Source organism: Amblyomma americanum, chromosome 3, assembly GCF_052857255.1.
Source record: "Amblyomma americanum isolate KBUSLIRL-KWMA chromosome 3, ASM5285725v1, whole genome shotgun sequence".
Lineage (NCBI taxonomy): Eukaryota > Metazoa > Arthropoda > Arachnida > Ixodida > Ixodidae > Amblyomma > Amblyomma americanum.
Genome location: NC_135499.1, coordinates 126139095 through 126282952, shown reverse-complemented (window position 1 = coordinate 126282952; position 143858 = coordinate 126139095). Strand labels below are relative to the sequence as shown.

Sequence of the window (143858 nt, the reverse complement as noted above, 5' to 3'; positions counted from 1 at the left end):
TTTTGCGCCATCCACCCCGCCACCTAGCCTCTCGTCTGCTTGCGGTCCGTCGTCTGATAATGGCGGTGAGTGACGACCCCTTGGTTACCATCGTCGCGGGATTTCTGCTCACTTCTCCTTCACAGGCGCCTGCCGCCATGCATTATATCGAATTGTCGCCGTTTTCCGCTACTGTAAGCTACATAATTGAACTGCTCTTGTGAAGCCTCCAGTGCTCTAACCATACCTGAGCTATCTTTGTTAGTGTCGCCACTACGTTACAGCCGCCGCTTAGGCCTAATTCTCACAGCTTTTCTTTGTGTGGTTCTCGCGGTGTGTTGTTGAAGATTATACTGCGTTGCATGAACATGGAGCTGTGATAGAACATAGTTTCAACGCTGAGCTCTTGATTGAGCTGATGAGGCTACATTTTTCATTAGTCATATCGAAATGCCAAGCTTTAAAGAAGTGAATATGAAAGCAAACACTGCCATTCCAAACTACCTTCAGGGGTGTTTTCATTTTCAACTTATTCTGCTTTGGCGTTTAGTCGAATTTAGCGTCGTGCATGGCCGTGAAAACTACTCCGCGACTCCTTTTCAGTTCTGACCTATATATTGATTCTAATGCTATACACCTTTATCTACGAACATAGCGAACCAAACAAGCTCGCACAGCAAAAGCAGACGACACGCAGACGACGCCTGCCGCTTGCGCTTACGCCGTCGCTGGGCTTGCAGACGGCGAAAAGAAGAAGGCTCCTTCAGAAACTCGCATAGACGGTGACGCCAGCTTTCTACATAATATTTAGAAACGCCATGGGCAGGAATGTGATGTAGCAGACGATAAAGCCAGAGATCTCTTTATGACCCCCACTGCACCGTCGAAATAATTCCCCGCTCACCCGCGAGCGGCACTACGAGGAGCATCAGCGGCAGGGAGCCGTGTTCAAGCTGGAAGTGTACGACTCGGTACGACATTTCTGCGCTTACGAAGCAGCCGCTCACCGTCATATGGCCAGGCAGCGGACCAATATGGCGGAGATGTAGCGGTGTGGGATGTACCGAAAGGTGAGGGCGACCAAGCGCACTGACAGGCGGAAGACAGCTCACGGCCGGCTACCTCGTTGGCGGAATGGGACGAGAACGCAATCGGTAGAGGCGACGGCCCAGATGCCGGGTCATTGAAACGGGAAACTGTAACGTGGAAAGACCAAAGTGCTATCGAAAAACCTTCTGCCAATAGACATGTGGCAGCCAGGGTGACATGTGTTTCAGTTTAGACCACGATGACGAAAGATGTTCCTAATGTTTAGCAGGCGTTTATTGCAGGGTGTAACCTGCCGTGGGCCGGCACTTTCTTCCTTGTTCCTTTAACGCTTTAGTTTATGTTGCTCTAATTGATTTATTAGCGCGGTATGATGAAAAAGAGGCTGTATTCACTGAAACCGTGTAGTTTTATAAGTTGCAGGGTGGGATAAAAAAGCTGGTAATGTCGTATCCAGGCACCTTTTTCATGTAAAAGATGCCATGATTTCAGTTGCTTTTTCTTCAGGAATCTCCAGTGCCAGACCACACGGCAAGCCCACTTCGAAATTGAAATTGGTTTTTATTAGCAGGAAGCAATAATGTGAATCCCGGCGGGTGGCTTAAGGCTTCGGACTCGAAAACCTGACGAGGCCTTAGCCCCCTAACACTATATACAAAATGCAGCAAGAGAAATACATTTCCTGAAATTCAAAACGTAGGCGCTTTCAATAGGACCCAAATATTTTCCATGCTTTTCCAACAAAGCGCAAGAAATACGAGAAATACAGAGTACAATCAGCATTACAACACAAGTAGACTTTGGAGGTTTTGCGCAGGAATGAGGGTACAGATGCATCTTTGCACACTTGACCAAATCTAAGCCAGAAACTGAAGACGTTACGCACTCATCCAGAAGAGTGGTAGTGATCACAGACTCCATAAGATAGTATCAGCTGAGGACAACATTCGTTTAAGTTCCACTTTTTCTGCAAAAAAGCGTCTAATACCTGAGCGAACGTCATGAAAGCCAGGGGAATCCGAACTATCGAACCACTGTTGCAACGCTACCTTGCAATGTCTCTCACCTTCAGGCGCAGCTTGTCTGTGTGCGGTGGTTCGCGTGGACCGTCGCTTTCTGTGACGGCGCTTGGCACCGCTCTTCTTGCTGCGAGTGCTGCTTGTGGTATGCCTGCTGGCTTCGCCACCTTGCTTCTCGCCTTGTGACATCTCCCGGGGTGCAGCTACGGGCACTTTGTGGCGACGATGGCTCGAAGATTTCCCCGACGGAGGATCCATGACTTCGGCCAACCAGTTCTTCTTCTGTCTCTTCTTCGGCGGCACGTTCTTCACGTTCCGCCGCGTGCAGATACCCGGATGCGAGATCTAAAAACGACTGCCTCATAACTGCTCCCACAGAGTGACCAGGAAATAGCCATCGGTGTATGGGAGTAATCGTCGACCAAAATCTATCGTGGACCCGCCATACCTCATGCATGAAAAAAAAAGAGTGACAGCGATTGCTCACGTTCTCGCCTCTCTTGGGCTTAAGTCGTGGGGAACGTCGGTTCGGTCGGTGATGCAGCTGTACAACGCCTTATTCATGCGATTCCTTCGGTATACCCTCCGTGCACTTGGAAACAGACAAATTGTAGAGAACACTTAAGCTCCGCCTTATGGGTATGACGCGATAGCGTAGTGGGTCAGGCTTTGCATTATGAGCAGTTTGACATCTTCGAACTCATTTTTCATTTTTTTCAAATGTTTCTACTTAGTAATTGATCAATTACACGCTCTAAATTTTCTTTATTGCGTCATCAAGCATTGGCTTTTCATTCGGAGCATTTTTACACATTTGAACCTCCTTTTTCCATTTTAAAATTTTTTTATTTCTTTAATTAATCAAACAATTACAATGATTTCATTAAATAGTCATCGTCATACCACACAAATCAATCATAAATGACTAGAGCCACAAATCGCCATGATACGATTCTTTTCCGCAGCCCCCCCCCCCCCCCCCCAATTCTACCGACAAGCCGTGTCGATTACTACTATACCGACGGCTTTTGGACCGAACAAGCTGTATACGCTATCGCCTAAAAGCCAACATACGAAGTCAAGAAAGCATTCAAGCTGAAACCCTCCGGACCTGCCTCGGTTTGTCGAAATGTGGCTCTACGGCCGGGGCTGTACTGATCGCCCAAAATAATCCAGTCACTACCTACCTAACAGTTGACGCACTAGGGCACATTTTCGACACATCTCCCGGGTTCCCTCTCACCAGCTTGCCGGTCTTTCTATTACCAGGCGCGCACATAGTTGGTGCACATCGTGCCATTCTGCCGTCTCAGTTTACACTCCCCCCCAGCACCTCCACTATGCAGCCTGCACAAACCCCGTATGCTTCTTTCAATACCTGGCGTCAAAAAGAAGATCGATTTATTACCGATAGAAGTGAAACAACTCTCACTCGAATATTTCCATAAGCACCATGCAAACCGGCTCTGCGTCTACACCGACGGCACAGTGAACGCTATCAGTTCTTCGGGCTCCGTGGTCATCCCCGCAAGGACTGCAGAAATCAGAGTTAGGATAGCTTACCAGATCTCTTCGACGAGTGCAGAACTCATCGCTCTTCGCGTCGCCATTGAACACATCATTCAGAAGAGGTCCTAGCAGTGGTCTATTTTCACTGATTCCAAAGCAGGCCTGCAAGGCTTACAAGCTGCTCTTCTCCGTAGAGCCCAATGAACAACTGGTCGCGGAAATACGACAACTACATCACTCTGCCATTAATAAAGGGTACAATATTATCTTCTAATGGCTACCAACACACAGCAACATAGGAGGCAACCACCGCGCGGATGAGGTCGCTCGAAGAGAAGATTGTCTATCACGAAGATTTTCTATCGATCCTAATTTCGAGAGCAGACGCAGCGGGCAGTCTTCGCACACGTGCGCAGCAGATCGCGCTTGCCGCGTGGTATTCCGGCAATTTTCAAATTCTCGTTTAAAATCCCTCGACCCTGACCTGGACGCTTCGGCTTCCACAACGCCTACCACGACGTTAAGAATATTTGCTGTGTCGCCTGTGGCTTGGTGTACCTTTCACGAAGCATTACTCATTTGTAATCGCCATGGCTAATAGCTCTGCGTGCGCCGTCTGCGACTGCGACGAGAATATAGCCCACATTGTTTGCGAATGCCCTGCATACAGTGCCGAAGGGCAGACTCTCTGCCATGCGCTAGAGTATTTTAGATCCATGCCAACTCACGGAAATAAAGATACTCGGCCACTGGCCGCAGCGATCGTCAGCGGTTAAAGCCTGCAAGGCACTGCCCCGCTTCTTGAGAACTTCTGGCCTGCACGATAGGCTGTGAATTTACTGAACGCATGCTGACTTTGTGTACTGACTTCATTTTCCTGCTGCTGCGTTTTCTCTTTCAATTCACTACTCCCGACATGTCTGGTATAATTATTTGTTACTCTATTAAGTGTGTAAGCATAGCAGCCGGCCTACTGTTTCGTAGATGCCGCTTGAGACTACGTTAAATTTGTGAATAGGGTACGATTCACAGCTCTGGCGGTCATAATGTGTTTTGAACTCCTACTGCATGGGGTAGAATAGCTTTAAAGTTTACAACTTTTGTACTACCATCGGAGTTCAAAACACATGATGCCCGCGAGAGCTGTCGTATTGTGGCTTATGCTGATAAGTGAAGGCAAACACGCCGGGATCGATGGATAGCTGTAATCTTTTGGCACGTTGCCGTTATGAATAGGTGGAGGAGGAGAAAGGTTACCTGAATCCATTGAAAAAGTGAAAAAGAGCGCTTCCTCCGCTACGGCCCGTTCATCTGCCGAGTCTGAGTGAAGCCAAGGTCTCCTCGAAGAATGGGAAAATGCGTACGGATTATAACAGATGTGATGTCCCGTTATATGAGTAAAAAATGTGTTCTGTATCTGCCTGATCTTTGTACAGTTGGAACAGTGAGCTGTACCACGCCAACAGAGGTAAGGAGATTATAAGTTTGAACTTTTGGAAGGATCAGACAAAATTGAGACTCGCCGCTGAGCGCCTCTGCCCTGGCGGCAACTCAGTGGGGGACGGGACCGAGCCACTTCTCGGCGCCGTCCGTAGCCGCCCCGAACGCGCGGTGACCTTTACTGAACGAATCCGTTTTTTTCTGCACGCAGATCGCAGTGAGTCGCGGCCTGTGTTTGCTGCCCATTCTGTGAGTTCGCCTCGCACTTTTATGTCTAATTTAACTCTCTGTTGTAGATCTGCGCTTTGTTCATGTTCTTGATTGCATCATGTAATCGTCATGCTCGGTACATCTAGATAGCTATGAGGTCATACCCTTAAGGCGGAAGCTTAAGTGCTCCCCAATTTTTTGGTATTCGGATATGTATATGCATGACCGAAAAGCAGAGCGCGTGCTCGTACCACTCTGAGCATGTGTTTTTTTCCTCACGTTTATCATGTCATAAGACAGGCACAAGGCAGTGGGGCAGGCTCTGCTCACGCTTGGGTAGTAAAAAAACAAACAAACCAGGCCACTTCTTGATTACATGGTGCTCAAAACGGCATCAACCCCTCCCCCCCCCACCCCCCCCTCTAAATGCGCATCATTCCTAAAACACACTCTTATTAATTCCCTGCTTAACGTCGCAGGTATACGGCGCACACCAGCAAAATCTTTAGAGCCTTGCTCAAAGGTCCAAGGCTCCGAGCGAAGAGATATGGGTCCAATACATGCGCAGCCTGGCGCCTTAATTTGCCGTGGCGCAGAGAAAAAAAAAACTATGGTTTCGAAATCACTGAAAGGATCGAAGCTTTGCTCTTCTTGGGCCACGTAGTGGAGATGGAACCAAGGCGTCAAACTAGAAGGTGAACACCTGTGATCGGCCACCCGTCTACAAGGTTCTTTCAGCCTTTCTTTACTGATTGGTACACTCGTAGGCTACAGGTACTCAGGTACCAAGGGGCAACACTCGCGTGAGGAAATGCGCGCTGTCTCGGCGGGTGGCTGTTTGGTAGTAGCCGTGCTGGCGGGTGTAAAAACTTGTAGAACACGTAAATGTTAACACACCGTTTCATAACGAGGGCTGCGTCTATGTATTATTGCTTCCTTGACATCAAAGAGAGAAATCGTGGCACGAGCTATTTTAGGGTAGAATTGATTGCGACGGAGAGTTGGCGACGATTTGGAACCGCGGTCGTATCGGGTGATTAAGTGCGCATATTGTGAAGGAGGCCTTTGCAGCATTGTCAGGTGGGTGGGTGCATTTGTTTCATGAGGTAGGGTTTGGTTTCGAAGCACGAAGTTGTGTTAGCTTGAGTAAATGCGCGTACGTACAAAACTGGCTCTGGTGTCACGGACACGAATGAAATTCGAAGAATAGCGCTTCTATTTCACGGAAAGTCGCGTTTAGTTTTCGTGATCTGCCTGGACGGCCGGCTGCCTGGATGGTGAGCTTTGGAGCGGTCGAAGTAAAGGGCAGGGGTGGGGCTAGGGTGGGGCTGGGGTGAGCTGGGGTGGGCTGGGGTGGGGCTGGGCTGGAGGTGTGCACGCCGTATAGCTGTTGTCGCGTACAGGCCGAGTAAAGGGCGCTAACTATCCGGAGGTTTTCCTCTTACACCGAAGTGTTTTTCTTTTTACTTCCATGGGAACAGAAATGATGCAAAGCATGGCTACAAATAGTGGAGTAATAGAACACATAGGTCCGAGCAGTCTTTTAGTGTCAGCTTTGTTGTCGTCCCTTTTGACCCTGTTGCACTGCTGAAATAATTATGGTGACTTCTACTGCCATCTGGCATCTAAAATTACAGAAATTCCAGCATAATATGCGCCTGATGTTCAGGGTGGGCAACAGCTTGACGCACAGCTGATTAACGTTTTGCTGCAGTTCGGCGACACACCTAACACATACGCAAAAAATATTTGCTTTTATCCGACTATCAAGCGTTCATGATGAGAAAAATCTGCAAAATATCTGTCCTGAAGTTAATCATCGAAGACACTCTAAGGTTTTTTCCCGATCTTAGAGCAAGAAGCCCCGAAAGTCCTTTATTTACAGCAGAAAATGGTACTATATTTGATATTTCTGTCACATTGGGTGTGTCTATGTGTGTGTTTATTTGGTTGTTAGAGGTGTGCAAGCAACCCTTGCAGCTCTAGGGGGCATCGTTGTTTAATAAAGCAAAGCATATGAATATGAAGTGTCAGCCTTACATGCGGTAAAATGTCTCGACTATGTCGCACATTCATGCTGTCGGAGATTTCTGTGTAGTGTGTATACAACACATGAATAGGGCATATTTTATTGTCTCGCTTTATGTGCTTTTAAACATAAAATATTTTAAAGCCTAGCTATAGCATCACAGATCCTTTCTTAAAATATGCTTTTATAGGGCAGCATTCTTCTGAGCTGTTCTGTTAAGGTTTTTCTCCTCGTACGGTTTTCCACTCGTTTAATATATACACGATCATTGCTTAGCTAGCTGAGCTCTGTATTAATTAACCTCCTTGAATTTTGTTGCCCTTCTGATTTTTGCTTTTCGCACATCAGAAATGTCACCCCTGTCTTCCAAGTCACCCCTGTTTTCCAAGGACAATTTGAAATACACTGTGGCAATCAGCGAAATTGTCGACATCATGCGCTGATCACATTTCATGAAGTCTTTGCTGCAGTCCGATCATCACAATTGTGGTTGAATGCATGTACGCCTTTTGTGGCTGTGATAGACGTAACGTTTTGATTTGAACGCAGTGCCAGTGTTCTCTGGGATGGCGTATGCGTTCCTATACAACAAAGATAAAAATCTAGATGCAGCATAAAGCCTTTGACTAGAACGCATATACTGAATATACCCCACAACGATCGCCAGCTGTTGCATAAAAGATAAGCATTTCGACATTGACGGTATTCCTTAACTAATCACAGCTCATATGTATCATCAGCGCGAACACAAAAAGGAAGAAGAAGGAGAAGATAGTACAGAGCGCTCTGTCAGCGCTCTGTACTATCTTCTCCTTCTTCTTCCTTTTTGTGTTCGCGCTGCTGATACATATGAATCGCAACCAACTAGCCCGGCAGATGGTGTTATTTAATCACAGCTGACAGCATTTTGAGGTTTAATATTGTAACCTAGACACACACGTCTTAATCAGCCTTGTGTTGTATTATGGAAAAGCATCTGGTGTTAACTTTGCTAGTATAAATTGGTTTACACATTCTGTCACGGCAATTGAAACAGAAGCAAATATGTTTTTGTCCGTTATGTCTACATATTTAATTTCACAGCTTATGGCTAATCCCACGGGCCGCACATGGAACTCTGCCAACATAATTGGTTTAGTGTTGATAAACGATCCTCATGTTTGTTTCGACATATTCATTTAGACGGCATTTCAGATCACAACGCAATAACCGGACGGACGTACTTGCAGTCATCTGAAAGAAAATTAAGAGATGCCGGATGTGTGGAAAGCCTACGTAAGCTCTTGCTTTTGACTATTGGTTTATTACGGCAGTATTACTTCGTGATTTTCCCGCTAATCCTGCCAAGCGATGCCGTTGAGTTAGACATTCCACATGACCTACAGGCTCACTTCTCATGGCATTTCTTTTGCTACTTTCTGCACTGTCTAGAGAGGAAATACAGAGCTGAAAAGCATATTTGATTATCCAAAGAAACGTAAATTCACAGTTTGCAGAGAATTAATCAAATTTATCTAACATAAGATTCGTTCTTGACTGCGGTGCTCGTGTGTGCAAGTGGACTTGTACTTCCAGTTTATTACCGTGGACAGAAATTAATCAGACTTCCTGTACAGTGGGCAGGATAACGATAATGTGATGAAGCCGACAAAACGTATGCGCGAACACGACACACGTGGGAGAAGTTTAGCCCGGTCGGCTCATTTAATTGACTGGACAGAGGCCCATTCCTCTAAATACTTTGGGCATTCAGAAACATTTGCAACTGCCTTATGTTATATGATAATATGCCTCCCCCCCTCCTCTTTTAGTCGCACAGCAGCTTGTGAAAGAGAAATACGGTATGAGAAAATGTTCTGGCAATAAAATACGTGGAAAAGCATTCTCGCCTTGGTGGCCTTCACCATACAACTTTAACATAATAGCATGAAGTAGGCTGTGGACAGGCTATCCCTAGCATCTCAGAAAACTAAGTGATGAGAAAAATCGCGCATTTTCGTAGAGTGATACTTAATTCCTTCGCGCGCATTGATAATCAAAGCTTACACAGAGAGAGTTCTTGCGAGAAAGTAATTTCACTTGCCCTATCGGTCGCTAGCTGGCACTCAAATTGAAAAAAAAACACAATTTCAGGGGCTCTTTATAGAAAGAAAGAAATTAGTTTTATAAAGCAATAGTTCTAGTATAAATGAGCTATCTTTCCTGCAGCGGGCGGTTTCAAAGCAGCCGCATATAAAACTTTAAAACATATAGTGTTTGTTTTTCCCTGGTAGTTTCCTTAACTTTCCGAATGCAGATCACGAAAGCGAATCAGCAGCAGCGGGAGTGCGGAGCCTAAACCATGCGCCCTAAGCATCGGATACTAAAACAATGCGATCGTTATTGCGTAAGGTACCATTAAGGATATCATATTGCTTTTATGCTAACATTCACACGTTGTATGTTTTTGAATTCATCCATGCGTGGGGAAGCACTCGTGCGCGGCGCCGTGCTTTGAGGGCCGCCTCATATCCGCAGTCTCAATCCTCGACGCGAAGGCTCCACCATTTAGAACAGAGAACGTATCGGCATCGAAAGACGCATTGAAAAGATGGCGACCTGAAATGAATTCCTGCTGATATGTTTTGAGATTAAAGAAATGAATTGGTCTAAAGAATAACTTAATAAATCAGGTTGTTATGTAGATACCAGGTGAAAATCGAAAGTCATCATCATTATGTTTCATGTGCGTCTGGTTGTACGCGTTTTGTAGCGATAGCTACATTACACTAGGATTTCGATCCTTCAGCGTGGAGGCGCCACGCTGTCACGTGGTTGGTCACGTGGCTCGGAGGAGCTGCCGGTGGCGCGGAGCGCCGGCGAAACCGAGTAGGAGGGGGAGTGGAGAGGGAAGAGAGAGGAAAGTGTGAGCCACGTCCAGGGACGAAGGTGAAGTAGGAACGCCCAGCGAAACGCAGCGGCGAAAGACAGACTTTGCAGTTCGACTGAGCGAGTTCCACTCGGCCAGCTGTAGCTATCGCGTCACTCCAGCTTTAACCAGAGCTAAACCAGCGCCAATTTTTTTGTGTGCCCATTAAACATTACTACATATTTGGCTGCAGCACCAAGACGAAATTTTTAGTACTGTGAAATGCCAGTACTTTCGGAAGTAATTACAAGATTGGGGCTGTTCCGATAACGCAGATAGCAAGGGCGGGTTTAAACATTCTCTTCTAAAATCGAAAGGCGGCGCTTTATGTACGTTGAACCGGTTCATGCAGCCAACCTAGGGGGTGCTGCAGGGCATGGCCGCAATCAGCTGACCTTCAATGTGTTTCAATGAAGATGCACGTGCAAAAATGGGTGACAGTGCATGCATGGGTCGCTCCTTGAGTTACTTTAATAACAGCAACGCTGGCTAGCGTATTAGACCGACCTTTGATGGCCGGCACTAAACTCTTCTAGAATGAATTGTGAGCAGTGTAACGATTTGTAGCGATCGTAGCACGATGTTCAGAATAAAGAAAAGACCGCGGATAAAGAAATAGAACATGAAAGATACACACGCATGCGAGTGCTGTAGTGTATTTCGCTTCCATTCAATATTTATTTCGCGCTTTTTCTAGTTCCTGACAGTTTAGAGGACGTCACCGTAAACAAATGCGTCTACGTATAAACTGCTTATAGAAAGCGCTGGTATTTTCACATATTTGGCAGTTCGTATAGAGTCCTTATGGTGGTAATTCTGTATACGTGGTTCTTGCCGAAATTTTCAGTGGTGCATTCACAACTACATGCTGCAAAGAACAAGTTTTATCCTAAACAGATAACAAAGGAAAAAGTGCACGCTAATAACCACTACAGAACGTTCTCATCAACCTACTTAAGAAATACCAAATTTTAAAAATCCTTTATTCTACCTATAAGTAAATTACCTTGTGAGAAAAGAATAATCTTGTAGGCATAGAAACTGCTCGTATGCTTAAGGGTTTGTCATTGTTAGTACTATCGATGCTATCAGTGACAAAACGCTGTCATTTGTAATAATTTGTCAATGCTGCCAAGTTGTTTATTTAATCTGGGAACTCAGCCACGCTCTTTCGAAGTACGCTTTTAGGGATCTGCCTTTTTCTCTTTAAAATGTAAAATATTCACTTTCTCGCTTTCAGTAAAACACTTGATCATGTGCCTGATAAAGGTGGTGATTGTTTTTTAATATGCAAAGATTTTTATTTTAAAATGTGCCAGAGATATGAAACTGCAGTCTGTGCAAGTTCATTTCCCAGCAAAGCGGGAATTGCATACAGTACGTGGTAGGGCTCACTGAAAATAAGATTAGTGAACTAAAATAAGGTGTCAAACATTTAATTCGTCAGTTTTTGGGTGCCAGATTATGTTGCGAAATTGAACGCCGTCAATATTGATGGCGAGTAGTTTTGAAATTTTCAATCTGCAAAGTTCTTCAAAATATACAAGCTGAAAAACGCACCGTTGGAAGCTGCTCGCCTTTTGCTTTCCAGCATTGCCCATTGATAAAATGGCGTCGCTAGACTTTAAAAAATGCAGCTAACAAAGCTGCAATTTCTGTATTTTTTAACTGTGAACTAGTTAACGTGATTTTGGCGGCGATTTCATGGTCAGCAACGCCATTTTATAAATGGGCAACGCGAGAATGCCAATGCAACGAGCTATGAAAACCGAATTTCTGAGTGTAGATTTTTCGAACCACATTGCCGGTTAAAAAAAATTTCAAACAGGTTTCACCGTCGACGTTGCGGGCCTTCAGTTTAGCATAACATGTCACCAAAAATCCAAACTATGAAGTTGATTAGTAAAGTTCAGTTAAGAAATGAAGTTTTAAGTTGCTCTATCACGTACATAATGTCCATTTTGCTGTACTATTCGTAGGCATGGACCGCACTCACATATGTCTCACAATTCAAAACATAAAAAAAACATCCAGACATTTAAAAATACCACCCAGTACGCAATGCCGCAATTTAGTGAAGCTGAACCCTTACAAAAGTTTATTTAGACAGTCTATAGACTGTCCATAGACTTCTGTCTGTAAAGTCTATAGACTCTCTATAGACAAACCCTAAAGAACGGTCTCTAGGCAATACAAATCCTATTGACAGTCTATAGACAATCTATAGATTTATGGCCATACAATTCTAGTAGACTTTTATCTATAGGCATTCTATAGACTATGCATAGGCAAAAGGAAATATCTATCGGAAGGCAATAGAGTCAATCAGAAGTCTTTAGACTGTCTATAACCATTTTTATTAGGGAATACAGCACCCCTGGTGCGGAAATAATGATGATGATAGATTTTTATGGCGCAAGGGCACCTGTGGCCAAAGAGCGCCACGGCACAAGGTGGTTTTTGTTATACTCAAGGTGGGTCAAAGACCCATTTCGCATGCATTTCTCCCTAAAGAAGCCGAGCACCAGACCAGGGGAAAGCTTGTGCTTATTGTATCACCGGTGGGTACCCGGCGGCACTGGGGATGGAACCCCGCACCTCACACATGCGAGGCGGATGCTCAGGCCACTAGGCCACCGCTGCGAAAATAGTAAACATTTTTTTTTTTGCTTTCGGTGCAGAGATTTTCTTGTTTTCAACGTCATAATGAAACGTTCCATAAGCTGATTTTAATTTTGCTATATGCGATCTTTATGACTGATACAAATATCACTTCAGAGCCGTTCGTCTCTTAAAGTCATACAGAACACATGAAATCTAGATGTACCACCAGAGGCGGCGGGTACTAAAAGGGTGGAGTGCAAAAAATTTCGTATGATGTCACGAATACTTCAGGGGAATTGAGGGAATTCCATTAAGAAACACACAGAAAATACACGGTTTCATATATCTGCCAAATAATGTTGGCTCTTTGTGCCCACACTTACACAAGCGCGCCTCATAAGCGAAGCTTGGTGGGTTGATAATCAAGCAGAGTTTTTGACAGTTGACTTTGCCTTGATGACGCTGGCACCGAACTTCGTCGATATTAAAGGATCGCATCGACTACGGCTCCTAGCGGGAGTGGAAGCAACGTATCGCACAACGCATGTGAGTGTCTATAACCGCGACGAAGAACCGGGCAAACTATTGTTGGGCGTGCAATCATGCGGTGCTGCTTTGAATGCTGCACATCACATATTTGTTTCCTCCGCGTTCCACCGTGTGAACACACTTATGCAAGAGCGTGCCTCGTGCACGTGGTGCACTTACGCCATAAGGGTTTTGACATCATAGCTGCGCAGTGCTTTACACGACCAAGATGGCAGCATCCAATAGCGTTAGCGTGGATAATGAAGCGAGTGATGCCTGGAGCAGATATATTGTTCGCCTCAGTGAACGGTGATGCCACCAGTGATAATGGCGTGTCAGTTGGGCAGCATTGGGCTACCATCTTCAGGTAGCCGTTAAAAACCGCGGTATTGGTAAGTGCAGCCCCTTCGGCTCTTGTTTTTCTGAGCGTTCGTTTTAAAGGTTGAAATTCAGGTCCAGCGAGAAGTTGTCGGGATTGGAGGGCAGTTGAGCTAGAATCTGTTTTCAGTACAATAAATTAATGCTTGCAATCACTCTTGTTGGCTACTGTGCCTTTGGTACCAGATTCAGTGCTCGAATATCTCCTGAGGTAAACACGTTATGCGCGTGGCTGTGACAGTTATCGCATCATTTGCAGAATTAAGCTGAAGGAACTGTAACACAGAAGGGACAGTGTTGCTTTAGTTATGCCTTAAGTGTAGATATATAAGTCGAGGTTCTTTCTCGTTATGAGTGCCACAGGTCCACGTCGTTTGCTGCATAGTGTTTCTTTAGGCGTTAACAGGTTTCTTAATTTTTCCGCATTGCATTATTGAGTACATACTGCTATGAGAATATGCACTGCTAGCAGCTATCATGACACGCATGTACCTTACTTTGTAGCTTTAATAGGCTGTGATTTGAGAGAGTTAATGAGGACCTACGGAAAAAAAGGCAACAACATGACATAGCACAACTGTCAATTGAATAATATTTTATGGCTTATGACTTATGGGGGTTTAACATCCCTAAGCGACTCCGGGTACGCGGGACACCGTCGTGAAGGGCTCCGAAAATTTCGACCACCTGGGGTTCTTTAACGTTTACTGACATTGCACGGACCTCTAGAATTTCTCCTTTATCGAAATTCGACCGCCGCGGCCGGGATCGAACCCGCGTCTTAGGGGTCAGCAGCCGAGTGCCAAAAGCACTGAGCCACAGCGGAGGCGAAAAATATTTTGTCAAGACAGGATTGAACGGGAGGAATAGCGAAGGCTTGTTTGTTACAGAGTATTAACAATCACGCTAACGCGATGTCCTTAACAGTGCTTATATTCAGGTTGCCATACTCATGCTGAGTGGCTATCCGAATCCCTTTATTAGGCCTTATGTGGACGACTGCCTGAAGCTCATAAAAGGCAAGAGAACAACTGCGTCGAGCAAGGACGATAGGCCTTAGCGAGATTTGTTGCCGGGATTGTTGATTACTATGCTGTAACGCCATAACGAATTGCGCTAAGAACACGACGCAAACAGATACACCCAGTCAGGACGAGCGCAGTCTTGTTTGCGTGTCTTTCTTTGTGTTGTGTCTTTAACGCAGTACCTTGTGGCTCTACAAAAAGGACGATAGGAGCGTAAGACCTGGGATAGTTGCTTACGTGCATAAAATATGACACCGCACTAAAAAATAGCTCGCAAGCACAACGTGTTCTGGTCCTTTCTGCTGCGAATATATTAAAGGCTCTGTGTTAGAAGGTTAACAGCAATATTAAGCGTGGGAGTGGCTAGTCATGCGGGTACAGTGCAAGCGACCGTTTGTGAGATCTGAAGAAGGGGTTGTTTACACTATTCAATTTTTTTGCGGTTGAAGTCACGAAAAGGGGAGGGGGGGGGGGGGCAGAAGCCGCTGCCCCAGTGAAAGCCTGTAGAAGAACTACGGAACATTGAATTCGATTGAAAGCGCTCCGAATGCTGGAAGATTGCGAAAACTGCAAAAAAATGCAAGCAGCAGCTTCAGGAAGTGCGCGCACTTTCTGCATACAACAGAACAAGCAACGAAAATGTGGAGGCATACTTTATCGCCAGCACACGAAAGGTTACTTTAAAACACGATGAGATTAGAATGAAATGAAAAGAGCAGATAGCAGTTAAAGGATAAAGAAGTAACAATGTGGTACGCACGCATGCGCATTTCCAGTGTTGGCACGAACTTTCCATTTTGTCAAACAAAGATTGAGTTGATAGCTGCGCTACGTCCTGTTGCCTTCTCTTTCCGCACATCCTTTTTTTATTTGTCCACACTGAGTACATTTAAGCTACAAAGAAATCCAGTACCAAATATTTCCTTTTCCCATATTAAGCATGATATGCTTTTAGCTCTCGTTGTTGGCGCGCCGCTTATGACCTTGGCCTCAGAACGGAGGAAATAAGGAGGCAAACCTAAACGAACTTTGGCGAAGCTTTCAGTATGCCTGGTGCTATGTGCTGCCCTGCTGTCGGAGCAGCGAATGAGTCGACAACAGTGTCTTCGTGTTCCAGTGGTGGGCGAAGATATCGCGCTGTACGAAGGAGCCTAAGTTTTTCCCTGCAGCCCGAAAGGCACCAGCGCCGTCCTGGTGGCACTTGGTAAGCTAGGCGACAGAGCCGTGTGTGTTAGCGTCAATATGTAACGCACGCGAACCCTAGAACACAGGTCCCGTGGCACCGTCTATCAGCATCGTCGGTAGCCAGCTCTAATTTGTTGTATTTCAACGTGGTGTTAGGCGGAGGCGGTGACGGTGGGGTCGAGCCGCGGCCGATATCCTACCGTTCTGTGTAGCATATGCTGGCACCATCCCCTCTTCTTAGGCATGTGGCGAGCGCTGGTCGCAAGGTTCCTCATATATAAAAAGCATCAAAGTGGGCTGGGGCGCTGTCGCTCCTGAAGAGAAGCTAAAGGAAAGAAAAGTGACTGATGAGGGATGTCATCAAAGACTCGTGTGTTCATGAATGTACTTGGCGCATTAAAGTAACTTTGGGACGACAGTCGCTTTTTGGCATCCAGTCGCTTTTGACATTTTGGCAACCAGAGATTCCTTTGATGTTGCATTTAAAACAGCAAAAGGAGTGAAAAGTGAGATTTTGATTTTATCTCTGGTGTTGTGACAAGTGTGGCTGCTTGTACTTCATTCTAACGGCTTCACGTTTCTGTATGCAGCAGATATTGCAGTGACTGTCAGCAGAATCTCAACATAGCCTACGAAAAATTGCGAATAGTATACTGATATCTGTGCTTGTGTAAAAACCAGAGCTTTTTAATTATGTCATTCGCAAGTAATCAGTGCTACAGCTGTGTAGGAGTCTTCATGCTGAGAACATCCCCTCGCTCTCTGAACACCTGCGTTCCTGCCTCCTAATTAAATAGAAGGAATAAAGCTGTTGAAGCGGGAAGCGGCAGCCGCACCGGCCATCCCCCTTTACCTTGCAGCAAGCAGGCGCCGGACACGCCGGACCTCCCTGCACAACTGCCTCGGAGGGGATGGTATTCTGCCTCCCGAAAGGGGAGCCCTCCTCCCTCTAAAAGGAAAGAGAGAGGAAAGGCGTGGGATGTTCGAGGGTGACTGGGAGACGGGGTAGTTGTTTGCTTGCTGATAACGTCGGACTAATCGCACCGTTACTACAAAAGTCTCCCGACGTCCGTAAATTGGTGTCCCGTGTCAATCAACGTAATGAGTCCTTCGTACAGTGACTATGGGAGCCGATACCTGATTTAGTATAGCTTACGCAGGAGCAACCTTTACCTACATACCACAAAGAGAGCTCGGTGCTACGGTTATGAAGCAGACCCGCCGCAGAAAAAAGGCATCCCTTTGAAGAAATTTAATTTCTTTGCGTATAAAGCACACTTTTCAGATCTAGCTTTTCACTGCGTTTTTCACAGATTGGTAATTTTTCTGCTAGTATATACTCCTGGATGCATGGAATGACAGCGATGCAATTTGTATTGTTCACGCATATTGCCTTCCATAAACGTCTGAGTGCGGTTGTACTATTGAGTCGGAGAGAAAAGAAATCACAAATTATGATATAAATGAAGTTTTTGTATCTTTCTTTTGAGCTCAGCTATAACGGCCGAGCTATACTTAACTGGTTTTAGAGATTTTCCTTGAACACTCTTTTTTTAATCATTTGAATTGTAGGCTTGTATTTTGTCAATGCTTTCATTTAGTCACTTGTCGACTAACCATCTCGTATCGCTGTGGTCTTAGGTGTCTATTAAAAGTGAAAGTCTTATCTAGCTGCCCCATATTGGATATTTTTTTTTACAGATTCGTGGTTGTACTACATAACAATGACTCAAGGTCGCATACTGTTGCTACCACTGGTAAGTTCGATGTGTGTGTTATTTGCATGGCCTGAGCGTTCTGTTGTAGATAACTTGCTGGCACGATGGTTTCGTAGGCACACTGCTGGAAATAGCGAGAGAAGTGTTGTTTCTCACCCTCGCTATTATAGCTTTTTGAACACTTTTAAGTAAAAGGTTCCTTCAAGGCGTGGAAGATACGCATCTTGAGGCAGCGTTTCGAACAATATGAATTGGTTCCTAGTCCTCGTAGGTACCGTATACACTCAAATAAGGGCCGCACATTTTTCGCGGTTTTGGCGGGGTGCGGCTCTTATACGAAATTCACGTTTTCGGTTCAAAGTTCACACTGTATTGAGGGGAAATAATTCATATGTACATGCAATCTGACAGTACACCTGTTGCCTAGTTGCAGACACCTCTAAGGTTCTCCGTCGCCATCCCTATCGCCGCTCCTCGGGCCGGGCTTCTCATTATCCTCATAAATAATGTCCCCTTTGGTTGAATTCTTTACATTGTACATTTCTTTAAGTGTTTTCAAAGAGTTTTTTAATTTCCTTAAATTGTTTACAACATCCGTGGGCACCCCGCGCTATGAATTCAAAATCTAGCAGTAGACAAGATGAATTCAATCGCTTCTTAGCAGTCCTGTCGGCCTCACTACGGTCCCTCGTTGTCATGAACAGTGAGTCTACAGGCGTCACAGTATTGCTGTAATAGGCATATGGATGCTCAGCGATGCGCACTTGAAGTTGATAATAATGGCAGTAGTAATGTTAGTAATGATTTCATAATAGCAGCAGGCATTTGTCACTTACAAGCTCCCCTGGGAGCATGCCACGATTCATTGAAAAGTTAAAAAAGTTAAACGTTACAACTCTTTGTTGTACTTTCCTTTTCCTGATTTTGTAGCAATAGCTACATTACGGTAGCATTTCGATCCTTCAGCGTGGCGGTGGCGGCGCTGCTACCCTGTGGCTGCGCCGTGGAAGCGCCGCCACGCTGTCACGTGGTTGGTCACGTGGTGCGAAGCAGTTGCCGGCGGTGCGGCGCCGTGGCTGATCACGTGGTTCGTCACGTGGGTGGTCACGTGACCAGCCACGTGGCGCGTAGCAGGTGCGGCTGCCGGCGGCGCGGCGCGCCGGTGAAACAGAGCTGCCACAGCTGTGCGCATGCGCCGTGTCAAGTGGGACGACGATGAAGAAATAACGCCCAGCGAAACGGAGCGGTGAAAGGCTGACTTTGCAATTCAGTTGAGCAAGTTGCACTCGGCCAGCTGTAGCTATCGCGCCACTTTAGGTTTAACCAGAGCTAAAGCGCCACCATTTTTTTTTTCGTTTTCCATACATGAGCGTGGCCCCTGGTTCAGTGTTAACGGTATTTTCCGCAGTTCTGGCGGCTTCGTAAAAACGCAGGGACATCTGGCTTCTTTGCAACGACATCTTGAGGTCATGCGGATATATCTTGTTTCTGTCCAGGCAATCGAACTAAACTGTAGGTTTTGGTGCTACAGGGCACTGCATGGTTTTGTATCGCGCTGAACATGAGAAGCATTGACAGTCTTCCGCTGCTATTCATTTGCTGTCACCTCGTTGCTTCGGGTTTTAAACTTAATGTCCACATATGCCTTACTTGAGTTGCCGTAGGGTAATGCATACACTTACATGTTCGCAGAGGAGAAAGCCTTAACTAAACACATACACATACGGGCATCATAAAAAAGAAGGCAGAAAAATATACTCGCCTTGCACTTTGTACATAGATCACTATACCCTGAGAACTATAAAGAGGAAAAATGTGCGCCATCGGATTCATCACCAAAGCCTCTTGTCATATGAATTTCACAAAAAAAAAACTCGTCACTTTAATTTTGTGCAGTTAAGTCTCGGCTTTGAGTCTTATATTGTGTAAAGACTGTAAAGAAGGTCTTCTCGCAAGATTAAGTATATAAAACGCCAATACGAAGAGTTATTATACCAATCTTGTGGAAACATTTCGGCTAATGTTTTATTTCGTTTAAATATTTGCGCACATGTGGCATAATAACTTTCGATGCTTTGATAACGCGAAATTTTCCTCCAACCGGTTTTGATGTTGCCTATATATGAACCATTTGAGCTCCTTTCATATGCTTATGATAACTGTAAAAGACTTTCCGCCCATTTATCCGAATCCTGAACCAGCACAAATTCAGCATTACTTTGAATGACCTCTAGTCCTCCCAGAAAAGTTGGTGCGGGCTAAAGTATGCCCACTGAGTCAGCGGGCATAATGAAATGGCGTCGAACGCTAGCGGTTTGCACTCTTTGAATGCTTAGATCAGATTTCTCGCGGGCCTAGCGGGAAGTTATTTCTCTGCGACTTCTTAAACTTCGTATCGGTCGTACAGAAATGAATCCTAACGAGGTCCTTGTACTCGCTCATTGTTTACACGTGGTCAATAACGTCCACAGTCCTAAAAATATCACTGTCACGCTCAGTCTTATGGTAAGCACGTTAAATTTGACCGATCTGTCTCTCATAAAGGGCGACATTGTTTGATGCTGCTCATGCGGCAATTATATGGTCAAGTGTATAAAGGCACATTCATAAAATGCTAGGCGCATACAATGAAATGCGGTTGTTGTCGCTATGAACAACGAAAAAAAATGTGAAAGAGAAATTGTCCACATTCAGTTTTTATTTTCACACTGGCGGCATTTGTATTTAAAACACTGGTGCAATTTGTTGCATTTATATGAACTTTCAAACAGCGCATCATACAACGTGTTTATTTCGACCGTTTCTAAATACAGTTACTAACATCGCCTGCCGAAAGAGTTGCGAGACTAAGTTCGCATTGTGATGTATCCCTTGGGACACCTTTTTTTCGTTATATTCTCTCGTGTAGGTCGTGTCGGCTCACTTCCTTCCGTTCTGCGGCGCTGGAGTCCATGACGATTTCACCGAGCGGGTGTTCGCCCAGCTGAAGGCGCTGTACGAGTGTGAGAGGCCGGCGCTACTCGACGCCGAAAGCAACAATCGCGGTGAGATTGTAACGAAGTTTCAGTTCGGGCTGATTACAGCCTTCAATCGGTAATGCCCGCCGGAACTAAAGGTTCTTCGACGGCTCCTTATCTCAAACGTGCTCACCTCTAACTTGGTCACCTTAAGAGTTGTGAATAGGCAAGAGTTTGCAAAATGTCGTTCCCTGGTCTTGATGATTTATAATTGATTATTCTTTCAACCTACAGCGCCTTTCTGCCCCAGGAATTTTGACGGCTGGCATTGCTGGCCTCCGACAACACCTGGTTCGACAGCACGGGCGCCATGTCCGAGTTCTCTTCCAGGTCATGTGAGCGGCTCAAGTGAGTGATTGTTCGAGACTCTTTTGGCTTACGCATGTAGACGCTTAACTTGGAGTTCATATTCTAATAACTTACCTGCTGTTCGGTTGTCTTTTGTGATCACGCCTAGGACGCTGACCTATCGAGGCATACAGTCGTGTAGACGAACAGAGACAACTATATAACCCGGCTTCGTAATTCTAACCAGCTTGTTACTAGGGTGAAATGCGGTATCTACATATTTTTGGGCTTTAAAGTGGTATATATGCTGGTTAACTTTCAGACGAGCCAGGAGGTATGCTAACGGCTTCTAAACTTTCTAAATGCCAAAAATCGGTAAAGACACGTGGAATAATCAGGTGATGGAAACACTTAGAGGAATTGAGTATTGGAGTGAACAAAGGGTCGAAATGTAGAGGCATTCCAGAAGCTTAAAGTAGTAGTAATAAGTGGTTTTATTGAAAATATTCATAAAAAGGAAAGAAAAGATTTTTGCTAGCCCCGGCATCTGCCATCGATACTGCAGCACCTGAGCTGGGGCAGAGGAAATAAAAGATTGCAGGCAGAATGGAGAAATGAAATGAAAGAGGTGAGGGGACAGGAAGAAAGCATAGGGGGGAGAAATGATTTACACAAAAGTTATTTACAAAATAGAAAATTAAAGCACAGTTAGCGGTTTAGCCACACTGAATTTTGAAGTGAACGGAACTTGAGACAGGCAAAGTTATCAAAAGGGATCTCGTATGCTTGTTTTTAATGGTAATTTCCTCAGAACAATTCATTCATCCCCCATGGAAAATTTACACTCAGCCAATTGCTGCGGCCTGCCCTGGAGTGCACGGGGATACCTGCTTGCTAATAAATTAGCGACATGAAACATGTTCCCTCATTTCATGACGCGTTACTTCACCTGAATGCAGCACAAACTTCACCAACTACATCGAGGGTATCATGTGCGAGCGTCTCACCCAAAACCATAACATGACCGCCGCCAGTTAACCTCCGACTAAAAGAAGGATAAAGGACGAGCCCAACTTGCAACCCATGTACAGCTTGCTTGAAACACTTTTAACAGTCGCTTCCTAGTCAAAAAACGTAAGATCATTTCTTTACTCAATGGTTGAAGGTCAGGCGCTGTAAGAAAAGTTCTTGTCACCTTGCTTTTCCCCCGAGCCAAAGAAATGGCAGAGGCTGATGTAATACGGCCTTCACACGAGGACACTAATCGTCAAAGTTTCGTGAACTCTAATGCATATTACATGAACATGTCTCCAAAAACTCCCCCATCTAAAGCCGCGCAATGCGGCCCTGGAGCTGTGGCAGGTGAAGCTGACCAGCGCACGCCTGGACGACCGGGCGGCGCTCCTTGTCATCGCCAGACGGTCGACAGAAGTCTCCGGAGCTCCGGACAGACGTCCTCCTCATAAGCTCTCCAGCTACCATCCTCGTCAGTAAACGTTTAATCAGTCAATCGATCGTGGGCCCCATTCCCACAAATGTGCCAACCTCGAGAGTACGAGCTTTCTTGTCCATATGGCTCTGACAGCGCATGCACAGCCGGATAATACCCACTATTTGAAAGACTTGGTGCAGTTCACACTGGCGGAGTTCCATGCGCAGCGATCGTTGTGGTATAGCGGAGGTGCTGGTATAGTTGGTGCATCTGCATCTTTGGGACTGAGAGCATGGACACCTCCCGCCACTACCCTAAACAGAGCAAACATTCCCGTGGGAGGCTTGTTTGTGTTCGTGGCCATTTCGCGTCGGCGTGGCCGATCGTGGCAACGGCAGCGAAGCAGAGATCCCGTACGGGAATCTATGATGTCTCTGATATCCAGAAGGGAGTAGGTTTGGGCAGGGTGGTAATTCATTGTAATCAAAAGAGTTACATCTATTGCTCGATAAGACCGTCATTTTGTATAACCTGAGTAGAGAAATCAAGGAAGCGTGCGGAATAGCAGAGTCAGGCGATCAATGCGTCAGCAGGCCGTCTTTGGCATTATAACTGAACGAGCCCGATATCATGGCATAATGGCATGTGGCACTTTTGTTATGTTTTTTAATCTCGTTTCCGTCAGCTGTATCAGTTGCGTACATATGCTCCTGGTCTACAATAAATCCCCTGGTTTGAAAGTTAGCGCTTCTCCCGTCTTGTCTTCCTCCTTCCTTCTTCCCGCGCTATGCTTCCTCTGATATCCATCCCACTCCTATCGTTGTATGCGATCCAATATTTTCGGCTGCTTTCTCAGGGCACAGAAGGCAGTGACAGCCGTATGGCGCTCTTGACCCCTTCTTCCCCTGATATTTGACCAAGGCTCACCTAACCCACCCTCTCTCCCCACAAGTCAGACCTGCCGTAATTGCGCGAGCACAGAAGGCGCAATCATACACTAAACAGTCCATCCCCCGCTCGATGTCAACAGCAATTTGACTCCCGGCTAAACAGCAAAGCATGTTTGCTGAATACAATGGAGGCTACTGCGGTGCTAGGCCATTTACAACTGAGAAAGTGTCTTGGACAGCCGTCGTTGCAGAAAGATGCGCAAGCAAGGTGATCGGCCAGACTGTGAGAAAGAATGTTTACGAAGGAAGGCTGAGAGGTCGGCCCGAAACTGAATTCAAACTAGGCGAATTCTCTGAGGCGGAACTGAAATATTTCCGCTGCTCTTTCTTCTGGCCGGAAACTGGCTGTATGCTTCTGTGGTCTCTCTCTCTCTCTGAAATGCTTCTGGAGGCGCTGATTTTTTGTAGTAGGAGAAATGAACAAAATAGGGCCACTCATATAATTTTTTGTCTGTTATGCCAGTAGTGGTAGAAGTAAAAAGGATTCGGACCTCATTTCGTGCATTTATCACGTGAACGCTTCCATCAGCAAGTTGCATGCAAGAGGAGGGAGTTTTGGATGTGAACTGATTAGATATAGCACGCCATCAGATGACCTCTGCAACTTAACGCGCTCGTTACAACGCAGGTTTGGCCACGCGTCACTGCTCCGACAATGGTCTATGGGATGAGACAATGGCAAATTATACCTCGTGTACAGGATCGTCATATCATGTAAGTTTTCAAAAAGACGTCCAGTGCATGAATATTGAAGCTCCGTTAAGTCCCTACCAAGACTAATTCTTAAGCATCAGAGCGCTCATAATCGTTTCGTGAGTTCTTTGTGTCACAGCCTCTCGGTGACGCGCGAGTTTGAATCTACCTGGACGCGAAATGTCTTGCATGGGCAATAATGCGGGCAATGCTACTTATGGAATAATGTTGTCTAGTTTTAGGAGGAGTTTCGTTTCCTTAGTTAACTTTTGAGAATAGTAAATGTTTACATGCGGAAATGCATAGAGACTATCTTATTTGGGGTACTCGGCACGGAATTCGTGCTATATACAATAAGATTGCAGTTTATATGTAGTGCACAATTTCAACCATAATTTTATGTTTCTTTATGATTAAGTAATTCAGCGATCAGCAATCCTAAAGATGTTCTTACAAACGGCCTTGTACTGATTAAGGTGACGAAATGAAGGGCTCATTACGGTACACCCAGAAATGAAGCCAATGATCACTGAAACGAAGGAAAGCTCAGGGGAATGTTTTTTTAACGTAGGCGTTGAACAGAAATTAATGTAGTAATTATTTAATACGCGTAAGGTGCCATAGCTCAGTTCGTCAGTTAATCGAACGCCATACGTGACGTGTGAAGGTCCTCTGTTAGAAACCTTATGCCTGTGTGTGTGGTTGTCTTCTTTTCTAGTTTCAGTTTATTACCTTCGATCAAAATAATTATTAAGACGCTAATTGCCCCCTTTTGTAAAGAATGCTTTCCTTCGCTTAAAAGACTGCTAGATTCTCTCGTGCCAAAAGGAACATTGAAACGGCATAATTTTAATTTATCACAAAAGAACTTTCAACCAGATTATAAAGCTATAGTCGCCCAGTATTCAAACTTATGTCTGGCTGAGCGTGCGCGCAAAAACAAATTTCTTGAAATATTTTTCTGGCAGTGTACAAAAGAGAATCCACTTTGTGCTCTTCACAATGCAATCCATATGACAAATGAGCGCAGAGGGGATTAAAATCCAGAACTTCAAGCCAGTGTGATCAGGAAAGCATGTGCACTCAGAAAATTTAGATATCATGTCTTGCTTTTGCTGCCTACCGTCAACACGTGAAAGCAGCCATGTCACATTGCACTACGGCTAGCTGAGGCAGAGAAGAGCCCTTAACAATTAGGACCACGTAACATTTTACTACAGTATCTAGCCAGATGCTACACTGCCAGCGATTAGCGATTGTGAAGCAGTAATGGTTTGCGAGAGATCGCCAGGCAGTCAACTTATATTGGCAGCTTGTGAGCACAGCGCTCCTTAATCTCCACTTTCCAGGACCCTAGTCTCAAGGTTCTATACGGTATAGCGGAAGACGTCGGACACTACGTTCCGTGGGAGCGAAGCTCGCTGCGTGGAGAGAACCGGATGTGGCGGGACAAAATCGACCGCTTCAAGAATTGCCTCAGATATATGCTGCAAAGGCCAGCACTGCATCTCGGTAAGGAAATGGTAATATCATGGGCCTTCGTGTGTTGCTTGCACGCTTGCGAATATTTATTTTTATTTATTTATTTATTTAACAATACTGTTAACCCTCAAGCGAGGGTCCTTACAGAGAGGGTATGAAAACTTCGTGGAAAATAGAATTATTCACAATCACTAAATACATCAGCAGAAGACAGTACATTCGTTCAAGCATCAAATAGCACTTTCAAGCAGATGGTCATCCAGAGATCGCTCAAATTCATGCAGATCATTCTGTTCTACAACACACATATTGTAAGTGTCTGGCAAGTATATTGTGGGGCGTTTTAGGTGGCTCCTTTGTGATGTCCACCTTTCATACTGAATTAGTCCTAAAACCTGTGGTACTTGTGGTCACTCCAAATTAACATCTATATTGCGGGCACAGTTAGCGAGCTAGGTACTACATTTCAAAGATACGCATGAAAGTGTAATTTTTGCTTTTAATTAACCTACAATGCGCTAAGGTGCAATGGAATACAATTTTTTTCCGCATATAATAATTTTAAAGTCCGATTTTAGTATCCTGCATTGAAATCGATAAAAAAGGTATTTTTATTGCCTATAGTCTTCCTGAGAAACGTTCATCTTAACAGTCGCTTGTGATATCTACCAAATGAAGCCTGATGCTGTTTTTAGTACTGTGGCGCGCGGCCTTATAATAGCGCTCAAGTGCAATACACTAACGTTTGTTCTTTTATTGCGTAAATGTTATTTGACTTTCGTATGATTAACAAGAAATAGTTTTATTACCTGGTGTACATTCTAAAACAATCTGCACCTTTGAAGTCACTTGCAGAATCTATAGAATCAAACGTGATGTATCCTCTATTACAAATACTTAGTATCAGTGTATGCTGCCCTTAAATGATTTTGCCATAGATGACAACCGGTCAATGTGTTACCGTACATGGGACGGCTGGACTTGTTGGAAGGACACCCCGCCGGGTCAGACCGCCTACGCATCCTGTCCGCGTTTTGTGGCTGGCTTCAGTGCATTAAGTGAGTGATCAACAACTCAACAACTCAACTAACGGATTTGAAAGTGGTTAACTATGTTTAGGAGCTTTTTCTTAGTTTCCACAAAAATGACCGAATAACATGGAAAATCAGGAAATTAAAACCAAAGTAAAAGATACTGTGAGCAGCTCAAGTGACTAGACAAAATGTACGCTTAATTAAACGAGATTTGATTTATTTTCCTGAGATTACCTAGCTTAGAATATTGGATTAAATCTTTCCATAATTTTTTATCCTTCTACAAACTCAAAGGAAAATTAAGAAACGTAACTTCTACCATACTATTTTTGTGCATGTGTGCTGCTATGGATCTTTCTTTGCTTTGTTACACTGCTGGTACTGTCGAAGTGACACAATCCCTTTAGATTGTGGTTTTTCTTAAATCCTGCTTCCTAAGCAATAATTTAATTTGCCCTGAATAACCCTATATGAAAAAAAAAGATTGAGCAACATAATCACCTGCGCTGCCCAATTCGGTATTACAGGTTAAAAGAGAGGCCAACAGTATGACGGCCTGCTCGTCTTGTGAAATTATTCTTCGCGCCTCATTGTTAATGCTTTAGCATTGATATTTCCGGTAGGCAGAAACGAGTTTATATGACTGATTTTTCAAAATATCAGGCATTGGCGTTTTATTCAGAGGATAAAATAAAAGCAGCCAGTGCTTAGGTTCGATTCTTAGCGCACAAATGTCCGACGAGAGCCGTTTTATATATGGCGCGCTTTGCTGTACTGCTTTAGGCAGTGTGCAGTCGTAAACACAATTGTCTATAGCGTGAGGAGCAAAATCGCAAAAAGAGGCAGGCAGGTGTCATGTTTTGTGGTTTTGCTCCTCACGATGTCTTGCCAACTGGCCTACAACCACGTCCTTCTAATTTACATGACTGCAGCGCTCGAAAGGCCCACCGTGGAGCGCACTAGAGTCACTTATGAGTGGCGTGGGGCTCAGAACAAGAAGATATCGCGCATGCACATTTGCAAAGATCGTGCTAAACTCATCATGGTTCTAAAAAATTTAGAGGGTGCTTGAGACTGCTTACGTGCGGTGAAGGAGAAAGCATTAGAGTTATAGTGAGTGTTCGGCCTCAACGCAGGTTGCACACTGAAAAATGAAAGAAAGACGCGCCTCCGAACTTTGATTCTACAAACGCTGAATCCATAAAGGTTCGAGTAAAACATTCTGAATATACAAAATTCGAATACCTGTCTCAAGCTCGCCTCCAACCTGACTAAGAGATGTATGCTATACAGAAGAAGTATGACACGACCCCCAACGGTGTACGACAAAGGGTGCCGTCACAATTTTAATGCGAAAATTTGTTTTTGAAGAAAGAAACTGACGCAGTAACTGCCTCTCATCTCGCTGGACGCCTCAACCGCGCTTCAAGGAAAGAGGTTGAGAGTCAGGGAAATCGCGCAATTGAAGGTGCACAAGCAAGCCTGCAACTTGACAAGCACATGTAAGCTATATGCACAGAGAAATCTTAAGAACCATCCGGAACGCTGTGCTACAAATGGTTGCCCACTATTCTGGTACGAATGTAGTCGGGAAAACTGGCGCCACGTTGAGGTCGGTCAGTGGGAGATGTACATAAATGAACGGCAAATATTTGATTCTCTGAAATGGCGGTGCTCGGCTTACCTTGTGCGCCCTACGGCTGCTTCATGCCGTCACCATATTTTTCTTTCCATCGCTTTTATTTTCTGCACCATCTGCGAGTACACGCTCACTCTCACACACTGACATACTAACGCATGCCGCCGGATTTCCTAATCATGGAGGTAGTGAGGCTTTCGCCTTAAAACTATATCAAGTTCGCCACGCAGCGGCGATTTACTTAAATAAACAGCAGAGCGCGCCGTTATAATGCCTAGGCTAATGCCTGGGCGACTGTACATCTGAGGCCGGTGCTCAGTCTGGTTACGGCGCCGATCTACTTCCCGCCTGGGAGCGAGCAAAGCAAGGTTCTCTCTGCAATGAAAATAAACAATATGTCTTCTTGCGTAGCGACAAAGCTGACTTCCGCAATGCTGAGCGCGGCAGTGGGCGAGAGCTTCTTCGGCGGCCATCGCACTAGGCTGAAGTACAGGCGCACCGCGTCTGTTTTTTTGTAACATTAATGTGTCGTGATGCAGAGTTAGTCTAGAGGCTTCTCGCTGCCGTAGAGAGCTTATACAGTAACTGTAGCGTCATGCAGCGTGCGGCGCCACCACTCGGCGCTCTTAGCTTTAACTAAGTCGATGCAATGGCGGCGGAGCCACGCCAGCCCAGGGTCTCACCTTTTGCTTCTTTTTAGTTTCATTTTAGGCAGTGCGATGGCTGTGGCGTCGTGCGAGCAATATCACCTGATTACTGATGGAGGTCTGCTTAGAGGGCAGGGGAGAGGTGCAAAACGGCTCTTGCTGTAAAAGCCGGCAATGCCAAAAAAAGCTGCCAGACATCCAGCAGTAGCGTTGGCCTAATTGAACCAGGTGCCCTCGCTATCCACGCAACATAGACGTGTCCCTACTTCTCTCCAAAGGGAAAGCTGAGAAAGTGTGCACCTTGAATGGCACCTGGTTTCGGCACCCCGTGAGCGGCAACGTCTGGTCCAACTACACTGCTTGTGTTGACGAAGGCGACCTGCAGGTATGTAGCCCTCTTAGGAGTATTTTCTTAGGTATGCTTGCAAGAAAAAAAAGACACGAATTCTAATTTCAAATCTTATACCGGTTTCCACGCAAAATTATTACTTGTAATCTTCGCAGTGTGCACGAAATCAATGACGTAATGATCATTTGGGAATTGTGTTGTACGTATATAGTATCTCCCCAGAAAATGAAAAACTCTGCTAATTTCTTCAACGTAGAGGCTTGACCGTCGAAAAGCATTGTCTCGGCAGCCATGTACACTCAGAAGAGGTAAAACGACAACGAAATACATAAGGCCATAAACAGATATAAGCCCACCGCTCACAAAAGGACCTGGCGCTCAGCGCCTCTCATCTACTAAGATACGAAGATCTTCGGCACTTGGGTCATAAATATCACATGAAGTGTGCCCTCAGCCGTGTTGGTACCCTAGGATTGTCACGGCTTGTGACTGCACTGGTTTAGAAGGCGTATAATTTGCACTATTTGGTGATTTTACGTTTCTATAGTTGGCCAGTACAATATATATCGCTGTTGGCTCATAGGCCAGAACTGAATAGAATAGCCGTTCAAATTATACTAGGGAAGTAATCAACGTGAGCTCTAGTTTCTAAAAAGGTTGTGATACTGTTTTTAATGGTGACAAGATGTTTTAATTCAGATATGCGTGCTTCGTGTTATGCTACTATTGCCTATTTTCACACGGAAGATCTATAGCAGACAGTTGTCTCTTAAGCGATGCCAGGCAGCTGTGTTCTTTAATTTGCAGCCACTCATTAGGAAATACGTTATAAAATAAACATGCTAGGAACGATTATTTGCAAAAATACATAAAGTCATGCTGACTGCATTTTTGGACCGAGCAGCCTGAAAATGGAAATGAATCGAGAAAGCAATTACGAGGCCACACCATGGCCTCGCTGGTAATAAAGCCGGATTGGAGATTTTCACGCGTCTTTTGCCTACACTAGATTGTATCTATACTATTGCATTGCTGAGCTAGGATAAAAAAAAACGGTGTTTATTGTTCGCTCCTCTTTACCGAACTCATCCCTGTTGTCGCGATATCTAATGATTGGTCAAACTAATTTGAACACTTTCATTTCGCAGTTCCGAAACTTCGTGAACTTGCTGTACGTTATTGGGTACACATTATCTTCCGCGGCGCTGCTGTTCTCACTGTTCATATTTTGCTACTTCAGGTGAGTCTGAATGCTTATATCCTCAGTGGTTGGGCTTTCGCATGCGCACCCTATTTCGGTAGGCTGGAGATTTGTGATGTGATCTTGTTTAAATAATCTTGAGAACCAGATAATGCTTAGTGTCTAGAGCGCCATTCGGCTACACTTCTTCCAATGTCACATGACGTTTTTCAAATGACACGAGTCTATTTCTTTATACGGGTGTGCCGAAAAATTTAAAAGGCCAGACGATCTCAAGCCGCAGTATTGCTGAGAATAAAATTTGTTTTAAAAGTCGCGTAATATAAGGTTCAAAGTTGATAATCACGAAAAATCTGCATGCAAGACGTGAAGAAGAGCGACCTATCGGTGGAAAGGTAAACGAAGGAGAAAGGTTTAGTAAACTGAGTTCAGAATTTTTAGCTGTTATTAATAATTAATTATTGATACGATTAAATGTGAGAAATTATATGACCAGGATAAAAATCGCAGAGAAGAGAAAGGGCTTCCCTTGAAGGAGAAGTAGCTATCATTACAAATAGCATTATTATTGTTTCTGAAATCAATAGTTTGTTTGAAGGTGTCTGTTTTGGGGAACGACTTCTTAACTTCGTGCAGTGTATCGTGTAATCTTTCTAGAAGGCCGTAAGATTTTTTTCGGCTTACCAGCATGCATTTAGGAGAGGTGCCAGCTGTTACCCAGCTTGTACCCCCAATGCATCAATTTTCAAGGATACTGGATGCGTCCAGACAACCAGACGTCTTATTTCTTCGTCTCAGTGAGGCTTTTGACAAGGTGCCTTACTAAAAATAATTTAACCTTCACACATTAGAGCTGCTCTCCTTTATAATTAAGTGGGTCTGTACCTATCTCACCGACAGGCAGCAATTCAATCATTCCGCAATTCCTGTTCAGACATGCTACATGCGACTTCAGGGGTCCCTGTTATTGTAGTGATACCTACATTACGCTAACACTTCGAGCCTTCAGCGTGGCACCCCCTGAGCTCTGTGGTGGCGCCGTGGCTGGTCACGTGGTTTGTCACGTGGTGCGGAGCAGCTGCCAGCGGCGCGGCGCGCCGGCGAAACCGAGTGGCGGAGGGGGGGGGGGGGGTAGTGGAGAGGGGGAGAGAGTGAATCCACGTCCAGGGACGAAGATGAAGAAGGAACGCCCAGCGAAACGCAGCAGCGAAAGACTGACTTTGCAATTAGGCTTCGGCCAGATGTAGCTATGTATCTATCGCGTCACTCGAAGTTTAACCAGAGCTAAACCACAGCCATCTTTTTATCTGTGTGAACGACCTAGTGGTTCTTTTGAAAAGGTTGTATCTTTGAGGCTGCTTGCCGACGACTGTGTGGTTTGCAAGGAGATAGTAAGTGATTATGGCTGCCTGACATTACAAACCGTAGTAGCAATCACCAACCGGTGTGCGCGCTGGGGTATCAATATCAACCAAGACTATACCATAATGTTATGAATTAGAAGGAAAAAAAGTGCCCAGGCTACATTGTTATATACTTTACAACCTTCCTATTTTATAAGTGACCTTGGAGTTGCACTAACTAACAAACTTACATGGTACTCGCGTATCTCCGACACCTGGTCATCCGGAATGAAGAAATTATGGTTTGTTAAACGAAAAGAGAAAAAAGAAACAGAAAAAAAAAACAGATGGGAATCAGTACCAGAATCACAGCATGCAGGGTTTGTGTTAGGTTCCGACTTGAATATGCGGCAGCTGCCAGGGATCCGCGTAATAAAAAAAGAAATTTTTGACTACTTGGTAATGAGGTGAATATTTATGCACGGAAAACCTGCATGCTATTTTCTATAAAATGAAAAACGCTTCGAGTCATGTATGTCCCACTCTCTCCTTGTCTGGTCTATCTTCTTTGAACAAATATTTGTGCTTATTTCGCCCCAAAATATTTCTACTGACGATAATGTTCGCGTAACAAACTATTTTGCAGGTCTCTGCGCTGCAGAAGAATCACTGTTCACAAGAATCTGTTTCTATCGTTCATCATCAACAATCTTTGTTGGATAGTGTGGTACAACCACGTCATTTCCAACCCGGATGTAATAGAGCGAAATCCTGTGAGTACAACGCAATATATCTTTCTCGTAGCGCAGAGAAGTGAACCTTTGAATATACTTTGTCATATCAGCGATGAACTAAAGTCATATCAACTATGAAAAGTAACCTCCTTTCCTCGCAGATATGGTGCCGAGCGTTGCACGTGGTTACGCAGTATTTTCTGCTCTGCAACTATCTGTGGATGTTCTGCGAGGGCTTCTATCTGCACACATTGCTTGTGGTAGCGTTCATTGCCGAGGAGAAAATACTAACGTCGCTTCTGCTCATCGGCTGGGGTGAGTCATCTGAAGCTAGCGTTTCATGCGTCCAGTCGTTGGCGCCAATAATTTTTTTATCGATATCATTTCTGGTTTGGTTGGTTTATAGAGGTTTAACGTCCCAAAGCAACTCAGGCTATGAGAGACGCCGTAGCCAAGGGCTCCGGAAATTTCGACCACCTGGGGTCCTTTAACATGCATTGACATCGCACAGTACACGGGCCTCTAGAATTTCGCCTCCATCCAAATTCGACCGAAGCGGCCGGGATCGAACCCGCGTCTTTCGGGCCGGCAGCCGAGCGCCATAACCACTCAGCCACCGCGGCGACGATATCATTTCTGAATGAAACGAGTTCCTCAGGCCACGGAGTAAAAATGTAATGCCGTAATTTTACACTAATTGCAAGGCGGAAACTATGGCCTCCGAGCGAAGACCGGCCAAAGACAACTCATAGTCTGCTGAGAACATCGGTTCTTGACGCTTTCAGGAGCACGTGTAAGGAGCCATCACAGAGTAAAAGAGCAACCTGGCATGTAATAAAAAGGATTATAATGAAATGAATGAACTTGAAACCAGTGGAGTAAAACTAAATTGTTATCAAGTTAATGTCATTCATTAATACTTCCCGGAAAGATAGGGAGCTCGAGACAGCAGTAACGAGTAGAAAAGAGAGTCATTCTGAGCTCGAGATTGTATCGAATAGCAATTTGTGCATACCGAGCATTTTGCCTAATAAGTCCTGCAGTTTTTAAAAGTTTTGAGTGAGAACACTTTTTTCGGCTAAGAATTGTCAGCGGCGCAGCACGTCAGAATACAGCTAAGACGTACTAACTGTTAAGCGAGTTAACTAATATTGAATGCTTAACTTTTTACCTATCACTGTTACTTTACTAATTTATTGAAAGACGTGTTAACCACATTAATTAATATATGCATCAGTTTTTATAATTTCGAAAACGCAGGTACCCTCGTCACTGTGGCCCAAGAAATTTTTCCTACATCGCGCCAAGATGAAAAGCTCGCCGTGAAAGATACCCCTCTTGTACACGTAACTCGTCGAAATGGCCAAAATTTGTTTGGCCTAGCGGCGAGGGCGTCTGCGTTTGAGAAATTATAGAAGCTGATGCGGATATAACTTATGGTGGGCTGCGCGCCTCTTAATAAATAGAGACTAAAAATAATTATTAAAATGTTAAGGACTCAATTTTAGTTTGTACTAGTTGGGACATTTTAGCTATGATCTGACACGCCATATTGCTGACAATGCTATGGCAAAAAAGCGCTCCTCATACAAAGAAACTCTATTTTTAAATGTTGCAGAACATCTTAGATGAAATTTTTTGTAAATAATGCGCTGTAGTAGTAACTGGGCATATATGCGCAGTTTTCGCTAAATCTATATTTTTACTTTAAGAAATATAAACCTTAGAAGAAATTTAGAAAAAGTGCTCAAACAGACTGCATGATGTTGAAATGAACAAGAAAGGACGATGGTTCAACACGCACTGCATATTACCTTGCTGTAATAACGTGCTGTTGCCCTTCCTGACTCGCTCCGAATATGGCCGTAACGAAAAGGTGCTCAAACGCAAACATGCCCGTACTTTAAATATCAATTAGCACAACCATTAAAAATTTATTGGGCATACCAAAAGGCCTTCTTAATTTCATAACAGTTATATATAGAGAAGTAAATTGAGTATGCCTTTATCTATTGTAAAAACAGGGGGGGGGGGGGGGGGGGATCGCGAAAACGGAACGAACACGACAACACGAGCGCTGACTTTCAGCTGAAGATTTTTTACGGCAACGTATATTTACACGGTTTCACCTCACAAATAACACTAAACAAAACGAAAAGAAAAATCAATAATCCCGACAGCAACACTCCTTTATGTTTCATACGTTACAATTCTGAAAATGCGCCCTCTAAGACACTCTAGGAGAAGCAGCGATAACGTGAGTTTCCTAAGGCATGCTAAACCACCCTTATCAATGTGATACGCTTCGACTAACTCTCTTATGGTTCTATTTTTATGTCTGAAAACGACAGACGCCTGATGAAGCAATGGGGCGCATTTGAGTTCAGATTATCAACAGTGCAGAGCTAAATTCGAAGCCTGAGCGAATTTAGAACGGTTAGAACAAAATTTTGCTTTTTGAACCCCGATTTCAAGTGGTCATTACAAGAATTTACAATTTCTCTCTTATGGTCAGTTTGAAACGCTAATTTGAAAGGTTTTACTGGAATGACATGCTGCAGTACCAGCCTATTTACCTTCTAGGTGAATGATGGTACAAAACTTCGAAGTTTTCCTTCACAGTATCGTTGCTTACAAACGGCTGTCTGAGCTCTAAATTAAAAGTAAAGCTAAAGATGTTTTTTCATGCGCAGTAAGTAATGAGTTTACTGGGGCACACCTTTTATTTCTGAGCATTGAAGTTAGCTTTATCAGGGAGATAAAGAACGATACTTGAAGGTATGTCAAAGATATCGACTCACCATTTCCAGACAAAAATTCAAATAAGTACGGCCTTTTTTTATCTACACAGACCTCACGCAGTTTTATTATAGTTTGGTGATTAGAGATGCCACGAAGAACTTCATCTTTTCTTTGTGCTTTAGCTGACTCTCTAACAAAAATATGTAATAGTGATTCTGAACCTGCATAGCTCTCATGAGATATTCTCCACTGCTATATTTAGGAGCATTCGGGTAATGAGAAGGCAAGTTATTGCCCTGAAAACAAAATTTACAGAAAAAATAATGGAATCATCCCCAGTCTTCCACACGAACTACTGTTTTGTAATTTCTGCAAAACGGAGTCCATGTTATATGGAAAATATTGAATTCCATATCTTTTTCGCACAGTTATCACGTACTTTCTGCAAAGTGTCTCGTCATTTCCATGTGATGTGCACGGCATCATGCAGTGTCACTGTAAATTTCGAGTTTTCTAATCACATGGAAAGTCCACATCACCTCCGTATGTTCTGCATGATTTCTTTATAAGCAATAGAGAAAACATACAGAATTGTATAATGCGTTACGGAACGTTTAACTACGGCAAGAAGCCTGAAATGTTCAACAATACAGCGCTTATATTCATCAAAAATATCAGATACCTATTGTTACCATCACCAACTTTGCATAAGTTGCTCTAGAAGTTAGGTATATGTAGTTTTAATTAAAATCAACCGCCCACTATAGTCCCGCTGACTTTATTGTGCGTGAGGTAAGCGCTTGAAATGACTTCTCCTTTATGAATGAGTTCTGAAGATTGAACTGGCGGGCTGATTTGTACTGAATTGTGAATACACAGCACAAACCACGAGAACAAAGAGTACACAAAGAGAGTGTGTATGTTCTGTGTATTGAACAGCGCACGAGTTTGACTCGTACCTTTTGTGTACTCTGTCCTTGTGTCTTTCGGCGTGTATCCACAGCACCCAGCTTAATCATGTGTTGTTACAGCAGGACCTTGGTCATAGGCTTCAAATTATTCTGCTATATTGTACATTTCGTAATAATACTTCAGCTACAATAGCTCGGAATACTAAGCACATGCGACCGCATTCACGCTGACATTTATTGCTGTTCTTTACTTTGACACGTACGCCCCCCCCCCTTCTCCAAAAAAAGCGCAGTCCTTGAGGCTCAGCTTATCATAAAGTAGCTTTACTCTGATGTCATCCGCTCTTTATTTTACAGAACCTTCCCAAAAGTGTCTTCGTGTTTTATGAGCTCTAAACCAAGCATCTGCCGAAATCGACACATTCTAGCTTTAGCTTTTATTAACCGTGCATTACAGACGTATTTTCAAAGTAATAAAACGGTGTACACATTAGGAATTGTGCTTCCGCTTTTGCGTTTAACCCAAAACAGCTTTTATTAATTATTAAAGTAGCATCCACTTAATTTTCTCTAATATTATAACTCTGCGCTAGAATACTTCAGGCGCTTCACTGCATGGTTCATCGAGCCGGGGAATGACTAATTCCTGCCACTTCAGTTTTCCAAATTATCTATTGCTTTGGGGGAAGCTTGTCCGGCGTCAGCTCTGTCCATCACTTCAATAGCGTTTCCTTCTACAGCTACTTGGATAAACATATTTGTCTGCTGTTCAACGCAATCAACGCTTAGCATTTTGAACATCTCAAAAAACGGTGACTAAGAAGAGGACTAATCCTCGTTTTTCATGCTGTTCAAAATTCTAAGCCTTCACGAACTCTCCCACTTTTCGGTTCTACTTCTATGAACGCTCAGTGTTAACAAAGAAACTCTTTCTACAATGTTTTTCGGAGTGATCTGTCCGTTTTAAACATCGACTCCCGCTGTCTTCTTACCAGAACGCAGCCCTGTCAGCATGCCTAATTCAGAAGGGCAAGCATTGGCTTCTACTTCCGCGCATACCAAGAGATTAAAATGTATGAATGAACACAAGCAGATACTTGAGGCTCTATTGGCAAGGCAGGAGATAAAATAACCGGCTTTCAGTACGATTGCACTCGCCAGGTAAATGTCTGTCGACCTAGATTACGAGGAAAAAGCTGAGAAGCAAGTTCAATGGTTGTTTTGCACTGCTGAGTTTCTTCACATAAGGTGGTTTCACTCTAGATCGCTTCAAGACAGGCTTTATGATGATCACAGTAGACAGCATTTTGGTGAAGCCTTTTTGCCTGGAACGTGTTGTACTTAACTTGCTTTTTATTGGACTTGTTTCCTCAAAAGGTACATTGCGCGCTAAAGGCAGAACCGCAGTTTGGCCTAAACAAGTAAATTGTCCTAAACAGCTCTTCGCGCATAAGTTGTTTTTAATCGTCCAGTAGTTCTCATAATAACATATATGGTGTTGCGACTGATACCATGCAGTCAATTCTTGACCGATGCTGTGGGAAAATGTTTGCCATTCGCAGGATTCCCTATACTTCCAACCGTGGCCTACGCTGTTGTGCGTGGCTTAGATACCGAGGCATCAGATATGTGAGTGTGACAAAACTTTACTGTATATTGCACGTCCTTTTATATAAGCACAAATACCACCAGAGGATATCTAGAGAAAATGTTTCTGAGCTACATATAAACGATGCAAGCATGGTAACCAAACAGCGAGTCCTCGCAATAAATCACTAGCTTTTAGTCTTTTACAGCATTACGATGCAAAGTGTATTATGCTGCCACAGGTCAAAGCAAAGCGATCGATCATGTTTGTTCTCATTTAAATGGAATAATAATAATAATAATAATTGGTTTTTTTGGGGAAAGAAAATGGCACAGTATCTGTCTCATATATCGTTGGATACCTGAACCGCGCCGTATGGGAAGGGATAAGGGAGGGAGTGAAAGAAGAAAGGATGAAATAGGTGCCGTAGTGGAGGGCTCCGGATAAATTTCGACCACCTGGGGATCTTTAACGTGCACTGACATCGCACAGCACACGGGCGCCTTAGCGTTTTTCCTCCATAAAAACGCAGCCGCCGCGGTCGGGCTCGAACCCGGGAACTCCGGCTCAGTAGTCGAGCGCCCTAACCACTGAGCCACCGCGGCGGGTCAATTAAATGGAAAGCAACACATTTCTACACGCGAAAAACATTAGAGGTGATTTTCAGATACCATACAAGTAACCGCAGCGGCGGCCAAGTGGCTGAGCATCCGCCTCGCATGCGGAAGGTGCGGGGTTCGATCCCCAGTGCCGCCGGGTACCCACCGGTGATACAATGGGCAGAATCTTCCCATGGTCTTGTGCTCGGTTTATTTAGAATGAAATGCTTGGGAAAATGGGTCTCTGACCCCACCTTGAGAAATCGAAAATTCCCTGTGCCGTTGCGCTCTTTGGCCATAGATGCCCTTGCGCCATAAAAATCTAGAATCATCACCATACCATACAAGTGAGCTGATTAAGGTTCTCGTGACGAGACCTTAAGTAAATTTTGATGCCAAATATTTTAAGCATCAAATAGCTTGATATGTCATCAGCATACATAACTAATTCAATCACATTATTGTTTGTTTCTTCTTTAGGTGAAATTTTTTGGTCATATATGTAGAGTGCTGATTTCGTGTAGTGCAGTTCATCATTCGCTTGTTTTTGCTATTGTTCCTCTTTTTTTCCTGAATTGCTTAAGAAGTCGAACCGCCTCTCAGGAAGGTCCTAAATAATTAAAATGAGTGCATGTATTCTTTAGCATTGATTGCTTTCGCCAATGCATGTACTATCGTTACCAAAAGTTTACGAGACACGTGTTCTCAGAAAAATGATTGTAGCTCTGACTCGCCACCAACTGGAGCGTTATTTTTACCAGGGGATAGAGCATGAACCTCTCTGCATACATTTACACATTTGACGCGTCTGGATTACTTGAATATGCCGAGATAATTTTCTCGCGCAAACTCACGCCCCGTAAACTTTCGATAGCGAATGTACAGTACGCAACACTCGATAATGTCTGCTGCGTGAGGCGATATGAATATGTTGCAAGCGTGATGCTTAACTCTGTTCTCCTTTAAGGTGCTGGGTCGAACACGACGTCTGGTATACGTATATACTGAGCGTTACTGTGGGCCTCTCAATTATGGTGAGCGGGGTTTCTTTCTATGAAGAAAAAACATGCATTTTTTAGGGAACTTTGAAGCAGGAATTACAAGCGTTGACGAAATGAGCTTCATTGAAATATTTATAAATTCATTCCTCCGCTACGGTTTCAAGCTTTTAATATGAAACGAAAGATTATCCGACTGGCACAGATTATGAAGAAGGCCACCATTACGTTTAAAACTCAAATTTTTGGTGTCCTACATCAGAGCATGAAAACACCCTCTGACGTCTTCTTCTGCACTGCAGCTTAGCACAACTAGAGAAACGCTACACAACATCTCCTACCAGATATTCTAAAGCACGCATAGTGTTAGTATGCACAACTGTAAGTTTTCGACTGTCAACTTATGCAAATTGACTAACATGCTTCGCTTCGGTGATTTTAACATTTATTATATGTAATCCTTACCATTCACCCTCATACTGTGATTATTTCGTTTTTCTTACACTCGCAGTTTAGTTTCGCATTTCTTGTGAACATCGTGAGAGTTTTGGTGACCAAGCTTCGTGTCTTGAACTCTCCCGACAATCAGCGCTCCAGGTGAGCACTTGTCTAGTTTGCTACTCATAAAGCCGTGTGGTGTAATGTTGGTTTTATTAATGACACCCATATTTGTTGCTGGTGGCGTCTTTTCTTGCTCTTAACTCCATGCTAAGCGTGTTTGGGCATCTCTTTTTTACACTTTCAACTGTCAATACAAAGCGTTGGGAACTAGGCCTTGTTCTCAATTAAAACTTATTGTTCTTCTTTTTATATAAAATTACTGACAGCCACACGACGGTGACTGCAGGAGTGGCAACATTGAATTGGAAACTTAGAATGCTAATAAACGCTATTGGTCCAATCTCACAACACATCTAAGGTTACAAAACGTTATAATAACAAATAATCAACAGGCTAGGTATCATATGCCTTTATTCGAAAGACGGCATCATTGTCTTATATGCGGACGAACGCACTGCAAAAGGTCTCTAAATCAATACAAAGTATGAATAATAGCCACTACAAGGCTAAGACACTGTCCGGTTAGAACTGTCGCTTAAACAGACTGAACATGGAGCTATGAAATTCGGAAATGTTTTTCACATTTCGATCGCTTTGGGGGAGAAACTATTTAAAAGCATCATCACTGGCCATTGGAGGTGGAATATAGTCATGACAAGAATGTTCATTAGTTTTAAGTCAAATGGTGGTACCTCCACAAAAAACAAAAATGTGTTCGTGCGCTGATATAAACATGAATTTAGACAATAAAAATTTCAAAATCTTCTTTTTGACTTAGTGGTGCTGACTAATAATATCGATGTCTTTGCATCTGTTTTCTTTCTATCACAGTGTCTATAATGAATGAAATTTTGAGTATAATTCTTCTCGGCTTTGTATAGGTTAACCGTACATTTATAATTTTCGAAAGAGACAAAAAAGCTGGACGTGTTTTTTTCTACCTCACACGTTGCCTCCCGCAATTTCTGTTACTCCATCCTTCATCAGGAAAGCAGTTCGAGCAACCATCATCTTGCTCCCGTTGTTGGGCTTGCACTACGTCCTGACTCCATTCCGCCCGCAATGTGGCGGCGGCATACTGCTCGTCTACGAGGTCATCTCCGCTATCTTCACGTCCCTGCAGGTGCGGTTACCTCCATCCTGGTTTCTTTATTTTTGTTTCTTGTGTGGTACGAGCCTAAAACATGAGGAGGGATGTGAGCTGTTGCTTAACACTTAGATTAAAGCAAAGGCTTTACTACTCCAGCCAGCGAGCCATTTCGGCTCGTCGCGCCGTATGCCGTATGTCATATGTGGCCCACGAACAACCTTGAGCCGCCTTTGCCTTGCAACGCCGCAGCCGCGCTCCAACAGATGGCGCCGCCATCGACGCCGCTGCCGTCGCCACTCGCTCCACCAGATGTGCTCCGCTGGGGTAGAGGGAGAGGAGGCGTCGCGGTGGGAGGTATATATATATGCGCTTCGCCTCAGTGTATTGTAGTCATTATGGAGAGAGCGAAAGAGACGGAACAGCGACAGAACGAAGCGAGGAAGAGACAACGCGCTCAAGAGACGCCCCGCCCGGTGCTTGCACACACTTCCAGGGCACCGCGGCTCCCCTCCCTGTTGAGGGCTGACGTTCCTGCTGCTGCGGCGGTGCGACTGCTGACCGGGTCCCACGGCCAAGGACTTCCACGGATGCGACGGTGACAACCTCCCTCCCCCTCCCCTGGTCCCCAAGAGTGATGCCCAAAGGGCCAACATACGTCGTGACCAGTATCCCCCTCCTCCCTTTCATAGTAACAACCACCAACCACCAGACGCCAGAAGAGCGCGCCGCACGACTCGAGAAGCATCGTAACGAAGATGCGGCTAAAAGAAGTCGTGCCACGTCCTGGAGTGACTCTTCAACTGCGGAAGAGGCCGGTTTGAGTTCTCGAGAGCGTCGGGATGAGACGCTGCGTAGACGACGGGCCGAGGAAACGAAGATTTCGCAATCACAACTGGGGTTAACCAGAGCTAAACCACCGCCAATTTTTTTTTTTTTCAAAGGAGACTGTTGCTGTTAGTTCAAGAAATTCTGCAGTGCATTCGCTTTGTTAAAGAATAAAGATGACCATTTCGACGCTGAACGGTACTGTGACTTGGTGTTCTCAAATGCAGGGCACATAGTCCAGTGGGCTGAGATTCCACTGGGATTCCGGTTTGAACTTTAGCTCCTTTTCTTTTATTGTTTCTTAGTACTCCTAGTCATCTTTTTTTTTCGAAGTCAAACTTGTGTATACCAAGCGTGGTTGCGTGACGAATTGATCTTGCCGCACCTGTCGGCGTTTTCGCTAAGCGGGGGTGTCACCGATATAAATAAGCAAACTGATATGTCTCTAGAAAAACATGGCCATGTTTTGACCCCTGTGGACAGCGGATGCTGCCAGAAGGTGGCAGAGCAATGCTTCCGTGTTGGCGTTGCGGGCATCACTTTTGCATCAGACGCTACAATAAGCATGCACTACAGGGTGAAAAGTCTTTCAGGCCGGTTGGCCTTTGGCCAAACTTCATTCATCAATAACTTTGCAGTAACTACAATCGATGTGTGGATCAATGAATGAAAGCAGCTGGCTCGCAGCGCTGGTTCATGTAATTCACGTGTTGTGTCCCTTTCTTTTTGAGAAGCACTGTAAGCACAGATCGCTCTTTTGTTGATGAAATTCACATTCTTTACACTCTGTTCTGCTCACTTTTCAGGGCCTATGTGTTGCGATCTTGTTCTGCTTCATTCATGACGAGGTGAGCCGGAGTGTTTCGTAAAAAAAATGTTTTAATGAACTTCAATCACAACAAAAATTTTATGGCATCATAGCCTCAGTTGCTTTTGTGCCATTAAAATGAATATAACTAACTAACTAACATTTTATGGTGTTTTATGCAGACCGGTATGCACACTGCGACGTTGGACATTTACTGCCAACTTCAGTGTATCTATCTGCGCGAGTACCGTGGCGTTAGAAGAAAAAAAGAGAACGCTGAACATGAAAGTTTGTCACATCTTTAACTTATGTACGGCCCTGAGACACAATATACTCATCATTCCTGTGCTGCCAATACTTTCCAAGCATACGAAAGCAGCTTCTTTCGGTAAATAAATTATAGCTTTCTTGCAGTTATTTTTTTATATATATTGTATCTGCCGCGTCAGGAGTCCTTATCGAATTTATCAGTGAACGATTAATGCTGTCGCTTTCTGACACAAACAGTGGCCAGATCGTCTAGGTTAAAAAGAAGCTGAAACGGTTTAGAAATTGCGTATGCAGTGGTTAGGAAGAAGGGAACTTGTAAATTAAGTATTTAAACTTTTTCTCGATTCTGTCCGTAAAGAGAGCCGAAATCACTCGAGAAGATCCCGCCGCTAACACGCCCTCGTCGCATCCGGGAGCGCCGGGTGGGCGGGCTGAAAAAGGGGAGAACTGGCGGAAGTGACGCCATCTGGGGAGAGCCGGCCGGCCATCCTGCTCAACAATAACACAGCGCAAAGACAAAACGCGTACAAGTAAGGAAACATCACAAAGCGCTGCACGTTGTTGTGTTTCGTTACTTGTCCGTTTTTGTCTTTTGCACTGAGTTATTGTAAGCATGATTTACCAACACGCCCAGCAAGTAGTGTTAAGTATCCAGCTCTGCTCGCTTGCTCCGCGCTTCATCCCGTGCTTTGGTGAACGACGACTCAAGGCATTCTTCTGCCCGTGCCATTTGTTTTCTCCAGTTTTGTCGTTCTGCGAGACAAATTGACGGTATGCAGCATACCTAAACTACTTGCACACAATATGTTACGGCATCAATATTTCTGTTGTCGTCATTTTATATTTTCATCTCCATGTAAACTTTTTGGCTGTTCGAGGTCGTTCACATTCATGATGAGCTGCCGCCACTTCCAGCAAAAGTTTTACACCCTTGTCACACGGGCTGTCTAGCTGTGGTTATGCTCAATCGCTGTTCGCCGTTGTCACACTGCTCGCCACCGCTCTCGGTTACGGCAACCAACGGCTCCTTGCGTGCAAGAAACGAACTGAAGAGCTTATTGGCCGAGCGGAGGTGTATTTGCAAATATATTAGCTATTTACAACGCATTCTATGTATAATGCTGAGTGCCGTCAGGTGGCATTATTGCTTCCACCACAGTACAGTACACCACCGCGCCTCCCGCAAGCCGTCCGCGCCAAGCCACATTCTCTGCGACGGTCCCTGGCGTCAGTGTCAGAAAAGCGCGCTAAAATTTTTTCTTCTCGCAAACAATTAGCCCTCGGATTAAGGGATGTCAAAAGCGCATCCTTTTTGAGGTTCGCTGATCGTACTGAGTTGCTGGTAGGAATGACAGTTGCGGTACAGTTCTGTTCATAGCTGCATAGAAGCTGCCGTCAGTGCGGCTGGCCCGGTCGCTTGCGGGCTAGCTCCTGCGCTAAGGCTTCGCTGAAATCGATCATATTTTTCCTTTATTATGAGGCAGTGGAACTGTCTCTAAGGCGGTGCCTTGAGCAGACCATTTACTATAGCGCTGGACAATTCCAAAGCGAAACAAACTAGGCCACCAGGGACCAGGGAGTAGCGCATTGCCACAGCGCCGTCGTCCGCAGCGCTCGCGGGCGCTCCGTTGCAGTAAATTCACAGAATTAGGTGCTGCGAACGTTGCGAACTTGTCGGTTATACTTTCGTGATGCGGTAGTGAGCGGGCCTTTTTCGACGCTAAAGCTACAGAATGCGTAGCTTGAACACTGTGGTACGGTGCTGCAGTACGCTGGTGCTGCAGTACCAAGAATGTTATCAACAGGACGAGAGGGAATCTCCCCGATATCTACGCCCACTCACTGTGCAGTCAAGTCCGCTTATAAGTAGCGGCCCATTCCGCCCATCCTCATTGTGAACAAGGGACCCGTATGGGTCTCGAAACGTCATGTGCTAAATATTTTTTCTTTGGCGAGTGTATGTTTCTTGTGCTTCCAGTAGGCTGTTGCGGCGCCGTCCAGCCATGAACTCACTCCAGCTAACTAAGCTTAGAATTCTCTTGCAGTTCTAAAAGACCTGTAAGTAGGCTCCTTACTATAAACAAATGAACAAAGAAATAAATTGTTTTCCCTAGCGCATTTGGTGCAAGCATGCCGGCGATATGAATGCAATCATGTTCACAAGCGTCACAAGAAGTTGGTGCTCCGGCTTTTTTGAAGCAGCGAGGGCACAATAGCGCTTCGACGCGATTTTCCTTTTTTTTCTAGTGTCACTTGTACATGCGCATACGTAAATCAGAAGTACGGTTGAGATTTTCGAAGCGTGTAAATGCGGCGACTTCACTTTCACTGTCGACGCACTTAGAGTGTCGTTGGTTACGGCGTTTTCTGTAGTCTCTGCTGGCTCAAATGTACAGGCTAAGAGCCCAAGATGTGGGATACTTATTGAATAATCCATAATTTGCTAAGCTGAGTTGTCAAGCCACCTGAAGCAACGCGATACGCAGGGACACCGTCGGCTCCAGCCGGAGATCCCCTAGATTACGTCAAGGCGGCCCTGCCTAATCACGCGCAGCAGCGGCATTCGCTTGGTGCCGTGAGGCGCTAGTGCGCGTTTTCGTGTAAAAAAAACAACAACAACATTGGTTTGCGTTTATTTGCGCCATTTTTAAACGACATATTTCTGTTCAACGGACATAAAGCTATGAAATGTCCCACGAAACTCAATTTTTCTAAAAGTGTTTCAGCTTCCCTTTAAATACGACGTTCCTACATTTATAAGCTATACAGTTTTCATTTTCGCACCAAAATTCATTTCCTCCCCTGGTGCCAGCTTTATGCAAATGTTCTGCGGATTTTTACATGCGTGCTTGCAGGTAGAGAATTACAGAGCCCAAATGAAAACACGTGATATTTTCGTGGCGAGAAGGAACCAAACAATAAAACAATTTCTGCAGCGGCTTCAACTGAGGCCGCCGCAGGGCAGCCGTATTTCAACAGAGACGAAGAGCAAGAACATAGTATACCAAGATTAAGGTGCATTTTAATAAAACACAGGTGCTTGAATTAAATTTTCAACTTTTAGTTAACGCGTGCCTAACTGCCCACATTACTAATTTATGATCGATCGGACATGTAAAAATTCTTTGCTTAAGCATCGCACGCCGGAACGCAAACGAATTAATTGCCACGAAGAAAAATTGCTGTCCCACCTATGCACTGTGCACCTATGCAGAGAAAAGTCGTAAGTGGTTCGTTTTCACCAAAGAAGAGATACCTTACTCAAGGTTCTCCAGTAGCCTTGAACGGCAACTTAGTGCACATCTGAGATGTCGGCCGTTGGCACGAGTCCAAAAGCGTGGAGCCGGATGTCGTGTTGAAGTGCTGTGATATGTGGTTGAGGAAGGTTGCGATTAAAAAAGTGACATGAACAGTACGCTGCTGGATCGCCTAGAGCAGATGCTAGAGCAGATTCGGGAACTATTTCTGAAACTATGTGTCACTACAAGAGATTAGGGAACTACTATGGGCCATCTTTGTTGGGGAAAATAAAGGTACGCAGTTTGGCGCTGCTGGTTAGACTAATTTTTTTCAGAATGTTATTGTGTCTAAAGTACATGTATAATTTTCATGCAAATGCTTTCTAAATTTCCTCTGCTCGTTCCATATTAGTGGCGCTGTGTGTTTAAAAGGCCACAAATTTTCTCAGTTCTTCTGTCATTTAGAACAAAAAATAATGTGACGTAGAATTGTTACCCCACTGATTTAACTTATTTCCGGAAAGGTAACCACAGAGGATCACATGTTGGCGCTGTTTTTTCAAGAAAACTGGTGCTTTTGGTTTTCTTTCTGTACAGGTCGTGGCCGCTCTGCGCCAGACTTATTCCAAACGTCTGAGGTTCAGAACTACATATCGGACATTTTATGCAGATACTAGTGTAACGGTAAGTTCCTCAACTACCACAGAAGATCAAGTGGCTCATAAGGTGTCACGAGTTTTAGGTTAAAACTTATTTGACATATGATACCTCTACTCAGTTTACGCCCAGATAAATACATTCCATTCTTCAGTCCCCCTACTTGTAAGGGTGCCTTCAACAACCGCATGCTGTCAATGTCGTCTAAGACGGGAAAATGAAATTCAAATGCGTAAAAAGTAAATAAAAACGTGTTTCATTGAAACTTGATGTTAGGCCACCGACTCTCACAGGGAGCGGTTGCGTAAGTGGTGCAACTACAATGCTTCAATTGTAATGTCACGTATTTTGCCATTTCCTAAAATTAAGACATGGCAAGCGCATTTTTTGAGTTACATTTTACACTGACAAATTATTGTTCCTTACTCAGTTTACCAACCACTGCTAAACTAAATCAACGCATTGCTGATCCTTTTCTTTACAGTTTGTACCAAAGCGTCCGTGACACGTCTGAATCACCTCCATGTCACCTGGCAGTTGCTGGAATAATCTAGGTTTTATGGAACACCGTTCTCACCATCTCATTCGTTCTTCATTTTGCTGTCTTTGCCTTGCTTAGACTCCGTGTCAGCGCTGTCTACGCCTGTACGCGCGCTAAAACGAATGGTTCTTTCCTGCAGGGGTCCTTGCCAGAAGAATTCTACTTGAAGGCAGAAAAAATGCAATAAATACAATAGCAAGAGTCTGTAGCGATCATTTCTTCGCAGTGAGGGACAGTTGTAAAACAGAAAAAAAGACTTCGCATGTGACGCAGTTACGTTCACCATTGAACCTAGGTCCTAGAGTTCTAGAACTTCCACACAGAAGCTCAGCCATTGTCTGTGCGGTCCCTCTGTGTGTCCACTGAATTGTAGGTAACCTACCCTAGGCAGTCCCCTTAGGTGGGAAGTGGGCGACCACGGGATTTTGTGATGTCATAACAACCTGCACAACGGATTGTGAGCAAACTGCCCACACTGACAGGTGGCAGTTCAGTCAATAAATTATTCGTCGCGAGAGGTTGCTCGGGAAGAGCAACAGTGGCTCATCTGCAACACTGCGCCAGGAGTGATACGAGGACTCCCAGCGATACGTGGATATAGAGTACAGAATGACCACTTCCTTCTGTATTGACATTAACCCATTAACGCCATTGCAGCTTATGTCCGATTTCACCGATCTTTGTCTGTAGCTGGCTTTACCTTGAAAACTGAGCCTCGAACACAAACCCGAGTGATAGCGCACGTAATTCGAATTTGGACAGGCCATGCTAAATCGCCCGCAATTTTTTCAGTTGCTGTCGATCACGACACTAAAGCGATGAAGGGGTTGCAGTGCAGTGCAGTGATTACATTACTTAGTTTACATGTAAGTTTGCTCAGCCATTTTCATGTCGTGGCTCACCGAAGTACAACGGTTTATCGGAAAGGAATCGGGTACTACGCTGTCGCGTAGTACCCGGTAAGGTGGAGCTTAAGTCAGATTTCGCCGATCTTGTCTGAAGCCCGCTTGACCTTGAAACATTTATAGCAACTGCGGCGCGAGGAGCTTTCTTAATGACACTCAGGATTGCTGTAAGGCATACAAAAACTCAAGCGTTACGCTCCGGAGGAAAGACAACATTGAACAAGTGGGTTTGAGCTCTGAGTTACCCATGAGCCGGAGATCCGGCGACCTAGATGTTGTGCAGTCATTGGCGCCACCTACGTCCCCTTCTTCAGTTATCTAATAAACGCCACTACCAAAACTGCAGTTTGCCGAGACTTGTCAACCGCTTATCATGGCGTCAGACCAGTCGTCTCAATACGTTTCATAATTCATAACAAGTTTGACATAATTTTAGAGAATGCACCAGCTTTGTAAACGTGGCATAACGGCACCTGACAGAAGAGTTTTTTTAATGTACCAGCCATCAGTGGTGAAAATCCTTACATGAAAGGGAAGAGGGATGAAACAACATTCATTCAATAAATCTCAGATTGGTCGGTAGATGGTACGAGCCAGCCTCTTCGGGCAGTGCCCTTAACCCAGGACTCCGCCGGATGTCACTGTCTTTGTCCGCCGCGCCCGCTCAACCAGCCTCTGCTGGTCTTGCGGATGTGACCCTAGCCAGTGAAACTTCACAAGGGGAGAGAGTGGAATTGGGGATGGGTGCTTGGTGTCGTAGAGTATCAGGAAATTACATACGAAGTGCAAAAAGTGCGTTTAGGGCTGCTGCATGCCATGTAGCATCCACGGTATTGGGTGGGGAAGAGGAGGTTTGTGTTGTCGAGGTTTGGAATAGTATGTGTCTGAAGCTGGAACCATGCTGGAGCCCACTTGTTGAAGAATTTGTGAGTGAGTATGTGGGGGGGTGGGGGGTGGTAATGAAATGGTCCTCTCGGGTGTCTGTAGTTTTCGGGTACGAGTGTGTACGTAAGTGGTTCTGTGGGGTGGTGGTGTCGATACATTTCCCTCTTGTGTGTCTATAAATTACCGACCTGATGCCGCGGCCTCTCCCCCTTGTGCCCGACTGGTCAGGTCTCGAGCGAGCAAGTGGGTGTGCTCGTTGCCGTGAAGGGAAGCGTGTCGTGGGGTACAGATTTCTACGTAGAACCCGACTGCCACAATCCCGCGCTTTTACTGAGTCAAGATTTGAAGTTTTAATACTGTCACACATCTTGCGGCGTTAAAACGAGCTGCTGAGCGCTGAGGAAAACGCCAGTAGAGTAGAGAAACGATAGTTATAGCACATCAAATACAGCCGGTTGCACAGTTTACATGTGATGCCATCGTATGTCAGTTAACCTCCGCGAAGTCAACACAGGGGTAAGCCAGCTTTGGGACAGGAGCTCCTCGATAATTATGATCAAACGGCGCTCTGTGACACTGCGTGCACTTATTGTAAAAAGACAAGCGGCACCTTCAGCTCTCATGGTCACATCAGCCGGAGCAGGCAAAAAAAAAACAGGGAATTTTTTAGGCTAAAGTTTACTCGGCTTGTGAAGATTGATAATGAATGTGGAATAAAAACAGAAAACAGGAGGAATGATTGAAAAACGAGCGGCGGAAGTTTCTTGTCGAAAGAAGAGCGGCTTCGCTGCAACACGGCGGATACACCGACGTGCAGGCGCAGGCTTTCATCTGGAGCACTTCAGCCTCCTTGTTGAAGCAACGATTATATGGTTATATAACGCTGACACACCGGCGTTGTAATGCAATCAAAATTGGGTATCTGTAGCAGACGTTGCCACCAACCAGAAAGAATACGCGTGATTAGCACAAGTGATTATTGTCTGTTTCCGTAAAATACGCAAAGTCGGGACAATGTGCGACAAAATTACATTATAAACGAGAAAGTTGCAGACTCTAAGACACTTATTTATAATTTTGCTGACATATAGGGGCCCTATCGATGCGAAATCGTTATATGGCTCATCGACAACGAGACCCGGAGTCTTCAACAGCAAAAGTGGCGGAGAAAAATCCCAGGTGACGTTACCGTGGCGTCAAAGAAAAAGAACATTTCCGCCGAAGGTGCGAGGAATTGAACATATGGAGGGCTTCCAGATTGCGAGATACGCGCGAAACCCATATGCCACGAAGCTTCGTTCCTTCTTGGGGGGAACAAAGGTGAACCCAGTGTATGCGTTGCCTTGCGACTGTACGCTAATGTGTTGGTGTCTTATTAGCAGAGAAAAAAAAATTTAAAATAAAAAAGAAAGTTGAAATAAAAATAAAACAATGCTTTAGCATTCAGATCAATTAAGTAGTCTTAAATGCTATCCATGATTTTTTTCTTACGTGGCATGCAGTGTTGTATTGCAAAGAAGAATAGCATGTGTTCAGCTCGGGCAACGCTTCGTGTTTGACTGCGCTCTCTGGATATTTCAAAGTTCACACTGTCATGAAAAGCCACACCGCAGGCGTGAGCATTCCGCTGCACACTTGTGTATGCACTGCTTCACACGCAACGTGCGAGCAATGCGCGGCCCAGCCGGCGCATTACTGGCGCTTGAGGACCCTCCAGCGGGCTGCTGAAGTAAGGGCTAGTTAAGAGAGTAATATTTTTGTTTCATTGCATACATGTGGCATTTTCAGCTATGGGCAGATCGTTAATTTTTTTTCTGCCATTAAATAACGCTAGCACACATGAAAAAAATGTGATAAATTGATTTTTATGACCATGCAGTCTTGAAGCACGAGATGACCAGCTCAACGTTATGCACAACATGATTAACCTCATTTGCTAGCTTACATTGTAGAAATCAATTACTACAATACGAATGGCGCTGAATTTGTCTGAAACAAAACAATACCCACCAGGCGTAAGACACTGTTAGAAAAGGCAGCCAGTTTGCAACGTACACAATTTTTCAAATGTTTCATGAAAATAACACGGAGCAGCCTTAAAAGCTCGAACTTTTCTTGTGCGTTCCGTGCAGAGAGCATGAGAGCTTCTTCGAAATGTACGCGAACGTAGGAGCGGCATTCGCTAACATACTTATGAAGTACCACCCAAGTCTCTCTAGCTAAGATGTGTGAAGAGCTTGAGCGCCGAAAGGTGTTTTTAGTAGTATTGCCGCGGCTGAACATAGCATCCAAAAGCGTTAACAGAATTGCAAGGTTCGGGGTATAACAAAGGCCCCATTGCTGAAAAATACATGAGTAGTCCCGAAAGAAAAGCTCAGGAACTGAAGCGATTCTAACTACACCATAGAGATAGAGAAAAAGAAACCTTTAACTGTCCCCGCTCAATTAGTGCAATGTATCGCGCCGTGTAGGAAGGAGAGACTGAGCAGAAATACCCCGCATGCGCGACTTGTAAGTGACACGTGCTAAGATACCGAAACAGAGTGAAGAAGCGGTAATGGTTCGCTAGTGCTGCAGCTGAACCTGCTAGTTTACTATTAAGCGGGTTTATCCAAGGCCCGATGGCGCTTCTTCTAGCAATGCAGCAAATATATTCAAGCGCTATAATTTACCTAGTGATACTACTTTCGATTGCCCTACCACCTTCGCCTGTGGTATAAAGCGGAACGCAGCCACAGTCATGGCAGGGAAGTGAAAGTGTCCGTGACTATTTCCTTATTGTATTCGTGCAGTAAATTTGCTCCAAGGAAAATACGGACATACCAGAGGACACTGATGAAAAAAGTGTTTCGCCTATGGTGGCAGAGAATTCTAATATCCTGTAACGGTGAAGTTTATAAATTGGTCTACAAAATGCGATTATTTCCTAATTGAATTCAGTTACCGTTCGTGAGGTTCCTAGTTAGTCGCGAAGATGCAAATGAAGGTCTGGTAATGAATGGCTTGTTGGGGTCTATTCCATCGTTTTACAGACAGCCATATTATGGAAACACAGAACATTAAGCGTTAAGACGGCATGCAAATTATTCTGGAGGTATTCGGGAGAGTCATTTGTCCGGTAGCCGCCTGAACTTGGCTGATGGTAATACTGATGCTGATTGCACCACAAATTGTGCCACTCGGCCAAAGATCGCATTGAAAGGGCAAGCTTGAGTGATAAATATAATGATAGTAACGGCTTCCGTGAGGAGAATTCTATTAAGAAGCGCTTTTTATTTTGTTATAATGCCTGGCGCTCTTTTATATGCACCTTTCTCTAAATCTTTTTCCAATGCGAGTAAAAGTTGAGTTTCACGTCGAAGAGTAGCTGCATAGCCAGTATATGTCATGGCTTATAGGAAGAGATTTTTGCATATGCGGTTGAACTTTGAAAACGGTACCTCGCCATCACCCGCCGTGCTCGTACGAGAGGATGGCGGCCTTTTGCGCATATGCTATTTTGTGAACGTTCTTCGCCTTCACCAATTGGATTCGAAATAGTGGCAAAGAGGGTCCTTTGGGTAGTTGGACTTCACCCCACGGAGTAAGGTAGACAGGAGCGCCTATCTCTGCAGCGGCATTCGGCAGGCAATATTTTGCTACACGAATGCAGCGCGCGTCCAACACTGAGTGTTGCGCTGTATACTCTTCTTCCACTCCCTTTCGCTCGGAGATGCGGCTTTGTGCACGGCTTCTTCCTTTCGCTGTCCTCCTTGCAAAGACAAATGGAGGGCGCTTAAGCTTCTCCTTTAAAAGTGGAACGCGACAGCGTGTTGCAGCGCTGCCAGGGAGCCCACGGAACGCCATCGCCTTGCCCGTTGGACATATCGGTCGGAGTCTCTACGAGGCCTCTGAAAACAACACAAACGGTGCTCCACATTACCATTGGTAGACGGCTTCGGTTTCACTGGTTCGATTCCCGGCCTAGACCGCGGATTATTTATTCATTGAGTGTACGTGCCCTCTGACTTTTACGCAGTCCCCAAATATTTCCGACGCGCGGTGCCGACTACAACTACTACTACTACGACGCCGACAGGTTTTCGACCGAACGAGCTGTATACATTCCGGGAAAGTGACCGGCTAGGAAAACGCAAGCGATGTTCCCCAAAATTTTATAAAACTATTTTTCTTTTCACGCACCATAATCAACCCATAGGCGAGCTAAAGGAGGCGTATTACACTGCAAAATCAATCGACACGTGCATTAGCACCCCTTCAGTCACCATAACAAGCCATGAAATAGCCTTCCTTATTGACACGATTTTGTCTCGCGTATGTCTTCTTTCGTGCCGAAGTTCACTGCATTGCTTTAGATCTCTTGTTGATCCGCGTGTAATCTGTTCCTGATTAAGATTCCTGGTGCGGCGTCATGGACCCTTTGTCTCTTGCTTACTTGCTTTTTCGCCTTTTTGTGCACATATTGCTGTTTATTGCCAATAAACGTTCAGTTGCGAGTGAGCGCTTGTGTCGTGTTGTCGTCTTCTTCCTTTCGCCTTCGTCCTTTTTGCTCTCGTTAACCATGAAAACGTACCAACTAGCCCAACTTCTTACCTTAAGAGCTTCATACGCTGTCGCGTAAAATAGCCACACCAACGCGTCACATGTCGACACTACCGCGAAACGAAATGCTGCGGCGACTAGCGGAGCAGCAGCCATGACCATTGCCTGTGCAGCGCCACGAAGCAGAGAGCCGCGGCGCTTCCCACAGCGCATGCGCGCTGTCTCAGAATGCGTGCGGCATCGCGCACCGCGCATACCGCGGAACCGCCGGAGCGGCATTGCGGCGGGAGCAGACAAGGAGCGGGTTCACAGTCACCCTATCCGTCATGGAAGGAATGAATAGAAGGGCGTCCCCTTTGAAACCGGGCGGTGGCAGTCGCCACCATTGCTCTGTTTTTTTTCCCTTCATTTTTCTTGATACTTCTTTAACGGTGCTCTAAATAAGTCTATATACTCGGCATTTTCTTTTAATGCATTTTTAATGCTAAAAGTTATAATATTATATCGCCTCTCCCCTTTTGAGCCAGCAGTCTTCCAATCACTTTTGCTAACTTCCACCCTCCCTTCCAAATGTGCCTTTTATACCCCTGTCACACGGGCACTTGTAAGGCCTTAGAAATGAAGGTCCTTCGCCCCAAAGGCGCGTGACGCGCATCTACACGGCAAAGCGTCGAGACCTCTGCGATAAAGGCCCGTAGCAGTAAAGGCGGCCATCAGCGGCCTTAAAGTTGCTTAAAGGAGCAACCCAGACGGCAGCGCCAGCTAGCGAGCTCAAAGAATAAAAAATTGACGCAATTTTAATTTTGAAACTGTAAAAAATATCTAATTTATCTTATTTAATGGTTAATTTTGCGTTACAGTGCATTTAACCGTGGAGGAGGCTATGACTAAAGACATCCACACTGCTAAGAAAGGACTTGAACGCTTTTCAGCAGCCGCATCGACACACACGTGCTTGCGCATCTCGCTTTGCTGTTTTTTCTGCGTTTGCTCTTTGTTGTGTGCGTGTTTTGAGTTTGCTTGTGTGCACAAAGACACAAGCAACAAAGCACGCTTCTCGCACACAACGAGGAGCCGAACGGAAAAGTGCGTTTACCGTAGTCGGACCGAGAACGACGAAAAAAAAAAAGAAACTTTGTTTCAAAATATCCGTTTCTCACCGTCAGAACGCACGTTTATTATCGTGATAGCTACTTTTTCGAACATAAACGAAAGCACTCTTAGCTGAAGTGCTACCGTCTGCTTTAATTTCATAATGTTACTAGCGCCGCTTCACACACAGCGGTGACTTTTGGCATTCACGGAGGCTGCGTTCTAGCTCATTTGGATTTGCCGTGCAGCAGCGTCGCTGCTCCTTTTCGGTTTTGCTCCTTTAGTGCAATAAAACAACTTTACGGCAAAGGCCGAGAACAAGTCCTGTGTGACAGGGGTATTAGCCCTTAAAGTAGGCTGGTAATCGCAACAGAGCACACAATTTCAGTGGTCATCACACGAAACAGGTACTTTGAGGCTACATATGCGTTTTTCAGTTTAGCCCATGAAATATAAACTCGGAGGCGACTCGACACCTCATCGATGCCGCTTCCGTCGCCGCCTTTTATGGTCGCTCTCAAGTATCGTTTTCATGTGGCGGCCAAGCCTGCGCAGAATGATTAGAGTCGCCGCTACCTTTGTAGACTTCGACCCCTCGTATCCTTCAACTATGTAGCAGCTGCGGTGGCTCAGTGGTTATGGCACTCGGCTGCTGACCCGAAAGAAGCGGGTTCGATCCCGGCCACGGCAGTCGCATATTGCTGGAGGCAAAATGCCAGAGGCTCATGTGATGTACGATGCCAGTGCACGTTAAAGAACTCCAGGTTGTCGAAATTATCCACAGCCCGCCACTACGGTGTCCCTCATAGCCTGAGTTGCTTTGGGACGTTAAACCCCACAAACCAAACAGACCAAATCTTCAACGATCTGTCATCCTCAACCGGCGATGTGTCATCCTCAACCATGTTGCCGACACCGCCAGCGCGACTTTCTTCGGTCCCGTGTTATCATCCCCCATGACTGCGTCGCACTCACAAAACTTTGAAGACAGGTGCGTCCTTTCCAGCAGCTAATGCCATACTTGTGGAGGATATATAGCTTGCGGGGTCACTCAGTATGGACATTGACTAGTCGAGTGCTTCATATATTGAAGATTTTTAACCAGCCAAAATTTACGCAATATGCAACTGTAATTTATGCCCCCCTCCCCCCTCTGTAATACGCTTCATCGGCTTACCAAAGCACGCAAATTGCCCCGAAAATGCAAAACCCACAACCTGAGCAATGGGAAGCAGTGCTGTCCAGGTCCAGGCTAGAGGACCAAATACAGCTGGTTAGGCATCAGCGGAAAAGAGCTACGAGCCCTTGCCTAAGGGCCCCTCCGAATTCAGGGGGCGCAAAGCTCTACTGAATAAACTGTTTACCACCACCGCAGAGAGAGATAAGCCGTGCCAATGAGAGAAACTGGCGATCTGGGTGCCAGGTCTGCTGAGTGTCTAATTGTTTCATCTCAGATTGAAAGCACCTCGCTGAATTTTAGGATGAAGAGCCTAAATTTACTCATATTTAACCGGACTTGATGAAGACAGGTAAGTACACTATCACTTCATCTCTGTCCCCTTCGCTTTGTTTCCTTGCATGGTGTAGTACTGAAAAGCAGAATGAGAGGGAGCTAAAAAAATGTTTACCTTTAACTTCCCGGCGTTGGTGTAGTGCTGGTTAGACCTCCTCAGCAGGGTTTTACGGGCATATGTCGACAGTAGACTGCGCATCCACGTGGAGCTGTAGCCAATTTACAAAAGTACAGGTTTAGAGTTGGTCCCAGGCCAAAGCGAGCAATTCTTGGAGCAATATTTTTGAGGCGGCGACCCATAATGATGAACTCGCATGAACGCTCTTTTTTCCTTTCTTCGAAATTCTGCTCCAGCAAAAAAACCATGGGGTAAATTGTGTTCTCTAACACAGATAATTTCTCTCAAGATATTTTGTGGCACGTAAAAGAACGAAATCGTGATTGTCTTGCGGCATTGAGATCGTGTGGCGATGATGTCCTCAGGCTTAGGCACATACCCACGGCGGGGGATTGGCCAGGGTGCATTGCTGATACAAACGCACACATGGGCAATGAGTGGAGTAATTTGATAATTTTGGGACCAAGACCCGAATTTGGATTAAAAATGACGGTAAAAAAAACTGAAATGAAAAAGGTGTGAATTCGCATCCTAGCAGAGGAATCTACAAATTCAGCGCGCTACCAATGCGGTGTTATCTTTTTCTTTAACGCTTAATGAAGCGTATTCACGAGGCCACGTGCCAGCACGAGGAAAAAAGACGAAGAAGGTTCCACCTCGCTCTACACGAGCTGTTCTGCGTTCTGGTCACGGATTACCTGGCTCAGGTCCACAGGATGGCAGCGCCTAGCCGTCGAGGTTCAGTTTCGCGTCTTACAGTACAAGCAGAGCCTCCAGGTACGCATTTATCTTAAACTGTGCCGTCTTTTGTGGTTATCTCCACTCAAGGAGCGTCGGGGCTCTAATCACTCCGCCATGCACCCGCCGCGGTGTGTCAGCCCGGCTTTTGCGCGTCAATGCGACGGAGCCATCCCATGCGCGGCGGCTGTATTTCGGGCAAAGGTCAAATTCTTAACAGCTTGTGTACTCAGATTGCGGCCCAGGAAGGAGAACCACAACTGGCTAATGTTAATCCAAAGCCCTTCGCGGAGCGCTTATAGCCCTATGTGCCTTTCTTGCTTATTAGAATTCATTGCGTGTTAAGCGCTATATGCCTCTCTTGCTTATCAGAATTCATTGCGTGTTAAGCGCTGCTTTGCTATTGCACCCCCCCCCCCCCCCTCCTGCATTTGGAACTTATGCCGCCAAATTTTCATGCTCCAGCCTATAATGGGTTTAAGATAGCAGGTGAGCTGGCACTAAGGAAAGTGTGGTTATGCATTGGATTCAGCTTTTTATATTATTGGGAACCATATGATACAGCCAGAGGAGCTACTCAGTCTTCACTGATTTACTCGGCCCCAGGCGTCACTTTGTGCTTGTAACATCGGCGCTCGTGAACGTTGCATATCTTTTGTAAAATTAATCAAAGAATATATATGTTAGCTGTTTAAGGTACCATGAATTAAAAAGCCTATTCTTAATGGTTGCTCAGTTTTCAGTACTGGTTTGTTATTTTCGTCGTCTGAGTACCCTGATATCGCTGGTTTACTTGAAAATCGCGGAGCGTGGGCATATTGCGAGTTAGTTTCTCAATGCAGGACCCATACCAAAGGAGATCGCAGTCGAGCCTAGCCCCTGCAAGGGTGCTTCGCCGCTGCGGCAGCTGATGCTGGTGCTATGGAAGAACATCTACTTGAAGCGCCTCTGCCGCCACTACACCACGACGCTGCTCGAGATCGTGCTCATGGTGGTGCTGCTGCTGGGGATCCAGGAGGACGCCGTGGTGCGCGAGCCGTTCATACGAAAAGGCAACACCTATTTTGCGCCTGTCCATCCCGACGCCTACTGGAACACGCAGCCGGACATGGTGCAGATCAGGCGGGTGAGTCCTCCAACTCTGTTGTTTCCTCTCAGCGTCAAGACAGCTTCAGAACGGGTCTTACGCTCTGAAGGGGCACTGAACCGCTTTCAAACGTCTTTCCTGCCCGCCTGCATAAATGTCGAATAAGGGTCACTGCGGAAAATGCGCGCTGGCTTTTATTAGCATTAGGAGAATGCTCCCACAAGAAAATCGCCCTTAATTGGAGCACGTCGGTGACGTCCATCGGTGATATCTTCCATGAAGATGCGCAAACGCTTGTGCACGATTACACGAGGAGCAGAGAATTACAGCGCTATTGTTTACTGTGTGATTCAGCACTATATAACGGTCTCAATGCTACGTTAAGATACGAGAAAAACAGCAGTGCCAAAATGAGACGCAAGTTTGTGTGGAGCAGACTCCAGTTAATAGAAAGTAAATGCAGTGTGTGAGAGTAAATATTGTCTTGTTTTGAGGTGTTAGGTATTTCCAGAGCCTTCCACTACGGTGTTCCTCTCTTATAGCCTAAGTCGCTTTGGGACGTTACATTCCATAAAACCAAACTAAACCAAAATCACAAAACCTCTGAAACACGGCTGGATACCTGACGTATTATGTTTTGTCTTTGTTACGTTACGCAGCCATGACCGAGCACAACTTGAGGAGTCTTCTAGAAATATTCTCTCCTTTATTTGCTTTGTCTCTTCCTTTTTTGTTCTACCATATAACTTTCGCGACCGTGAGGTTGTTTCTCTGCATATTGCTGGCCCAGCTGTCATGATGTTAGCCCCTAATAAGAGGAATATCAAATAAGCGCTCAACGTCGGTATGCCCCCTTCACCTCATTCACTTTTCTCAAAATGTCGCCAAGGTATTGACTTTTGAATGAATCTGTTAAACGCCCGTGACTTTCTAGACCACCATCGTGACACGTAATGGCTACCTAGCTAGACGCAGACATGAGTCATTATCATTCCACAACACTGCACTGTGCAGTGCGGGACAAAATTTTCTGCCGTTTCCCTCCAATTAAACCTGTCTTGTGCCAGCTGCGGCAACCCTATCTCCACAAACGCCCTAATCTCAGCCGCCCGACGTGTCTTTCTGCCACTCCCTGCTACACTCGGCTTCTGTTGGAATCCTCTCGGTTAACCTTAACAACTATCGGTTGCCTTGCCATCGCATTAAGTGCCCTGCCCACACCCACTTCTTTTTGATTTCAAATAGAATGCCATTAACCCGCGTTTGCTTTCTAGCCCACTCTGCCCTGTTCCTGTCTCTTAACGTTGCACTTACCGTTTTCTTTGCCATAGCTCCCTGCGTCGTCCTTATTTTGTGGAACATTCTTTACGTTAGGCTCCGAGTTTTTCTCCCATAGGTGAGCACTGGTAACATACAGCTGTTCAGAATTCTTCTTTTGGAATATTGGCCAACTGCTATTCATCACCTGAAATTTTCTGCCAAATTCACTCCATCTTATTCCACTGGCGAACTCTCGTGGTTTAGATCTGCGGTCACTAGCTGCCCTAAGTAGATGTACTCCCTTACCACATTCATTGCTTCTGGTTCCTTCCAAGACTGTTGAGCATTACTTCAGTTTTGTGCATAGTAATTATTTGACCCACCGTTGTGCTTTACCTGTCTAGATCCTCGACCATGCATAAATTAGTTTGCTAGTCCATGTCATTAGGAAATGGTAGATTACTAAGGCATTCTTCATTATCTTTTATTACCAATTCTTCCCAGCTCAGATTCCGTGTATAGCACCGGAGAAAATGTGCTTTTTTGCCGGACACCTTTCCTTATCGGTATTATATCAATTCTCCGTGAAGGACTGCGCTAGCTGTGCAATCTCTACATTGATTTTCAAGAATACTTACACACACCTTTTCCGCGCTCTGGTTACGCAATGCCTGCATGACTGCTTACGTTTTTAGTCAAATGTATTTTCGTAATCTATGAAGTCTGTGCAGAGAATTGTTATATTCCGCGCTCTTCTCTACCACGTACCTGACTGATGATGTAGATTGATGGATGTGAATAGGGTCTATTGCCGAGTACCCTTTCCAAAAGCCAACCTGGTCCTTTTGGTTGAGTCAAGACTAAGCTGGATTTATTTAATTTAGCGATTACATCAACAAATACATTGTGAGCAACGGACCATAAACTGATTAGGCCGTTAGCATTCTTACATGATTCCGGTATGTTCGTGGCCATGAAGCGCTTTCTAGCACAATGTCCCCACTGTCCTTCTTTATATCGGCAGTTACCTGATCCTCAGCAGCCGCTTTTATCCTTTGCATGAATCATGAGTCACATGATCTTAAATAATGGGGTCTAATTTTGTTACCGTTCTTCAAGCCTAAGATATCGTGCTTCCCAAAACTGAACAGGTAACGGAGTGTGCTTTTCCACCGGAAGTGAAGTCATTTTGGTACCCTTAAAGGGACCTAGAAAGGGGGTCTCAATAAAAGTGCGATATGTCTGGGATGTTAAAAGACGACGGTTCATGATTATCCCCCAGCAAGAATTATTTTAATGCGTTTTGCAGAAGCTGAGTTATATGCAGACAAAACTTGAACTTCTGCGTCTTCGCGCCTTTCCCTCTCCTCTCTCACGCCAAAACGGCGGCGCTCCTGAGCCTGCCCCACTCACTCCGCCGGCTGCGCAGCGTGCGGTAGTGCGTGAGCTATGATAACCCCCACCGGTGACGTCATTTGCAAGACGTGACGTCTTCTGTCAGGTTTTCGCGCAAAAGCCCGGCACAGCGCGTGCCGCGAGGTGCGAAAGCGGGAATTTTTAAAAATTTGTTGTAAATTTCCCGCTCGCTTTTGAGGTCTCGTACGCGGTACGAACGCTCGGTGGCCTGTACTCTACATAGTGCAAACATTTTAAAGTCAAGCTCAAACACCCGTTTCTGTGGCCCTTCAAAAACTGAATTGCATGGAAAAGTGAGGACAAATGTTCTCATTATTTTGATTAGATTTATAGCTTAAGGCGTGACATAAGTGCTCCACTACACGGTTAAGAGAAAAACTCCGTCGCCACGCCACTTGTGGAAAAGTCTGCACATAATAAATGAGACAAGCTGTAATACGAATATTCGTACGAGACCTCAGTTTCAGTCTGCGAGAGTCTGTGCCACCTCCGCCTCTGCGATCAAACCAGCTCTTTGCTACTCAACCTTTTTACAATATGGGGCTTATTAACATCTCAAGATTGTCTCGCTATTTATCAGCAGTGGGAAACATTCCTAGAAAACAAATGTAGCGGCCTCACGCCAAGCTTGCTTTCCCGTTCGCAGCGCCTTTGCAAATGAAGGAAGTGTGTGGCCACGTTCAAGCCTTAACGGAGACAGTGAAAAAAAAAACACATTAATCTGATAGCAAATAGAGCTCCGGTTCACTAGAAAAGTCTGTGTCCATCCGTGGGCCACTTTATACAGTGGGCAGGTGGAAACCTGCCCACCGGGTTTTGAGCTACCTGCTCCCGTGGCACGTGACAATAAATTAATTGAAATAAATTCAATGCGATTGACACCTGCCCACCATAGTAGTGCGTATAAGCTCATTGGTCGAGCGATAGAGAGCCTCCTGAAGAACTACCTGTGAAAAAATGAGACTTACGGAAGCTCGGAAAGAGCAACAGCCTGGATCTTGCAGACCGCACCGGTGGCTTTGTTTGCAATGCCAACCAGCCGCGGCAGTTTTGCATCGCTTAACGACAGCACCGCTGCGCCAGTAGGGGTGTGAGACCTCCTCGTGATCAATGAATGCGATTCAGAAGGTCTCGACATGACGTGAACACCACGTGACCACCAGTGGATGAATCATAGTGCACCGTCAGATTTGAATTCTGAGGACCCCTAAAATTAGGAAGTTGGCCCACCATCAAAAATTACAAAGGGCCCCCAAAATTTTGGAGGTACGCCCACCCCAGAAAAGGAAGTAAGCTAGACTAGATGATGGAATGAGGTGGATTTGTTGTAGGATTAGTATAACCCCAAATGATACTCCAATGAAACTCGATCATTCTGCAATGTGATGACTCATGCATGCCATATGAGTTCAATGGAACCGGTTCCAACGGGTATTGTGGGGGAAAAATCACGAGATAAACATTTTAGAGTCATTGCAGACACCATAGGAGATGACCTACATGCTGCCACATTTTCTTTTTTAATAACTGGCTTAAGATCAAGGGCCCTCAGGTTTTTGTCCTCTCTTTATCTTCGCTCTTAGCGCAACACGAACGGGACACAAGACGAAGGTGTGTCCCGTTCGTGTTGCGCTGAGAGCGAAAATAAACACTTACCAACTCGCCCAAATTTCCGCCTTGTTGTCCTCTCTATTTGCTAATATACACTATGGGATAACTATGAATTCAATGCGTTTAGTCAGTCTAACTTGGCTTCTGAAATATGCTAATCAAATAAGGGAACACAAGAGCTCCTCCCTGTAGATCTCTGTGCAAGCGCACTATGGGTGATGTGTGAGCAGAATGTCTTCGTGACTAAACCACTTTGGTAGGTGTTTTAGGGGCAACGGAAAGCAGCCATCAAGCTATGATATCATACGCAGTCAATGTAAGCTATCCATCAGCAAAATGGAATACAGAGGGGAAATTTAGTCTCCCAAACATTTTACTCAGTTTATCTTTGGGAATGCGACCAACCGACACAGCAGGGGTTTCAGAGAGAGATAACCAAAATGGAATTATTTTAGCGACTCTTTCCCGAACAGCCGTAACGGTGTGGGAATAGTGCCGCCATAGGGATCTGGGAAAATGTCCAGGCGACTGGCCATGTGCTCTGCTGAAACTACGGATGTCGTGCGACTGCACGTTCGGTCCGGTGCGGCAAAAATGAGGAGCACGACGAGTCACTTCCGAATCTGATATCGCCCTTCTGGTGTTCGAAAATTTTTTTTCGTTGTGCAATTAAACACACGCGTCACCACCTGTGGTGGTGGTGAAAAACTTTCCTAATGCTAAAAAAGAGAGTTTGGCCAGCCCTGGTTCTTATAGAACCAACGAGCGAAGGTGCAGCACTTGGCATGAACCGTAGTAGCTGAATTTATATCGCGCTTCCGGTGTTGACGATGGCGCTAGGGAAGAAACCGAAAATTTTGAAAAAATGTTTTTTTTAAGGATGTGAAAGAAGAAAAGCAATTAATGTGGTCTAGAGTGCGCGTAAATGAGACAGTGAACAACTGTTCCAGTGAACATTCAAACTCTCTTGCGGAGATGTGTAAAAAAAGACGAAAAATTGCTCTTGATTTAGCATTATGTGTCAGTTCTAAAATAATACATGGTTGAATCATTGCACCATGCTTAACTTTAGGTTGGTAAGAAACGACTAAGCAAATGTTCCGCGATTCTATACAAAAATAGAATATGGTTATCTGTGATGAAAATTTTAATACTGGATTGTTTAATAAGGTGTTGCTTGCTCGCTACCACATATCTATGCCTAAAAACGAGCTTACTAAACAAAGAAAGCAGCGTTTATTCCGTTTTGATCATGGCAGCATTAAAGCAATTGTATTTCTCATTTGTAAAAAAAAAGAGCGGCAAATATCAAGCGTGGTCATGGCAGAGAAAGTGTAATTCGATTAGATTAGTTTCCTGCGTTGCAAAGTGTACAGACGCCAGTTTAGAGTTATTTGTAATCTTTTACTATTTTTTCTGCTTCCCTTATCCCCTTGTCATATTGCGAACCGCTGAGAGTCGCCCCCTGAACGATTGAAATGACGGCAGCTCGAATGCGAGCTTTCCAAATTTGAAGACTTCAAGCAAGTATCAATTATGAACAACAAAGTTGTCCGCGCCTCATTAAGCACCTTCTGGCACTCTGGTGCAATTTGCTCAACAGAGGTAAACAGAGGTAGACTTTTCTGTCAGCTTTCTTCTTTGCCTAAATGCAGTCAACTTTCGACAACATGCTCTCGAGATCTCACAACATCACTAGGTTGACTTTTGGAGTGGCGGTAACCAGATGGCGTACCTGAAACAGCCGTCCCATAGAAAGTGAACAGAGGAGCCTCCAAATGCGCCTTGTTTTACTCACCATGGCTGTGTGTGCAGACAAAAGGATCCACCATTGATATCACACACAAGCAAGTGGCAGTCTTTGGAAAGCCAAACGAACAAGCAATACATCATATATGTGTGCAATAATTCAAGAATCCTTGATAGTCTGTCAAGACTCGAACTTCGGGCGTATCTGAAAATCAATTACTTTCTTGTACTGTTAGCTTATACTACCAATGTTTTATTTATTTCTAGACAAGAAAATTTTTTCCCTGTTTTTTTTTCAGCATTCAAAATTTCTGTAGACATTACACCTCTAGTTTCCGCATGCAATACCGCACCTAAACCGTTGTTTAACCTATCATGGTTATTTCGCTCCCGGACCGCGATCAAACATATCGATTTTCTCTTCCTGGCTGCCTACGCGCCACGTTTGTTAAGAGCGGCTGGTGATCGTTGCGCTCGCTTCATAACGCCGCAGCACTATACATGCCGTTGTCATGACTGTTAGGTTTGGTGGTCGCCCAACAATCGTAATTACCACTGTTGCCACCATTCTGATTGCTACCTTGCGTGATGCAATGTTTGAAAATTCCAGCACGATGCGGTTAAACGTTTGATTGGCGCTGGCTTCCCATTTGCCTACCTACGCTTACATTGAGAGGCATGATTTACATCTGTCTTCTTGCAGCCCGCCGCACACGGTCATTTGCAGTGCAAAATAAAGCTATCCGGTCAGAGATGGGCAGGTAAATGAATATGCACCAGGGGAATTGTGTAGTCGTATGAGAGGAATGTACATTGGTACTTTTTAACTTTTTTGACACAACCCTCTTAAGCAGTGCGTTTCAGTGTTTGAAGGAGAGGTGCGCGGCTGCAGACTTTTTAAGAATGAACGCCTACTTGCGGTATTCTCCAGAATACCTTTATTATTGTTTCTTTAGAGAACGTTTTTACAAAGGATTCTTGTAGCATGGAAATATCCCTATTTTCGTTCTTGGTATAACTGAAGGCTACTCAGCACAAAAAAAAATTTTTTTGCTGTGCTAGAGGCAAAGCCTCTGAGCCATGCTGCCCTATTCCCGTCGTGGCCGCAGGTGCTCTTCGCTCCAGTCGACAACAAGTACGCGTCGTGGCTGACGCGAACGGCCCTGCAGGATCTGCGCGTGCTCAGTGTCACGGGTCTTCCTTCGGAGAAAGAGCTGGTGGCTGCCATGCGCAAGGAGAACAGCACCCCAGTGCGCACGGTGGGACTGTTCTTCAAAGACATGCCTCCCACAGACCCACCTGTCAGCCTGCACATCAGCTTTTTCGGCGGCCCTCTACCTTTTGATGTGCACGTGCGTATGCGTAAACGCATTGATGAAAAAAAAACAGACGTAGCACAGGGATGGAAAGTAGTTTGATAAAGCTGTCATACAAGCATGAGCTCCATGTTTCTATTAAAGGCAGTAAAGGCTTCTTCCATATTTCACTCGTTTTTGCAATGATGTCTAAACGCCTTTTTTTGGAAGGGTAGTAGTGCTGCATGCAATGAAGGCTCAGCACTTTCGGAGACCATGCTTTAATGTCTCCTATGCAAATCTGTATGCCACAGTCGAATACAGAGCACCGGTAGGGGCTTTGGTAACCATTATAAACTCTAAACTTTAAGACGAACTTTTATCGCTCCTAAAAGAGAAGTTAGCGGGATTTAGCATTGGAGTCTGTAGCAGTGGCTTTGCTCTTTTAACGGTCACTATAATGGAACAGTGTCAGCACAGCTTATCTGAACTTCCCTGCCGACCACAACAGATGGCGTCAAAAGGCCTTTCCAGAGAACTTGGTTGGTAGGTTTAGCGACATAGTGACTGTCATCACATCGAGATATCGGAAGAATCTCAGTTACCGTGAAGTGCGCAGTACGGTAGGACAAGATGTTATGAAAGGAGGCGCATCAGGCAGAAAAACTTTAAAGCGGGAGGAAGCTTGATCATTTGCATATTTAAGTGAGCGGTGCTTGCCATGCTAATTCACTTTAAAAAATGATTTTTGGGCCCCCTATTACATGGCCGTAGTCGCAGTCGTTAATTACATATGCTAGCCAAAATATTAAAAGATTGTCGCTTGTCGCCGAAATCCAGTTCCTCTCGCATTTCGTTGTTAGCTAAGCTTTGACTGTCTGGTTTTGTCAGCTGGTGCGACAGGCTAAGCTACATCACAATCGAAAATTTGTTCATCTTGCAGTCTGTCTGGAACTACTTCTTTGGGCAGGCTGCTTGCAGCTATGCTGCGAGCGGAACAGTTTTTTTCAAAACCAGGCACCAGGCAGCGTTCCTGAAAACAATTTTCCGCCGCCTTATTTTCGCAGGTCAACTATCCTGAGCGGATCCTCTCGCAGCCGGAAGGACCATCAAGCGAGGAGCGCTTCCCCGAGATGAACACCTTGCTGCCTATCATGAATGCACTGCACCAGCGTCACCTGGAGCAGCAGGCGCTCCTCTTCAAGCGGACGCAGCGGCGGCTGCACAAGGTGCACTTCCAGCGTTTCCCTTACCCCACCTACATCCAGCACAAGGACACCAAGAACTATGCACTGGTGCTGACGCGGTTCTGCATCGGCATGCTTGTGCCCTTCGCCGTGTTCGTCGCCAGGCTTAGCGATGAGAAGGCAACTGGTAAGCGCGAATATTTTGTCTTCGCTTAGCACTGTGGTGGTAGCACACGGCCGCTATTCTTGATTTGTGCGTGGCCTTTATCTAAGCACATATTTCGGCGCTTAGGTATGTGAGGAAACAATCGTACAAAACTAACGCAGTTGACTTCAGTCTGATGATTCCAAAAAGAGTTATCCACGCATATTTATGCTCCTGGAGGTATATCCGTTGGTTGGAATACAAGTCTGACTGCAATTCCGTACAGCACACAGTAGCAGTGGCAAACTGCCCATACAGGTGTCAGTGAAATTACTCGAGCTGTGAAAATCTTTTCCAATATTTAGTGCTGTTTTTAGAGTGCTGCAATGCAAACAGATATTTTCCGCGTCGTGTTCTTCTATAATTATAATCTCTTGAAGGTACTGCTGGACGGATAATTTTGCGGAATCTGCGATGCGTAGAGGAGCGAAGCTAAACTGCATTGCCACGCCATCTGCCGTCACAGAGCGTGGTATCGAAGCTCACGGCACGCCTTTTGTGGCAGTACCATGACTGAGCCTCAACACTGTGCTCTGTGACGGCAGATGGCGTAGCAATGCAGCTTTGCTTCGCTCCGCCACGCATCGCAGATCCGGCAAAATTTTGCTGCTGACAGAACACTTTGGGCGAACATGCTTTCTGTAGCATGCAGCGATCTTGTCATTGTGTTGACATTAGTGGCGTGGCACGCACAGTTCCTTTCACGTTGTTTACTACTGTACGTTTTCATTAGTGATGTTTTTTAACGTCTATAATGCACTTTAAATATCTAGAAAAAAATTTGTGGATGCACACGAACCCTTTCACAGTTCTTTGTTGACCGGCATGGTAAAAATCATTGCTTGGGTAACAACTTGTTCTTTTGATAAAAGCCTTAACACAAGTATCCAGAAAGCATTATGAACACTTCCCGCAGTCTGAAGATGAGACCTTTCGTGATGGTGCATGTGAATTCTTATAGTGAAGAGGCGGCGACGCTGTCAAAAATTTCTTAACTTACCTTGTATACATTTTTACTTACCTTGTATACATTTTTACGCAGGCATGAAGGAGATGCTGAGGGTCGTTGGGCTCAACGATTGGGTCTACTGGGTGAGCCACTACATCAGCGGTTTCTTCATGCACCTCATCATCGTGACCCTCATGATGCTTTTCCTGTGCGTCAAGAGGAATGAAGAAGGCCGGGCATTCATCCAGTTTAGCGACCCTCTGGTACTCTTCTGCATTCTGATGTGCTTCTGCAGCTCGTGTCTCATGCAAGCCACGCTGCTGTCCATGTTCTTCGCTAGTCGTGAGTTCATCTTTCTTTTACGCAGCAGTCAGCCACAGTAGTCCGGGTATCGAATCGAAGGGTCTCGCCAGCCTCCAAATCTAATGCACAGTGTTTGTGCGGTAGCTCTGACGCTCGTACGTTTTCGCCTGCTCACTGCCACCAGATACGGAAGTGCCCATTATAGAAAAATCGTTGTCTATAACAGAGGTACATTTCGCCTCGGTGCGCCTTTTGCTGCAACCTTTGTTACGGTTGTCAAAGGTTGATGTTTCAGACATAAGAACAAAAAATCTTAATGTTTAAAATTACGGCTGTAATAGAAGACGCAAAGTCACAATTCAAAATTAGCTCGAAACATTCAGAAAAAACACAAGAATGGCAGCTTTCATAGATCCGTTTTCAAACTTTCCTCCTCTAGTGTATCGCTAGAGCGGCAACGAACGTTTGGCCGGGGCTACCACCGGCAACCTTGCAGCTAGAAAACAATAGCAAATAACTGTTACATTGCAGTTTATCATGCAAGTAGCGCATCCCTAACGTAGGATGCTAAGAAAGGGGCAAACGTTTATTAGCTTTCGTGAACTTTTGTGATGAAACTAAAGAAGAGACATTGAAGCAAAAAGAAACGACTGGGGAGGGAGCCCAGTTTTACGTTCTGCCAAGAATCCGCATGACCACTTGTTTAGGCAGGTCTAGAAGACAACAAAACAAAGGTACCCTGTAAGTTTTGCAGTTCTCCTCACTTTTGCCGTTGCGAGATGTCATGACGCCACTGTAAAAGAAGACGTAGCACTCTGTGATGTTGTGCAGCGCACACTGCGGTGGCCGGTGCCATGCTGTACTGGACGTTCAGCTGCGTGGTGCCCTTCCTGGCTCTGGAGGACGCGGGAGGCCAAGGCTACCATTTTATCAAGCGCAGCCAGAAGCTCGCCACGTGCGTCTTCCCCGGCATGAGCCTGCACTGGAGTTTTCGCGTTTTGGAGCGCTTCGAGAAGTTCGGTGAGTTTTTAGTCAGAATCATGCAACCAAAGCATTCCAAGGCTCGAGGCATTGGGCCTCATTCCTTGCTTCCTGTGGTTTTCAAACGCAAGAAAGCAAGAGGACGAATAAAACAAGCAGCTCTGGCCTTTTCCAACTGAAACCTCAGACTAGTCGCAATGCTGCGCGTTCTAAGGTAAATAGGTTTTTACGCGTTGTCACACTTAGATGGCTGCAGTCACAGCAGCCGGGAAAAATTTCCCTGGCTTGCAGCTAAGCAGCTAAATTGTTCTTGTCCGTTACTGCTCTAGAAAACCCGAAGTTTGTAGAAAATCATTGTTGTTTGGATTTAGCAGTTTATGGTTTATGGTCTACGGGGTTTAGCGTCCCAAAGCAACTCAGGCTATGAGGGACGCCGTAGTGAAGGACTCCAGAAATTTCGACCACCTTAGGTTCTTTACGTGCACTGACATCGCACAGTACACGGGTTTTACGCATTGTCAGACTTAGATGGCTGCAGTCACAGCAGCCGGTAAAAATTTCCCTGGCTTGCAGCTAAGCAGCTAAATTGTTCTTGTCCGTTACTGCTCTAGAAAACCCGAAGTTTGTAGAAAATCATTGTTGTTTGGATTTAGCAGTTTATGGTTTATGGTCTACGGGGTTTAGCGTCCCAAAGCAACTCAGGCTATGAGGGACGCCGTAGTGAAGGACTCCAGAAATTTCGACCACCTTAGGTTCTTTACGTGCACTGACATCGCACAGTACACGGGCCACTAGAATTTCTCCTCCATCGAAATTCGACCGCCGCGGTCTGGATCGAACCCGTGTCTTTCCGGTCAGCATCCGAGCGCCATAACCACTGAGCCACCGCTTCGATGATTTAGAAATTCATTGTGATAAATATGGTCCAGTCAGAAGAGTGGAACTGAGTAAAAAGTCATGTTTTTTGCTCATGAGGCATAATGCTCCCAAGAACACACTTGCAAAAGGCTACGCCTGTGTGCTTCAAAAGTATTTGTATTTGGATGGAAGGTAAGAGGAGCTGCACGGAATTGCTTTCCTCCTCCCTAAAACTAACGTCGCTCTAACAGACTGGTTATCAGTTTCATATAATGTATGGCTTCCTGTGTTCGTTTTCTCTTGTAAGTTATTGCTAAGGTACCTTTCCATTAAGGATTCAAGAGCTGCATGCTTCCGTAATATGCAGAGATTCGATTGACCACCCAAAAGTGCGTAATTAGGAGACGTAAATCGGAAATCAAAATCCCCTGAAAACTGTGTCAATGGCACAATTTTTTTGCTTATAAACTGAAATTTATTAAATGGATAGTATCCATTCGTGTTCTTTTTCGTGCGCATCCATGCGGCATAATTAATAAGGGCCTTTTTAGGTGTAGGCGTGAGAGTGCTGTGGCGATCCTACAAAGGCGCTCTTAATTGCTGTAAAGACGACTGGCAGTTAGAACACATCTGTGTTAAGGACACTAACAGCAGTCAAAAAAAGACGCACAGAGGAAACTAGGAAGACGACAGGACAGTGGTGTGACTATCACCTGTTTATATTACAGATTACGGCTCAAATATATACAGTGTACTCAGTCACATGACCATCGCACAATCGCCATACTACTCAACCATCCGTCGAGGAACAAATATGATACTTATAAAATATGGTAGGGTTTTAATGTAGATAAACGAAGAGTACGTGCGAAAGCATGTGTTTAGCCTGGGTCCGTATTCCGAGTTTGTGTCATAATAAAGTCATAATCTGCCGCAACGGGCACACGTGATTGGTCGGAACGCCGGAAGCGGATGTGGTGTTTCGGCTGCAGCGAAAAGGGTCGAAGAAACCGGACGGTGTCGTCAAACACATAGCGTACGTAGCAGATGCTCGACAGCGAACATGGCGGCGCGCTCGGAAGTGGAGCCTATCGCTTCGAAGTGAACTCGTCGATGTTACTGTTTTTTTCGGCCCGTGAACTGGCTAAAAACTGGGTACGGGACTGTCGCCTCGTCTTGTCTTGCCTATAACAAATTGGATGGACGATAAATACAGCCTGTCTTTTATTTCGTTGGCCGATTCGGTAGCTCCTAGGCCTAACGAGCACCGGTTTGTTGCAAAAATTTTTCTCTTCATTCAAACTGGATGGCGCCACTATCGCCGAGTTATCTCACCTGCGTATGCTGAATGATGGAACATAAAGCAGATGACCCGCAAAATACTTGCGTTTACTGCGCGCAAACGTGCATTTTTTATTCTAGTGTTCTCTATTAGCATGTTGAAGCGTCCTGCATCATGATCGTGTGTAATGTCTGCCAGCGTGAAACCACTCACGTGCACGGATGGTCAGTCGCCAGCGATGCGCTGCTACACCGAAGCGTTTGACATGCCAGAGGAGATTTTTTGGTGCCCCTTACGGTTGTCGATAGCAGTGGGGATGTGGCTCTGCATCACTGAGCTCGCGAGTTAGCTTGCAAGTTAGTTTTAAGGCGTCAATGGGCATGCGTGTGGTTCGTACCATGGCGAACCTATTAAAACTTCGTCTGCGAAGTCTCCCAACACATATATCAACAAAAACACAGTAAGAGGATTTTTAGCTCATCCCTTATATTTATTTGCAGTGCCGCATAAAATGAATTAAAAAACATAAATTACCGTCTGCACAACCGTTCGATCACAGCACCAATTTACATTCAGCGATGTTGCAGACGTCAAGTCGTCACGGCGTCTTGGTTCAGCCCGGCACGAAGCGCGCATTGTGCAGCGAGTGAGTGCATGCTACAAAATTTCCTCTCCGTTCCCTTTTATCCTCAAGATAAATGTAAAACGCCGTGTTGTGCGAACAAGCTAGCTACCTTTTATTTACCATCAGCGACTGACGGCTGTAGAGGCCACCTTCTGTCACTGAAAAGCCATGCATGGTTGTGTACAATATTTTCTTCTTTAAGTACACCTCCGACCTTTACGGTGCGGAAAAGAGTGCCTGAATTATATTGTTTGTATTTGCTGAAGTCAATTGGGTAAATAAAGCAGCTTTGATATTACTCCTTTACAGTGGAATCCGATGCGCAACCTAAGCACCTGAGCCAAACCAGTACAAAAGTGCCCACATGTGATCGCCTATACGAACCGAGTAGCGCGCAGCCTCATGAAGGTTGCGGTCAGGTATGACGTACCTGTCGTTCCCTGAGCGCCAAGAAATCTGAGTGCATGGTGCGCACGTATCAGGCAAAAGAAGCCCCAGTGCGAAAGGAGGCACGGCGAACCATTTGTTGACTGGGTGGTTGGTGCTGTGTTAACGTGTGGAAGGATCTATATAGCCGAAGCAGTCGGTTGTGTCAACGATATAGCATGGGACTATAATAAATCATTAAAAAAGAGAACTCGGTCGAATTTGCCCCTTCACTGCAAAAATAGCTCGGCTACTGATCCGGAGTTCCCGGGTTCGAACCCGACCACGGCGGCTGCGTTTTTAAAGAGGCAAAACGCTAAGGTGCCCGTGCGCTGTGCGATGTCAGTGCACGTTAAAGATCCCCAGGTGGTCGAAATTATTCCAGAGCCCTCCACTACGGTACCTCTTTTTTCCTTTTTTCTTTCACTCCTTCCTTTATTCTTTCCCTTACGGCGTGGTTCAGGTGTCCAACGATATATCAGACAGATACTGCGCCATTTCCTTTCCCCAAAGACCAATTATTATTATTATTATTATGCAAAAATAGCAAATCTGCTTGATGGCACAAGGATTCTGGGCAGGAGTCGCGATGTGATGGCTCGTGAAGTACTTGAGGCCTCCGTGACTGCAAACGAAGGCGGCACATATTGTTGTGACTTCTCTGCTGCCCTTCGAAGAAATAAAGTTGCCTTCGTGGAATAATCTTTGTAGTCACAAGGCCTTCATAGGAAACAGTCACGTTTCCTTCGAATAATGAAATTCAGTTCTGCTGGATGTTGTTTGGTTCGTCGGGCGCTGAAAGTTACTTTTTAATCTTTTATTTTTATTGACTATGCTTTTCATTGATTGCCTGTTATTGCCAAGATTTTCATCGCTGAGATTAGGGAACGGAAGCTGTGAGATACTCACGAAGACAAAAGGTGAATGTGTCTTTGTAATTTTTTTATTATATTTGTTCCAAAAATGGTATAGTTTGGTTTATAGCGGTTTAACGTCCCAAAGCAACTCAGGCTATGAGAGAAGGGCTCCGTAGTGAAGGGCTCCGGAAATTTCGACCACCTGGAGTTCTTTAACATGCACTGACATCGCACAGTACACTTGCCTCTAGAAATATGCCTCCATTGAAATTTGACCGCCGCGGCCGGGATCGAACCCGCGTCTTTCGGGCCGGCAGCCGAGCGCCATAACCACTCAGCCACCCCAGCGCCATTTGTTCCAAAACAGATGAGTGAGTCGGATGATGATTGTGCGTTGGGCATGTGACTTAGTGCCCTGTGCATATTTGAACCGCGTTCTGTTGTACATCCTCTCTCCTGTCGTCTTCCCAGTTTTCTGCGTGTGTATTCTTTTCTCTGGTGTTATTTTCCTTAATGGAGTGCGCCAACTAGCCCAGCACCGCGCTTTATTAGAACACATCTGGAATTCAGTTGGTTGGTAATGTTGAAATTACAGTAGGAAGCGCGAATTTCCAGCGTATATAAACTTACAAGTGGGGCAGTGCTCATGTACTCAAGTAAGCTGCTTTACTGCTATTCACGTGGCCCAGTTGATTTCGGTGCCAACTGGGTGAACTTCGCCGATCGTGCCGCCACGCCGGACAACATCACCCTGGCCGAAATATTGTTCGTGGGCGTGATCTGTGACTGCCTCATCGTCATCTCTGTGTGGTACCTGGACAACGTGATGCCCATCGGCCCGGGGATTGCGAAGCCTTTCCTCTACCCCTTCAAGGTGTTCTCCCTGACCGATCTTTACCACACAGGAATCCTTTAGGCAGTTTTTACCAATTTTCGAAATGAAGTAACATGTAATATGATGTAGTAGACAAAGGGTGGGCAGATAGTTCTTGATAATCACAAAGTGAACAAGGAAGGGAAAAGCTTCAGGGTGCTTGCCAACGTTTCGACAAGGGGACATGTCTTCGTATGAGTGCTTATATCTACGCAAGCGATGTGTCACTCTGATGTAGGCTCGCATGGCAGTTATAATGACGCGTACAGAAGGAACACACCAGGGTAAAAAAAAAGTCTGTCGCTCATTAGAAGCTATAGCTACAAGATTTCACATGTAGCAGCTACAGCCCAGACGAAGACTAGTCCTGCTGTCGAAACGTTGGCAAGCACCCTAGGGCTTTCTCCTTGCTTGTTCACTTTGTGATTATGTAACAAGATAAATATTCTTGCGCCTTTAAAGGCAACTTTAAACCAGTCCCAAGGTGCGATGAGAGAGCATTAAAGGAGAACAGACGTTAGGGGCCATTATATAACGAAAAACACATTCATTCCAGAATGTCTGCATTTACTCCACTTCAAGACTGCTTAATACGGCTCGTTGCACATGAGAGCAAAACAGCTGCATCCACTAACAGCTCGCAGTGCCTACCAAGTGGCTGGTACGACGCATGGCTTGTAATATACTACGCAAGCGATATTTGAATGTGTTTTAGGCTCGCATGGCAATTATAAAGACGCGTACCTGAGAAACAAGCCAGGTTTAACAAGGGCTGTAGCTCATAAGCAGCTCTAGCAGCAAGATTTCGCAAGTCGCAGCTCGCTGTCTAACAGGAAGGTGCCTGTCAGATAACTTCATTCCATTGGTTTGAATCTTAACTAATGGGCTGATGGGCTAAGGTCGAAAAAAATGCTTAATGGCATGGTATCGGGTTTGCAAATACTATTAGAAGGGCTTTATTGGAACGTTCCTTAATTGTAGTAACAATTGAACAAGCACCAGAAAAAATAATAATATTGATAATAATCTTTTATTAGTACAGACAAAGAAAAAGAAAAAAAGTACGCGAAACAGCGTGCGAGGCTGAACCGAAAGGTGAAAACCCATACGTAGTGCACCGGTCAGCGAGTTGCTTGCACGGATGCACACGTGCGCGCACGAACGCACGCACGCATGCGCACACGCACTCGCACACAGACACATACGCGCGCACACACAGACACACACACACGCAAGCAGGCATACAAAGCGTCAGTTCAGGTGTGTGGCAAGGGCATGGCGCAGACGCCGTAACTTCTCACGGTCGACAGGGTGGGGCAGGGCCCCCGGGACTGCCAAAAAGTCGGTTATTGCCACGGAACAAAGTGCTCATGGAGAGCATTGCGTGCTTGCATGTGCTCGGGCTTCCCGGAGTGCTTATTATGCCTCCTGGCAAAGTGGAGAAAAGAGCCGACCTGCTTTTGAAAACTGAAATGCCCTTGAAAAGCATTAAAAAATAGCATTAAAAATGGCACGATTTTTAATGTGAGATCATTACATGGCAGATCGGCAACGAAACCCGGCGTCGGCGCTGACCAACAACAGTCGTCCCAAAAATTCCACATGACGCCACTCTGCTATCAAAGAAAAATAAATTTATTCCCAACGTGCGGGTAATTAAACGCACAACCTTCATCCTATAGGATACAAAACTGCGTTTCTGTTTGGCGAAGAAAGGTGACGTTGTATAAGCGCCGCCTTAAGACTGTAGGCGAATTAGCAGGAGTGTCATTAGTAAGAAACAGAAAAAATTATAAAACATATAGGAATAAATAAAGGGGAATTAATATAAAAAACAATGCCATCGCATTCAAATCACTTAAACAGCCTTAAGTGCACTTCATAATTTTTTTTTTCTTAGAACGCATATTCTGCCATGCGGAATACCTGTTGCTCCGTTATCTTCCTTCCCACAGAAGAAGCGTTGAACTCCTGACGATTACAAAGTTTTATTGTTCAACCTTTCTTGCCGCAGATAAGCTACTGGGTCCCCACCGTCACGCTTCTGAAGACGCCCGAAAGAACGCAGGCAGAAGCGCAGAACTTCGAGTCCGAGCCGAAGAATCAGCTGGTCGCAATAGACCTTTACCACGCAAGCAAGGCAAGCGCGCTTCTCCAAAGACCGCGGGCCTAGACGTGGCCACAGATGTCTCACCCCTCGCTAAATATGTACACTAAATAAATGCAAGCGCTAATTCTTTAGCTAGTCGGTGTAGTGAATGGTACATGAGTGCGTAGCCACCGTTTTAATCTCGACGGTGGCGCCATAGCCACACATCAATTGCTGCATGCCTGGGTAATCCATATCCAATGGTGTTAGAATAAGGCGGGGAGGGGGTCTTAGAAGATATTTGCACCTGCGGTGACGTACTAAGTGCTAGCCGTGCACGTAACCTCCCTATATACTGATCATGCAGAGACATTCCCTTGTTGTGCCGGCTTCCTACTCGAACCTTCCTGCTTGTTATTGCCTTCGAGCGCCCCCAATAAAGATCAACATTTGAATGCGGATGTTAGAAAATGCCATAGTTTTCCTTACATTTTTTTGAGGCTGCACTGTAATAAGTTGTAAAAGTCTATTCCGCTCTGTGTACAATTATGTTCTGTCCCTCTTGCAATCTGCTACGACGTGGCCAAGTCTTGTAGCTGCACAGAGATTGTTATTTATTTATTTATTTATTTATTTATTTATTTATTTATTTATTTATTTACTTATCACATTACCTACAGTGCCCGTTTGGCATTGCAGTGTGGTGGTGAGAGTTACAACATAATCGTAAGAAATTTTCGCCATTTTTCAGAGCAAAATAAACACTGCTAGTCATGCAATGTGTCACACCGGTGCTCTGGTCCAGCCGCAGATGTGCGAGAAAGGTAAAACAGAGTAAAAAAAAAGGCAAGATGGTGGCACTGTGAATGGCGCAGTGTTCGAGGAACCTTACGTGAGCAGCACTCGTGCCGCAAATTTTGAGCAAAGACTAGGAGCCGCGAAATAAAAGCTCCCGAGGACCTCTAACCATACACAAATACCAGGCAGCGATACCCTGTTGTTGACGGGCCCCACGTCTCCACTCCCGATGTACCCTATGACTGCGGCTGAAAACATTGTTTTTGCTTAGCGAAACGTCGAAAAAGGGGAGGCGTTAGTTGGGGACCATAAAGTACGACAATGATTCGCCCTCTCGAGCACGCTGCTACGCGCTCTAGACATGATAATGCCACGCCGACGAAAAGAGAATTGCGTTTCCTTCTACCCTCTTCTTGCGCTCATTTGTCTTTTCCACGCTAGCCACCTTCAGCGCCCTCCTCGCAGCCACCGTACACGTCGAATCGATACCTGTCGACCACTGGCGAAATTCTAGAGTCCTGTGTACTGTGGAATGCTAGTGCACATTAAAGAACGACCGGTGGTCAAAGTTTCCGGAGAACTTCACTACGGCGTCCCTCATAGCCTCAGTCGCTCTGGGACGTTAAACCCTAATAAACTATAAACCATCACTTGCAAAATGAATTCCAGTGCGAGCAACGAGCGGAACAGGTTTAGTACAGTCGCAACTCAGCCAAAAGCCTTTATAAACCGCCTTATCTTACTGGCTGCTTTCCCGCCTCGCCGAAACGTGGTCGACAGTGTAGCAGCGTTCTACAAACACTGACAGGTATTGGCATCCCGTTTGTATCGGAGCGGCGGCGAGTGCCAGCCTGCATCCTAACTGAAGTGGTAATAGTTTTATTTTTTTTGTACTTGTCTGTCCTCTAGTTTTTAATTTATAATTCTTTTATCATCACTTTTTCCCCATTCAAGGCTATTTTTCATGTTCTAATCTACATTACTACGGTTTCTGAGACCTTTCGTGCCATTTATTCATTGTGCTTTTACGCAGCCAATATTCCAGTATTCTATTTTCATCTCTTCAGCTGCAGTGTTATTGTTATTTTTGCTTTCTATATCCCTAAAATCCAAAGGTACTGGAAGGCTGACCATGTACTCTCCGAAATCTCGTTGTGTAGTTTTCCTTCGCGACGCCATCTGTAGGATTCGCCACGAAGCTTCACCTTGATGATGCACTAGTTGTGTTCTCTTATCAGCGTCAGCTCTACTCTCGTCCTTGTAGATATTGCTGAGCGCTATCAAAATACGGAAAGGGACGAACACACAGGACGAAGCGCTTCGTCCCTTTCCGTATTTTGATAGCGCTCACCAATACCTTGATGGATGCAGTTTCAACTAGCCCCAGTAGTAGCTCTTTTGTCTACTATCGTATCGCTCTGCGATTGGGACGTGCTACTCGGACGCCAATTACCGCTATAAAGGTATCATATATGGCTCTCGTGTTGGTAAAGTTGATCATCGCCTTGCACGCTGCTATTTTCGTTTAGTGAGGCTTTTACATTCCTGCTTTTTACGGACACCGGATAATGGAAAACGTTTTTTTTTCATGCAAACTGTAGTCTGCCACATTTTTACTAGTTTGCACCGGGCGTTCTTCTCTGTAAGACTTTGAAGCGGTTAGCCATCATGACGACATTGTCACTACTCCTGCTCAGCTTCCTTCGCAACTATATTTTTTGCTTCTACCGAAGGCCTTCTGAACAGCAGCCATAAACTCGTGAGCGGAACGGTGTGCCTAAAAATTAACATGCCGAAACCCAAAGTAATGTTTGACAGTGTCGGAAGTGAACAGCAGTTTACGATTGGTAGCGAGGCACTGGAAGCGGTAAGAGAATACGTCTACTCAGGGCAGGTAGTGACCGCAGATCTGGATGACGACAGTGAAATAACTATCAAAACAATGAGAAAGGTTAATTGGAGGGATATGGGAGAGACCTTTGTCCTGAAGGGGACGTAGTCAGGCTGATGACGAAGATACTTCAGTATAAGCAAGGCCGGTGCAGAACGTGGCTAGCAGAGTCGGGAGTGTGCGACGTTTTGGATGACATTTGGCAGGTTCTTTCAGATTATGAATGGCTGTTTACCTAGTATCCCTCAGGATAAAGTATACAAAGCTTATGCCGGTACTCACTTACGGGTAGAAACGTGGATGCTAATGAATAGAGTTCAGCTCAAGTTCAGGACAACTCAGCGAGCTATGGAAAGGGGAAATGTTAGATGTAACGTCAAGGAAGAGGAAGCGGGCGGAGTTGTTGAGGAAATAAACGCGGGTTAATGCAATCCTAGTCAAAATGAAGAGGAAGAAATGGGCTTAGGCAGGGCATGTAATGCAAACGCAAGATAACCGTTGGTCATTAAGGGTAACAAAGTGGGTTCCAAGAGAAGGCAAGGGTAGCAGGTGTCAGCAGAAGGAAAGTGGGTTTGCGGTAATAAGGTGCCCGCAGCTAGCACAAGACATGCTTAATTAGAGGGGTATGGAGGCTTCTTTGCCCTTCAGTGTTCATAGTCAGAGTGTTGCTGTTGATGGCATTTCACTATAAGCTAAGTATAGGCAGACCGTTCAGGACATGGCTAGCAAAGTCGCGTGTGCGTGACGTTATGTTGCAGTTCCTAAACAGCCGAATTACACTTGGGCGTGCAACAAAACTGCACACATCTTCCACTACGCAAGCAGTAAGTGCAATGCTAATATTGTTATTCTTGGGCATTCTTCTTGAGTGCACTTTATTAGCCTACGAGTCCTCTACATCACTGAAGACATGCGAGTACGAGTACTACAATTTGTATGAGACACGTTAAACTTGCGGCACATCGAAGCCGTGGGGTGGCCTTGGTATTCTGGCTAGGCCCCTTGGGCCTAATTGTTCTTCCTTTTGAAAAATGAGGAATGGCCAATGTGTCACTAGGCCTGGAGCATTTCCTTATAAGAGACCTTTTCAGACTAATCTGCCGGTGTCGTTGGCCTCGTTTTGTCTCCCTTCACCTTTTACACAAAACTTGTCCTGTGAATGACGCCCAATGTTTGCTTACATCTACCTCGACGAAACTCATAGGTCTATAAACATGCAATATATTGGAAGGGCATTTGAAATTAAACATTTCGAACTGAAATTTGTTTTGTTATCAATAGAGAAGCCTAGTTAAGCTCGGCGCGACCGACGCGCAGGACTACGATGGCGTGCTTGCCGTCCAAGACGTCAGCATGCGGATCTTCGAGAACCAGATCACCGTGCTTCTCGGCCACAACGGAGCCGGAAAAACTACGCTGCTCAACATGATCACCGGTGAGATCGCGGCTCCCGAAAGAGTTTCTTTAGCCTCACTAGTACCTATATTTATTTATTTGAACCTCAAGAGTCCCTGGCGGGACATTACATGAGGGGTGGGCCCGATAACAGCGGTGAACAATAAATGTTACATGGGAATCAGGACGACGACATGGCTTCCTCGATGGCAGTCTTAAAATGGGCTGGATCAGGGATTAGTGCTAAGTCGCAGGGAAGGTCCTTCCAGTCGCGAGCTGTGTGGACAAAAAATTATTTCTGAAATGTAGTAGTGCGGGCACGATTCGGGATGACGCTGTTTGGATGGCCTGTGCGGGGTGTTCGACGTACTGGTAGAATGAGCTTCTTGCCATGGCGTGAGCAATGAAAAATCCTGTGATAAAGGTAGAGACGTGAAATACAAAAATATACATACGTATACAAGAATATACATGATCACACATTGTGGGCCGATAAGCAAATGAAGTGAAATGTTTTCGCGGCCGCTCTGCTAGGTGCAAGGAGCTCATGACTCTGCGGTTCGCATGTCTATTGGGCCACGCTAGAGCGCGATATCAGTGAAAGTCAGTACTTGCCTTAAAATTTAACCAAAAATGTCCCCCACTGCACAGCTTAGTCGCTTTAAACAAGGATGAACGGGGCTGCACAAAAAGTATTCTGAGAGAAGTAGACTTTTTAACCACTCTTGCGAGAGGTCGCCATAAAGGCGGAAAGTTGCAAAACAATAGCTCGACATTTAAACGTTGGTTTTAACACTTTGATTGATTTTATTTTTGAAAATTCAACTGAGATGAGAAATTTGGTCGAGCACGTGGATTGACTGCTTTAATTTTAGGGAGTACAAAACGCAACCGCAGAAAATTGCTACCGAAATCTCGCTACACTTTCAAATCTCACAGCAGTTCTTGAGTGTCGTTTCGACAATTCATAGCCTCGAAATTGATCGTTAAATGAGGCTAGCAGGCTTTCTCATCGTATGCGGGTCCAAAAAACATACATGGAGAAGGGCCTACCGTAATAGAGGCGTAGTTTTATGACAGAAAAAAAAGGTTGAAGCAACTGGAGACGAAACTCTGCTTGCTGGTGTCATGTTCCAAATCTAGTAAAGCTAGTGTTAGTGAGCTGCGTGTTGACAACGTACTACTGTCAGTAGCCACCAAAGCAGCACTCTTACTCCAGCTGGCTACGCAAGTACATAAAGTATGGCGCTTTCTGCACGCAGACTACAGAAGGAAAAAAAATAGTCCCTCACTGCTGTATAAATCAAATGAAAGCAGTCTGGAAGATAAAGCTAAAGCACAGAAGCCACAAATGGAAGGCTAAATTTCTGAAGCTTTGATGGCAGCAAGAATAATTTAACTCGAATTTTTGTTGTAAGCAAAGCTCGACAGTATGAATTCTTGTTAATTTGTTCACATTTGGCTGACAGCAAAATATGTACTGGTTGCAGCAGAATTTGAGGGAGAATTTTTTTCCCCACCATCTTATGATAGCCATGACGTTGTTGATGTCGAATGTATTCCGGAATCTGTTATCGCCGGCTGAAACTGACAGGTTCGTTTACAACAATGGTCTTGATGTCAGAGATGCCTGTTTTTCATTTTATACAGTTCTTTCTGTTAGTGTAGCATCTCTGTGAATCAACAATGTCACCAAGCGATACATGTCGTTTATTCTTAGCCTCTCTTTAACCACTAAGGTGACAGTAAACACATAATTTGGGCTAGCTTGATAGATAAGCGTTGTTAGGTTATTTATATCATGGGAACAGAACAGCAATGGATCTATGACATGGCAACGGTTTGAAGACTTCTCTAAATATACGTTTCTGGGTAGCCTCTCCTGAAATTCTCATTTCTTAGTTTTTAGGAATAATTCATGTCATATAAAGTGGCTAGAGAGTTCTAAGTAGCACGCTAAGTCGAGTAGGGCTTTCATATGAACAAAAGCGCTTCTTTTCTGCGGCTAGGGTTGGTGTTTGAGCATGACATCTTGCTTACAAAACACGACGTCAACAAGCTTTGTCACCGCGGCGTACTAGGCACCGCAGACAGAATTTATATTAAAATCAGTTGTTTAACCTTCTAGCTCGAAACTTACCTACGAATTTTGGAGGTCAGAGTAGCGATGAAAATTCAGAAACAACCAGCGTTCACGCAAAATGTTAAACGTAAGGAAAGGAGTGCTTGATATTTTACTTGACAATGTTCCAAAATTGGAACATGCGAAACTCATGTTTGTATTTCCCTTCGAAATGCATCCTTGTTGAAAACTTTTGTTTTCGCATAGTGTGATAATTGTGGAAAACGTCGTAAATATAACATTTTATATGGTTTTATTTATAGGCTCTGAATTATTACCTAATTACTAATTATTAATAGGAATTTTGCCGCCGCGGTGGCTGAGTGGTTACGGCGCTCGGCTGCCGGCCCGAAAGACGCGGGTTCGATCCCGTTCGCGGCGGTCGAATGTCGATGGAGGCGAAATTCTAGAGGCCCGTGTACTATGCGATGTCAGTGCACGTTAAAGAACCCCAGGTGGTCGAAATTTCTGGAGCCCTTCACTACGGCGTCTCTCACAGCCTGAGTCGCTTTGGGACGTTAAACCCCCATACACCAAACCTTAATAGGAATTTTCTTCTTTGAAACATTGCTTCATGGCGCGTCGTTTAGAAGGTTAATAACTAGTTTCGAATGATGCAGGTGGCCGAGGAGGTAAGTGTGCGCGAAGAAATGCATTTTCACGCCGCTGTCAGTCGATGGAAACATGACCTCCCGCATAGAGCTTCAAATTGACATGGTGGCCGGCGGACATCTATGCGTCAAAATCCTACCTGTATCGCAGGATTCACGAGCTGCAGTGAAGGTAATGTGCTGGTGGGTGGCTACGACGTCGTGACCTGCACCAAGGACGCTCGCGAAAGCTTCGGTTACTGCGCCCAGGACAACATCCTGTTTGACGACCTCACCGTCGAAGAGCACCTCATCTTTTTCGCCGTCGTGAGTGGCGGCCTGCGATATTCGTTACCGGGTTAACTGGATAAATACGTGGAGGCCTTTGGGTGTGGTAAGGCTCACGATGATAATGACATTCGTTTGGGGTCTACATATTTTCCTGAAAGTTTACCTTGGGTGCTCTACCAGAGCGAATAGGAAGGAAGACATTTTGTATCTCTTGAGTAATTTAAGCGATTTTAGACACCAATTTGACTCAGAAATAAGAGCCGTTCACGGCCTGGTGCATCACTCCTCTCTTGTCAGCCTGACTATTCGCTTTTTCAGTCAGCACGGCTTTACAGAAAGCCCTTTATTCTGCTCCATTAGCGAGCTCAGTCGTGGACAGTGAGTGACACTAACGCGGGGACAGCAAACCATGAAGATAGAGCCGGGCTCACAGCAACTTATGAATGTGCGCTATGCCTTCATGATATTTGTTTCTTGCCCCCTGTAAGCGCCTTGCCATTCCTGGTCGTATCGCGCTGATAGGATAGAAAGTTTTATGCAGTTCTTTGCTTATGCACCAAATGGAAAATGATTATAAAGCAATCCCCGACCCCCCTCCAGAAAAAAAAAACGCTTGCAGCGTCGATTGCGCCTGCAGCCAAATATTTACTTCTAATATTGGTTTAATGAGCATGTGTCACCTCCAGTATTAGGCTGTATATATTTTGCGAGTTTTAAATACGAGGTACCAGAGGCAGACTGAGCAGATAGCGTATGTCGAAATGAAGCAACCGTAAAAATCGATTACCCGAGAAAAATAATGACAGTATCAACACGCGACCTAAAGTTTGGGTTTATGAAACCTTAGTCCAACGGGTAGTGGAATACGCTGCCACTGTTTGGGACCCCTGTACGCTAACCGACGACGGTAACCTCGAAAACGTATAGAGTAAATCAGTGAGGTTAAGTTGCAACGTGCATACCTCACGCACGTCTCCAACCTGGCTATTACTATACGAAAACTTTGAAAACCTTGCCTCAAGTCGTTACTAAATAAGAGTGAAAAATTAGTTGCTTGTTTTGTCATCACTCTTACGGGCTAATAAAATATCCACATTGAAGGCGCCAATCCACACACAACACTTTATTATCACCATAAAATGTATACCTCGCAAGGCTAGCGTTATTAAAAATTGTTTTCAGGAACGACTCGAGATTGTTTTTTTTTGTCTGCCGGTATTTTGCAATGTGCAACGGTGTCATCTCGGGCGCTCTCTTGTATGCCGCAATTGGTTCGCAAATTTTGCAACGCGCTGACATCTTCAGGCCTTTACTTGCCAGTTTGCCTTTATGCTTCTTTGCTATGCTCTCTTTTGCTATGTTTCACGTCTTTACTCCTTTTTGCAATCTCTTTTACTCTATTGTCATTTGAAGAGAAGTTGCTACATGCCTCGGCGACTACATACTGAATTTTATTTTCCGTGAAACCAAAAAACAGGGAAAATTTCGCCCTCTTGAGCACTCTGATACCTCCTGTGGGTGCGCTAACATAGACCCGGAATTACAGGACCGATGGGAGAGCCCTGCTGGGTAAAAGAGGCACCGGTACTTCTTGAGCATATTCGATAGTATGAAAAAACTTTCAAGATGCAGATACCGCGGTTATAATTATGGCATTAGTGATCTTTTTCACTCTCCACAGTTTTACAAACTAAAACAGTTTGTGTAACTCGAGCGGTTCTGAAGCTCTGAATGTTCCATAAGTAATACTTCAAAAAGTGTTCATTCGGATAAATTCGTTGTTGCCTTAGGCGGCCGCCAGCATAAGTGTGTAGGTTTAATTTTCGCAGTCTTTCTGCTTGATCATTGAAGCGGTATCGAGGGTTAGTCTTGGTCATTAGGTCATCTCACTTTCTCAAGATACTTCGGCCACTGTTGCGCTATTCGCTGCTCTGTCCAGGTCAAGGGCACACCGTACTGCTCAGTCCGGCTGGAAGTCGTCACCTTGCTACACGAAGTGGGCCTCATGCCGTACCGCTCAGACCTGGCGGTCGACCTCTCCTTGGGACAGCAACGACGGCTCTGCACAGCTCTTGCCATTGTGTCTAAGCCCAGGGTAAGAGAGCCGCGCGCCAGCAAACACCGCTATCAGACCAGTAGACACCTCAGAGTGCATGAAACTGCTGCTTGGGTTTTCTCTCGATAACTGTGGCCAGCAACATAACAATGTGTCTATTCGCGTCATTTCTGCCAACGCCTCGGCCAGAACTCCACCTGTGAAGGATTTTCAACGCCAGCGGGTACATTTTCAAAGAAGCATTCATAAAGGCACTCATAGTCGTCACCTGGCGCTCATCCACGAGTGCCCTCTAACAGGAAGATTATGGTTAGACATGAAATAATTTTCTAGTGGTTTAAAAGACAAGTAGACATATTTTATTCACTAACGTACCGTTCATTCGAATATAGCTTCGTTCAAGCGCAGTTTTATGCTTTACAGAACGATCCGGCATCGTTAGTATAAAACCATATGACGCCTGTCCTATACAAATATATGGCGCCTGTCCTGTTGTGTTCTTGTTCCTCTTTTGTCCTTGATCTTTTCGCGCCACCCTGACATCATCTAGAAGCTATGTACCAACTAGCCCAAACCAAAGTACTTCTTTAGTATACAACATCGCTCGTGTAGAAAGCAGGGTAATCGTGCGGACGCGTTCGATGTGCAGGTGATCATATTGGACGAGCCCACGGCCAACATGGATCCAGATAGCCGCAGGGAGATGTGGGAGCTGCTTCTGAAAGTCCGCCGGAGCTGCACTGTCTTTCTCACGACGCAGCATCTCGACGAAGCAGACGTCCTGGGGGACAGGATAGCCGTCATGTCCAATGGCCGCATCCGGTGGGCGCTTGAATTCAATTCTCGCAGTAATCTGTTCTTTAAACCAGCCTCTTGGATACGGTCGAAATGCATCTTTTACAGCTTGGCAGCCGCGAAAGCGCAACCCCGGACCCGCAGCTTTGTCAGAGGTAGACTTTTCTGGGTCGGAACTAGTACACCTCGCCTCAACACACCACCAAAGACCAGTCTTTTAATGTTGCGCGTAATAAATGCCAACAGCCTCGCCTACCTCTCTTTGCAGTTCTGAACAGTCGCCACTCACATCCTTGCCCGACGTTCACCACTTTAGGCCATATGGCTGGGTGGTACAGATATACAGATACCAGGCAGTTATAATTGACAGATATTATGTATTGAGCCAGGCGGAGGTCATATGCGCTTCAATATGGCATATAGATAAGAAAGAAATGGTTGGGCGAATCGATAGGAACACATTGTGAAATAATGGAGCAAATTAGTTGAGATTCTTGTGAGAGAAATATTTAACAAGAATCTAATTTTGTTTCTTTCTTACGCTTCTTTCATTTCTTCCTACTTTCTTTCTCTATTAATGCACCGCCAACCAGACAAATTTGTCATTGTACCGACGCTTGCATTTTTAGACGGTGGTAACATCGGGGAAGCACCTCTTTGCAACGTTTTTCCTGAAAAGAGCGCCGAGCCGGAGAAGTATTCAGCAAAATAAAAAAAATTAGCGACGTGTGCGACGGGCTTGAGTAGTCGTGGTCTCGGTGGTAGGAAACGTTTTTTGGTGGGGTTGTTGGCAGTGATCCATATCGACGAGCAGTGCGCTGAAATTGGCTTACACAGCCACCAGACGACTATTAATGTGCTAATAGTGAGCGTGGGTTTTCCTCTTTTCTTGCAGCCTTTTTTTAAAATTTTTTCGAAAATTTCTTCCACACTGTCTTGCTATACCAGAAGGGGTTTGGCGTCCCAGATTTTCAGAGTTTGTACCATTTCTTTGCCAGTGCCCCAGAAATGAAGTTAAGTTCGATAGATCTACTGGCGGTGGGAAAATAACAGCAGGCAATGAAAGTTTAGGACAAATTGTCGGGCTAGTTGGTAATGATCCATTCTTGTTGACAGCGCGTTTAGAGCACAGGGACAGAAGAAACACAGAGGACGACGTCACAGGCGCTGAACTTCAACTTTATTCAAGAATCATCGAAACCCTGCATATATACCCATGAAAGAGACGCCACCAAGCGGCGAAAGCTTTATGCGCTCGTGGAAACAGAGATGATAAGGCAGGTGGGGCAAAATGACAAAGGCTAAAAAAACCGAAAAATTTTGAACAGAGCAGGAAAAAGCAGAGCAAGAAGATGAAAAAAACTTTACCAAGTCATTTGAAAGAAACACTCCGACACGTGAAAAAATGGGGCAGATGACAGACAGAATTTTGAAGACGGTTCCCGAAAACACTGAACCAAAATATACGCGTATAACAAAAATCAAACATGGCGAAAAAAGAAAAGCATAGTGGCAAGCAAAAACCAACAATGAAAAAGCACAGTGGTGATTGGATAGGCAAATGAAAATTTAACGATACAGGTGAAGCCTACAATTAACGTGGCTAAACACAGAAGATAAAATGCACTGAATAGATAAAACGGTAAAAAACTGGGAGGAGCATGAAAGATGAAGCCAACAAAAAAAAACGGCTAAGGCTAAAAGATGAGGTGCATAAAAACAATAAAAGCGAAAAGGAGAGAATAGTGGGAAAAAATTTTTTGTTTAACTCCTTTGTAAAACCATTACTACTTCAAACAGGCCCCGATAGAAAGATTAACTCTTTTTTCGACAATGAAACCGAGGGTGCACTTACACATTCACCCTCGTGCCTAGCAATCTCGGTTGCTTCCACTATTTCACGTGTCAACTTGTTCCTGTGCTTTTTTATCACAGTGGCTTTTTCGAACAAAGGATGGCATGGATTTTGTGGGTCACAGTTTCGGCAGTGTACGGGCAGATTCCTGAGTGAAGTACCAGATAAATCGTTCTTGTGTTCCCTCAGCCTATCATTGATACATCGGCCTGTTTGGCCGATGTATACCTTCCTACAAGACAAAGGAATTGAGTAAACGACGCCTTCCGCGCATGCAGTAGATGGATCTCTGTGCCGAATGGTGCAGCCTCTTTTTCTTTTCTCTTTTTCATTTACAATCCTACAGAGCTGCGAAAGGCGCTGAGGGGCGGAAAAAACGACGTCCACTCCTGCAAATTGGAAGCAAAGCAGGAGTGGACGTCGTTTTTTCCGCCCCTCAGCGCCTTTCGCAGCTCTGTAGGATTGTAAATGAAAAAGAGAAAAGAAAAAGAGGCTGCACCATTCGGCACAGAGATCCATCTACTGCATGCGCGGAAGGCGTCGTTTACTCAATTCCTTTGTCTTGTAGGAAGGTATACATCGGCCAAACAGGCCGATGTATCAATGATAGGCTGAGGGAACACAAGAACGATTTATCTGGTACTTCACTCAGGAATCTGCCCGTACACTGCCGAAACTGTGACCCACAAAATCCATGCCATCCTTTGTTCGAAAAAGCCACTGTGATAAAAAAGCACAGGAACAAGTTGACACGTGAAATAGTGGAAGCAACCGAGATTGCTAGGCACGAGGGTGAATGTGTAAGTGCACCCTCGGTTTCATTGTCGAAAAAAGAGTTAATCTTTCTATCGGGGCCTGTTTGAAGTAGTAATGGTTTTACAAAGGAGTTAAACAAAAAATTTTTTCCCACTATTCTCTCCTTTTCGCTTTTATTGTTTTTATGCACCTCATCTTTTAGCCTTAGCCGTTTTTTTTGTTGGCTTCATCTTTCATGCTCCTCCCAGTTTTTTACCGTTTTATCTATCCAGTGCATTTTATCTTCTGTGTTTAGCCGCGTTAATTGTAGGCTTCACCTGTATCGTTAAATTTTCATTTGCCTATCCAATCACCACTGTGCTTTTTCATTGTTGGTTTTTGCTTGCCACTATGCTTTTCTTTTTTCGCCATGTTTGATTTTTGTTATACGCGTATATTTTGGTTCAGTGTTTTCGGGAACCGTCTTCAAAATTCTGTCTGTCATCTGCCCCATTTTTTCACGTGTCGGAGTGTTTCTTTCAAATGACTTGGTAAAGTTTTTTGCATCTTCTTTTTATTTATTTATTTTTATTTTTATTTCAGTATACTGCAAGCCAGAGTTGGCCCAAGCAGGAGGGGCATACAACTAAAAAAATTTCTAAAAGAGCACCAGCTACAAAACCGCGAGTCAGCTTTTCCTGCTCTGTTCAAAATTTTTCGGTTTTTTTAGCCTTTGTCATTTTGCCCCACCTGCCTTATCATCTCTGTTTCCACGAGCGCATAAAGCTTTCGCCGCTTGGTGGCGTCTCTTTCATGGGTATATATGCAGGGTTTCGATGATTCTTGAATAAAGTTGAAGTTCAGCGCCTGTGACGTCGTCCTCTGTGTTTCTTCTGTCCCTGTGCTCTAAACGCGCTGTCAACAAGAATGAATGAAAGTTTATGCGCTTATGACCAAACACCGTATGACTGCGTTTTATCAGAATGAAAGCTGTTGGGCTCAGTCAGATTGAGTCGCATTTTTCGCACACATCTAGCAGCTTGAATTTTTTACATCCGTGCACTGTGCTTCGCGGGAATAGATACGCAGCAGACTTCTACCGAACTGTCTGGCGCTGCTATCGCCGTGGATGCAGAAGCGCATTCTAACCGAACGCTCTCGGGCTCACTTTTGTCAGTTGGTCAAAAACTGGCTGCTGCCGAAAGTGTACCTTGTGCTCGCGTAAATTCGCTGTTCCTGACCATTTGTTGCACCTTTTGTTGTGGTCACGGAAAAGCCGTTTGTGCGGCTCAAGTCTCCACTCTTGATCGTCTCCTCAAGTGCCGAGGGTTCAGGGATGCTTCCTGAATTTTAATCAAGAAAGGACCCTCGCTTTTCTTATCTGCTTCGTAGGCAGGTCATAAACATAAAGATAATCGTAGCTGCGCGAAAGGCCAATTTGAAATTCTTATCGCAGCTGCACCGGCTCCCCGGCATTCCTGAAGCAGCGTTTCGGCACAGGCTACCGCATGCGCATCCACAAGGGCCCTAAGTGTGACGTCACGGGCATCGAGAAGCTGCTGCGCAAGCACGCGCCCAAGGCGAGGCTGCAGAGCGACTCCCGCAACGAGGCCGTCTTCATGCTTGGCCAGATCATCGCCACGAAGCTTATCATCACAATGTTCAAGGCAAGATCCTTTCCCGCCGTAGGCAGCACTCAATGGGCGCCCCGAGTGCACTGCTCCAATGGTCACCCGTTATTATAGTACTTGTTTCCACACAATATTTACATGACATATGAAGCGCTGCATGCATAACTGAATAGCATGCCATAATATGCGACTGCATCGCAGGGGTGGCATGAGATGACTTTAGGAGCGAAAGGTCCACTTCACGTACAAACCTTGAAAGCCATGTTAAGGCGCAGATATGACCGTGAAGCGGCTTCAATTAATAAAAAAAGAAAAAAAATTGTGCTGTAGTTGGCAATCAAACACGGGCCTCCGGCAATGGAGACGGGGTCGCTTCCACTCCGTCACGACTTTTCGAACCTCGGAAGGGAATGCAGGCGCACCTAGTGAATGCGCAGGCGTCTAAGAAACGTATCTTCGAGATACGTACTGAGGTGAGTATATAATTTAATTATGAGCATGTAAATTGCAGATATGCCAATGAAACGAGTAGCGAAGTACGTTTCCTGTGAATTTCCTTCGTGCATGGCGTGCAGTTGTAGCGCCATCATACGGCACGCACTGAAACCCCAACACGAAATCTACGGTTATCGTCCAGCAGATGGCTTGACCGACCTTTCGCTCCAACTAACCAGGTTCAGCCGAGTTGAACCACAGGCGAATTTTTTATGATAGTACTTAGCATTAAGAAGCATTACTCCAGAGAAGGGTATGTTTTCAAAAAGCTTAGAAAAGCAAACTTGCCACCTAATAAACACTGGCCATAGCATTGGAAGAGGACTACAGTGCATGGAATCTCGAAGCAAGGCTTCAAAGCTTTGTCACTTGGCGAAAGTCGGAATATAATGGACGCTCATCGAATGCGACTGTGCTTGGATGACATGTTGCTGTTGTTTGAAATATTTTGGAAAAAGAACACAAGTGGGTCATTATTATATCTGAAGCATTAATTACATTCTGCTCATGCTAAAAAAATAAAAGCTTTACATCACCTTTGTTGAGCCGCTTTTTCTCAAGCTTTTTCAAAGGATGTTGTTCGCATTCCTTAAAACCCTGCCTTATTCTTCTATTATCTGGCATCTTCCATCCCTTAAATTATTCGGTCCTGGCTGCAAAGAAAGCTGTCACTTGCAATACCAGATGCGGTCGTTCAGTATTTTATTAAAATAAGTGGCAATGAGAAACAAAAGCACGTTAGGGGCTTTCCGACCAGACATCTCTTCTTGCACGTTCATGGCAACCGGCGTCGTTTGAGAGAATTCTTAGAAGCACGCCGGTAGCAGTGATAGTTAATTCTACCGGCTACCTGGGACCTCTAACTGTTACATAAATGGCCGCACTACGCATATGCTGTTCGAAAGAGTGAATATTCAAACTACAATTTTCAGACTTGGTCCAATAGTTTAAATGTCAATTTACTTTGGCATGAATAACAACTGTCGTAAGGACCACCCTTAGTTCTTGGGAATAATAAGGATGTAAATATTTATTTCCGCAAGCTCAGAAAACACGGGCTTCTTTAGAAACCTCTTGAGCGGCCGTCCTGCTGGATAGCTCCACACTTCCATACTGGGAAGCTCTGTAACAGGCGTTCAGAGGGGGCAACTTCTTCGGCCCTGCGGGCGTGGTAATAGTTATGAGGAGCCGCTTCAACCTAGTTAGCCAATTCGCCCAATCAATGGCGGGGTGGGGAGAGTGGGAAAGGTGTTTTGAGAAGGCTACCTGGGCGGTCATGTGTTTCTGAACCATACATACGTACGTACACGCCCCGTCAGAAGTGTACAGCCCAGGGGTTTGCTTTTGAGGCCTTTCGTGTGCTTCGTTATGCATCCTCAGCGACCGCAATCTCTCGAAAGTGGAGCTGTTCTCAAGATTCTTGGCGTCCTCAATCGTCCCATGCTATGGACAGCTAGATGTGCCAGGGAACCCCGCTAAACAGATTAGAAGCGAACCCCTTGGGCTGACGGGGGCTGTATGTAAAGATATCTGACGAGCAATATAACGGCTTAAGATCAGCTCGCGTTGGTCGTATAAGTCGATCGGGCACTTAGTGACTTAGTGCGGCGCATAACCTTTGTGTATTTCAGGATATTGAAAAGAACAGCGCGGACTTGGGCATCGACTGTCTCGGGATGACGGTGACCTCATTGGAAGACGTGCTTATCCGCGTCGGCGAAGAACACCAGGTACAGCAGCAGCGGAAGTCCTTTGACGCCGCTATGGATGAGGCGACTATAATCGACGCGAAGGGTGAGCACTCTCCGCTGGCCTTGTGTTCTGGCGACTTAAGTCGGATGAAGAACCAAATTGGTTACGGGACCAAGCGGTTGGGACGCTACTGATGTATAACGGTGGGGAGCTGCATAGCTAAGCGGATAGAGCGAACCAGCATTCTGAAATCTGTTCTCAGGTCTCGGGGCGGAGGTCGTTTTGGAGAGGAGAGTTCTCTGAATAAAGTTAAAGAAATTCTGCAAACACTTGAATGTATTTCTGACAACTGCTCTGCGGACGCACCATAATTAACTTAACGCATCTCATTAAAAACTTTCAGAAGGAACTTTGGCACCGTCATTTTGATGTGCTTGATAAAGTAAAGACACAGGTTCGAGAAAATACGTAAACAAATGTATCATTTCATCTCCATGCTACTATGGCTTTTACTGTAGGAAGTAAGGGTTATACTAATTGCATTTCTTGCACATGAAGTGTAGAGTAACTGAAGGTGGAAAGTTAATGAATCTAGCTAAAGTACAGATGCGACGAACTCCTTCCTCCTCTTCATTCGACACGCAGTGTTAAGAATTGCTGGCCTTGGGGCTACATCTGCATTTTTGTTTATTTCAGCTTTTCACCCAAACCTAACAACCGGGAAAGGCTTATCACGAAAACGTAAAACGTCTATTGCGTTCTCGCGACTCAGCCATAACTGCTATATTTAAATACGGATGTGCGCACGGGCCTCCTCAGAGATTAATCCATTCCTAATGGCGAGCCATCTGCCGGCCACACGGATAAATGATCACAGAGAGACTGCCGGGAATTTGTAGGTGGTGGGAATGCCGACGCTAGTGGCTAGTTATACACTGATTAATGCGGCGGGCGCAAGGTCCGATCGAGACTAAAGATATTTTTTCCATCTTCTTCGGGACAAGAGAACATTCATCTTGAGTGTGATCGTTCTATTGATTTCTTTATTTTTTTCCATCAGGATACGTGATATATTAGAGAGGGGAGGGGTAAAAACAAAAGAATACAAAATAAAACGACAAATAATACAGAATACAGAATGCAAATAACAAAAACATTCGAAGCAAAGGTGAAAGGATAACATGAAACATAACGGATACAAATATTACGGGTTCTAGAAGTTTTACATGGTCGCGCAATCAGAAATATAAATATAATTATACTATGCATAATAAATATGGTAACTGCACATAAGATGTCAGTAGTTACAGTAAATTATGAAATAAAACCTTGAACACTTATTTTAAAGCTAAAAGCATTTAGGCATTCTGCGGGAATTTCAGAGACCTGGTGATGTCTTTGCAGAGCCCTTGATTGCCCTGATGGCAACCACGGTCTCCACGGAGCCCAGCTTCGTTAGTCGCATGTGGACCCTCCTTTCCAAAAAGGCCACATGCATATGGCGCCAGAAGAAGCAGCCGCTGTTCAGCTGGCTCCTGCCACCGCTGCTGCTCAGCCTGCTCTTCCAGCTAGAAAACGTGGCGCTGTACCACACCACGCACGTTGCGCAGCACGTCGGCGACACATTGTCGTACACCTTCATCGATGTGATGCAGGCGACGAAAGTAAGAAGATAGTATTTTGATTCCTTGAAGCGCCACCACACAAGGGTATGTTTTCTTTCAAGAGCGTTCGCTCTTGCTCGTCACGTTTCGAGATTCTGTGGGGTCTGCTACAACCCTGAGAACATAACGCCATTTATGGCAGCAACCACACATCACGTCTCGAGATTTCGTGGTGTCTGCTACCACCCTGAGATCAGAGCGCGATCTGTGGCAGGAACTAGAAAACAGCACATCGAACATCGTGACTTGTAACGCCATCTACGATACCATTGTAGAAACAACCACCAGGCAAGCCAATGATGTCACGGTCTGATATGATGGATAGAGGTGGAACTATGTAAGTGTGACAAAGGGGGACGAAATCGCGGCATAGTTTCGGTTTCTCGAACCTGAGGTGGTGGATTACGATTGAGGTGGTGGATTACGATGGATGTGCCCTCCCTCCCCCAAAAATGACCTAAAACCTGTAAAAAAGCAGTCCCTTCACGGAACCGCTGTAAGTGTACACATTCGTTCCGTTATTTATACTCCAACAACAAGAGGCACCCATCCGGGGACAGTTGTGTACCGAATTTGGTAGGCATATAAAACCCCATGGGTAGTGGTATCGAAATAAAACCACAATTAAATATTAGGTGAACGTTGTATACATGCAATTATTAATTGAAGCGTTGCCGTATCGTACCGCAAGCCGAATTCTAGCCCCCCTAAAGAAAGCAAATTCCGTTTGGGATGTTTTTTGAGGAGGTGGAACTTAACAACGGGTAGACGTGCATCGTAATTTCTCTGATAGATGGCGCTAGGCGTCGAGCGCTCTGCTAGGTGGAAAAGTTTTGTTGCTTTTCCGAACCGCTCAGGGTTTTCTTCACTGGGATTGCTGGATGCGGAACGACTTTCGTTTTACTCATGGCCAATAAAGCTAACACTTGTTACTTCAACATCTTCCAGACTGTGGCGGCCTTTTTTTTCTCTCGCTGTGTTTAATAGTAGTGTGATATTCAGTAGGAGAACTGCCCCTAAGTTACTCGCGTAAATAGTGCGTTGGACTCCCCATGCTGTATAAATAACGGGCAAATAATTATCTCCAGTTTGTCGAATATATCCCTCCAGTTCGCCACGTTTCCTGGTTGCGTATTTTCGTGTCCCAATTGCATTGTTATGGATCGGACCAGCGGCCACGCAGGGCCCCAGTTCTACCAGGAGTTACAGTAATAGTACGCATTTCGTCACTGGTACTTGTCGCGTGTTGTCCGAAACTTTCACAAAGCTTTCCTACCTGGTTGAGCAGGGATGAACGGTGTTTTTTCACTGTTGAAATGACGCAGTTGTGGGATCCGCATTGAGATTTTCTATCTGTGAACTAAGTTTAGAGGAGCTATCCAAACATATCATTATTTTGGTCACAAATCTTGTTCTAGTCCGTAGAAAAAGTTTATTTCCTCGTTCAATAAAACATTTGTTCTTCTGCGAGTAGTATAATACCACTAATCAGTGACAACTGCAACACGGAAGCACAATAACGCGAATTTTTTGTGTAAAACGCTTTCCCAGGATCTTTTCTCTGCCGTACACTTGAAGGCTCTTATGATTTTTTCAGATATTTGTTAAATCTCAAGTCAGTAATGAAGCTCCACGGGATTATACTTATATAGGGAACCCTGATTTGTTAACCAGTACTTCTTTACGCCCGCACTTTTGCGCCTTTTTAGTAGTCAGTGCCTGACAATATCACCGCTATTCTAAGCGAGCCGTAGTGCGAACATCAAACAGAATTTGATCACCTGTTTATCAGAGTGAAAAATTGCATGAAAAATATTGCGTTTAATCTCTTGAGCAAGAACACGACACGGACAGAGGTACAGACTTAGCTAGCGTATCTCTGTCACCTTGGATATGTAAACAATAAATATCGTCATTTTTCGTCTTCGTCTTTCAGCTTGATTTTGTGGTAATGAAATAGCTATGCCTCGTGTACAATCTGGAATTTGGATCATCGGGCGTTCTCAAATTCGGTCATTCCGACTCATAAATAGCGAACACTTTTGGGATACTGAATTCCTATCTTTTGTCTCTGATTTTTGTGGCTGCGCTGACGACAAACATTGCGGAGCACGAAATTTTGTTTTCTCTTTCCACTCTTATAGTTTATATTACATGGGTCCAGCAGGTACCTACATGTCTAAATAAAATTTTCTACTTGAAGCCTAATGGCACCTATCCACTTCAACTGATTTGACCGGTGTCACTTCTTGCGGCTAATATGCCAGCAGAGGTTATGTATCTCATAACAAGAATGATACCTGTGTTAATTTGTTGATGACGTGACATGATCTTGCTTGCACGGTTAGTATTTGCTCAGCCTTTGCATAACTGTAGCGTTGGTACCAATATGTTGCTATCCGTGTGTCATGAGGACTCTTACAGAAGGAGATCAATGGAGCCTTTGTTTTGAATGATAGCAAGCTAAATATTTTCTTAAATTCTGATGAATAGGTTTAGAGCTCCAAAATAAGAAAAAAAACATAATACACTTTTTGAGGCCAAGCTACAGGGTTAACGATAGCATGTCTTGCTAACAACGTTAACTTTGCAATTTTCGTCCATCCCCACTCACGAGAGAGACAAGCGCAACGCAATGGTCTCCAGAGATTTCGAACAATCATGGAAGTGCAAGCAGGCGAAGGGCATAAAAGAGAACGCAGAAACTGCAACTTTGCTTTGGCCAAACGTGATCTTTGTTGGATGCCGCCCCAGAATTGGGCTCTTATGGTCTCTCCTTATTGTTCTTTTCAGAGCACTTAAACACACCACACAACAGAGATGCGCGAACTGTCAACTGAAATTTGATTCCGGAGTACATAAAATATAAGCATTTCAAGTGAAAACAAAATTCCAGAACACAGTTAAGGCATCCTCTCCATTATCACATCGACATGACAAATCTTTTTCATCGATTACTGTCCTAAATTGTCTATTTTCTTTCTTTTTACTTTCCTTTTCTTGTCTCGAAAGCGTAAGAGACGGGTCGATTACATATGACGTTTTTTTTTTTTTGATGCAGTAAGTTTCTCGCAGCTTTCTGATTAGCTCGTAGGTTAAAGGGGAAAAAAGCCTTAAACTTCTATTCTTGCTGATCTAAGTTCGGCATCGTGAAAACGCCTCGGGGTAGGTGGCCTCGATACTGAAGCTGAAAATAACACGAATATGTTCTGAAAGAGTCGATAAAGAAAAATTCCCTCCACTGTTTGTATATAAACTAACTCTGGATGTGTTCTACAAACTGGTTGATGTCTTCGACCAAAAAGAACACAGTTCTGAAAGCTCTGGTGGTGGCATTCGTCCAGTTGGCCACAACCACAACTATTACAGTTTTAGGACATAAATGAGATTGTTTTACATGAATATCCGCCAGGAAACGACGCGACGCCGGTCCTGTCTTCTTGCTCCGTCGCTTGTAACTCCTGTCTCGGCTCTGTTTTACGCTATAGCGCAGGGTGCTGAATGAATATCAAGAAAAAAAAATTAAGGTGCATCATTGTCATATTTAGTAAGACGCGGTCAGTATTCGATATTATTCATAAATTTTCTAGGACTTCCTTGTTTCAAACTAACTTCTGGTCATCTTGGTTTCTCATAAAGCGTTCATCTTGTCTATGTACTCCCACCATGTATGTGTTTTTGTGTAGAGAATATATAGAATATGCAGAATATATAGAATATATAGAATATATAGAATATATAGATAATATATAGAATATGTAGAGAATATATTCGTGTAGAGAATATATAGAAGTCAGGTATTCCAAATTGATCGATGCCACTAGATGCGTCATTACAAACAGTATCCGGGCGGTTATGTCTTTCACAGACGCGTGCAGAGAGCCCAATAACTTCGAAGCGTGAGTGAAAAATCGGTGGAGTCGGTTCGGATTGGTGTTCCTTGCTACTGACGCTAAATTGTACGCTTTTTTCAGCAGTACGCCATGTAACAATAAATGTAATTCGTTCCGTGGCTACTATGTGCAGGGGTTCGCGCAACTGAGCGGTGACGCGGACTTCTACGTCGACTACGTCGTACCGATGTTGGACACGGAGCGCTTCCACGTCGTCCTTGTTGCCCCTAGCCAAGACATAGGCGCAGTGCTGTTGGAAGCAGCCAGGAGCGACTTGAGGCACTACGTCTTCAACACGCACTTTGTTCTGCAGCTCATCGAAGAAAACAGGTTCTCTCTCATTCTCATTCTGTGGGATACAGGGAGGGCTTCGAAATTTGTTTAATAGCGAAGGCAAATTTGGCATGCAATTCGTTCTACTGCAATAACTCAACGAGAGGTTATCCCTGGCATAAACAGCATCACCATTACAACTAGTGAGCCGTTTTTCTATTTTTTTTTGCAACCAGAAACGCTAACCTGCTGGCCTCGAGAGTATACCATTAACGGCCACAAAGAGCTGATGTAGCGACCGCTGATGTCGATAACAATGACTTGTCTACTTTAAACGCTGCATTTGGAATAGTCGACCGCGCCGAAAAGAGGGTTTGGATAGGTGCGTGAAGAGAAGGAGTCACAAAAGCGGTGCTCTTGAAAGGCTATTGCTCGCTACCTCTGGTGCTTGAAGGGGGTGTTATTTTTTGTCTGTACACCTGTTTTTCATGTAATCCCGAAAATATGTTCGGTTTTCTGCCACTATTGCACCATTTAGATCACCCGTTCGAAGGGCTCAATGTCTAGGCTTTTTATTCCCTCCATCTTGATGCCTTGGATCATTAAAACTTTTTCATTTTATTCCCCCCCCCCCCCCCCCCCCCCCCATGACGCACTAGTCAGTGTCTCATTGTAACAGCAGTCGCCGAAATGTCGGTATAAGTAATACAGGTTGGGCGAGTGTGTAACCATGTAATGCCGTGAGAAAAGCGTGAAAAATATGACGACTTCGCGTTTGGTCCTTCGGTATTTTATCCAGCTTTTGTTATCGCATCATTGAATTCTGGTAGCTTTTCCTCTTTGTAGGTGTTTTTTTTTTAGGATCAGAAAACACTTTGAGTGATGTTGTGAAGACAATGAAGGGCTTCAATACGCTTGGTTACCGATATGGAAAGGGACGAGAATGCCTCATTCCAGTTGTAAAGGGCAACACAACCCGCCCTGGTCTTTCGACCGGAGGTGCTCTCCCATTCGCGCGTTCCCTAATGCCATCCACTCTAGCGTTTCATGATAACGAGTCGGAGAAGTTACAGGATAGGTGGACCTTATTTTACATTCTATTTCTACACGCTACTCTCCGCATTAGAAAGCAGAAGTTTGGCTGAGATGTTCGTGGGAGCGTAGCCTGCATAACGAATGGAATAAGTCGCTAGACTCAGCTACGCAACGAGTTCACTAGCTCCTTAAACACCCATCTCTGAGGCCATGTGCTTGCAGGACACTCCTGTGGTACAACGGTGAGATCCAGCACTCGGCGTTGCTTATTATGAGGTTGTTCAACGAGGCCCGCCTGCGCTACGTCACTGGAGTGGACGACGCCCACCTGTCGTTCGACGTCACGGAGCTCGACTACGGCGCCAACAAGGACGTGGACGAGCCAACCAGGAGCCGAGACGTGTACCGAGAGCTGCTGCCGAAGGTGTTGCGATCCATCTTCCTGCCTCTGGCCTCCAGCCTTATGTGCAGCAACTTCGTGCTCTTTCCCATCGCCGAGAGGGCGCTGCAGGTACGCGCTGAGCTTAATGAAACGATTCCTGGACACTGGGACTGGGTTCCTCGAAAGTTCTTATCTTTATTTATTTTCAGCTATTTGCGCCAACTGCTTAACGTGGGAAACCTTAGAACTTAAAACTAATATTCTGTCATAGAGCCTAGAGAAGTCGAAAATACAAATAACTTACGTTAAGAGTCCGGCAATTAAAAGCTCACTGCTCTAAAAAAAAAAACTGATAGAATGACCTCCCATGGAATAAGGCGACCCATTGTTGGGCGAAGGCGAAGTAGGTCTCTTCCTATAGAAATAACTGACGAATATTCAAAGTGGCCGACAGATCTTTCAATGCCTAATACCGTGGTATAAACAAGAAAGGAAGTTTAACGATAGAAAGGAAGGATGTTCAATCTTAAAACGCAAAATAACATAATAGTAGCGAAATTCGCATCCTGACCAGCTCCTCTTCCTCACACTTTTTCGACCTGCACGCTTTTTCCCTCGCACTTCTTTGGGTTTTGTCTAGGTGCTTCGATTCGCCCACATATTTATTTTAGCAGGAATAAGCGAGCCGATTCATTTATTACGAAACTATGTGTCATTGCGTTAGTGTAGGTAGTGAGGCAGGAGGAAACGTTTCACGCAAATGTGATGCACACAGATAAAACAAGATTCAGCAGCAGGTGTTTGTTTTTACGCTTAATTCCTCTCTGGGCTTGCGCTTGTTTACGTTGCAGAACGCGAATGCTAATTTCGCGCGAAAATGGAGCCTGCAGGCTCGAGTAAGATGAGTGTACGCGCGCAACTGTGTTTTCTCTGCGTCGGAAACTGACATAGGGCTTGTGTTTCCGCCTCAGTCTCAGAGACCTGCGTCATGTGTGCATTGCCACAGTTCACTGATACTTAGGGTACACTTGGGTACCGTTGCAGTTGCCCACGCTAACCGGAGTGTGCATTTTACTTGACCCGCAGCGCCAAGACTGCTCTTGTCGAAACTTTTTTTTTGTACTTTGCTGCAGGTGAAGCACCTGCACATCATTACGGGAGTCAGCCCCTTTCTCTACTGGGCCAGCAACTTCGTGTGGGACTTCATGTTTTATATGGGAACCGCCATCTTCGTACTGCCGCCAATAGCTTACTTCCACGCGGATTCATTGGATTTCGACTACATTCGTAAGCCTTCGCGTGGCTCTGCAGGCCTTCTGCTCGCAAAAGCAACTTTTAGGCATACATGTGAGATGACGTATTTGACGTTTTCATAGCTCTTCAGGGTATTTTTATCGCAGACTAGTAGGTGGAGGTTCACTATTCGTTCAACCCTAGGGCATGCATCCAAAAAATAGCAGTATGCAAACTTTGCAAGCAATGTAAAAAACCTGCTTGTTTCCAGAAGTTTTTGGCTGCAGCAGTGTTCAGAACATCTGTTCATGAGGTCGATGTGCTGCAGGTGTAAAATTAGCCTCTATGTCAGGCCTAATTCTGGCTCGTCATTGCTTTCTCGGTTGGATTACCACATAAAGATATTCATGATGTTCTAGAGCTTCATAATTATTCGATGAATATTAACATAATAAAAACCGCGGTTTTAATCAGAATTAAACTGTGATAAACAAGTAGCAGGTGGGCTATGAATAGATTAAGAGGGTTAGCGCTCAAAAGCGACTCAGACTGTGAGGGACACAGTAGTCAAGGGTTGCGGACAATTCCGACTACCTGTTGTTCTTTAACGTGCACTGACGTCACACAGCATACGGGTTTCTAGTATTTCGCTTCCATTGAAATGCAACCGCCGCGCCCGGCACCACCCGCGCCTTTTGGATCAGCAGTCGAGCACCATTGCCTACAGATATTGTACGTCAGTTCTACATCAGCATTTATTCTGACATATACGAGATTAACTTAAAATTAGAACGGAAATCACTACCACAGACTCTTTAATTTTATGCAGTGCTTTGTGAGATGTATACAGATTTTGCATTTCTTCTTCATTTTCTTGCAGAGAACATCCTTATAATGAATATGCTGCACGGCTACGCTGCGCTGCCATTTATCTATATATGTTCCTTCTTTTTTGACAACCCCGGATATGGATTCTCTACGCTAGCCATCTCCACATTTGTAATATGTGAGTAGGCACTGCTCTTAATTACGGGTAATTACAGCCGTGGCTCATCGGTGCGGATCGGTGGCATGAATTACATTTATGTGGGACATTACGAGAATGACAATTAAAACTGCTTCTTCAAACTAAAGCTTGCAACAACTACTTCAGTTGGAAACTCGTTAAATGGGTTTAACAAGTCAGGATACTCATTAATATCCAATTTAGGGCAGCTAGACACCTATATAGGAGGACTACTTAAAAAAAAAAACAGGACGAAATTTTAAACTAAGAAAATTCGTAGATAAAAGGTCCATATCATTATTGTTTCTCGTGCATCTGCCTTTCGGTGCATATTTAACTTTCGGCACTGTCATTAACCTTTTCTGTAACTTGGGCGATTCGGTCGTTTATTTTGGAGCAGAGTCGTTCTCGCTTGTGTTTGTTGATGAATTTGGCTCCCTCCTACAAACTGCTAGCGGTCATGATTAGCGTAGACGATAGAGCACCCGTCTTAAGATGATATGTTGTGCGGTTTAATTCCACTGCTACGAGAAACATTTTCAGCTGTAAAAACTTGCGAAAACAGTAAAGTTTACCTTTATACCCTCTAGCGGAGCTCAGGAGATTTTTAATCGGCAATTACTATACTACCAGAAATCAAGTTAACACTCGGGAGCTCACCGAAATAAACTATATTAACAAGTGTACAGGTACATCTGTTTACTTGAGGCCGATAGGTTACCTTGAATGAAGAGTTAAGTCGTGCCAAAAGTGTTCGTGTTTAAAATGGAACATTCATAATTTCAGATGTTTGCGGACTGGCAGCTGGAGGCCTGTGGCTCGTTCTGAGGTCATTTGTGGAAGTGCTCAACCAAATCGAGTGTTTTATCGCGGCATAAACAAAAACATCTTCAACATTATTTGGTCGTTCGGAGGCAGGAAGAAAATATGAAATCTTGTTGCGAACTGATGAGTGGCTACATAACGCGAAATAGGAGTTATTTTCAGCACTCCTCCAACAAACGATTCTTCGGTTGGTTGAGTAAACGCCGAGGAATTTGCTTTTTTCAAAGAATTTCTTGTCTTATTAAATTCAGTGTTATTCAAATAAAGTTACAATGTTTCTGTCAGGGCGAGCGATCAGAAATTAAAGTTTACACCTGTGTTTTAAAGTATTGGTTATTACATGTCCTGATATACGAATAACGCCAAACTCATGGTAATTATGTATCTTTTCTATCCGTCGCGGTGCGAGACTTTGGTGCGGCGGGCCATTGTGCAGAGTTTGGGGACGGGTGAAACGCCATGCGGGTCCCTAACGAAGCATATCATATTTTTAACGCCTAGACCTTCACTAGTCTTTAAAGCAAATCTCGAACCACGAGATGCGCACTGAAGACAAATTCGAAAGACTGTAACGTGGTCCTTATTCTTCTCCTCAAGTCATGAGGTGCTTTCCCAGGGGCGCTATTAGCATTGTGAAGTAGTAGACATATGAGGACAAGTCTCTGAAAGAAGTGGTTAGAAAATCTGACGGCTTTGTTGTGTAGCATATAGGTACGGTGAGGATGGCAGCGCGGGCATAACTCTTCGTGTCCCTTTTGCATGCCCTCCGCAGCGTCGGTGTGCTGCTTGGGCTCTGTGTTCATGGAGCACTACGCGGCCACGCTGAACAACGGCGTTCTGACGCTGGTCATCCGCACAGTGCTGCAGTTTGCGCGGCTTCTGCCCAACTATTCTTACTCACGCGGCATGACCAAGGTGCTGCAACTGGCCGCTGAGAATGCGCTGTGCCGCACGGGCGGACAGGCGCTCCGCTCAGCTTGCCACGCCAAGACTGCGACGCTGAAGATGTCGCTTGAGCAGTGCTGTATGCGTGAGTAAATTTTACGCACCGCGCCAAATTCTTGCCGGAAGCAAGAAATAGCATTTTTTTTTCAGAAATTAGCTCTACTTATTTACATATAACTGGTTGTGGCTTCAGAAACACAGCGCTAAGTCGGGGCGCCTTAGACCGTCCTTGGAGTGTACAGGTGCCCAACATTAGGTTTCTAAATACTGGTAGGAAACTTCTCTTTTACGCCGCAGTTTCTATGGGAAGCTAGTAACTAAAACAAGGTCACAAATATAAGCAGGATTTCTGATCTTCCTGCTTAAGCTTCGCAACACTACCCCCAAAGTAGTGAGCAAGAATAAGGCTTTTTCATCTATGTTAATAAGGTATTACAAAATATTGCGTGCCTACATTTTCTCTGAGTTGTTTCTATATCAACCTTTCCATCCGTCTCAGTTATTATTACACGGAGCTCGTGTGGGAGCTGATCCGTGCCTTGCCTTCGAATCACACCCTCACTCTGCTGTTAAACTTCGCAGCGAGACATTGAAGTCTGACAATTCAACATAGAAAAATATTACGGATGATTAATTAGATTGATATGAAAGAAATGCGATAGCATGGTGCTTTCACTCGCCAATATATTCCACTTTTGGTTCTATTGCATTTCTGAGTTGGTTGTTTTTTATTCGCTAATTTATTCCATTTATGACTCTGTTTCAATTCCGACTATGCAACTACGCAAGTACGCAAAATGCCTCACATTCATAAAATGCGGTGATTAATCATACTGCTACCGGCATAGCGTCACAGCTGTTAAGCGATGTACTACTGCATGGCAGTTGGCTGCTTCAAACACAGCCACCGGCTGGGTTTTGAAGACCAGTTTGCTCTTCCCGAGCGACGCGCGAAAGAATTGCTCCCGCAAGCCTCTCTTTTGCGCAGATCGTTCTTTTGGAGTCTTTGTGTGTTGCACGTAGGCCTGCTGCGGTCTGAGTCACTTTCTCTATAGCCATTTTCATTTTTGCCGAGTCCGGCGCCTCGCTCCTCTCCCCTACAAGTGAAGTAGGGGAGAGGGTAAGGTGCAGGAGAAGAGGGTCTAGTTGACAGGTCGGAAACGGAGAGAGGAAAATTCCTCTAAACACCACCTAGCAGGTAGGGGCTTCACAAAGACGCTGACGCCGCCGGACAGACAGTTTTCTATATCAACGTGGCAGAGCACGCCAACTCAGGTCTGTTCCCGGCAATCGCAGCATACGAAGACGGTACCGTTGGGCTGCCGCCGCTAACATAACTCATTTCCCAGCAGAGGCGGAGGAAGCCGCCATCGCGCTTGCGCTGGACCGCTCCAGCATTGACGAGAAAATCATTGAAATTTGCTAAGGTTCTCAGGCAGAATACCGCCACTGCCTACAGGGCACGGCGTCACCGGCCGCTGATCCTTCACACCAGTCCCCTCTCTCGTCGGAATGGTCGTATTACGTGGACCCTTGGGCACGTCGAGTTTAATAGAACTAGAAGGAAAGCTGCCAGTGTTGCACTTCATCCACCATGGAAAGGAGCAGAAATGGCGAGAAGACTAGGTTTCTTACTCGTGTTGGGTATTGCTTGGCACAAAACTTGGATTAAGCCCTTCAAATACGACTTTTCTCGATGCAAACCTAGAAAAATGCTGAGAAAGTTTCCACACCAGCATTCACTTCTTAAATCTATTGAAGTGAAAATTGTAGTAGTGAAATACATTAATCTGCACGCACAGGAGAGAATCGCGGTGCAACTACCAATTTCGAGGTACAATCCACGTTTACAGCCTATCACTAGCCAAGCTAAACACGATATCTCACATTCCCGCCATTTACATGGGGGAGGTGGGGGGGGGGTGAAGTGCTCTTTAAGAAATTCGCATAGAAGGTGGCGACAGCTTTTCCTCCAGGTAATAATTAGAAACTATGCCTTGGACATGTCTTGGTCCCCCGTATTCAGCCCGTTCATGATCTTGCGCGAGTACTCTCCTCCCTGGTCTTGGACGATCAGGCACCCCAACCCCACGCAAGAAGCCGCATCGTTCCTTTCAACATATCATCGAATAACCACATTCTACAAACACAGCCGCACGACATTGCCGCCCCCCACTGTACCTTGTCACCTCAATCCAGCGGCACACCAACACTTCCTCCTCTCTTGCTTTCCCCCACTTCCCCTCCTCCCCACATTAAAACACCTGTGGCGTGCCCGAACCCCCACTTCCCCTTTTATGAGAATGTTTTCCCCACAGGTAGTCTCCCCCCCTCTCCCTTCTATCCCCCATCCCACTCATTCCTCTTGGGAGGTCGCTTGGAGGGCCACTCAGCACAACGCCCGCTGACTCATCTACGAGGTGGACACCACCTAGGCCGCCTTTCTCTTCCCTACAAAGATGTTTTCATCCATAAAACGACATTATTAAAGCAAATGCGCCAGTCTGGAATTTGACCCGCCCTTAGTTGCTCCCAAGGACCCTCCCCCCTCTCAATTTTGAAAGCAGGCCCATCTCCAAAAAAGAGTGAAGGCGGATTGGCGGATTAGCAGGTGGATGTTGTGTATTAGTGATATTATAAGTGATGAAAAGTGAATGGTGGATTAAGGTGGAGGAGTGGGTCGAGTTAGTATAATCCCAGATGATAATCTAATGGAAGATACTCGGAACATTCTGGTCCTCAGATTTTCAAATTTGACGGTGCTGTTCACGTCATGACCCTCTCGACCATCGACCAATCAGACAATTTCGTTACGGAGAATACGGGTGGCTTTTGCAGGAAGGCAACCTAAAAGGTATCGCAATAATGCGCTTTTCACCATCGTAGCCCTCACACTTTCAACGCAGACGCGGACGAGCCCAACCCCGAGCTTTACGCGATCAGTCCGTTGGGCGTGCACTGGTACTCTGCTTTCTACGAGGTGCTCACCCTCTTCTTCGAGGGCCCGCTGCTGTTCGCCCTGCTGCTCTGCGCCGACTACTACTGGCTGCGACGCCTGGACCGTCACCTGAGCGAACCTGAGCCGACGGACCACGTGGGATCGCCACGGCCGGCCGTGACGCAATTGATCAATACGGCTTTCCCGAAGGTAAGAAAACCTCCCCTCCTCTCGCCTATGCGCTGTAGCAGCGCTGCTGGGAGGACCCGCAAAGGGTTTCCGGGGTTGTTCTGACGCAGTGTTTCTCAGCGATGAAGTGTTTGCTGATGAGGGCTTTTGAAAGGAAAGCGCGGGAAGTGGCGGTGAGAAACTGTTATCGGGGCAGCTTCTGTCTGAATCATCTCTCCGTCAACACGCAAGTATTTTCATTATTGCGTATATCTTTTGCTTCTGATAAAGGACTGAAGCACTCAAGCGAATAATGAATTGAACGCCACGACTAGGGGATTCTGCTTCTTGTCTGTTTCTGTTGAATCTAGGAAAACAACTCTTCAATATAGCGAACTGCAGAAAAGCATCCACAACGCAAGAGAATGTATACAACAAAAACAAACAAACAGAGCGGACAGTGCTGCCATTGCAAGGCTCTTGCCCATAACACTATGCATCTGTGATATTTAAGAGAGATTGACCAAGCGCAAATATAACGAGTAACTGAGCCGCAACCGATGTTTTTCAATGTCTCTAGAAGTATGTGTGCTTTACCAGCACACAGCGTTAGGAAAGGTGCAATTGTAAGGGAAAAAATCCCATTGGCCAGTGGAAATAACGCCTGTCACTGACACGTTTTTCAGAGAGGGAGCATACCTTAAGCTCAATACAATGCAACTGACAAGAATGATATGGATGCTGTTCGCATGCCAGGACTGCAGTTCGCTCAGGCACAGCATTGAACTGCGCGCTTTTTTCAGCTTCCTATTTTTAAAGCGACCGATAGAAGTTTCGCCGAAGCCAAAAAAAAGCGTAATATAAATAAACCCGTAACTGCTTTGACAGAATGTACTATATAGGTTGTAAAGAGAGAGAAAGTGCGCTTCTTGCACTGCTCTAGTGTATTGCAGAAGTAGTTGTAACCAGTCGCAGTTCAAATTAATTACGCATACATATATTACGCAATCAAAGAGGACAAATTCTACATCGTGTGCTCGCAGCCTCTATGCGAATTTGCTAATTTGGCGTAGGCCAGTGCATTTAGGTGCCTTTGAATTATAGGCTGTAGCTAGCGGACATAGAATCATTGCTCTGACAGCGATGTGTGTAAAAAATGTTTTTTTTTCTGGAGACTGGTTAATTATTAACGGGCATTTACATGCTTATTAGTGACAGCAAACAAAAGCGATGGTTGAGACATTCTCAAATCTCGGCTGAGCTTTCCGTCCCACTAGAGTTGTGAATGAGTAGCCAGCGTGGGGCATTGCTAAATTTGGCTTAAAGAAAATGAAGGTTGCTGCAAAGTCTCTCAGCGTGCCGGCGCCATAGCAAAACAGATATGCATATTGACACATCCTAAACTACGAACCAATTAAGGCTTTTGGAGATATGGCCACACGTATTATAAATGGAGTGGAGTGGGCGCAGAAACATAAGTGATCCTCATTTGACGTACGCTTTCCGGCACTACTGATTCCAGTCGGCCAAGCATGAAGATACGGATGTGGCGGACGAGGCCAAGGTGGTCGAAGAAATAGCCACCAAGGGCCTGCAAGTCCAAGTGCAGGAGCAGCAGCAGGAGCTGCCGCAGCAGCTGCCGCAGCAGCCGCAGTCACCTGAAGTTGCCCCACCGGCCATGGTTGTGTACCGCCTGGCTAAGGCCTACGGATACGTGGACACCAATGTCGTCCTGCAGGCAAGCTTTGGCCAAGAAAAACATGGCAGGGTGTAGCAGTACCTTCTGGCGCTCTAATGCCAGGTCATGCTTAATCTTCTGTTTTCGTTTTGTATTTATGGCGCGGAACCAACTATGGCGGTTTCATGAAAGACGCGTCTTTGGAACGCAAAGGAGGACGAATTCTAGCACAGCTCATTTACGAGCTAGTCGAGAACTCTTTCGCCTTAGTTGATCGATCTTTTCCGGCACCTTGCTTCGAGTTCCAAACCTGAGAGTGAAAATAAAGCGCCCAGCCCTTATCTACCAATTATTTTCCTACGGTGCCAAACATCCGCTCTCACGTTGTGCAAGCCCATGCTGTTTTTATTTTCTAACTTCAATAGTTTTTTAGTTTTTTACCGGGCGCCATCCCCAAAATAGGCTTATCACGAGAAAGGAAAAACGTCACAAGTAATAGGGTGAGCTTGGCCAGTACACATTTCTCTTTAGGTCGTTTTATAACTATATGTTCCTTAAAAGCGCCACTTTCAAGGATCGCCATTCACGACGTCACCGCAGCATCTTTTCCGAATGGCCGAATGGCGGCGCTGCGGACTCCAGCGCTGACCCTGCACTCCGGTTGAGAGTGTAAACTGATGACACAAGCCTGCGCCCTCGCTCAGTATAGCAGCGCACTGAAGGCGCGAGGTCGCAGACTTCCATGCAAACTGCTTAGTTTTTATCACCCCAGGAAAAACAGTGAGGGCGCAAGCTTACTTCAGCCAGTTAACACCAACGTGGTTTACGCTCAATGTCGAAAAGTAGAGGCTAACGCCGATGACCGCAGCACCACTGCTCGGTCGTTCATTTTGCAAATTTTAAAGCGAAAGCTTCACTACTGCAGCCAGCGAGCCATTTCGGCTCGTCGCGCCGTATGTCGTATGCATGGCCCACGAACGACCTTGAACCACTTTTGCCTAGCAACGCCGCAGCCGCGCTCCAACAGATGGCGCCGCGGTCGACGCCGCCGTCGTCGCCGCTCGCTCCACTCCGCTGAGATAGAGGGAGAAGAGGTGTCGCCTCGCGGGCGGTATATACACCTCCTGCATGTTTGCAAACAAATGAGGTGGCGCTGCAGTCAGTAGCGGGCTCGCGGTAGGCAAAAGGCCAAGGAGTGGCGTAGCAGAGAGGTGTTGAGCGCGGGTTTTCAAGGCTTCTAGGCGTGTTTTCTGTTTCTGCGAATCACAGCAATGGTTGATGCTTTCAACTTAGTAATTTCTCGAAGTACACGAGCTCGCGTTGGTCATGTGCGGCGTATTCAGAGAAATAGTTCGCCACTGTGTATTGTATATATATATATATATATGGTTATTAGTAAACAGAAAGCGTTTGTGCCGTTGATTTCTACGCTAGGCATTAAATAAAACTTTTTGACACGCTGCACTTGCCGGAATGATTTTACTTCGGAACAGTAGTGAGGGGAAGTGTTGGCGCTGTTTTGGCGGAGCATGCATTTGCTCACCGTCTGTTGACACACGTGTCGCGCAGTGCGAAAAGTGGGGATAGCATCGTGTCCCCGATCTCCTCTGTCTCGCTTAAGCGCTGTATTTAGCCGCATAATCACGCACCAGCCAGACCGACTTCTCCAGCCTTGTTGAACTGGTCGATTTGGGGAAAATTTTTGATTTTTGATTATTTTCTTTCCTAGTCCTGGGATCTTCTGCTTCTTGCCGAAAAATTATAGCAAAATATTCAGTAGAAATTTATAAATTAGACGTGGGGTCGTCGAAAATTATAAGGTAATTTCTTTGAGGTTTTCTTTGATTTCAGTGCCGCATTTCCTTGACCAAAGCGAAAGCGAGGAGGCCGTAAACGAGGGAATAAGCTTTAAGGTTCGTTTTCTGACCTTTCACATTTTCTGCGATTGGCATCACTCACACCTCCGTAATTTCATAACGCATGAAAATAGAATCATTCGATTTGTCGCAAACGATTCCTGAGACATTCCTGAGATCATCTAAAAAAAGAACTAATCGCGTCTTCATACAGAATAGGGCTTTGTGAACATGCTGGCTTAAAAAAAAATAAGCATTTTCTACTCAATAATTTAATAAACTTGGGGTGACTTGAAGAGGCTGTTAATAATAATTACCCATGAACTGCACCAGGTGTAGCTAAAAATAAAAGGCATTACTCTAACTAGCGTAGCAATTCCATATTTACACCAAATGTAGTTACATATCGCATGCAGAAATAACGAAAACACTTTTCATTGCCGCGTCCCCTATCAATCTCGCCACATGTTTGTTAGTAGCACGCCTGCGGCTGCTTCTTTCCAAACAAGCTTCGCTATCATGTGCTACCTCATGAAACATGGGACATACATGATGCACTGAAAAAGCATGTGGGTTTTAGCATACTTAAGGTACGCTATTCTAAGCACGCCAACGTGACCGCGCAAGATTGACACAACTTAGCAGACTTCTTTCTACTCGTATCAAATAATTACGTCGGTCATATTAAGAAACAGTTTTAAGTAAATATTAAATGCCATAAAACGCGCCATTAAAACATGCTGTGCAGTTAACAAAAGAACACATTCCTTGGGGGCGAGTGAGCCCGCCGGCGCCCCCTGCACACCAGCTCAAGGTTGCTGTTGTTGCCTCAAATACGATGGCACATTCCCGCGATGGAGGATTGTCCACGGTTTGGTGAAGATCCAAACAGGAAGAAACTCGTCCAGGTTTATCTCAAGCGGATCATAAATATTGAGGAATCTGAGAGAAACAGAAAAGCACGAATTTTGAGAGTGCTTGAGAAAATCGGAATGAAAATCGGTGAAACCAAGAGGTGTGAATAGAATAACTCAATTTAAAGAATTAATCAGAAAGAAAATTTTGAGAGGAAAGTAAAGGCACCGAGAAGTCAACACAAAAATCTCCCTGTTTCAATAATATACTTGTGAAGAAGCTGACATACCTGCCTAATGGCATGCCCTTTGACGGCTGCACCGAAGGAGAGGAGGACGCGAAGAGTAAACGGCAGCCCTAATTGACCGAGAGGATTTTCCAAAAACTGAATTCTCTGCCGTGAAAACCGCCGGAAGTAGATGATGAAATGATCTATCGTTTCAACGCCCCCACATGACGCAATGCTCAAGGTGATCGATACGTGTGCCGCTACATATGTGCTTTTTTTTTCTTTGCGCAGTTATAAGCGTACCATGCTCATGCTAAGGTGAATGGACGCAGTAACTTGCATGCTATTAAGTACATTGAGTGGCCGTGCCGACTGACTCCCAGACTTCGCGTTTTACTACCGCGGCCCATTCCCTGTTAGCCAGTTTCCTAATGCGGTATTTAGCTGCTAGAAACCTATCGGGGCTACTTTAAATTTCCTTTTATGCTACTACGCGGATCCAACAGTGACGCAGCTGGTCGATACATGCTGCTTCTGCAGTGCGCAGGCATGATGCATCCGCCGGTAGCTGCGGCCGCTGCGGTAAGCACGGGCAGGCGGAACCTGTTTTGCCTACCATGCGAAAGTCGCTGCTGACATCAGCGCCATCGCATCTTCGTGACGTCGCGGGGTGAAGGAGGTCTATATATATGCGCTTCGCCTCAGTGTATTGTTGTGTGGTCGATACCTGATACCTGATTTAATATCTGCTGCGGGTCCTTGGACCCAAGATATTAAATTTATTTTTGGAATATGGCGCAGTGCTTGGCTTGAAGTCCTCTGGCGCTTGTGGGCCCGGTATTGCACTGCCTCCGGAATCGGCCCGGGGCATATTAGCGCTGCGCGTCTTTTCTTTCACTCTTTACTCTGCTATCCTTTACACCCTCCTACTTTCTGCAGGCGGCAGTGAGCGTGGCTCGGCTTGAGCCAGTAGGCAGGCCCGTGCACTTTCTTTTTGCTTCTTCCTATCAGCAACAGCAGTAGCAGCAGCAATGTATTGTAGTCGTTATGGAGAGCGCGAAAGCGACGCAGCAAGGACAGAACGAAGAGAGGAAGGGACAACGCGCTCAAGAGATGCCAGAAGAGGCCGCCGCACGACTCGAGAAGCGTCGTAACGAAGATGCGGCTAAAAGAAGTCGTGCCACGCCGCCGAGTGACTCTTCAACTGCGGAAGAGACCGGTTTGAGTTCTCGAGAGCGTCGGAATGAGACGCTGCGTAGGCAACCGGCCGAGGAAACGAACCTTTCGCAATTCAACTAGGGTTAACCAGAGCTAAACCACGGTCAATTTGTTTGCCCACAACTGCAGTATGCTTTTTGGTTCCGCACACGATTAGTTCTTTAAGGTCCTTACACATATGTTCATATATTACAAACAATGAGGGCGATCGCTTGGATTTTGGTGTGCATCGCGTAAAAGTGCTTCATTTTCAGCATTCACGGCACATTTTTGTCTCGTTGGGAGCGGATGCCAGCATGTTGCCACCAGCAGGGCGGGGAAGCTATTGATCACACCGCTGAACACTCGCTTTTACAGAGGCGCATGGATATGTTCGTACTGCTTACATTTCAATAATGAACCTCTGCCACCGCAGGGTCTCAGCTTCACCGTCCGCACAGGAGAATGCTTCGGCCTCCTGGGTGCGAACGGCGTGGGCAAGACCACTACGTTCAAAATCCTCAGCGGCGACATACTGCCGCACGACGGGGACGCCTTCATTGGCGGTTACTCTGTCGTGCGCGACGTGTACCAGGCAAGAGGATCACATCTGTGTCTGCCAAGTGCATGGTTTTGTATGGCCTACATTCTACGAGAGCAGCGACATGTTGGGATGAGCTTTAGAGGTTTCTAAAAGACTGTTGAGAATATGGTTTAATACTAACCCACTTAAGCATTATTGATTTCTGTACAGAGGCTTCATTGTCAGCCTTGGGACTGGAGCCCCGTATTAAGTGCCGTCTAGAGGCTTCGGAAGAAGTTGTTCAGCGAAGTTAGTCTATCACTACATTTCAGCTATATCAGGTGAATTACCAGTTGCCAGAGTAGCGAAAATTCACGGTGTAAAATATGGCTACTGCTTTAAGTGTGACTACGTGTCTGTGATACATTTGCAACAGAGGGATTTGGGCGAATACAAAATGCGGACCACTAGAAAAATGTGCTGGTCGACAATACACCTAATCTGCAAATCATTGCTTGGTCAGCTTTAAACTTACAGATCGTTTGGTTCATCGCTAGTTTCATGCTCAAAGAAGGCCGCCCTTGAAAGGTACCGCCAAAAGTAAGCAGTAATATTGAGCATATCATTCGTTAAGTTATATCACATTTCTTACAGGAGCACAAAGTGCTTAGATGTCTCCAGCATGGCTTCAGGCGGGGCGATTCTACAAATACTCAGTTAGTCAAGACGCTGTTTGGCTTCCCATATTTCATAATTAGTATAAGAAAAAGACGCTATATTCACTGATTTCCACCAAACATTAGAAAAGGTATGGCGTAAAAAATTAACAAATGTTTTGCTGTTATTTCGACAAAAACCAGATACTGGTAAAGACCGCGACACACCTTTCAAACAGACTTCCATTCGTAACTTTGAACAGCATTTCAACTTACGCCCACGTGGAAACTGGTGACCGCAAGGAATTCGTTTTGGCACCGGTTTTATTCTGGTGGTTTTTAAAAGATAGTGTGGCAGAACTTTCAGCTAACTCACGCTGTGCGCAGATGATTGTGTTTTGTACAAAAAAGTTTGCAACGTTGATGATTAGTTGCGTTTGAATAATGACCTCACGAAAGTGATTGCTTGTTGTACCAATGGAGAGGTCCATTAAGTGTGAGAAAACATTTTTATGAGAATTATGCACTAGAAAAGACCTCTTCATTTCTATGTGGTGCTAGCTTCTCACTATCGGATGTTACAGATGAAGAATATCTGGGCGAATAGATAACTGTTATTCTTTCCTGGTCGAAGAACATAAGTAATTTCGCTGCGAATTTCCTTCGCAAATTGCTTTCCTTCCAGCACTCACTGAAATCATCTACACCGATTATACTTCTCCACACGTACTAATCCCTTATTCGCCCGTTGGTAGAATACGCTGAAATTATCTGGGGCACCTCGAAAAATACTAACAAACTGCAAAAATACAAAACAAGGTGGCGAGATTTATTCTTTATATGGTTGTACTCCTGTTACCAAGCTTCTGCAAAGCAGTGGTTGCCAGTGGTGTCTGTGCACATCCGTGTTCGCTGACTAAAGTTCCATTCAACTCGTAAACGGTTATTAAAACATTTGTGCGCTCGTATATTCTCTGTTAGGTTATAATATGATACAAAGTAATGTCCTGACAATGACACCTTGGAACGCTCGAAATAACTATGCTAAGTATTCTTTCCTCACGAAGACGATTTTAGAATGGAGTCACCCCAATTATGAATCTTTCACACACAATTCGCCAACGTTGACAAGTGTCTGCAATTTTGGACATATTTGTCTCGCATGTGTATTGTATGCGTGCGTTGTTTGTATAACTGCTTTCTAATGATCTCGCACTATATCGGAATATCTAGAAGCAAAAGAAATAAATACTTGCATAGCTAGCAGCAAGACACATTTGTTTAACACCTTGGAAAAAAGACACTACAACTGGTCTACCTGATCAGGCTGTGCTCCTACAAGTATTACTGAATAAAATGAAAAGTACGCAATTTTTGTGCCTAATGTTTGCCGAATATTTCATATCCCATAATGCCCCAATTTCAAGTTGAAATGGGGGATTTAGGTAGGAGCAGCATCTTAGTTCTTACCCTAAACAGCTGTGATGCACAGAACTGTGGCCTTCATCCCGTAGCAGCCGTTGCGTGATAATTAGTGTTTTGCACCTGCTGCGAGGCCAGCAATAGCTGCATTTTTGGAGCCGCCACTAATTTCGGTTACTCTTGCAGTTCCAAAGGTTCCTGGGCTACTGTCCGCAGAGAGACGGTCTACTGGATATGCTGACAGGCCTGGAGACGCTGTCGCTGTACACGCGACTGCGTGGTATCGTGCCAAGCAAGGAATACTTGGACGCACTCCTGGAGATCTTTAATCTGAACGAGTACGCAGAGAAGCTGGTCAGCACATACAGGTATAGGCGTACTCCTGCCTGTCTGTCAAGAAATAAACAAAGTTATTTTCTGTTGTGTTTTAATGTACATTCTTAATATTATTAATTCCTATAATTTTTTCTGTGCCGCCGCGGTAGCTTAGTGGTTATAGCGCTCAGCTGCTGACCCGGAAGACGCGGGCTCGATCCCGGCCGCGGTGGTTGAATTTCTATGGAGGCGAAGTTCTATACGCCCGTGTACTACACGATGTAAGTGCACGTTAAAGAACCCCAGGTGGTCGCATTTTCCGGAGCCTTTTACTACGGCGTCCTTTATAGCCTTAATCGCTTTAGGACGTTAAACCCTATAAACCATAAACTATCGTATAATTTTCTTCATGTCCTTCAGGCGTCTTGGCACTGCCGAATATATCTGTAAAATGGGCCTACATTACCTTCGGCTATTGACCTAACATATGCGTGTATGTGTGCGCACATTCATTTGAATTAATTAATTAATTAATTAATTAATTAATGAAAAATTATTACTGACTGCACCGCCACTTCTGGAATTCTCCCACAGTTGTTTGATGCTAGTTTTTAGGCGCGTTACCGTTGAGATATCCTGAATAGTGTAAATTTAATCACTGAGCTTTTTTTGCATTAGCCAGTAGGTTTTCTATGCAGAATCCAGCTTGAGGCACTACGAGCCCAACAAATGGTCTTGTTGCGAGAGGTAAACTATTTTCCGTGCTAGTTTACGTCGTTTGATTGGTTTCCGCGATGCACGTGAACAAGAAACACTGACATTTCCACTGTATACGCTGACATTCTAAATGCACCGGTTTTCTATAGAAATATGTTGCCTCAACGAGGAACGCACGGCTTTTTAACTTCTAGCGTTTGCGGCCAGATCGAGCGATATGACGCAGTTAACGCGATCGCGTTAAGGATGCCATGTCGCACAAAAGACGCCGTCGTTGTCGGCGTCGGTGTCGGCGTCGTTGACCATTACAGAAGAATCCGCTAAAAATCTGCAGAGAAGCAACCTAGATCACGTGACCTGGTGGCGTAATCCCAACGAGCCCACCAGATTGTGAGCGAACTGCCTATCGTGGGTGGTGGCGCTTAAATTAATGAACGGTCTCGAAAGGTGGCTCAAGAGGAGCAACCTGAGTCGCACAAGCCCCATCGGTGGCAGCACCTGCCATCGCAAGGCAGTAGCGAATGGCTTAAACGCTACACCACTGCGCCACGAGTGGTACAAGGACTTCCAGGGATCTATGAAAGTAAAGTCGAGAATGACCAATTCAGCATATGTGGAAGTTATTCGTTACCGCTATTGTGTCATACTTTTAAGCGGTGCTTAAGTGTGCCCTCCAATTTTTGGGCGTCGTTAATACTTCGTCATTAGCAATATGAGTCGCGTGCTTGCAGAGAAATTCAAGACATGCGCTTCACAGATATATCCTGCACTATCGGTGCTTATATGTTTAAATTCTACTTTGTTTTTTCCAGCTGTAGGAGTTTTCTCGTGCGAATATTTATTTTTCCAGAATCTGCCGTAAATAAAAAAAAAACTGAACGAGTTACGTGATAGGCAGTCAGCATTTTATCAAACATTTTTAAAATAAAAAAAAATGTGCACTTTCTTGTCCGCCATCAGGAACGCTTAATACTAATGTGATTTTAGTCTGCACTGCACCTAATGAAATGGGTGTGTGTGTGTACAGTGGCGGCAACCGACGCAAGCTGTCCTTGTGCCTGTCGATGATTGGCATGCCGAGCATGCTGCTTCTCGACGAGCCCTACAACGGCATAGGGACTACGTCCAGGAAGCGGATCGTCAACTACATCAGTTCACTGCAGAGGGCTTCCAAGATGTCCATCGTTCTCTCTTCGCACATGTAAGACGCATGAAGTACCTCTCTTACTGGAATAGACAGCCTCTTTACCTCGCAGGCAAGGAGACCCGGCAATAAGAGCACGGTCCGATGCTGACGCAACAGGATTCTTCATAGGCCGTGAGCACCACACTAGGGCAGGACCAAAGATGCGACACGCAGGAACAAGATTCGCACAGTCAGCGAAAAAAAAAATAGACCGCATATACATGAACAGTACAGTAATGAAAACAGCTGGTCGGCACTAGAACGGCAATGCTAACAGGAAGATGACGCACGCGGGGCTCATTTTAATGCGGCCATGGTTCAAGCAGCAGTTTTCTGGAAACTTCGGAAGAAAAACTACATTGCAGCCTACTATTGCTAACCAATTTAATTTTCACTTTTGGAAAATCAGTGTTCCCACAAGCAATCTTCGATAAGTAATGCAGATTCACTGTGAGGTGTATCGGTCGTTCAGGCTCACATAACGCAAGCTATCATAGCTATAAAACTACTGCCGAAACACCGTAGGGGAAGGAAAATTCTTCCTCGTCTGGGCATCAAGCTAATCGCCACTAGTACTGGGAGGTCACTCTGCTTGCTAAGCTAAGCAAGACAGCTAGTGTTTAATTACTTTCTTACTTAAAATCTAATTTGTTTTGAGGGATTCTCTTCAACGCAGTGGACTAACGACATTCCCGCTTTGAGCTGTTTATTAGCACGGCCTCGTCCGGCCACCTGCAAGCAGTCCTGGTGAGCTTAGTTAATAACGAAAATCCCTCCGACAGTCAGTGCTCTCGGATCCCATTCGCGGAACCATGGCGGCAGCACGAGCGCTAATAAATTTAATCTCGAAGGAAAAAGATAAAAATATAGGTGAACCTTCATTACCCTAGTGCAGTTTCCCCCTAGTGGTACCCAGTCTTTCCCTCAGGCGGCGTGTAACATGGCGCGCATGGCGAAGCAAGAGCCGTCTTCTTAACAACTGAGTCGCTTTGTATGCTCACTGAACACAACTGGAACGACGAGTGCTGTGTAAGGCTTTCTCTGTGTGCCATTTAGTTCGCACGGACATTAACTGATTAATGCTGACAAAGAATTTCAGCCTCAGGTTCTTACTCCTTCTTTTGCCACTATTGCCTGACCGGCGGAGAAGCGGGAAATTCAAATAGGTTTTATACTCTTAGCAAACACAATGCACTACCCTGCCTGCCTTCTCTGCCTTGCCGAATTTGAGACAACACATTAAGACCATGGACGCGATGCTCCTTGTCTGACGTTCATGTAAATATACTCTCATAACACCAATATATAAGTGTGTTGCGAGTGAACTGTTCTGCCGTACCAAGCGTCACTACGTGACGCAGTCAATTCCATAGTGTTTGAGACAATGTTCTGAACCTGCACGTATGCTATTACAGGCGGCGTAGTGACGGTCCCCGGATTAATTTCCACCCCTGCGCTTCTCAAAATGCTTGCGCTGATGTCGCATGGCATATGGGGTTTGTTATTTCACCTCCGTCGAAATGCGGCCACTGCAGCTCTGTGACGTTCGAAAATAAATCTTTAATAGGGATCAAAATAACCATTCATTTTTCCTGTACATTATTGTGACACCGCTATGCTCGTTACCTACTGCAAAGCTCTACTCATAGCAAGAAATATTACCATTACAAATTATAGAGGCTGTTTTCTGATACACTGCCATTGTGCTAACAAACATGCAACTGCATGGGCTCAGCTCGAAGTAGAATTCATGACCGTTGCTCTTTTTAACCCACAGTAAAGGTAACCGACCAAAATATGCTCAGTTTTATGACTTTATATATTTTAAAACAATATAATGCAACGATTTTTATCTAGAATTACCAGGCACTGAAGGTGTTCCACGGAAATTTCGAAGAAAATCTGAGAGAAGGTTTTTGAAACCTCCCGTAAAGTTCTTTTTTTTCGAATGTTTTGAATTATAGATGACTTCAAAGCCTAATTAAGAATTATCTTCCAGGTCTAGAAGTACAAATTTTCTCCGCCGATATAAACAGCAACTGATTAATGCTGACAAATAATTTCAGCCTCAGGTTCTTACTCTTTCTTTTGCCATTATTGGCCTAAAGACTCCCTATTTAGAATGCCTTACACTTTCAACAATGTTAGTGATTTTTTGCTCCAGAATTATAGGCGCCAAAATATTTTTGCATTGCTTCCAACAGGAAAGTGTGCACACCAATACTGATAAAATAGTCAGTTTGTACAAATATTTACTTTACATTCTGCAGGGCTCCTAACTAGAGATTTTGCAAAATCAACGTTTTCCCCGTGGCGTGATATACGACTTTTTTGCAAGAAAACTAAAGGGTTTCTTGCAAAACTAAGTACCATTCCCCTGTGTTGACACATTTGGCGATAACATATAAAAATTTCATTGAAAAAATTATGGCCATGGGAACTCGATTGTCGTTCGTATCTGAACTGACCCAATAAGAGGGTACAAAATTTTATTCTGGGTTTCTCTGCCTGATGCTAGGGAAAGAATAAGTGATTACATGGTCCCTGAATCGCTGCTTTGTTTTCGTCGGGAGAAGCACGTTATAATTTCGTGACCATCGCTACGGTTTCTGAGTGTTTGTTTCACGTTTCACTAGATGATAACTACATTTCTTTCGGTGTGCATAAACCTTTAGAAGAAACTTCTTAGCGAGTTGTGACCTTCATAAGGGTGTCATCTGAATAGCGTAAAATCATGTATAAAAAGGTTGTATCTACGTGGCGTGACGTACGTGACGTGATGTATTTTTCAATTTGCCATTGCCTAAACTATCTTCTATATAGTTACTCTAGTTACTAGATAGTTCTAGGAATCTAACGAATAACGTATATAGGCAGCTATAGCTTCGCCAGGGAAATCGCGGGTCTTATAAGATTTGCAAATCAGACAGGCACGTCGTTTCGAACTGCTTAAAATATCACAGGCAAGCCTTAGGCGATAAAACGGCCGCGTTAATTATAGTGAGAGTGAAAATTATGACACACTAACGACTAGTACCTGCGAAATTCCAGCACTATGGACTTGATATGTTGCAAAAATGCTATAATATACTGAAGCGTAATTTGCGCGAAGGTTCCAAACTGCTGCGAAAAAAAAGCCGAATATAGATATTTTCTTTCTAAGTTAGAGAATTTACGAAGTGGAACATCAGTGGACGCTCCAGTGACAGATCACCTACTTGTATTCATAAGCACACGTTTATGACTAATACTTATTTCTGTACTAAAGTACCGCGCAGTTTTGCGCCTTTGAAAGTTAAAATTCAGTGAGAGCAGAAAAAAAAACCGCTAGATAACAAAAAGCACAAACGCAAGCGCCGAAAAGTGGCCGTTGTAGGAGGAATTGCCCGACGATGTTGAAGTGGGTGAGTGGGAGTGGCTTTATGCTTAACATGCTTAACATCAGTTAACATGCTTCAACTCAGCCAGTCTAGCATAGCATCCTTTCAGTTTTGAAGTCGGGAACAAACCTACTTATTTTTATTTCCTCCTCTTAATGTCTTCTTTCCTTGTCATTCTTTCCATTTTTTTGCAATGCAAGCGTAATGATATTGGCCACAAACGCCCTGCACGCTTATCTAAATGGGTAGACACTTTTTACTATTTGCTACTTCCTTTCGGGACCACCATGAGGCTCTTCGTGGTTTTGCGTTTATACAGCCTACGCACGTTCCAAGCAATGTAGGCATTGCAGCTGCCCTAATAAGGCATTGTCTTAGCAATGCCGAAAATTTGGCACTACTATGGCAATCGATTTGATATGTCTTACAGATTGTCGGATGTGGAGTTCCTCTGCAGCCGCATCGCCATCCTAGGAGAGGGAAAGCTTCAGTGCCTGGGTTCACTTCATCACCTGAAAGGGAAGTTCGGCAAGGGCTACACCATCACCGTGAAGACTTACCCAGACCGCAAGCAAGACTTCACCTACCAGCGAGACGTGGCTCAGGCCGTGCGGAAAAGCTTCCGAGAGGCTCAGCTCGTTCACAGCTACGAGGTGAGACAGGCTCCAGAGAGCATTTGCTTACCTAACTCACAGCTTGAGAAGTGCATAGACAAGGCAGAGGCATATCAGTGTAGTGAAACAAGGGACAGAGGCATTGATCTAATTATACTGCTCTGGAGCTACTACTATGCCCCGATGAAACAGTGGCAACCTCCGAAGCACTTGTGTGTGATGCGGCGCTTACTTCACATTTATGTTTTTTGGTAGGTTCCTAGGAACAGTCTGTTCCGATTGATATTTATCGGTGTCCCTGCCATGAGAAACGACCGAAATTGGGTTTCTCCTCACGTGGTCGCCACCACACCTGTTTATAGTACTGTGAGCGTGTATTCCGGACCGTTAATTTGAAGCAATAAGCAACGGACTTCATGTATTGAAACACAATGCAAAGTGTGAGACCAACAAATTAAATGGACCACCTTAGCACATGAAGGAAAACACTTCACTGGTCGCAGTACGCTTGTCTAATTTGTGAAGTAAAATGCTGCTTGATTGCAAAGAAGTATTAATCTAGTTCATTATAACGAGAAAGTTCTCCGGCACTGAAGATAGGCAGTAAATCATGGAAAACGTTTTTAAAGTAGAACAGAGTCTGAGAACAGTAGAGTCTGATGCGTGCTTGAGTACGCTGAAATTGGTGACCGGAATAGTATCCTGTGAAAACCATGTTGGTAAGCTCTTAATACAGTGGTACGCAGTTGACCTAAAATGCTCGGCAATGACCGCGGCTGAACAATTCTGGTACGATTTAAAAAGCGGTCAGTAGCTAAACGTGCCTGATGAGAAGGAATAAAAAGGAAGAGCGCGTCTTGCTTTTTACTTCCTGATGTTTTTCTGCACATCACAGCTCTCACTATGCAGGCATGAAAGTTAGTGTTAGAGGTTACATATGGTTAAGCAGTCTGCAGGCACAAGGCAACCAGAACGCACCCTCTAGTGCTTTGCTAACGCAGCATGTTAAAAGCGGATCACAGCGCTCGCTCCGGCTTTTTACGCCACGTTTCAGTGAACATCATATAAAACGGGACTGTAAAAAGATGCTTTACCGCAGTATGGAAAGAGTTACAAGCGCGGCACCTTCTACTCTGCGCTGAGTATGATCATGGGCATTATAAGGTCACGTGTGGAGTATATGCCTCCAGTGCTATTGATCAGCCGGATGTTGAAGCGCATAGAATTTTCTTCTCTCAATTGCGCCTTGATTTACCCTTGCATATTGGCAATCATGCTGCGAAATAACAAAAGAAATGCGATGTCGCCTCGAATCCACCTCTACTACTTGTGCACAGGGTCTGTTGGAGTTTCGCATGTCCCGGGTAGAGATGGCCTGGAGCGAGATGTTCTCAACCATGGCGCGCATAAAGAAGAAGTTCAAGCTCCAGGAGTTCTTCATCGCGGACACCTCGCTGGAGCAGATATTCATGAGCGTAACGCGCAAGGAGGCGAGCGTGGCCGCAGCTGCTGCCGCCGCGGCGGGCCCACAGGCCCTCATTCCTCCGACCGCCACCATCGGCATCTAGCGCTTCTAGCCACGCTAAAACAAACGAATAAACTGTTATCAGGTGTGCTGTGTGCTCGTCCTCACTAAATATTTGATGGATCACGAATGAGGCTCACGCCTTAAAGCATTCAACGAACAAGTGTTGAGAGGGAGCCTCAGTCCGCAGGCCAATGTTTCGAGCCGAGGACATGTCTTCGTTTGGGCAATACATTGATCATTGCCAGTGGTTAAATAGTGCCTTCGCTTCGAGGAGTACGCACCTGTGAGGGGCAGGAAGGTGTGATGCGGGAAGGGTGGCGAGATGGAGAAAGTGGACTTTTACAGGCGGGAGGGGGGGGGGGGACACGACATCTGGCATTCCAAAGAGGATTATAGCAGTTGATTTGAAAAATATGCTATAAACAAAGGCCAGCTCAGCAGAACGAAATCAGGGGAATTGGGTATAGTTGAAAGGCTGCGAACGCGGACTTCATAAAGCTGTCCAGGTATTGCTACTGCATCAGGAGACAAGGTAAGAGGTCTAGCTGATCTGTAAAACTTGAAATCTAGCAACACGAAACAACGAAATACAGGGAAGTGAGAAAAAGTAGAGGCACAACGACACTAAAGAGAAGATGTGGCATAAGAATGCCCGTTTCATCTTTAAAAATGCCTGGAAAAGAAGAAAAGAAAAGATGAATGAAAAGAAGCGGGAGGTTGGGGGCGTATTGCGGTAGCCAAGGAGCATTGAGAAATTATTTTACCCCCAAGGCAGTGCTTTACATTGGGAAGTGGGCAATATATAACACTGAAAATGCAAAGCAAGAGCAGAGAACAATAAAATACCAAATCAAAGGTAACAGTAAGAGGGGCCCCAAGACCCTTACGCAGCGCCGGAATAAAAACACTGTAAACAGTGGAATTAACGTTGTTGACTAACAAATTGCTGACGCTGAGTAAAGGAAACGTCCAGCCACAAGTCTGCCTCATGCTCACAAAATTTTCTCTGCGCCGAAAATGACTCGAAGTCAATGGCGTGAAGCTTACCTGGCTTATTAAACTACATCGTTTGTAGCAGCCGAAGGCGACACTCTCCTCATTTATGACGATCCTTGAATCAGCCAACGTGGAAGGGCTGGGAAGGGGCAGCGTATAGCTCTGACCTCGAAGAACAGTGAGCTCCTTCGGTGACCCAAGCCCTTTTTGGTTTTCAGTAAACCTTATCACCATCATCATATCTTGCTGATGAAGAAAATTAAACATGCCATCATTCACCTGTGCGAGAATGTTTCTATTATATATAATATTATAAAATATACACGACTATAGAATTACATCAGGTAGATTCCTCTGCTAGAATGAGAATGTGCTGCTTTTTCATTTCCGTTCTTTTTTCATTGTTATCCAAATTCCAGTCTAGGACACAAAGTTATGCAATTTTTCCACTCCTTGCCCATGAGTGCGTATGCATCCGCAATGCACCGTGCCCAGTACCTCGCCTAGGGTATGTGCCATTAAGCTTGATGTCATCATCATCATCGTCATGGGAGAACCTTTCTAAGCGTTTTTGTCTGCATTGAAAGGAGGAAGACGAAGAGCAGCCCCGCCATGAGTCGGAAAGCGGCCGCCGCGGTGCCCTCAGTTGCGAAGGCCGCAAACACCGGCGAGGACAGCGTTTACGCCACCGCGGAGAGCAAAGTATACGCTAGTGCAGCGGAAACAGCGGAACCCGCAGCTGGAAGCTCACAGAAAGGCAAGGTAAGTAGTAGTCAGCCTATGGCACCTCCAACCAAGCACCCCGCAGTTTTGCTTGGCACGTATCGCTCTCTTGTTCACACTTCCTCTATGTGGAAAGCATATAGAAACACCTTGTAGTAGTCATTTGCGCGGAATCGAAAAGAAAAAGAGAAAGGAAAAGTTACGGGAATTGTTCACCGCCTCTGAGTGTAGTGGGGACAGTTGTCCTAACGTCTTTAAACATGTTGGCGCTCCGCTTGTTGTTGAATGTGTTCGCATGCTTTCATCGCCAAATTTTCAATCGTTCCCGCCAATGTTTAGTTATGGTGCTGTTAGGATGCAGGCAAACCTCATTTTCGCCAAACCATGATCACCTCACAACATTGAAGTACCACCCCGAGTGCCCGAAAGTATTGCTTGCGCCTCGCGGATCGGTTACCCGGCTATACATTTCCTCATAACTGCCTATTCGCAAAGCTATACACGAAACCAAGCGAAGAGAGATAGATGACTATTTGATAAAGTAGCCACGCGTTAGCTCTTACTGTGAGGTCTACTGCCAAGTCGCGCACGTGTTTTACAGACACTTCATACAAAGCTAACGACTATGCCAACGACTGAATCTTGGACTCAAGCTGAAATCCCTGCAGATGGCGCTGGCCAAAGATCTACACTGGACTAAGAATAACGCTAGGAATAAGACTATAATATTGTAGCCGAAATCTAATCGACAGACACAAAGTAGCGTGGATTATAGAGAGAGAATAAACATGAATGAACGATATAACCTACCCGAAAATAAGGGGTGCAAACAAGTTTATGCGCTAATTAATGCAGCCATGCAGCGGATTTTTGTCAAAGGGTAATGTGGACATAAGGGTACGCGGGCCGCCTTCCACTCACTAGTGAGAGGCGGTGCTTGCCATTTCCGCTTGCGCAGATGCTTCTAATGCTAACGCATTAAAAACTACGCGAGACAAAATTAGGAGTAGAGTGCATTTCGAAGGTACTCTCAGCTGATGAACGGCTCTTTGCCAATGTCACTGAATAGAACAATCTATGACACCCGTATGTTAACGCTAGTCACGTATTCGGGAGAATCGTGGAGGTTGACGAAAGGGCCTGAACTTAAACGGCGGACAACGAAATCAGCTGTGCAAGAAAAAGTGATAGGCGTAACGTGAAGAGACAGGAAAAGAACAGTGTGAGGCGGGAAGCAAATGCAGGTTAAATACGTCCTAGTCGAAATGAAGACGAATAAATGGCCTTGAGCAGGACATGTATTGCGACGGCAGAATAACCAATGCTCCTTAAGAGTAACGTAGTGAATTCGAAGAAAATGCAAGCGTAGCAGAGTGCGGCAGAAAGTTAGGTGGGCGGATCAGAATAGAAAGACTGCGGGGATAAGGCGGCCGCAGCTTACACAGCTCAGGATTAATTGGAGAGATATGGGAGAGGAATTTGCTAGGCAGTGAACGTATAGTTACGCTGATGGTGCTGATGATCACAGGTATTAAAAAGCTAGTGCTCAGTGGGAGTACTCTTTTCAGTTCAATAGATGTAACGAAGTTAACTACGGCCAATAAGATATAACGAGATTTGTAACGTGCCTTACACTTTGTATACCCGGCATATAACTAAGACGTAAGGCCCTGCGCGGAATGAGCACAGGGCAGCATAACACTGGTGCCTATCCGATCATTGGTGGGCTTCTTGTATTGCAGTAATTCGAACCTAGTGCCTTCGCACAACGTAAGATGCCCTGTCATTAGGCAATCACTTAGTGCCTTTGACACTCACCCCTGAAAATTTTATCCGCCGTCTAGGTTTAGAATTGGTCAATATATGGTTGAGCACTTGTCGGCATCTTTTTAGAACATTTTCTGAATTGGAGAGCATCAAGCTAGACAACACATCTGTAAGAACGACACTGCAATGTGGTTGATCCTTCTTTCCAGACTTCTGCCTCAGGAGGTCAAGTCCAAGGATCAGCGCTCGCTGGCGATGCTGGAGGTGCTAAACAGAACCCGTCGTCCGCCACTAGCAAAGAATCGGAGGCCTCACAGGACAGGGAAAGACTCGCCAGTGGCCACCAAAACTGGGTGCCGTTCCCAGGGCTCTACTTTTTAGCTATGCTTGCCGTGCTTTCTGTCCTGATTACCTACATGTCTTTTGCCGTTGGCCAGCCTGACGACGCAACGACGGACCCGGATAACAAAGGGGGAAATCGCACTGCGGCAAAACCGGCACTCCCCATCACTCCTTTGGCCACTGACGACGACGTAGAGAGCGATAGAACCACTGAACATCCCCCCGAAGATGGCCAAGAGCCCTCGGCGACTCCGGAAGAGATCTCCGACGCCCTGGAAGCAGATAATTAATGAAACAATGATTGATAGAATAAACTCGTCCTTGAGTAATCGATTGTTGTAATACAGTTAAGCAGCTGCGGCTAAAAAAGTTCGCTCTGGGCTATCGGACCGCTTTCGGTTCAAGCCATACATGCTTGACAGAATACGCCATTTTTTCCCTCACACTCTTCTCTCCCCATATCTATCGCCTCGTGCTTTTGTGACCTTCTTAACCTGTCCGAATTAATCAAAGCGACGTAAGAGTCTCTCTAGTTAACGAGAGTTTTACGCCATAGATCGGTACGTACTTTTGACGCGACTTGATAGGTGCCCAGAGTAATCATTTATCCCGATAAAATGCGTGTCGGGGGGGTATCGAGGTTTTGCTGTACCTATCCATCTGAATATGCTTCTTGGCAGTGTTGCATGAGGTCTTTTGTCATGTGAGCGTCAAGAAAAACACTGGTATTACTCTATCAGCCATTTTTGATAATTTCAGGCGGCAATTCGTCACTTTCATAAACTAACCCCGTTGCCAGACCCATTAGTCCACCACAAAACACTGCTAAGACCTCTTAACCTGTTGACCTGCTAACCTGTTACGAATTGTGCCTTAGATTGAACCTATTCTTTCGAAGTCAGAAACGCAGGGCTGCAAGCATTCGTCCACTTAAAGAAAAAATGGCGGCCGGTTTGCGTTGTTAGGCCAAATGCGTACATGTGCTAGCGCACATATTTCTCCTGACGTAACTACGGAAATCAGCTGCCATATGTGCGCTAACACGTATACCACCTGGTCGGGAGGTTGCGAGCTGCACGCCGTGGCAGGCGGGACACCTGCCTAGGGACAAGGCTTCAGACAAGCAAGCACACAATGGCTAAATGTGGATAATGTCTACCATAAGTGTTAGCACACGAAAAAAAATTTCGTGCCCGCGGTTAGAACCGAACATCTGCGTCGTCGGTTGGGAGGCGGTCGCGCTATTCGTTAGACATTCTTATGGTGAACGATGAGCGCAAACACGAGACAATCTACGAAGAAGGGAGAAACGCAAGGACTGGTGCTACACTAACAACTGCGTTATTCTTCCTGAAACAACGCATATATATCCCTTTGACCACCCTTGCGCAAGCAACCCAAATATAGGCAAGTTTTTTTTTGAAAAGACATGGTGGTTCAAGTACACGCAGAGAAAGACAAGGAAACGAATGACAGGCGGCAAGTCAACCTTGACAAGTCATCCGAGACAAGTTCACAACTTTAGATCGCCACTTTAATTGGTTTATCCATACTAATATGGTATTAAATATAGGATGCTACACACGAACGCTATACTAAGATGCATAAACATTAGGAAGCTATTAGGAACCTTCGTACAGGCACTGAGTGAACGTTTTCAATTACGAGTGCATTAATTTTTAGAGTAAATAGAAGCAAAAGAGGTATAAGTTAGTCACGATGATGATTTTTGACGGCCCGAAGGCAGCTTTGGGAAAAGTGTGCCATGGCGCCAAGAGATTTACGTCGCCACAAGATGGAGTGCTTAAGACCAATTTGGCAGTCATTTCACCCAATTCAAGCCGAACTGCAGGCTGGGGTAAAACATGTATTCATTCTATCGCCATATTTTAATGGGTGGCACTGAGGAAGGAACCCTGTGCCTCCCGCATGCGAGGCGTATGCTGAAAGCACTAGGCCATTGCTGCGGTAAGAGGTGGAAGTTGACTGAAATAAATACAGTTGATTCCCGTCATTTAGGTTCTGCGGCATTTGTGACCTTGAGGAATTTATTAAATAGGCTGCGATTTTATGTGGTTACTGGGTGTTCGAGTATGTGAGAGAATCAAGTGCGTTTATGTGGCTTACAATAAATGCGTAATTGATCTCATAGTATTCTGCGAGGATGAGTGCAGCCTCAAGTCGATCTGAGCTCCGTGCAGTCAATAAGGCAACAACGACTACAAGCACTTTATGTGCCACTGCTTCAGAGGCAACAACACCAACCGCAACCAGTTGTATGCACGCAGGCTATCCCTGGCTTCTACTATGACCATAATTTCATCACCAATGCAAAACAGATGTCCGCTAATAATTGCAAACGGTCTTCTTGGCGATCACTTAGAGAACTTTCCCCACCATACTCGTATCTTCACTGGTGCATGCAGGAGTTGTGAGGAATGGTGGTTGGGATATATTCGCAACATCTTGCTTGGAGCTATTCCGTACGTATTCCTGATTACATTTCTGTATTATTTGCAGAGTTTTTGCCTACTGATTTGGCTGTTCTCAAAATTCCGAGCTACATATCACAGGTTCCCATTCTTGCAGATAGCCTCTCAGTTTTAGTCCCTCTCTAAATTTCAGGGAAACCTCTTTTGAATTGTTCCCTTAAGTTTTTTTTCGCACGCACTGTAAAAGAGGTCTGTTTTGCTTGGGTACCTGGTCATGCGGGTGTCTATTTTAACGAGGTGGCCCTGTAATATATCCCGCATCTTGCTTCATTCTGTTGAAAATTTCCATTTTGCAGCGGTGCTACACATCTCAGCTAGCTTCCGTAATCAGTTGCTCAATACTACCGGTTATCAGCCCTTATAAGTGCCTTGGAATGTCTGGTCCTGTAAAGGCTGCTGGAGGTGTCCATGACGCTTATGCGATGCACAATCGCCCACCTGAATTTGTATTAATGTAGCTGCGGGTTCGCTCCGACAATCCATTGCGACAAATGTGGGGAAGTTGAATCAATAGACTATTCTCTTCCGTCTTGCCGGCTGTTCGCACTTCAGAGAAACACTTATCTGGAGGTCCGCTTTTAGAGGTTAGGACTCCGTGTGTCTTCCTTTTCGCGCTCTTGTGCGTGCACTCCCAGACACGCTTAGAGCGTGTGGGGATAGCGGCCTCGGTCTCAAAGGATATGCCCTCGACTCAGCATTGTAAGCTCAGCTAGAAACCAGCTACCAAGTGATAACTGGGGTGGTCGCTTGGTGCCCAGCTTTCAGCGGTGGCGGTGAAAAAACTTTTTTTAATGTTTAAAAAAAAGAGTGTGAGAGTCAGAAGACCGTGCTACATGGTACGCATCCTTAGTCCGGGACACCGCACGACGACGGTCGCAAGCGAGAGAATGGGTAGGTGCCAAAGGTGCACAAAACAAAACAAACTTTATAGACCAAAGAGACGATATAGAGGATTTCCAATGACATGCAGGAGCAGGTAAACAAATAGACAGAGAACAATAGGCAACATATAGACAGATAGACAACAGTAGATGTAGACTTTTATCAATATTTTTTGCAGTGAAAACACATAAGCCAGATATTCCTTTCAGAACCCTTGTCTCTGAGTTTGGTTGTTGGCAGCACTGCGTGAGCGAATTCCTGCAAAAAAAGTCGAATTCGTTAGCGGTGAACGACCCATTCCGAAACAAAAAAATCGGATGTGCAGTTTCTGCAGGACAATGAAAATATTGGTTATGTTTTTTCAGTAGATACAGAATTTTTGTGCTATTCAGTGCACAGCGTAAACTTTTGAGCACTGTAAAATGCATTGAAGAAAACGATGTCATTGCGTTCCAGAATGTTGCCGGATTTTCCGTGGGGAATTTTTTAGATCTTCTGGAATACTACTTTAAGGTCACATTTTTGTTATTAAAGACCTGCCATTTCGATGGTGGAATGACATTTGTATTTGTTCGTGTGTTGCACCGGCTCTCAGCGATATAATTTTAGCTTGTACTGACCGTGTTTTAGAACATGTTATCAAAGGAGAGAAGATTTTAAAGGTTTTGGGTGCATTGACGACTTTTCAGTGCTTTTAAAGACTGACTCTTCCTACCGGGATATGATTAATGAAGTTTTACGTAATGTTAAGCAACACGGACAAGGCCTTGTTTTTACCCACGAACTACCCGATAGGAATGTTTTGCAGTTTTTGGACTTTCAGCTTGAGGTATGTGAATTCCATGAATGCTGGGAATAAATACCACCCACGAGCAATTGACTCAGAAAATTAGTTGACTTTTGACTGCATTCTAATTTCATGTTATTTAAACCTGCCGTCTAACGATGCTGAGCGATCGATGACATGTCCACCAAGGACCTGCAAACGAAGGAGCTGCAGTCACCCGAAGGCGCCCCATTGGCCATGGTTGTGTACCGCATGCAAATGATCTACAGTCACGTCGACAACGATGCGGGCCAACAGACAAGCATCGTTATGAACGACATATCCAAGTTTAACGCGGCAAAGTCAAGCATTATCTTCTGACGCACCAACACAAGGCTACAGCCAATGTTATCGTTCCTTTTTGCATTCTTAGAGCAGGAAAATATTTAACACTTTCGTGAACAGGGCATCTAAAACTCCGAATTCTAGAAGAAAAAAATCACTAACCGGAAAGTCCACAACGCAGTTTTGAGTCGAGAGAAGTTTTCAGGTGGTTTGTTTCGAGTTGTAAATCTGAGACTTCAAAATGAATTGATCAGGCCTTTTCGCAGTGTTATTTCTCAGATATAAAATGGTGGCAGGCTTCGGCGCAATTTCATTGAAGCTTGCGCTGTTCGGTAACCCCTTGTTCAAGGATAAAGTCGTGTGCTACAAAGGAGAATCAATAAAACCAACGTTTTAAGATTCCTTTATTAAAGCGACATTGTCAAGGCTACCGTTCTGTAAAAAATCTGGCGTCGTTGTTGTCGTTGGCATTGTAAGCGGATAATCCGGTGGCCCACCTATCCCCTACGCCACGTGACCTTGTTTCGTCATCCAACCTGCCCACTAGATTGCGGGCAGTTTTAACGTGGGTGTCAGAAGCTCCACCGATAGCTGTGTTTGAAACAGTCACCTGCCGCGGAAGTGGCGGTTCACTTAACCTCTGCACCACTGCGCCAGGAGTGGTACGAAGACTCCACGCGATCTATGATTGTAAAAGAGAATGACCAACTCCACATACGTATTCATCTAGGCAGAACCTAGGCGACATAGACGGGGTATTTGTGCGAGAGAGGTACCTAATGCTATGGCATTGTGTTCTCAACGGTAGTCTAGGCGTTATGCGGTGGATAAAGAAACAACAGCGTCAGTGACTGTAAATTGACACGAAAAATGAACCCCAGATAGCTTAATGGGCCCATTAACACAGACGCGTCATACCCTTAAGGCGGAACATAACTGTCTGTCCTCTCAAGGTTTTATTTGGGCTACTGTATAGTGTAGGGCGGGGTAAAACGAGACAAAAATTTGCAAACGCATACTGTTTTACTCTCTTATTACAAAAACCCGAAAACGTTGTACAGGAGCCTTCCTTGTCATCTTAGCTATGTGGTCAGCAAAACGAGTAAAGCTTGCAACATCACAACTATGAATATTCATCAATTATAAAAAAGTCCTATTTGTCTCATTTTCCCCCGACCCACGGGGAAAAACGAGACATAAGGTGGGACAAAACGAGACATTTTGTCAAAACCAAACAAAACCAGTTCCTGCACTTGGAGCGCTTGAAGTACAATCCATAGGGCCCTCTTCGTGAGCCCACTCGAGACACATCGTGCATTGGATCCACACAGAACGAGGCGCTGTGTTGCTCCATAATTCTTTGCACACGAGGCACTCCCAGCCATATTTGTTGCTTGTTTATCGCTTCGCAGAACGTCTTCCATTCAGTGCGATATCGTGCGATTGAACACTGCCACCAACAGCCCTTTCGTTCAATTTCCCGCTTCGTTTTCTTGAGGCCATACCTGACTCTTTTGGGAGGCTTTGCTGCAACTAGCTTCGCCTTGTAAGGCGATGAAATCAAAACGGTGCTTGTCTCCGACTTTCCTCTTTTTGCTTTTTCTATAGCAGGCACAGGAGAAAGAACTTGAAAGGTCGTGTCACTACGAGCGGGCTCTTCATTGTCTTCGGTAGAAGTAGGTGGGGAGGAGTTAGCGCGGACTTCTTGGCGTTGACCGCAAGTCTGATGTCCCGCTAGGCTTGCCAATGGCGCTTCATCGAACACAGGATCATCCAGCGGCACACGAAAAAATGGCCAAACACGACACTTCCTCAATCCACTGGTTATGTTACTGATGTTTCCTGATCGTTCAAAGACTTTGCTTACCAGCTCACCTATATTCTTCATCGTGATGCGGCTCCCAGTGTTGCTCAGCAGACACTCCCGGCATGCGTTGTTGTAGGCCGCTTTAAAGGATTTGAAAAAGCTTACGTCAAGTGGCTGTAGCTTGTCTGTTTCATCCAAGCTGCTTCTTGCAAAGCACGTATGGGCCATGCGTCACCAGTCGTTCAACTCGCCGTTGAAGGGCATCCTTAGTCACAGAGAAGGCTTTCGGTGCAGCGCGAATAGAATGTTTTCCCTGGCGCACGCTTCTAGATCCTTCTTCATATTGGTAGGTAGGTAGGTAGGCCTCGAACAATGCTGGCACATACCCACTGCGGGGGAGTGGCCAAGACACAGGCGGTTAATTGCTGGATACAGAAAAGTTTTGTCGGGAAAAGGAGTTGTGATAGCATGTAAGCTGATAGATTGGAAGACGCAAGGACAGGGGTACTATTGACTTGGAGATCGAAGACGGGACAATGGCTTAACGTGCATAATAGTATACAATGTCTGTAATGTTTCAATGTCGCACTGACTGAGAGCGGGAAAAAGAAATCAGAATGGGAGTCGCTGCGTTTCTTGAAGGAAATTTTGTACAGTAGAGCGCACACTACTGTCGCTTCGTCCAAGCAAAGAAGCGCCAATGGAAAGGACAACCGCACAGGACACAGGCAAACCCATTCTGCCCTTGTTGTCTTTAATTTGTACGCGAGGGCCATTCTAGAAAACGAGATAAAAAATCAGAGCTAAAGAATGCACCTTGAGCGAGCAGAGACTTCAATTGCTTGCTCCGAGCGACGCACTGTCGCGTTTTGCCCCTCCCGTAGGCTCCTACTCAATCAATTTTATAGTTATGAAGATTACCACACAGGGAACTGTAATTGTTTCCAACTAGCCAGGGAGATGCAGTAACAGTACAAATACGTACCTTGTCGCAGTAGTTCACGGATACGCTGCTGCACAGGTCGAAAGAAACTGGACATCCGAATTTCACACCTTTTTGACAGGACAGCCACTCCAAGAAAATCTCTCCAGAATTTTCTCCGGAAGTGGGCAACGCAAGGTTCCCGCCGTTTTTAACAAAAATTTAGTGGACACTTAGCGGCACCTAATGGCGGTTTAAGAAACTTACTTAATGGAAAACTACTAATGGAAAATATTTTACGCTAGTTGTCGCTAGACGAGACATGTCTCATTTAACCCCGCCCTACCCTACACCTGTGTAGAATTCATCTGCTACTTTAACTATCTTATCCTTATTAGAATTGACATTCACTTGCTTGTCTACGAGAGCGCACATGATGCATGCACTTCTGTAGTGGACTGCGTAGTAATATTTGCTCCATTACCTTCCATTGCATGAACACTGACGTCGTTGTTCTGGGTTAGACCGGAATCTGTCTTCTGTGCAGAGATCCTGAATTCGTTTACTTTTTTCTTACCGCTATAACTTGTTCATGTGCTTCTTCCTTACTAGTTTCCTTCGTTGCCGCTTCAAATCAAAGTAAAATACACACTTCACAACCATATGGGACTAGAAGAAGATGAACTGCAGCCTGCACCGGACGTGTTTCCAGTGCGCTCCGCCAATTTTGACCATTTACTGCAAAGCCATCACCGCAGCTTTGCTGCGTGCGGTGGTCAACCGCCATCTCATCGAGGACTCGTCTCACCAGTAGTCGGCGACCTTCTCCGAGGTCAGGGGGCCCCGCAGCTCCGCTGCTGCAGCAAGCTACACCTACAATGGAACGCTGTCGTCCTCCTGGCTATTCGTCTCCTACAAAACGTGCTGCCGAATCGACATGCCAGTCTGAAACATCCTTCCAAGGAGCGGCTCAGAAGAGAGGCCGCCTGTCGTCTCAACCTGGCGTATCGCCGCTGTACAAGGTCGTTTTTAAGCCGCGCGAATCCTTCGGGGTATCACCTTTGTCACACCGTCTCCTTCAACCGACCTTCGACAAGTGCCTTGGAACACACGGATTTCAAGGCTTCGCAATTCACCGCCCCACCAACACCATGACCGTTTGGGTGCGATCATTATCCGACGCCGACAGCCTCTGCGAACTGAATACTTTGCCTGCCTCTGCTTCGACCACCGTGACTGTTCAAGCTTATCTGGCATCTGGTTCAGAGCGACGCTGTGTCGTGTCGGGTGTAGAGCCAGACGTCGCACGCAAGGAACTTGTTTCTTCGTTGAATTGTTCCACACATAAGGTGGCGGAAGCTCGCTACAAAGACAGGGGATGCACGTGTCTTGTCACTCTGCAGGGACCTCTGTCTGCTCCGACTGGCATCAAATTTTATGGAGGCATCTTGCAAGACCACCCCTACAAACCCGGGGTCGTTTATTGTTGCCGTTGCTTTAGGACAGGACATATGAGAGCGTCTTCACCGTATACTGCAGGCACCTCTAAGGGGGCTTCTAATTCTGAGCAACATCGCTGCGGCCTTTGTGGCAAGGACGATCACGATATCACTTCCAAAGACTGCCTAGTCAAGCGTCGCGCCATATAGAAACGGCATAAAGGTTCCAAGGGTGCCCGCCCGAATCCAATGCCGGAGTCGTCAAAAGGCGTATTTCCTACATCGAACCGCTTAGCACTGCTCGCACATAGCGAAGTTGACACCACCGCACAACATGACGTTTATGAAGGTCTTACCGCCACCCCAACGTAGGGTGAAGTATTACCGGGTGAAGTATTTGCGAGGCAAAGCCCGTCCTACAAGATCAACCTTCAGATGATATTGCCGAATTGAATAAAAGGCTTGGAGTTCTGCAGGAGGAGGTGCAACGTCTCTCCGAAGAACGGGCTTTACTTGTCCAATCGTCCAGTCGCCATACTACTCGCCCATCTCGCGTGACGCAGTCAAATGCGCACATATCGCTTGACCCTCGTGCAACACCACAGCCTACTCAGTTGACTTCTGTTGAGCTGCTCCACTTCGTGGCGCGACAACTGCAACTACTGACAAAGGTGTTGATAGGTAACCTTGCTTCGGTTCCCTAAATATGGATTCAACATTCAACACACACCGCGATGTGTTACAATGGAACTGCCGGGGTTACCAGAAAAAGGCACGCGAAATCCGTTATCAAATGCGCTTAGGTAAATTTCCAGCTTGGGCGTTACTTCTACAAAAGACTAATGCTCTGCCCGCGCTTTCTGGCTTTACTGCCTACTCCTGCCCAACTATCCCAGACAGCCATTGCAATACTGCCTCCGGAACGCGTGTAAAGGCCGCCGTCTTGTTACCATCAGACTGAAGTTCCACTGCCCTTTTGGTGCAACAATTGAGAAGTTGTGTCTGTACTGGTGCGCATTCCCCGCACTGACGTGATCCTTGTTTCGTGCTACATACGACCCTGCAGTGGCAGAGCTTTTCGCTTAAAGCTAGGATGGATAGCTCATCTTCGCGGCGCATTTTTATTTTTATTTGTAACATTCTTTCAGACACAAACGGTCTAGGATGACAGAGCAAAAGGCAGCTGCTCTCTGTGTGCCGAGGGCACTGTCTCCCATACAGTGTTGAGACATGTACAAAAGATTACAGCATTATACAAGTGCTAACCCAATAACAAAAAAAAAATAACATCCAATACAGAGTTTAGTCGGTTTTCAGAACATGTATGATAAATGTTTTGAATTGGACAGTATGTACGCCCTGAAGGCATTTTTGAACCTTTTAAATGCTCTACATTGCTGCGAAATGTCTTGAAAGGGTGGATGTGTATTTAGAAAGTTATGGATTAAATACGACAGTGTTTGTGTACCATAGCTCGTTCTTATGGCAGGTAGCCTAAAGAAGTTCTATCTAAAGTTATACCGTGTAGTACTGGGCTGGCGCAAGTTGGTTAACACTGATGGATTTCGCATCACTTCGTTCCTAATATGTGTAACAAGTTCCAGATCATATAACTGGTTCATTTGTAGCGCATTATGTCGTAGGAACATCGGTACCGTGTGTTCCAGCCGTTCAAGGATTTTGATGCATCGCATAGCTCGTTTTTGAAGAACGATCAATTTGTCAAGGTTAGACTTGGTAGTAGAGACCCAGATTAGTAAGCAGTAATTGAAATGTGATTGAACAAGGGCGTAGTATAACCGGCACTTTAGCCAGGCAGGAAGCAGGTACCTAATTTTGTACAGGATGCCAACAGATCTGCATGCACTCGCATGTACCTTGTCTACTTGAGGCGTCCAGCTCAAATGCTCTTCAAAGTAAGCGCCAAAAATTTTAAAACTAGAAACCTTGGCTAATACAGAGCCACTATATTTAACAATGATGTTTTCGTCGTCAGGTTTGTTTCTTGGTTTGAATATGGCGTACTTTATATTACTAACATTTAATGGCAGTTGGTTTACCTTTAGCCAAGACCATGTGTTAGTTCGGCATGCAAGATGGCCCAAGTTATTGCCAGAAAAAAACAAGGTAGTGTCATCAGCGTAGATAATTGCAGATAGCGTATATAATCCAGGACGCCCTATTTTGGTTGGCGGTGATTTAAATGCCCGCATCAGACTTGGGGTTACCCCTGTTCTAGTGTGCGGGCAAATATGGTGCTGGACACTTTTAATAAGGTAGAGTTTGTGCTTCTCAATTCCGCAGGCACCGCTACCGGTGGGATCAGCCCGAGTCTCATCCTTTATCTCCAGACGTAGCATGGTGGTGTCGTGCACACCCTGTATCCTGGGGCCGAGAAATAAACTGTTAGGAAGCGATTACCATCCATTGCTTATCGGGTTGGATCCTGATTCCCAGCGTAGCCATAAGCGCTGTTGCCATGTCACAGAGTGGGACTTTTTCAGGAGGGCTCTCAACGACCTTCTGCTGTCAGCTCCATCAGATCTGAAGAAAGCTTTATGTGCTTTATGTGAGTGACAAATTGTGACAGCATTGTGCGTGTGTGTGTGTTATGCCTTTTTTCCCTTCTCTCTTCCTCCTTTTAGCCCCCTAATCCGTCTTCCCCAATGCAGGGTAGCCAACCGGAACCCCTTTCTGGTTAACATCCCTGCCTTTCCCTCTTCCTCTTTATCTATCTTTTTTATGTGCAGCGCTTCAAAATGCCACTCATTCAAGTTGGGTGGAGGAAAGCCGGCCAAGTACGGATCTGCACCTTCTTCGACTCTGGGCAGCTCCTTGTCGGGTACAACTGGCGGTCACTCGAGACCCATCTTCGTTGCAACGCCGAAACACATTACATCGTTCAACAGCTGCGGCACGCCGGCATGAGAAGCGCCTTTCTCGCCAGGGATGGCAGGACTGGTGCGCGTCTCTTGGCTCATCGTCAACGACGGCATCGGTATGGCACACTTCTCATCTCATGGAAATCGGCAAGCGTTCAAAGGACTCCGCAAGTTCAACATGTCTTGTTTCGGGATAAACGCCAAGTCAGCTCGCTTCAGAGGTCGTCAGAACTTAATTTCCAGCTTTCGACAAACCACCACTGTCAGAACTTTATTTCGAGCTTTCTACCAACCACCACCGCCGTTCGTCGACCCGAATATTCTTCCTTTAGAAGCGGGCGCGCCTCCGAGCAAAGAACACCTTGAAGATATGGAGATGCAGTTCACAATGGCTGAGTTTATTGCAGCAATATATCAAACGAAACTGCATAACGCCCTTAGGTCGGATGGACTTACATAGGAGGTTATCAAAAAATATCTTAGGCCTGGCATTGCAGGGGTTACTTGAAGCCAGCCCTGAACACAATATGGATATCCGGAGACGTCCCAATCTCATGGAAACATGCTGAAGTGGTGCCGATTCCTAAGCCCGAAAATGATCCTAGCAGGCTAAGCAACCTTCGCCCGATAGCGATTACGTCCACTCTATGTAAGCTCCTAGAACGAATGAGAGCTACGAGGCTCTCATGGTGGCTGGAACGCTATCAATAATACCACCCAGCTCAGATTGGTTTTCGCCGTCACTTGGGCACTGAGTACGGACTGAAGCACCTATCAAGCATGGTGCTGATCGGAGGCAGATCTCGCAAAATCCGCTCGCTCCTAACCATGGACGTTCACAAGGCGTATGACAACGTCAGCCACTCAGCGATCTTGACCATTCTACGTTGGCTCCATCTCCTATCTTGAGTACGCAACTTTGTGGCTTCGTTCATGGAAGACCGTTCCATCGCCATACGCATCGGCAAGGACCGTGTTGTTGGCCACTTCACCGTAACGAGGGGTGTACGGCAAGGATCCGTGCTGGCCCCAGTATTATTTAACATCGCCCTGTTTCCTTTGGCATGGCAACTGGCTGCTATTATGAATTTATTTTATTTCATGTATGCAGATGATATAACGGTTTTGTCAACACACACTGACCTTACCCGCCAAGAAGTAAGCCTACAGACAGCTCTGGACAAGACCTCTCAGTGGTGCATCAAGACTGGCCAGGCGTTGTCGCTTGAAAAGACAAAGTTTATGGCTATCACAAACCGGTGGGGTAGACGGCGCCTTCGGCTCACACCTATACGGCTGTCCTTGAACAGCCAACTTCTTACTACAGCCTCGTCGATGCGGGTGCTAGGCGTTTACCTGGACAGCTCTGCATCTGCAGCACCGTGGGTTCGATCTGCCCGACGGAAGGCGGCCAGTACGCTGCACCTATTTCGCCGAATTGTCCAGAAAACAGGTGGTGCATGCTTTAATATGACCCGAACGTTGGTCCGCTCTGTGTTGCTGCCTCGGCTCGTTTATCAAGCGCAGTTCCAATGCCTTACCCTAAAAGATTGGGACAGATTAAAAACAGTCAACAGAGAGGCCATGCGAGTTGTCACTGGCCTTGCTCGCTTGACCCCTATTCCCACACTACAAGCGGAAGCTCAGCTGAATACCGTTGATCAGCTCGTGGAGCAGCGCCGTAATGCGCGCAACCTAAAATATCAGCAACCCCTGCGGCATCTGCCCTAGCAAATTACTTTGATCACATTCATCCGCTTCTTCACGAAACGCCTTTGGAACCTCCTCCTTGACAGCATCCCCAGGCCACCGACAACCGACCACTACGTGTCATGCGCAACGCTCACCGCGCAGTGTGAGAAACAGCCTTTTCTCCCAGCAGACTCCATAGGCGCACTTCAAGCTTATGTGGATGCAAGCACCAAAGATAATATGTTGCACACCAGTCTTCTCTGTTCAGCTCTACCTGCTGCACGACAGATATATTCCTACTTCACAGAGGCGCCGCTTCCCTCTGTGATAGCAGCGCTCATCGCCATTCGTGACGGCTTGTCCGCTTTAAAAAACCTCCTGTGTATTCCACCGAACTGTCTTATCCTATATACTGACTCAAAACAAGCAGCAGGAGCTCTACGGCGCGTAGCCTGTCCACTGGGAATTATCGATGTGTGCTCCATCGTGGAATCGTATCCATGCCTTGTCTGAGTTCTATGGGCTAGACGCAATACGCACTATCTTAGCGAAGCGGACAGTGCGCCCCATAGACTGCAAGTGCCATACTCGCTTCCTCTACTGAAATTATCCGCAGGATACGCCGTACTACCTGAAAAGGAATTTCTCCACCGCTGCACGCGGACTTTAATTCCACCGCGTGGATCCAACTTTCCCGGCAGTTTAACTGGCCATGAGGAGGTGGCGTTGAGGAGAATCCGGGTGGATGCTGCGCTAACGCCTGCGGTCAGGGCCTCCTGGACATCACAGACCCCGCTTCTGAACTGCCCCTTCTGCCCTGCTTCTGCTAGTGAGGCGACATTACCTCATTTTCTGCTGATTTGCCCTGGACTTCAGGAGCCACGCAAGCGACCACCTCGGCATTCACGGTTACCACCCCAGGTGACCACCGGACACTCGAATCTGGGCCCATGGGTCCCAATACCGGGACTTGTTGACATTCATAGCCGACAACGGCCTGCATATGTACTATCGGAGACAAATGTGCTTTACTCAACGCAGCGAGTGCCGGAGCAACGCCAAACTTCATCGCACCGCCAACTACAGGCGGCATCTGGGATCGAGAGAGCCAATAGGAGCCCTTTATTATCTGCAGGCATGTCGCTTGACTCGTTTCAATATTTAATGCTGTAAATGGCGTTACGATGCAGGTTTCTGTTGCTCCAGCTCCCGCTGCGTGGAATATATCACTTTTGTCCCCGTTTGTACATATAGCTCTCTTATGCCGGAGGGCATATTTGCGCAAATAAAAAAAGAAAACAACCGTATTGTCACTACAGCTCACCTTGCCAAACACCACCATATCCTTCACTGTAGATTGACGGAATAATAAGCGCACAGGACAACACACACAAGAGCAGAAGAAGACACGGACTGGCACTAAGTAGCGCCAGTCCGTGTCTTCTTCTGCTCTTGTGTGTGTTTTCCTGTGCGCTTATTATTCCGTCAATCTGCAATGCACCATCTAGCCCGTCAGCAGGTGTTGTTAAACTACCTTCACTGTACCTCAATGAAATCCAACATTTGACGGAATCTCGTCTTTCGAGGAAAAATCATAGTGATTTGTTGAAAGACGGGTCCTCGTCAAAAGTTGAAGAAAATAAAAAAAAACGTTTCGGCGCCCATTAGGGGACAGCCTCACTGAAGGCGCGGATCTATATTTCAAGTAAATTTCCTCGTGTACGGTTTGTCATATGTCGTTTAAACTGAATGTAGAGCGTTTTTATGCGAAAGCATTTTCTATAACGAGTTTAGTGACATGTGGCGTGTCCCAGTCGATCGAATTGCCAATGTCTCTATAATGTTGCTCAAACGCAGCTCAAAAATTATATGTGAGGGGCTCAAACAGTAATTCAGCAAAGAGCAAAGCTGTGGCTGATGATAGCGACTGAGTTCTAGAAGCGGAACTCTGTGGTAACCGTTCATTTATAGAGCACAGCTTTGTATTGCAGAGAAACCTATTAGGGAAATCCCTGAAGATGAAGGGCTTGATGCGCCAGCAGTATTCGGATAATAAGATCGCAGATGTTGCGCAGATACTGCTTGAGGAATAGAAGTTGTCCGAAATAAGGAGCAAGGTGCGATTGAGTAGTGTATAAACTTTTATACCCCTTTAGCGAGTATTTAAAAACTTGTTGACACTGAAGACACTTGGCTCTATCATAAGAAAATGCCAATGATGAGGGAACATTTTCCTTTTTGAGGAACCACTCCTTAGAATAAATTTCCTTTAGGATAAAGATGGCGATGAATTAGTTGTACCCTTAACCGAATGCTAAATCTTAGAAGGTTACTCTTTTTGTCCTAATTGAAATCAGACAAACCCTTACATTTAATGGGCCAGCCCCCCATCGTGGCTATGTACCATGCCACTGAGGCAACAACAATAATAGGCTAGCCTCGTGGCGCCCTATTACGTTTGTTATTGTCAGCCACTTTGTTGCTGCTCCTTTAATTCCCCGCCCCCCTCCCACCCCGAACAAAAATATCAGGCTGGTTAGTCCCTCTTCGCGGCACATTTAATTGCTGATCCCAATGTGTGGCTGTTCGGCGTGTGTTGCTTGGACAACGAGAACTACGAACCACAATGGGACTATGCACATATCATGAAATCCTTCAAATTTATATTGTTTTATTGCTGGTTCCTTGAAAGAAGGTCTAAGAAGAAAAAGTTGAAGTAGCCATGAGCCGCAAACCTGCTTCCGCACTCTCCTCAGGGGCCAGAAGTCCTGAAAGCGTTTTCCTCACTCCGCCTACGCAACCGAACACAACTGCAAAGAAGACTGCGAAAGCGGCGCATCCTTCAAGGCCTAACGATGCCAAGGTACTTCCAAGCAGCGCCAAGGTTCCAGCAGTGGCTTCTACGCAGAACACGTCCTCTCAGGCTCCCACCACGGGAGGCCCACAGGAAGGGCAGGTAGGTGTGGATGTGCGCCTTTTTTAAATGCGACCAGTGATAAATTGTACTCAGTGGTGGCACATTGTTTGCAGCCACACTCTCATATGCACCGGCAAACGAACGCGTAGCGGAAATAAGTCTTGAGGAAAGGAAAACGCAGTAAATCTCTCACTACTCGGTGGACACCTTATTCGCATTGTGAGAAAATGGAGGAAGGTGCAAGTGAAAGAAGAGAGAAAAAGAAGCGCCGGACTGGATGGCTCCGGAATAATTTCTATCAACTGGGGATCTTAACGTGCCCTGACATCGCAAATCCCAAGGCCGTCCTTAGTATTTCGCCTCTATCGAAACGCGTCCGCCACAGTTGGATGCAAACCAGGGTACTGCGGCTCAGTAGCAGAGCGCCTAATGACTGCGCAACCGCGGCGGATGGCTCAGTAGGTGATCCAACTCATCGCTAAATCAAATGAGCCTCCGGCCACCAAGGCATGCCAGGTAAAAAAGCCACCCACGAAACAGCCCGCGGACTTACCGGGCCCCAGGCGTCCTGAAAATATCAGAAAAGGTCTCTGCTCTTCATATTTGCAACGAGGACTCCGGTCCTGGGCGAGCGGGAGCTGAACCAAAGACAAGTCCTCCTCCGCTCCTCGAATTGTGATAGATACGGAAAACTTAAGGGAACTAGATGTCTCTTGCAAAATGTTTTTTACTGCGAAAACACTATAAAGATCTGTAATCCCTGAGCAAGATCTTCTGATATCTGTATGCTTGTGGTGCTTCTGGGTTTGTGCCTAGGGAAAACCATAAATAAATGAAATAAATTTCCGCGACTCTGATTGGAATCCGCGGTGGCGCGAACAGATCAGCTTCACTGGACACTGCGCGAGAGCACTAGGCTGTCGTCCCAGCCGAACACGCCCCGTGTTAAACTGCATCA

At 45.3% G+C, this 143858-nt stretch overlaps 5 protein-coding genes and 1 long non-coding RNA gene across 6 annotated transcripts; all 6 read left to right on the top strand.

Moving 5' to 3' along the window:
- The first annotated feature begins 13528 nt into the window (after window positions 1-13528).
- Window positions 13529-20617, top strand: LOC144123287 (uncharacterized). The gene is made up of 3 exons (XR_013313060.1): window positions 13529-13665; window positions 17563-17618; window positions 20488-20617. It is a non-coding gene; the product is annotated as an uncharacterized LOC144123287 (long non-coding RNA).
- A 3283-nt stretch (window positions 20618-23900) lies between these two features.
- On the top strand, window positions 23901-46855 carry LOC144123286 (calcitonin gene-related peptide type 1 receptor-like). Its single transcript, XM_077656140.1, has 13 exons — window positions 23901-23980; window positions 25309-25471; window positions 26380-26499; window positions 29040-29146; window positions 30259-30350; window positions 32301-32427; window positions 32550-32703; window positions 37604-37670; window positions 39196-39262; window positions 39738-39823; window positions 40775-40910; window positions 42509-42550; window positions 46617-46855. The coding sequence occupies exons 1-13, from the start codon at window positions 23942-23944 to the stop codon at window positions 46764-46766; spliced, it is 1350 nt and encodes a 449-aa protein (XP_077512266.1). The 5' UTR covers window positions 23901-23941; the 3' UTR covers window positions 46767-46855.
- A 10044-nt stretch (window positions 46856-56899) lies between these two features.
- On the top strand, window positions 56900-76199 carry LOC144123285 (phospholipid-transporting ATPase ABCA3-like). The gene is made up of 8 exons (XM_077656139.1): window positions 56900-57049; window positions 57853-58136; window positions 65243-65485; window positions 66496-66802; window positions 67863-68111; window positions 68904-69092; window positions 73791-73975; window positions 75990-76199. The coding sequence occupies exons 1-8, from the start codon at window positions 56989-56991 to the stop codon at window positions 76146-76148; spliced, it is 1677 nt and encodes a 558-aa protein (XP_077512265.1). The 5' UTR covers window positions 56900-56988; the 3' UTR covers window positions 76149-76199.
- A 3875-nt stretch (window positions 76200-80074) lies between these two features.
- Window positions 80075-98352, top strand: LOC144124105 (phospholipid-transporting ATPase ABCA3-like). The gene is made up of 8 exons (XM_077656767.1): window positions 80075-80188; window positions 83033-83187; window positions 85091-85246; window positions 85857-86029; window positions 90049-90259; window positions 92350-92512; window positions 93815-94074; window positions 98101-98352. Exons 1-8 carry the CDS (start codon window positions 80107-80109, stop codon window positions 98350-98352), a joined length of 1452 nt encoding a protein of 483 aa, XP_077512893.1. The 5' UTR covers window positions 80075-80106.
- A 1166-nt stretch (window positions 98353-99518) lies between these two features.
- Window positions 99519-123005, top strand: LOC144124104 (phospholipid-transporting ATPase ABCA3-like). The gene is made up of 11 exons (XM_077656766.1): window positions 99519-99786; window positions 100791-100944; window positions 101771-101896; window positions 103494-103751; window positions 106573-106814; window positions 108295-108510; window positions 113024-113182; window positions 115375-115556; window positions 117248-117421; window positions 121217-121439; window positions 122738-123005. Exons 1-11 carry the CDS (start codon window positions 99547-99549, stop codon window positions 122966-122968), a joined length of 2205 nt encoding a protein of 734 aa, XP_077512892.1. The 5' UTR covers window positions 99519-99546; the 3' UTR covers window positions 122969-123005.
- A 1527-nt stretch (window positions 123006-124532) lies between these two features.
- Window positions 124533-127046, top strand: LOC144124103 (uncharacterized). Its single transcript, XM_077656765.1, has 2 exons — window positions 124533-124686; window positions 126624-127046. The coding sequence occupies exons 1-2, from the start codon at window positions 124537-124539 to the stop codon at window positions 127044-127046; spliced, it is 573 nt and encodes a 190-aa protein (XP_077512891.1). The 5' UTR covers window positions 124533-124536.
- The last annotated feature ends 16812 nt before the right edge of the window (window positions 127047-143858 follow it).

Bases quoted from the DNA above. Each gene is read 5' to 3' on its own strand.
- LOC144123286 (XM_077656140.1), top strand. From the start codon at position 23,942: ATGGCAAATTATACCTCGTGTACAGGATCGTCATATCAT. The intron at 32,704-37,603 runs GTGAGTCATCTG...TGCCATTCGCAG, and splicing joins GCTTCTGCTCATCGGCTGGG to GATTCCCTATACTTCCAACC. The intron at 42,551-46,616 runs GTGAGCCGGAGT...CTTTCTGTACAG, and splicing joins TCTGCTTCATTCATGACGAG to GTCGTGGCCGCTCTGCGCCA.
- LOC144123285 (XM_077656139.1), top strand. From the start codon at position 56,989: ATGGCAGCGCCTAGCCGTCGAGGTTCAGTTTCGCGTCTTACAGTACAA. The intron at 65,486-66,495 runs GTGCGTATGCGT...TTATTTTCGCAG, and splicing joins CTCTACCTTTTGATGTGCAC to GTCAACTATCCTGAGCGGAT. The intron at 73,976-75,989 runs GTGTTCTCCCTG...TTCTTGCCGCAG, and splicing joins CTTTCCTCTACCCCTTCAAG to ATAAGCTACTGGGTCCCCAC.
- LOC144124104 (XM_077656766.1), top strand. From the start codon at position 99,547: ATGAGGTTGTTCAACGAGGCCCGCCTGCGCTACGTCACTGGAGTGGAC. The intron at 103,752-106,572 runs GTGAGTAAATTT...CTTTCAACGCAG, and splicing joins GCTTGAGCAGTGCTGTATGC to ACGCGGACGAGCCCAACCCC. The intron at 121,440-122,737 runs GTGAGACAGGCT...ACTTGTGCACAG, and splicing joins AGCTCGTTCACAGCTACGAG to GGTCTGTTGGAGTTTCGCAT.
- LOC144124103 (XM_077656765.1), top strand. From the start codon at position 124,537: ATGAGTCGGAAAGCGGCCGCCGCGGTGCCCTCAGTTGCGAAGGCCGCA. The intron at 124,687-126,623 runs GTAAGTAGTAGT...CCTTCTTTCCAG, and splicing joins GAAGCTCACAGAAAGGCAAG to ACTTCTGCCTCAGGAGGTCA.
- LOC144124105 (XM_077656767.1), top strand. From the start codon at position 80,107: ATGCGGATCTTCGAGAACCAGATCACCGTGCTTCTCGGCCACAACGGA. The intron at 92,513-93,814 runs GTGAGCACTCTC...ATGTCTTTGCAG, and splicing joins GACTATAATCGACGCGAAGG to AGCCCTTGATTGCCCTGATG. The intron at 94,075-98,100 runs GTAAGAAGATAG...TACTATGTGCAG, and splicing joins ATGTGATGCAGGCGACGAAA to GGGTTCGCGCAACTGAGCGG.